The sequence below is a fragment of the Coregonus clupeaformis genome, chromosome 13 (assembly GCF_020615455.1).
Source record: "Coregonus clupeaformis isolate EN_2021a chromosome 13, ASM2061545v1, whole genome shotgun sequence".
NCBI lineage: Eukaryota > Metazoa > Chordata > Actinopteri > Salmoniformes > Salmonidae > Coregonus > Coregonus clupeaformis.
In genome coordinates this window covers 52,462,600-52,606,778 of record NC_059204.1, presented here as the reverse complement: position 1 = coordinate 52,606,778, position 144,179 = coordinate 52,462,600, and the positions used below count along the sequence as shown (strand labels likewise).

The following is a 144,179-nucleotide window of genomic DNA, read 5'->3' as shown; positions in this document are numbered from 1 at the left end:
CGCAACACGCTAATTTAACCCCCGCACTGCCAAGTCATTCTGAATGAGATAACTATTCATTATCACTACTGTAGAGAACACAGTTCAACCACTATCACTGTCTGTGTATTACTTAGTGCACCGGTCTAACTGTAGGCAGGTATGCGACCCAGAGAATCATGATAAGCATTTCTTTTTTTATCAAATGCTAAATATTATCATTTAGATCCAGATAATAGAAAATACCGAATCAAATAATATTTTACTTTAGGAAATAACTCAGATTAAAACCTAAAACTTCAATAACAATGTAGCTCATATCTAATTTCTAAGGAATCTACATGTCCTGTACAGATTAAGGAATAGTAACATATCTATAGTTAGTGTAAACATGCACTCATTCTCTACTCAACAACATTATCATTTCTCATGCCTGCACCACTGGGAAAGCTTCATTAAATGTATTTTGATATGTAAATACCCTTACTGAGTGTTTGGTTCATCTGTTTTCCCAACACAAACCTAATGAGGACAGTTATGAAGAGGGCCAGAGTGCGAATTACACTGTGACATTCGGGGGGTCTCTATTGGGTGATTTTTTTTTCATGGGCTTAATAATAAAGAAGTAATTTTAAAATGAATGACCTTTTAATGTGGCATGAACTCAACCAGTCATTATGCCTTCATCTGATTGTCAAACAAATCACTTCAAAAAGTAAGCTACCTGCGCATGTTCGTCCAAATAATCCAACACAATGCATGTACACTGGATGAATGGAAATAGACATCTGTTTACAAAACACCAAAAAGTGTGCCTAATGACATTCGGCGATTGCCATTGATCAGGCCTACATTAACTGATGATTCTTGCTGACAAATTTAACTTTTTTTGTAGCCTGAAAAATCAGGACACCTGAAATAGGGCTGAAACTGTCCTGGGAAAAATGGGATGGTCACCCTAACATACATGGTCAATTTACTATACTAGGCTACAATCTATTACCATGAACTTCAAATAGGTCTACCGGGAGCCAGTGATGTAGTGGTAAAAAAAACATTGTGGAAAAAGTAATGCTCCCTATACTTTCAATTCATTTACCTGAAAAAGGTGGGTAAACTGCGTTTAGTTGCATTTACCCTTCACTAGGCCTACACTGCCGGTAGCCTACCCTCTCAGCCTAAGTAATTGTACATACATGAACACACGCAGAACAGGTAGCCTACATTCAATATATATAATACACGAGTTGAATCAAAACATGTTTATACCCTAGTTCATGAGTTGTCCATAATTCATGAGTTGAATGCTTGGAGTCTTCACAGACAGTGTGACATAAAACACTACCTTTCTTTCCTTACATTAATGACATGTATGACAGTGTTATTTGTAATTATTAAGCATTTAACAATTTAATTAGAACATTGAACTTAAACCCTGTACGATTCCTGGATCTTGGAGATCTCGGAAAATGCACTGTAAGTGTAACTACGTAAAATGTCATTATTTTTCACCGTGAAAACAGTTCTCATTGGCACACAAATCCAAAAATAATGTAGGCCTATGCCATTGCAAAATCGAATGCTTCTAACCGATAGAGTCAACTATAGGCCTACTGTCATTAATGTTGGATGGATTGGATGTGCATTGTTGTCTAGCTGTAGGCTAGTTGTCTGATGATATTGGTGACCATCATCAGCTGATCCAGGAAAGAAAACAAATATTGATAGAAAATAATAAAGCTAAATAAATTGCACACTTCTTCTGGCTACGGACGGCTCAGAGAACACCAATACCCGCACATCTGAAAAACACAGCAATGAACCCTCTAAACAGCTGACTGCCAAGAGCAAACAATGATAAATCAACTGATAAATCGAATGCATTGGCATAAAGGCAAATTTTATCAAGGGCGCATGGCAAACAAATGAGGAAAAATGAGCAAGTACAAAGGAAAATGTATGCATTTAAAGGGGCTCAGCTGAGGCCAAAATTCAGCAATACTAAGTAGACAGCGTCATGGACAGAGAGTCCATTTGTGTAGCCACGTAGAAATAAATAGTTTAAACCATGACAGAGAGGTGGTGGTGTTAGTATCATTTGGAAGCTTTTCTTTTCATATTTACCACTGTAAAACATATTTACCACTGTAAAACATATTTACCACTGCATTTTAAACAAATTTCATGATTGTATTTTTTAGGTTTTGTTATGTTATCTACAGTGTATCTTAGCTCTCTCTCCCGCTCTCTCTCTCTCTCTCTCCTCCTCAGACGCACGCACAGACATTTTATTACAATACGTATCACTGTGTGTGTGTGTGACACACACACACACACACACACACACACACACACACACACACACACACACACACACACACACACAGTGATACGTATTGTAATAAAATGTCTGTCTCAGCCCTCTTCCTGTCACCAGAGTGTCAATAAAACCTCCAGAAAGATCTGTGTGTAGTGTGTGTGTGTATGTGTGTGTGTATGTGTGTGTGTGTGTGTGTGTGTGTGTGTGTGTGTGTGTGTGTGTGTGTGTGTGTGTGTGTGTGTGTGTGTGTGTGTGTGTGTGTGTGTGTGTGTGTGTGGTTGAAATAATTAGAATAATGTGTGTGTGTTTGTTCACTCCTGGTGGTGATGCCATCCTGGACTTGCCTGCTCCAGGAAAAAGAGGGATTTTATTCAGCCTCAGAGGGAGGTGTAGAAGGGTAGAGGACCCAGCTGAAGAAGAAAGGATGGGAAATGAGACAAAGAACCCCTGTTCAGCCCTAAGAGTGTGGGAATCCTCATGCCTGAGGTTTGTTTTGAGTTTACACAGTCACGCAGCAACAATACAGCGTTAATCCCACTTTAGTGCTCTCTCTCTCTCTCTCTCTCTCTCTCTCTCTCTCTCTCTCTCTCTCTCTCTCTCTCTCTCTCTCTCTCTCTCTCTCTCTCTCTCTCTCTCTCTCTCTCTCTCTCTCTCTCTCTCGTAATCTCATACTTTGAAACCTGAAGGTGTACTAAAAGTACATACAGTACCAGTCAAAATACACACCTACTCATTCAAAGGTCTTTCTTTATTTGTACTATTTTCTAAATAGTAGTATAATAGTGAAGACATCAAAACTATGAAATAACACATATGGAATCATGTAGTAACCCAAAAAGTGTTAAACACATTTTTAAAATAGCCACCCTTTGCCTTGATGACAGCTTTGCACACTCTTGGCATTCTCTCAACCAGCTTTACCTGGAATGCTTTTCCAACAGTCTTGAAGGATTTCCCACATATGCTGAGCACTTGTTGGCTGCTTTTCCTTCACTTTGCCGTCCGACTCATCCCAAACCATCTCAATTGGGTTGAGGTCGGGGGATTGTGGAGGCCAGGTCATCTGATGCAGCACTCCATCACTCTCCTTCTTGGTAAAATAGCCCTTACACAGCCTGGGGGTGTGTTGGGTTATTGTCCTGTTGAAAAACAAATGATAGTCCCACTAAGCCCAAACCAGATGGGATGGTGTAAACTCTGCAGAATGCTGTGGTAGCCATGCTGGTTAAGTGTGCCTTGAATTCTAAATAAATCACAGACAGTGTCACCAGCAAAGCACCCCCACACCATAACACCTCCTCCTCCATGCTTTACGGTGGGAACTACACATGTGGAGATCATCGGTTCACCCACACCGCGTCTCACAAAGACAGTTGGAACCAAAAATCTCCAATTTGGACTCCAGACCAAAGGACAAATTTCCACCGGTCTAATGTCCATTGCTCGTGTTTCTTGGCCCAAGCAGGTCTCTTCTTCTTATTTGTGTCCTTTAGTAGTGGTTTCTTTGCAGCAATTAATCCATGAAGGCCTGATTCACACAGTCCCCTCTAAACAGTTGATGTTGAGATGTGTCTGTTACTTGAACTCTGTGAAGCATTTATTTGTGCTGCATTTTCTGAGCCTGGTAACTCTAATGAACTTATCCTCTGCAGCAGAGGTAAATCTGGGTCTTCCATTCCTGTGGCGGTCCTCATGAGAGCCCGTTTCATCATAGCACTTGACGGTTTTTGCGACTGCACTTGAAGAAACTTTCAAAGTTCTTGAAATGTTCCGTATTGACTGACCTTCATGTCTTAAAGTAATGATGAACTGTCGTTTCTCTTTGCTTATTTGAGCTGTTCTTGCCATAATATGGACTTGGTATTTTACCAAATAGGGCTATCTTCTGTTTACCCCCCCACCTTGTCACAACACAACTGATCGGCTCAAACGCATTAAGAAGGAATTAAATTTCACAAATTAACTTTTCAGAAGGCACACCTGTTAATTGAAATGTATTCCAGGTGACTACCTCATGAATCTGGTTGAGAGAATGCCAAGAGTGTGTAAAGCTGTCATCAAGGAAAAGGGTGGCTGTGTGAAGAATCTCAAATATAAAATATATTTTGATTTGTTTAACACTTTTTTGGTTACTACATGATTCCATATGTGTTATTTCATACTTTTGATATCTTCACAATTATTCTACAATGTAAAAAATATTTAAAAAAAGAAAAACCCATGAATGAGTAGGTGTGCCCAAACTTTTGACTGGTAGTGTATATAGGTAAATCCCTGTATTGTATTTGATCTTATGTTGTTTTACTTTAACATGACCATCTCCAGTGTTAATGTGAATCTTCCCACTAAAGATGGTTCCACAAATCCTACCATAACTTATCATATAATCACACTCCTGAAATGCAGAGCAATTAAGGATGATACTGTATGTCAAAGATGCTACTTTTAATCATCACTACACCAGATGGCTTTTATCACAGATTAGTGTTGATATGAAACACTTTCTACTATGTGGCAGTCTCTTAGTTTGTCTTTCATGCCCAAACGAGTCGTAGACCCCAGGCTTTGTGTCTCTACAGTAGTTTAGGAGAGTTGGATGACTGGCAGACCAGAGGCAGTATAGAACTGGAAGTGTGTGTGTGTGTGTGCCAAGTGTGTGTGGATCGCTCTGTACAAGCAGAGCGAGTTGGCAGAGCGGAGTGTGAGGGTGGTTTTGACTGGGATCAATAGGGTCCTGCGGCACGTACTCCTTGTACCTTTATGTACCTTTACTTTGTCTGGTCCATACTACCCAATCAGGTGGTGCAGAAAACTGTTGCATCTATCTGATTCATCTCAGGCTCCAGGGTTTCAGTCATACCAAACGTAATCAATCATAGTTATGCCTGTGGCTCTTTCGATAAGTGGAATGTTTCTGAAAGTTTTTGGAATGTTGCAGTCTAATTTACCTGAATATTTCCATTACGGTTTGAAAATGCTTGGTACAGAAAGGTTAGCTGTCCCAAATGTGCCTGTTGTGGAATCATTCATCGTTAGTCCCAGTAGCAGTTCTGACTATGCCCAAGCCACTACAATAGAGTCAGGAACCTACCTGGCTGTGGAAACTACAATAGAGCCAGGGATTTGGCTGTGGAAACTACAATAGAGCCAGGGATTTGGCTGTGGAAACTACAATAGAGCCAGGGATTTGGCTGTGGAAACTACAATAGAGCCAGGGATTTGGCTGTGGAAACTGCAATAGAGCCAGGGATTTGGCTGTGGAAACTACAATAGAGCCAGGGATTTGGCTGTGGAAACTACAATAGAGCCAGGGATTTGGCTGTGGAAACTACAATAGAGCCAGGGATTTGGCTGTGGAAACTACAATAGAGCCAGGGATTTGGCTGTGGAAACTACAATAGAGCCAGGGATTTGGCTGTGGAAACTACAATAGAGCCAGGGACTTGGCTTTGGAAACTACAATAGAGCCAGCTACAGTATCTACCAGATATCAAGTTCTTTGGCTGTTGCAATAGAGAGAGAAGCCTACCTGGTTGTGGAAACTACACTAGAGTCAGGTCCCATAATACAGCCAGGTACTTGGCTGTGAAAACAGCAACACACCATCTGTGGTTGGGAGTGTTGTTGGGACACAATGGGCCAATGTAATTCCACACGGGGAGCTATTGAGCACCCGCATCACACACACACTCATAGACACACACACACACACACACAAGCACGGAGGCATGTAAACATGCACACACACACAAACACAAACAAACACACACACACGCACGCGCACATACACACGCGCATACACACAAACACACACGCATACACACAAGCAAACATACACACACAGGCTTAAAGTAAATCCACACACTGCTGAGACGGAAGGTACGGAGCATTGCGCAGTGTTGCAATGGCTCCTTGTAATACCCCGTTTACATCGTGACATATTTCATTACGCCGTACGTCATCTTCACAGAGTCTTGCCCAACTACCGAATGGACAAGTGTAGTGTTTGTAATGCAAGATGGAGGAGAGCCTGTCTCTCATCAGAGATCACATTTATTTATGACCTTTTCATTCAAGACAGGATAAATATACTGAACTAAAATATAAATGCAACATGCTAAATTTCAACAACTGTACTCAGTTACAGTTCATATAAGGAAATCAGTCAATTGAAATAATCTATGGATTTCACATGACTGGGCAGGGGCACGGCCATGGGTGGGCCTGGGAAGGCATCGACCCACCTACTTGGGAGCCAGGCCCACCCACTGGGGAGCCAGGCCCAGCCAATCAGAATTACATTCGTTTTTCCCCACAAACAGGCTTTATTACAGACAGAAATACTCTACAGTTTAATCAGATGTCTGGGTGGCTGCTCTCACCCACAGATGAAGAAGCCGGATATGGAGTTCCTGGCTGGCGTGGTTACACATGGTCTGCGGTTGTGAGGCCGGTTGGACGTACTGCAAAATTCTCGAAAATGACATTGGAGGCGGCTTATGGTAGAGAAATTAACATTCAATTCTCTGGCAACAGCTCTGGTGGACATTGCTGCAGTCAGCATGCCAATTGCACTCTCCCTCAAAACGTGAGACATCTGTGGCATTGTGTTGTGTGACAAAACTGCACAATTTAGAGTGGCCTTTTATTGTCCCCAGCACAAGGTGCACCTAAGTAATGATCATGCTGTTTAATCAGCTTCTTTTTTTAAATGATTTTCTTATTATTATTAACCCATCCATTAACCCATGTCTTCGGAGGACAAATATATTTTTTACATGGTACTTTTATATAAAGCAGTCACATAACAATAATACATTACCAAACATAAGATCTTTAATCCCACCCCTCAGCCACTCTCAGCCAATCCCACCTATCACCATAGACCACCCTCGTTTGGTTTCCATGTGCCATATATTTTTTAATTGTGCTGTGATGTTTTACATAAATGTTTAACCTTTCTAATCGTATAGTATCCACAGATTGTGAGCTAAAGATGAAACCTTTCCTACGAGTATTATTATATTATTTATTGACTGACTATGGCTTTCCAAATCGCCCAACACTGCTATTTGTAAGGTTAATTTTAATTGAATGTTGTGATTTTTGAACCATTCCTGGACCTGTGACTAGAAACAAGCTACATAGGGGCAACACCACAATAAAGGATCTAGTGATTCTGTCTCGTCGCAGCAAGATCTACAGAGCTGAGAGAAGCAAGAATTTTATATAATAATTTAAATTGAAAAACTCAAAGTGTTGAATCAAGTGTTGTTTTTTGTACCAGTTCATAAACCATGTGCCATAGAATCGGTCCATCGAAAATCTCTTCCCATTTATTTTGCAACCTGTATGGTGCAGCTGTCAAAATTTTTGTCCTCAAATGAAACTGGAATACTTTTCTATTTATGCCTATTCTTTTCAGCCAATTTGTATCTTTAATATATGTCAGGCAAACGAGTTCCCTACCTTCTCCCTTTTCCACTTGCCTCCTCCATTTTTGTGGTAATGCTGCAATCAGTTGGTTGTAAGTTTGGACGTTCCCATATTTTTTCTAAAGCTGCATATGTGACATAACTCCAACGTTTCTATTCATAATATCACTAATAAATATAATACCAATTTTTAAAAAAAATCCATAAAGAATTAATCAGTATATTTGAGTTTAACCATAACATTTGTTGTAATATTTGTTCTATCTTTTCTTGAGGATAAAACTGAAATTGTAACCAGCTTTGTATGGCTTGTTTAAGAAAAGGCGATACTTTAACATTTCATTTTCAATTAGTCGGAAATGAGAAGTTATAATCTGTATAAAGGTAAAAAGGCCATTTTTAAACAAAGGATGAGCCTTTCTTAATAATCTACTGGAGAACCATTTTTGGTAAGTATAACTTATGTACAGTGTCTTGCGAAAGTATTCACCCCCCTTGGCATTTTTCCTATTTTGTCGCCTTACAAACTGGAATTAAAATAGATTTTTGGGGGGTTTGTGTCATTTGATTTACACAACATGCCTACCACTTTGAAGATGCAAAATATTTTTGGGGGTGAAACAAACAAGAAATAAGACAAAAAAACAGAAAACTTGCATAACTATTTTTTTCATTTCACTTCACCAATTTGGACTATTTTGTGTACAATGGGGAAAAAAAGTATTTAGTCAGCCACCAATTGTGGAAGTTTTCATCATAGGTACACGTCAACTATGACAGACAAAATGAGATTTTTTTTCTCCAGAAAATCACATTGTAGGATTTTTAATTAATTTATTTGCAAATTATGGTGGAAAATAAGTATTTGGTCAATAACAAAAGATTCTCAATACTTTGTTATATACCCTTTGTTGGCAATGACACAGGTCAAACGTTTTCTGTAAGTCTTCACAAGGTTTTCACACACTGTTGCTGGTATTTTGGCCCATTCCTCCATGCAGATCTCCTCTAGAGCAGTGATGTTTTGGGGCTGTCGCTGGGCAACACGGACTTTCAACTCCCTCCAAAGATTTTCTATGGGGTTGAGATCTGGAGACTGGCTAGGCCACTCCAGGACCTTGAAATGCTTCTTACGAAGCCACTCCTTCGTTGCCCGGGCGGTGTGTTTGGGATCATTGTCATGCTGAAAGACCCAGCCACGTTTCATCTGCAATGCCCTTGCTGATGGAAGGAGTTTTCACTCAAAATCTCACGATACATGGCCCCATTCATTCTTTCCTTTACACGGATCAGTCGTCCTGGTCCCTTTGCAGAAAAACAGCCCCAAAGCATGATGTTTCCACCCCCATGCTTCACAGTAGGTATGGTGTTCTTTGGATGCAACTCAGCATTCTTTGTCCTCCAAACACGATGAGTTGAGTTTTTACCAAAAAGTTCTATTTTGGTTTCATCTGACCAAATGACATTCTCCCAATCCTCTTCTGGATCATCCAAATGCACTCTAGCAAACTTCAGACGGGCCTGGACTTGTACTGGCTTAAGCAGGGGGACACGTCTGGCACTGCAGGATTTGAGTCCCTGGCGGCGTAGTGTGTTACTGATGGTAGGCTTTGCTACTTTGGTCCCAGCTCTCTGCAGGTCATTCACTAGGTCCCCCATGTGGTTCTGGGATTTTTGCTCACCGTTCTTGTGATCATTTTGACCCCACGGGGTGAGATCTTGCGTGGAGCCCCAGATCGAGGGAGATTATCAGTGGTCTTGTATGTCTTCCATTTCCTAATAATTGCTCCCACAGTTGATTTCTTCAAACCAAGCTGCTTACCTATTGCAGATTCAGTCTTCCCAGCCTGGTGCAGGTCTACAATTTTGTTTCTGGTGTCCTTTGACAGCTCTTTGGTCTTGGCCATAGTGGAGTTTGGAGTGTGACTGTTTGAGGTTGTGGACAGGTGTCTTTTATACTGATAACAAGTTCAAACAGGTGCCATTAATACAGGTAACAAGTGGAGGACAGAGGAGCCTCTTAAAGAAGAAGTTACAGGTCTGTGAGAGCCAGAAATCTTGCTTGTTTGTAGGTGACCAAATACTTATTTTCTACCATAATTTGCAAATAAATTCATTAAAAATCCTACAATGTGATTTTCTGGAAAAAAAATCTCATTTTGTCTGTCATAGTTGACGTGTACCTATGATGAAAATTACAGGCCTCTCTCATCTTTTTAAGTGGGAGAACTTGCACAATTGGTGGCTGACTAAATACTTTTTCCCCCCACTGTATGTCCAAATAAAAATCCATTTAAATTACAGGTTGTAATGCAACAAAATAGGAAAAACGCCAAGGGGGATGAATACTTTTGCAAGGCACTGTATCCTGTGCCTGTGTTGTTATCATAATGATTAGCAGGGCTAGTTCAAGCATATGTTAGTTAGATTGAGATGTTTATGAAATCAGTTATTTTGAGTGAGCATTTTAACTCAAAGGAGCCCATGGAGATGTTTTAAGATTGCTTGCAATGTATTCTAAAGTATTCACCATCTGCTTGTAGGTGATGGAGGGGGGTGGCATTGTGGACAGCCCAGAGACAGAACTGAGCCATGATGGCCCATCACTAAGTGATTCACTGCCCCTTGGTTCATCATCTCCCCGGCCTGGTTCATCACGTCCCCGGTCCCTCTCACTAACGCCCAATGCTCTGCCCAGACGCACCCCCACTCTCTGCCCTGGCACTCCATCAACCTCCGCCCCAACTCCCCGCCCCAGCTCCAGTGGCCGGAAGAGGAAGACAGCTAAGGATCCTTTGGACACTGATATTGTACAGCAGATTGAGGAGATAAAGAAAGCTTGGCAGTGTCCAGCGAGGGCCGTCTACGACGTCATGGTACCATGGATGGACTGTCTTCCTTCTGACCAACGTCATCTGTTTATCAGGGACATGACGATGTACTTTCACAAGGTCATTGATCGGTACTGTGTGTCCACTCCGTCCGCTCTTGAGTGAGACAGAGCCCTCCGTCTCACCCCCAAAATTGGTGGGTAATTTACTTGGGGTTGCATGTCTTTTGGCATTTGCTATTTTCTCATTCACATCTTAAGGTGGTGGGTAATTTACTGGTTTTACTTTTGTGGTTTCTCTCTTATTTCCCCTTTAATCACACTTTTCAGTCTTCTTATTGGCACCCTGTATTTACATTGGACTATTTTGCTCTGGTGATATTTCCTCTTGTGATCGTCACCTGGGAAAAAATTAATATCTTGCAAAAGGTCTGCAAATGTCTTTGTCTGGTTATTTGTACTTGTGGCAGAACATATTACTGTTCTTCATCAGTCACTCAATAAAATGTTACTGCTTTGTACATGAGCTATCTAGATGAGGTTAATGTCTTAGGGGTCCTTATTGTCTACAGCTGGACACTCATCCTCACCCATGTACCATAGCAGGAAAGTCCTTATTGAAATGTTAAAAGGCCACTACACATAACAAGGTTGTACATGGCCATGTAGATTAGGGGCTCTATTTGAACAAACCTAACTCAATTGTAAATCAATGGTAAATCTTATTTTAAGGGGGAGATCAAGCTGATCCTAACTGTTATAGGCCAATTTCTATTTTGCCCTGTTTATCAAAAGTGTTGGAAAAACTTGTCAATAATAAACTGACTGGCTTTCTTGATGTCTATAGTATTCTCTCTGGTATGCAATCTGGTTTCCGCTCAGGTTATGGATGTGTCACTGCAACCTTAAAGGTCCTAAATTATGTCACCATTGCTCTTAACTCTAAGCAATGTTGTGCTGCTATTTTTATTGACTTGGCCAAAGCTTTTGATACGGTAGACCATTCCATTCTTGTGGGCTGGCTAAGGAGTATTGGTGTCTCTGAGGGGTCTTTGGCCTGGTTTGCTAACTACCTCTCTCAAAGAGTGCAGTGTATAAAGTCAGAACATCTGCTATCTCAGCCACTGCCTGTCACCAAGGGAGTACCCCAAGGCTCGATCCTAGGCCTCACACCCTTCTCGATTTACATCAACAACATAGCTCAGGCAGTAGGAAGCTCTCTCAACCATTTATATGCAGATGATACAGTCTTATACTCAGCTGGCCCCTCCCCGAAACGCTTTACAACAAATCTTTCTTAGTGTCCAACAAGGTTTCTCTGCCCTTAACATTGTTCTGAACACCTCCAAAACAAAGGTCATGTGGTTTGGTAAGAAGAATGCCCCTCTCCCCACCGGTGTGATTACTACCTCTGAGGGTTTAGAGCTTGAGGTAGTCACCTCATACAAGTACTTGGGAGTATGGCTAGACGGTACACTGTCCTTCTCTCAGCACTTATCAAAGCTGCAGGCTAAGGTTCAATCTAGACTTGGTTTCCTCTATCTTAATCGCTCCTCTTTCACCCCAGCTGCCAAACTAACCCTGATTCAGATGACCATCCTAGCCATGCTAGATTACGGAGACGTAATTTATAGATCGGCAGGTAAGAGTGCTCTTGAGCGGCAAAATGTTATTTACCATTCGGCCATCAGATTTGCCACCAATGCTCCTTATAGGACACATCACTGCACTCTATCCTCCTCTGTAAACTGGTCATCTCTGTATACCCGTCACAAGACCCACTGGTTGATGCTTATTTATAAAACCCTCTTAGGCCTCACTCCCCTCTATCTGAAATACCTACTGCAGCCCTCATCCTCCACATACAACACTAGTTCTGCCAGTCACATTCTGTTAAAGGTCCCCAAAGCACACACATCCCTGGGTCGCTCCTCTTTTCAGTTCGCTGCAGCTAGCGACTGGAACAAGCTGCAAAAAACACTCAAAGTTTTATCTCCATCTCTTCATTCAAAGACTCAATCATGGACACTGTTACTGACAGTTGTGGCTGCTTTGCGTGATGTATTGTTGTCTCTACCTTCTTGCCCTTTGTGCTGTTGTCTGTGCCCAATAATGTTTGTAGCATGTTTTGTGCTGCTACCATGTTGTGCTGCTGCCATGTTGTGTTGCTACCATGTTGTTGTCATGTTGTGTTGCTATTATGCTGTGTTGTCATGTGTTGCTGCCATGCTATGTTGTTGTCTTAGGTCTCTCTTTATGTAGTGTTGTGGTGTCTCTCTTGTCGTGATGTGTGTTTTATCCTATATTAGTATTTTATTTTTAATCCCAGCCCACGTCCCCGCAAGAGGCCTTTTGCCTTTTGGTTGGCCGTCATTGTAAATAAGAATTTGTTCTTAACTGACTTGCCTAGTTAAATAAAGGTTAAATAAAAAAAAGGTAAATATTAGCCCTGAAGGTAGCGCTATAGGTCCAGGGGTGTGTCAGAAATACTTTTGCTATTTTCACAACCATTATTATGAGCGCAATAGTTGACGGTGGCGAGAAAGGGCTGGGTTTTGATAAATAAACAAGTTGTAGGTGTGAAGAGGGCTTGGCCACTCAAGGCGTTCCATATGGCTTACTACTGCATGCATTTGTCTCATGTTCTGTAGGTTATTGACGGTCTTTGCATTGTACAATTTCGCTGGGGCCACGGAATATTCTTGTCCTAGTCCATTGTGGATTGATACTACAGTTTATTAAATAGCATAGGCCACAGTAATGAGTGATAGCAACAGTAAAAAAAAAACATCCGGTGTTTGCTCAATATGTTTGGAGTGTTGACAGTCAACATTGTTGTAATTAGCTTCAATGACTATAGGCCTTTACTCATCGCACTTCTCCTCAAATAAAAAATACTAGGCTCCCGTAAATTGTATTGCATATGTGAGGTACGTTCTCAATAAGCAAGATATGGCCTAGGCCTACCGTTGATACTGCATTATAGGACTGAATAATTTCAATATGTTTGGAGCAGCACGTCTTTGGTAACCAGACAAGAGGCGCCCTATGGAAATGGGGATACCCCAATGGAGTATGCACTGCAGGTAGGCCCATTGTGAATCATGCAAAAAGCATGTCGGCAAAAGTCTCAAGAGTATACCATTTAGAAACCTTTTATTGATAGGCTAGTTGGCTAATGCATAGCCAAGATAAGAAGGAGACCAGACACATTGCTGTTGAACCAGCTTTCATTATAGTAGGGTAAGGGTAGCTTACTAAGGACTTATTTTAACAAAGGAAACAGAAAACAAGCAATCGTTACAGGAAAATAACTTAAATGTTTCTAAATATGAGTGTCACAGGATTATCTCATCTCTCTCATGATGGGCATATATCCTATATGGAGGGGTTTTTACGCACATCCAAAATAATAATAATAGATAGTATTTTATATAGTGCTCTTCATTACAGGTTGAATCTCAAAGTAGCTTTTAAAACAAAACAAACAGGAAAAGCTTTAACAAAACAAATATAGGAGGATCTGGCAGTTATTGGGCGATGGTCTTCCACAGCTTAAGTTAAGGTTTAATGGCACAGAAAGCACATCTCTCTTGTTCCATGTGCATGTGGGCGCTGGGCTGGGCTGCAGGCTGGGGCACTGTGCGTCATAGCAGGATAGGCTGCGCTTCCGTTGTCAAAATCCATGCATAACCAACTGCGTTACCGCTAAAACCAGCTTTCGGTTGGTCTTAAATATCCTCACCAGTGCATACTGAAATTGGCACTTTGGCACACGTTTTTAAGGACACACCTCAGATATTGCCACCCCTCCCACCTCAGTGCAAGTGAGCTCATATAAGACAGGCAAATTACCAATCCTGGCTCTAGGGTTTGAAAATAGAAGTGCTGAAACTGCACACAAGCGCGCGTTTGATAATTGCGCTGGTTTAACGCCAGCCGAAAATAGAGCCCAAGTGGGTCTAGCTTTAAAAACATATGACAAACTAAAACAACACGAGGAGGACGTGATTGTCATTAGGGTACTCTTTATTGTGATATGTAAAGTGTGAATAAGAAAAACATCAAACTCCGAACAGCAAAACCAAGTGTGTAGCACACAACATGAAATATAAACAGTGATCACCCAGAGGAAGAAAACATAGTGTACACATGTTTTCCAAACCACACCAACATTTCAACATTTACTGTAGGGTGCCACGTGTGATAGCAGCATCCTGGAAAGACACTCGACCAGCTGGTGTGAGGAAGTAATCGTTAAGGTTGTTGGGCACATCAAGGCCAGAAGAACCTTTGAATAAAATAAGCATTTCCATTAGTATTGAACAGGAACATGAAGGCTATCAAATGTGTACTGTAACAACTGTGTAGCCAATGCTTTGGACATAGGCCCTTATCCTCTTACTGAGATGCTAGATCACTTTTATGTGAGGCATATAATTACAAGTTCTATATTGGTATAATTTTCACACCATATGTACAGTATAGTCACATGCATTTAGCGTCTCTTACCTGGATATGGTCGCACTACCTTCTTGTAGTGTTCAGTGGACGAACATGCCATTTTCTCCCTCGTTTGTTTTTATTTCTCCTCCTGAGTAGTAAGAGCAGTTCAAGCTCTTCTAATTCGTAGAGAGACATGTTTGCTTCTGCAGCTAGTTAAATCCTTAAAAAGTAGCGTCGAAAAGCATAGAACACCATACTAGCTAGCTATCTAGTATTTGTAAACAAAAAGGCATACAGTATGTGATGTAACACATAGAGCCACTATGCATGGACGATGCCTTCATACACAGTTCAGAGTGTTCAGGGAGTTCAGATCTGTTCCCAGACCTGCATGACCATGATGTAGTCCCCTGTAGCTCAGTTGGTAGAGCATGGCACTTGCAACGCCAGGGTTGTGGGTTCGATTCCCACAGGGGGCCAGAGAAATGTATGCACTCACTAACTGTAAGTCGCTCTGCATAAGAGCGTCTGCTAAATGACTAAAAATGTAATGACCAGGCTGTCTATCCCACTGGCTGCTCAGCCACTCTATCATTGGGCCTTAGGGAGGACCACAGATTAAAAAATATATATACAGTGGGGAGAACAAGTATTTGATACACTGCAGGTTTTCCTACTTACAAAGCATGTAGAGGTCTGTACTTTTTATCATAGGTACACTTCAACTGTGAGAGATGGAATCTAAAACAAAAATCCAGAAAATCACATTGTATGATTTTTAAGTAATTAATATGCATTTTATTGCATGACATAAGTATTTGATCACCTACCAACCAGTAAGAATTCCGGCTCTCACAGACCTGTTAGTTTTTCTTTAAGAAGCCCTCCTGTTCTCCACTCATTACCTGTATTAACTGCACCTGTTTGAACTCGTTACCTGTATAAAAGACACCTGTCCACACACTCAATCAAACAGACTCCAACCTCTCCACAATGGCCAAGACCAGAGAGCTGTGTAAGGACATCAGGGATAAAATTGTAGACCTGCACAAGGCTGGGATGGGCTACAGGACAATAGGCAAGCAGCTTGGTGAGAAGGCAACAACTGTTGGCGCAATTATTCGAAAATGGAAGATGTTCAAGATGACGGTCAATCACCCTCGGTCTGGGGCTCCATGCAAGATCTCACCTCGTGGGGCATCAATGATCCTCTGTAGCTCAGCTGGTAGAGCACGGCGCTTGTAACGCCAAGGTAGTGGGTTCGATACCCGGGACCACCCATACACAAAAAAATGTATGCACGCATGACTGTAAGTCGCTTTGGATAAAAGCGTCTGCTAAATGGCATATTATTATTATTATTATTATTATAATGATCATGAGGAAGGTGAGGGATCAGCCCAGAACTACACGGCAGGACCTGGTCAATGACCTGAAGAGAGCTGGGACCACAGTCTCAAAGAAAACCATTAGTAACACACTACGCCGTCATGGATAAAAATCCTGCAGCGCATGCAAGGTCCCCCTGCTCAAGCCAGCGCATGTCCAGGCCCGTCTGAAGTTTGCCAATGACCATCTGGATGATCCAGAGGAGGAATGGGATAACGTCATGTGGTCTGATGAGACAAAAATATAGCTTTTTGGTATAAACTCCACTCGCCGTGTTTGGAGGAAGAAGAAGGATGAGTACAACCCCAAGAATACCATCCTAACCGTGAAGCATGAAGGTGGAAACACCATTCTTGGGGATGCTTTTCTGCAAAGGGGACAGGACGACTGTACTGTATTGAGGGGAGGATGGATGGGGCCATGTATCGCAAGATCTTGGCCAACAACCTCCTTCCCTCAGTAAGAGTATTGAAGATGGGTCGTGGCTGGGTCTTCCAGCATGACAACGACCCGAAACACACAGCCAGGGCAACTAAGGAGTGGCTCCGTAAGAAGCATCTCAAGGTCCTGGAGTGGTCTAGCCAGTCTCCAGACCTGAACCCAATAGAACATCTTTGGAGGGAGCTGAAAGTCCGTATTGTCCAGCGACAGCCCCGAAACCTGAAGGATCTGGAGAAGGTCTGTATGGAGGAGTGGGCCAAAATCCCTGCTGCAGTGTGTGCAAACCTGGTCAAGACCTACAGGAAACGTATGATCTCTGTAATTGCAAACAAAGGTTTCTGTACCAAATATTAAGTTCTGCTTTTCTGATGTATCAAATACTTATGTCATGCAATAAAATGCAAATTAATTACTTAAAAATCATACAATGTGATTTTCTGGATTTTTGTTTTAGATTCCGTCTCTCACAGTTGAAGTGTACCTACGATCAAAATTACAGACCTCTACATGCTTTGTAAATAGGAAAACCTGCAAAATCGGCAGTGTATCAAATACTTGTTCTCTTCACTGTATCTTCACTCTTACATTCTGCTGTTTTTCCATTCGCTCAGCACAACGTGTGTTGATATTGATGTGCAACATGTTACTCTGGTCCCCACGGTAACCTGGTGGTTATAGAAAAAATATATTTATGTTAGATGGCACCGCCCCCTCGTTTAATTGCCCCCTTCCTGATGTAAGACTGCTAGTACATGCCCTCAGCGCACATGTGAGAAGAAAGTTCCTTTTCAATAGAACAAGGAAACATAATGTGCTGTGCAAATATTGATTTAAGGATTAGAGTACTGGAGGAGATGAGCAAGCTGCTTTCGTAAGAAACAGAAACTGAATATTGTTTGAGGAACATATAAAGTCAACTTATTACAGTGTGTTACACAACGTAGGCGTTATGGGCTGCTATAGTCATCATCAACAATGAAAAAGACAAAGCAGTTATACCTAGGTGTTCAGTCACAAAGCCATGGTGTAACTACGAGAAGGCAGGACCTTTAACACATAGTTTCAATAAGTCCATTCAATGGCCCTATCCACTTTGAACAATAAACTATATACAATGGGCTTATTGTGGAGAATAGCCAATGGATTATCCTGTGTATTCAGGATAGTATGAATCAGAGTTTATTTTATTCACACATTAAGAGATAAGATCACTTTATTGGTAAACTAGATGCAACCAAAATTTGACACATACATATACAGGTTTTGGAGAGGTGTGGGGGGCTGCCACACTGGGCACCCGGGAGCTGTTGTTGTGGGGGGTTAAGTGCATTGCTCAAGGGCACAATGGCATCTAGGATTTGATATCAGCAACCCTCTGGTTACCGGCTCACTTCCCAACAGATTTTTCCTGTCAGAACTTTGATTCAAACTGGCAACCCTCCAGTTGCTGGCTCGCCTCACTAACCGCTAGGCTTCTTGCTGCCATGTCACTGCTAAGGAACTCACAATGAAATAAATATCACATTATCAACATTCGATAGTATGATTTATAACTCAGATATTTATAACTATTGAATGAATTCTGAAACATTATAAAGTACATTTGAAAACTAAACATCAATTCATATAGAGTATAGTGAATCCTGCTCAGCATACTGACGAACTGGCAGATCATGATGATCAGAATGTGAAAGTGAATGTGTGTCACATTTTCACTATATCTCTCTCTCTCTCTCTGTCTCTCTTTCTTTCTCTCTCTCCCTCTTTGCGGAGGGGGCACACTGACTGGACCAGGCAAAGAGTACCCCCCACCCCCGCATTCTACCTAGTAAGTGGTTCCTTCCAAGGTGCACCATGGAGCAAAGATATGCTAGGCAGGGCGCTAGATACTCTAGCGCGTGCAGACAGTATCGTCAGTGGAGGAGGAAAGTGTTGAGTGACACACACAGCGTTTGATTAGATTTTGGCTGACGGTGATGGGCAGGACTCGCAAGAGGTATGTGGGCCTCCTGTAGCTCAGTTGATAGAGCATGGCGCTTGCAACGCCAGGGTTGTGGGTTCGATTCCCACGGGGGGCCAGTATGAAAAATGTATGCACTCACTAACTGTAAGTCGCTCTGGATAAGAGCGTCTGCTAAATATGTAAAATGTATGTTTGTAAATGATTTTGATCAAGCTAGGCAGCCTATTGATTCCTTCTTGATGAAAAGTAAAACAAATCTAGCAACCATGCCATTTCAGGCTATCAACCAAGTTGGAGTAGCTTGTCTAAGTTATTTTAGCTGGCATGCCTGCTGGCAAGCTTGCTAGACTTTAGAAATGACTAAAATGGCTTTAATTCTTGGGTTATGATACTATATACCAGTGTGGCAGTTGTACTAAACTCCTTATGCATAAAAGTTCTTAAAGAATCAATGTGCATCATTAATTAAAATGGCAATTGAACAGGTATGCTTAGATAACCTATGCAAAAAATTGTTAGTTTTTTACACAGAATTAGGCATAATATGATTATGGCTCTAGATTGCAGGAAAAAGCTGCTTCAGGTGTTCTTTTGTCTTTTATTTTTTAAATTGATTGAATAGATTGTAAATTCCATCTATGTAATCGTCTGCATCACTTCCAATCCCCCATATGTTTTTGTTCTTGCAAATATACACTACCGTTCAAAAGTTTGGGGTCACTTAGAAATGTCCTTGTTTTACATGTAAACATACATGAAATTAGTTTGAATAGGAAATATAGCAAAATGAATAGGAAATGTAGTCATTGACAATGTAGAAATAATGATTTTTAATTGAAATAATAATTGTGTCCTTCAAACGTTGCATTCGTCAAAGAATCCTCCATTTGCAACAATTACAGCCTTGCAGACCTTTGGCATTCTAGTTGTCAATTTGTTGAAGTAATCTGAAGAGATTTCACCCCATGCTTCCTGAAGCACCTCCCACAAGTTGGATTGGCTTGATGGGCACTTCTACGGTCAAGCTGCTCCCACAACAGCTCAATAGGGTTGAGATCTGGTGACTGTGCTGGCCATCCATTATAGACAGAATACCAGCTGACTGCTTCTTCCCTAAATAGTTATTGCATAGTTTGGAGCTGTGCTTTGGGTCATTGTCCTGTTGTAGGAGGAAATTGTCTCGAATCAAGCGCCGTCCACAGGGTATGGCATGACGTTGCAAAATGGAGTGATAGCCTTCCTTCTTCAAGATCCCTTTTACCCTGTAGAAATCTCCCACTTTACCACCACCAATCTTCGTCTGACCAGTGTCTATGTTCTTTTGCCCATCTTTTATTTTTATTGGCCAGTCTGAGATCTGGCCATTTTGAGTCTGTAATCGAACCCACAATTGCTGATGCTCCAGATACTCAACTAGTCTCAAGAAGGCCAGTTTTATTGCTTCTTTAATCAGCACATCAGTTTTCAGCTGTGCTAACATAATTGCAAAAGGGTTTTCTAATGATCAATTAGTCTTTTAAAATGATAAACTTGGATTAGCAAACACAACGTGCCATTGGAACACAGGACTGATGGTTGCTGATAATGGGCCTCTGTACGCCTATGTAGATATTCCATTAAAAATCAGCTGTTTCCAGCTCCAATAGCCATTTACAACATTAACAATGTCTACACTGTATTTCTGATCAATTTGATGTTATTTTAATGGACAGAAAAATTGCTTTTCTTTCGAAAAAAAGGATATTTCTAAATTACCCCAAACTTTTGAACGGTAGTGTATATACAGTTGAAGTCGGCAGGTGGCAGGTGGCTTAGTGGGTAAGAGCGTTGTGCCAGTAACCGAAAGGTCGCTGGTTCTAATCCCCAAGCCGACTAGGTGAAAAATCTGTCGATGTGCCCTTGAGCAAGGCACTTAACCCTAATTGCTCCTGTAAGTCGCTCTGGATAAGAGCGTCTGCTAAATGACAAAAATGTAAATGTAAAATGAAGTCGGAAATTTACATACACTTAGGTTGGCGTCATTAAAAATCGTTTTTTTCAACCACTCCACACATTTCTTGTTAACGAACTATAGCTTTGGCAAGTCGGTTAGGACTACTTTGTGTATGACACAAGTAATTTTTCCAACAATTGTTTACAGACAGATTATTTGACTTATAATTCAATGTATCACAATTCCAGTGGGTCAGAAGTTTACATACACTAAGTTGACTGTGCCTTTAAACAGCTTGGAAAATTCCAGAAAATGATGTCATGGCTTTAGAAGCTTCTGATAGGCTAATTGACATCATTTGAGTCAATTGGAGGTGTACCTGTGGATGTATTTCAAGGCCTACCTTCAAACACAGTGCCTCTTTGCTTGACATTATGGGAAAATCAAAAGAAATCAGCCAAGACTTCAGAAAAAAAATTGTAGACCTCCACAAGTCTGGTTCATCCTTGGGAGCAATTTCAAAACGCCTGAAGGTACCACGTTCATCTGTACAAACAATAGTACACAAGTATAAACACCATGGGACCACACAGCCGTCATGCCGCTCAGGAAGGAGACGTGTTCTGTCTCCTAGTAACGAAGGTACTTTGGTGCAAAAAGTGCAAATCAATCCCAGAACAACAGCAAAGGACCTTGTGAAGATGCTGGAGGAAACAGGTACAAAAGTAGCTATATCCACAGTAAAACGAGTCCTTTATCGACATAACCTGAAAGGCCGCTCAGCAAGGAAGAAGCCACTGCTCCAAAACCGCCATAAAAAAGCCACCCTACGGTTTGCAACTGCACATGGGGACAAAGATCATACTTTTTGGAGAAATGTCCTCTGGTCTGATGAAACAAAAATAGAACTGTTTGGCCATAATGACCATCGTTATGTTTGGAGGAAAAAGGGGTTGCTTGCAAGCCGAAGAACACCATCTCAACCGTGAAGCACGGGGGTGGCAGCATCATGCTGTGGGGGTGCTTTGCTGCAGGAGGGACTGGTGCACTTCACAAAATAGATGGCATCATGAGGAAGGAAAATGATGTGGATATATTGAAGCAAGATCTCAAGGTGGGACACACCAACGACCACCGATTTGTTTAAATGTTATTTTCCTTTATTGCTTTCCAACCCCACCACCCCTCCCCTAATTGGAGTAAACTAGTGAACAACAACGCTTAGGCCTCTACTTCCAGCTTATACATACTATATACATTTTACTATGTTTCCAGTTTGTTTGTTTTTACTCCTGAACTTCCTCTACCCTCAACCTCTCCGATCATTTTCATGATGTCCATCCGGTTTGCCTCTACATGCCATATCCCCCAAACTGTGCTCTTTCACAAAAGTTCTCAACCTATATAATTATTATGGACACAGTATGTTTTACATTAGTTATTTTGTTGTTATTAGTTGTTATTAGTCCCAACCTTCAGCTCCATTCAACCCCTCCCATCTATCTCTTAACACCATCCATATTGGATTTCTACTTGCCATATATTTCTCAACTGTACTATGATGTTTCACAAAGGTTCTGAACCCTTCTATTCTCATTATTTCTACAGATTGTAAATTGAAAATAAATATTTTTGCTAAAAGTATTATTATATTATTGATCGATTGACTATGACTTTTCAGATCACCCAGTAGTGCTAACTGCAGGGTTAGCTCCAGGTAAATATTGCAATCCTTCAGCCGTTCCTGGATCTGTGACCAAAAACAAGCTACAAATGGACAGTACCAAAACAAATGATCTAATGATTCTGTTTCCTCACAGCAAAATCTGCAGAGCTGGGAAGATTGTATCCCCCATATAAATAACATTATTTTGGTTGCAAGAATTTTGTATAAAAATTTTAATTGAAAAATTATAAGTTTTGAATCTGGCGTCGTTTTGCGTATCAGTTCATAAACCATTTGCCATGGAATCGGTACGTCAAATCTCTTCCCAACTACTTTGCAATCAATACTGGACGGCTGTCAATCCTTTGGTCCTGGTCTACTTTTTTATTTAACACAATTTTCTTTAACCAATTATGGTCTTTAATGCAGGGCCGACAGAGAAGTTCCTTAACTTTTCCCACTTCCACTTTCCTCCTCCATTGTTGCGGTAATGCTGAAATTGTTTAGTTGTAATCTTGGGTAGAGCAGACATTTCCATATGTTTTTGTTAGCTGCATGCGTGCGACATAACTCCACCAGTTCTACCTATGATATCATTTACGAAGATTAAACCTTTTTTAAACATTTTTTCTAAAAATAATCGTTTTTATTAATTAGTATATTTGAATTTAACCACAATATTTGTTGCATTATTTGTTCTGTCGTTTCTGTAGGATTAAATTGAAATTGCAACCAACTTTCTATGGTGTCAAGGGGTGCTGAAGGTGGGTGTGGTGCATGAATCAAGCGCAGGACGCAGAAGCTCAGTCCAAAAGACTTTAGTGCAATATTCACGTAGAAAATAAGCACAATAAGCCCGAAGGCGAAATAACGGCGCACACAGGCGTCAATCAAACGGCGCACTAACATGTGCGAAAAACCTCTCCAAAACACTGGAGGGAAGTACGTAGCTCCAACACGAAACAGAAGAGCAATCACACACAAAGACAAACACACACAACGAGAACTAAATAGGACACTAACGAGGACTAACAAGACACAGGTGTACAACATCAAGACAAAACCAAACGAACATGAAACATAGATCGGTGGCAGCTAGTACTCCGGGGACGACGACCGCCGAAGCCTGCCCGAACCAGGAGGAGGAGCAGCCTCGGCCGAAACCGTGACATATGGCTTGTTTTAGAAATAGTGATATTTGGGAGATTATTTCCTTTTCAAATAACTGAAAGTCAGAGGTTGTAATCTGAATAAAGGGAAAAAGGCTATTCCTGAACATGGGGTGAGACAATGGGGTGAGACAATTTTACTAATCTGCTAGAGAACCAGTTCGGATTTAAGTATAACTTTTGTATGACTGAAGCTTTTAGTGATAGGTCTAATGCTTTCATATTTAATAATTTCTGTCCTCCGAATTCATATTCAGGTGTTAGAAAAATGCTACATTCTCAGACTTCCTGAGTGGGGACAGCCCCCCCTCCGGACCATCCTCACGTATTTTGTGCCCCCTCTAAAATAATGGGTGCATGACGCCCCTGGTGCTGAGGGCTGATGACGCCTTTGGCTGAGGATCCACTCTGTCCTGGCCTTTGTCATTCAGAATAACTGAACCTTGTAAGTGTCCGTGGGAGTACAGCATATACTTAACTAGTTCCTCAATCCCTGATACCTATAATTCCAGTACACCTCAACCTCCAGTCCCTAATACCTGCAGCTTTACATAGCAATGTACCTACAGTAGCACACCTGTAGTGTAGCCTTCCACAGCAATGCTTATAGCCTGTAGCTTTCCATAGCAATGTGCCTAGTACCTACGTAGTACCTAGTATAGTTTTCCACAGGATTTTTCTTAGTAGCATACCTTATATAGCTTGTCCTGATAGCTAGGTTGGCTAGCTCTGCCCAGGCATGTCTCTTTTAAAGTATCCATGCTGCTATATCACCATCTCCAAGACGACAGCCTGGGATTGACGTGGCACTGCCATGGAGGCTCGCCACACACACACATGTGTAAACGACTGTGCTAGACACGCACACATTTGCACGTGCACACACAGACAAATGGACACACAGACGAACACAAACACACACACACACACTAACAGAGCTCATGCTGCTTGTCAAACTGACAGAATTGTTTTCACACACCACACCCTGATTTGACGTATTTGACGCAAACACAAAGGACATATAAACACTGCAGGGATGTAATATTGCTGTCGAAGTTAATGAGGGGTATACATTACACCTTCTATGAAGAGTAGAAGGCATTATACACTCCTATATTACACCCTAACACACTGACATGAATGTTATATTTAGATCCAATTGCTGAGTAACCTTGACTGAAACACGACAACCTGTTTTTAGAAAAATGTTGACTTGTGGCTTAGCAAAGTGACCAGATTTGTAGAAGATGGACGGTCCGTCTCAAGTCCACATAAGACGTTGGTACAATACAAATACAATGATACAGGACTTGACAAAGCCAGAGTGTCTCTGTAGCCTCTCCCTCCTGGCTAGGGGTCATCTGAGGAGATGTGGCCTTGTCTGGACTCACTCACTCCTGCCCTTCTTTTTATCCTACTCTTATACACAGACACTCTCACTTTTTTGGATCTAGATACTTTTTAGAGGGCCACAGTATTCTCCCTCCTGGCTAGGGGTCATCTGAGGAGACCTGAACTGGGTACATGAACAGAACCTGGAGGATAGAGGATAGAGATTATAGGCCTCTACAATGGGTCCTGTGTGAGGGCCCACCCTACCTCAGACAGAGCCAGTCAACAGGAGAACCAGAGAGACAGGCTAGGTCCACACTGTCTCCACATCCACACGACCTGACCTGACTCGACTCACTCTCTTTCTTTCAATCTATTTCACTCTCCCTTTCTCTCTATCATCTTGCCTTTTTTTTTATCCATCTCTTCCTCTCTCTCTCTCTCTCTCGCTCTCTCGTTCTGTCTTTCTCAATCCATCTATTTCACTCTTTAAATCTCGCCCTTTCTCTTCCCCCCCATACTTCTTTCAAGCCATCTCTTTCATTTTCTGTCTCTCTTTCTCTCTCAGGCTGATTCTGCTGGGCCAAATCCCTCACACAGACACTGTTGTACCCCCTGTTATCTCTGTGTCCCCAAGCCTGTGACCTGGCAGGATGGTATAGCCCTCTCTCTCTCCTTTTTCCTCTCTCTCTCTCAATCCAAATATCTCTTTCTCTCTCTCAATCCAAATCTCTCTCTCTCTATTACCTTGGCAAACCTCTTCACAACTTCTGTGACTGTCCAGCTTCCCACCTCATATAGCTAATACCGATACAAATAGTTATTGGAGGGCACAAAGACAAGGAATTCAATCAAGTGATTCTGAGTTTTCCATGACAAGTCAAACTGCATTTTTCACCGTTTAACGTAATGACCTGGTGGGTGTCAGAGTGTGTGAGCTCATCACAAGTGACGTTGGCTGTATTCTCTGTCCACAGTGACTCAGGCACAACAATGTGCTCAAACATGCCAGCGCACAATGTGTGTGTTTTACACTCTGTTTTGTTACACAGAGGGGGGATTGCATGGGTTGTTTGAGTAGTTACTAACTGTAGCCTGTTTGGCTTGTTATACAGGAGATTAACAGGGACAATAGATTTGATACCTGGCAACCTTTGACTGCGTCTCTCCGCTGACAGTTACAATATGAGGCTGAGAAGGAAACTGCAAGTAAGCATTTCATTGGGCGATGTGTACCATGTGTATCCCGTACATACGACTAATAATAATTGAAACTTGAAACTGAAACTTGAAACTTGAGTAATGGACGCTATAGTAACTGACCCAACTGGATAGGACTGGAGACCTATCTGGTTCAGTTTAAGCTACTTCTCACTGAGGCTAAAATTATTTGAGAATAAACAGCATTTTGTAAGATGGGAAGCAGACCACTGTTAAATATGATTTCACTTCAGTTTTTACTCTCTGTGCTCATGAAGTAAGGATATAGTATATTCAGCAAAACTTTCCCAGCATGTTATAGTCTTTCTCACACTAAGACAGCTAGTGAACTCTCTGGTGAACTCTCTTTAGTGGTCATCATTTATTTTCATATCACAACAACAATATAACAGATTCAAATATACTACAAACTTCTGAAAGCAGTGATGTCCTGCAGTACATTACTGGCGTCAGCTATTTATTTCAAGCAAAGGAGACACCGCCCTCTAGCGCACAAAAGGTCAAATCACACTGTGGCACTTGAGGACTGGAGCTGTGCACCACTGACATAGACCACCAATCAATCAATCAATCAATCAATCAATCAATCATTCAATCAATCAGTCAACCAACCAACTAACAAACCATCCTACCAACCAATCAATTGATCAATTGATCAATCCATCAAATCACATTGTAGAGCCCCTTTTACATGATAAAGTGCTTTAGAGTAGACCCAGAGCTGGAGCTATGAGTTATGCACCCCTCCCCCTCCATAGAGCAAACTCAAGTTCAATATTGTGATATTTTTCACCCGTCCTCTCCCCAGTCCTACCTGCACCAGTCAGCTCTCCCCACCAGGTAGCGGTCACAGACAGAGTTGTAAGCATTTTAGAACGTCCCTGTAAAAGAAGGAGCATTTACCGGCCGAATCACTTCTTCATTATCATGAAAGGTTGCACCACATAATAGTCTTCGAGCTGGTGCTGTCCTGCTCTTCTCTGCATTCACAACTATGAGAGGACTGTAGCGCGGACTTCAGTCGACATGGACAACCAACTGAAACACATCCAGTTTTGGTGTTTACTGGGACTTTTGAAATGTAATGTTATACAGCCAATTCTACATTGTATTAGTAGAATACATTTATAGTAGAGTTATAGTTAAGAGTTTCACCTGACCTGCCTGAGCTACTGACTATCAGACTTGCTGTAGACCACTTTTGTAAAAAGAAAATGTATGCAATTTAAAATTATTTGTTTGTTCGTTTTTGTTGTTGTTGCAGTCGCACCATTGACAGTGGGGTTTAGCTTCGACGTTCGCTATCCCAGAACATTAAGTGTCTCGGACTCGGAGGCAGCAGGTTCCCATTTCGGTTATCGCGTCTGTCAGTTTGGACCGACGCAGGGAGACAACAGGCAAGTTACTAATCATTAAGCAGCTAAACCACTGTGTTCAGATCTCACAATTGGATATTAATCATCATAATATCACTGTGGTTGTATGACACCAGGAGAAGATGTAGGCTATTAAACAGTGCTCTGTCCAATATGTTACTCATCTATTTTGGGGAAAAGGTCATAACCTCTCATTGCCAGTAAGATGGGGCTAGAGGAGGAATTGATGGTTATATCATCGGTGATAACACTCTCTCACTGGTGGGAATGTTCTACAGAAAATGGTTTACACTTTCATACTGCATATTTCTCTCATGACAATGATTAAGGGCTAGACAAGTCTCCCGAGGTAAAATGTGTTATATATTGGATATTCGGTGGATATTCGGTTTTCTCTCATCAATAATTATTGAACCAAGCATGCAATGACTATGAAGATGGTATATTCTGAATCAGGGGTGGATGGAGAACAATATTTTATGAAAAAACAGAACAAGACATAAGAATAAGATTTAGGATTTCAATCTTCAATAGCTTTTACACAAATCGTGCCATGACTATGATAATGATATATTCTGAACCAGGGTAGGATTGACAAAAATCCACGTAATTTTTTTTATTTTATTAGAAGAAAAAAATCTTACTGCTTTCAATCTTCAATAGCTCTTACACAAAACGTGCCATGACTATGAAAAGGATATACAGTGCCTTCAGAAAGTATTCATGCCCCTTGACTTATTCCACATTGTGTTGTGTTACAGCCTGAATTCAAAATGGATTACATTAATTTTTTTCCTCACCCATCTACACACAATATCCCATAATGAAAAAGTGAAAACATGTTTGTAGAATACATGTTAGATTCACCTTTGGCAGCGATTACAGCTGTGAGTCTCTCAGAGTAAGTCTCTTAGAGCTTTGCACACCTGGATTGTACAATATTTGCACATTATTCTTTTAAAAATTCTTAATGCTCTGTCAAGTTGGTTATTGATCATTGCTCGACAGCCATTTTCAATTCTTGACATAGATTTTCAAGCCGATTTAAGTCAAAACTGTAAATAGGCCACTTAGGAACATTCAATGTCATCTTGGTAAGCAAGTCCATTGTATATTTGACCTTGTGTTTTAGGTTATTGTCCTGCTGAAAGGTGAATTTGTCTCCCACTGTCTGTTGAAAAGCAGACTGAACCAGGTTTTCTTCTAGGATTTTGCCCGTGCTTAACTCTATTCCGATTCTTATTATCCTTAAAATCTCCCTAGTCCTTGCCGATGACAAGCACACCCATAACATGATATAGCCCTCACCGTGCTTGAAAATATGAAGAGTGGTTCTCAGTGATGTGTTGTGTTGGATTTGCCCCAAACATAAAACGTTGTATTTAGGACATAAAGTAAATTTCTCTGCCACATTTTTTGCAGTTTTACTTTAGTGCCTTATTGCAAACAGGATTCATGTTTTGGAATATTTGTATTCTGTACGGGCTGTACAGTCTTTTCACTCTGTCAATTAGGTTAGTATTGTGGTGTAATCACAACGCTGTTGATCCATCCTCAGTTTTCTCCTATCACAGCCATTAAACTCTGTAACTGTTTTAAAGTCACCATTGGCCTCATGGTGAAATCCCTGAGCGGTTTCCTTCCTATCCGGCAACTGAGTTAAGAAGGACACCTGTATCTTTGTAGTGACTGGGTGTATTGATACACCATCCAAAGTGTAATTAATGACTTCACCATGCTCAAAGGGATATTCAATGTCTACTTTTTATTTATTTTTATAAATAGATGACCTTCTTTGCGAGGCATTGGAAAACCTCCCTGGTCATTGTGGTTGAATCTGTGGTTGAAATTCACTGCATAGTCTTGGCACGCTTTGTGTAAGAGCTATTGAAGATTGAAAGCCCCCACCAAAACAGAAAATCTAAATTTCAACAATAAAATGCAGTGGATTGTTCTCCATCCATCCATCGTTCAGAATATACCATATTCACAGTCATGGCATGCTTGGTTCAATAGCTAAGATGTGTGCGCTTCCATGGGGCAGAAGTCAGCGTGTTATTGTGATTCTGGATGGCCAGATTGCTAGCAAGAATGAGAAGAAACTGTGGGGAATCGTAAGTGGCTCGTTTCATCTTGTTCTTGATACCGTGTCTTGTTTTCAGGTGTTTTGACTGATTTAATGTCAATGCTAATATGGCAAAAACATTCTAGCTAACCAACAACTGTAAGGATGTATTTGACAGGAAACAAGTACTCATTGTGCAAATGAATTTATGTTTTCAATAAACATCGGAGACGAAATATAGCTTACATATTGTCAACAATCTAAGCCAACCCCATCTGTTTTTCCCCATAGTTGCGCACGTGTCGGTTTTGTTGCTAAACAAGCAATAAACGAGAGAAAACCGAATATCCAATACAAAACTAATTTTACATCGGTCAACAACCAATCAGATCCCCCTTTTCGGCCATGCACCTTTTAAAGGCAATGTTTCAGTGTTCACGGAGAGCGCATTCACTGTAAACGCTGCATATGTGGGCTCAATCGGAAATTACCTTTAAATGTCAATCGCGTTATCTTCCGCGGTCCAGGTTGATTCTAGGCCTAAAACGACAACAAACTGTATTTTATCAGTATTTCATCACTGTCCTCTAATGATTTGATCCGATGTTACTTTATTGATACCAGTAGTGGCCGCTGATTGGCTGAATACCCAGGGCTTGAGGTGGTTGGGGTTGTCAACAAAGCAGCATGACAGAAATATGATGCCAAGTTTTCAAACTACCTGTAGTTTCTTTGAGAAGATAAATAAAGCGATCTGTGCATTTGAACGACAGCATACAGTGGGGAAAAAAAGTATTTAGTCAGCCACCAATTGTGCAAGTTCTCCCACTTAAAAAGATGAGAGAGGCCTGTAATTTTCATCATAGGTACACGTCAACTATGACAGACAAATATTTTTTTCTCCAGAAAATCACATTGTAGGATTTTTAATGAATTTATTTGCAAATGATGGTAGAAAATAAGTATTTGGTCACCTACAAACAAGCAAGATTTCTGGCTCTCACAGACCTGTAACTTCTTCTTTAAGAGGCTCCTCTGTCCTCCACTCGTTACCTGTATTAATGGCACCTGTTTGAACTTGTTATCAGTATAAAAGACACCTGTCCACAACCTCAAACAGTCACACTCCAAACTCCACTATGGCCAAGACCAAAGAGCTGTCAAAGGACACCAGAAACAAAATTTTAGACCTGCACCAGGCTGGGAAGACTGAATATGCAATAGGTAAGCAGCTTGGTTTGAAGAAATCAACTGTGGGAGCAATTATTAGGAAATGGAAGACATACAAGACCACTGATAATCTCCCTCGATCTGGGGCTCCACGCAAGATCTCACCCCGTGGGGTCAAAAAGATCACAAGAACGGTGAGCAAAAATCCCAGAACCACACGGGGGACCTAGTGAATGACCTGCAGAGAGCTGGGACCAAAGTAACAAAGCCTACCATCAGTAACACACTACGCCGCCAGGGACTCAAATCCTGCAGTGCCAGACGTGTCCCCCTGCTTAAGCCAGTACATGTCCAGGCCCGTCTGAAGTTTGCTAGAGTGCATTTGGATGATCCAGAAAAGGATTGGGAGAATGTCATATGGTCAGATGAAACCAAAATAGAACTTTTTGGTAAAAACTCAACTCGTCGTGTTTGGAGGACAAAGAATGCTGAGTTGCATCCAAAGAACACCATACCTACTGTGAAGCATGGGGGTGGAAACATCATGCTTTGGGGCTGCAAAGGGACCAGGACGACTGATCCGTGTAAAGGAAAGAATGAATGGGGCCATGTATCGTGAGTTTTTGAGTGAAAACCTCCTCCCATCAGCAAGGGCATTGAAGATGAAACGTGGCTGGGTCTTTCAGCATGACAATGATCCCAAACACACCGCCCGGGCAACGAAGGAGTGGCTTCGTAAGAAGCATTTCAAGGTCCTGGAGTGGCCTAGCCAGTCTCCAGATCTCAACCCCATAGAAAATCTTTGGAGGGAGTTGAAAGTCCGTGTTGCCCAGTGACAGCCCCAAAACATCACTGCTCTAGAGGAGATCTGCATGGAGGAATGGGCCAAAATACCAGCAACAGTGTGTGAAAACCTTGTGAAGACTTACAGAAAACGTTTGACCTGTGTCATTGCCAACAAAGGGTATATAACAAAGTATTGAGAAACTTTTGTTATTGACCAAATACTTATTTTCCACCATAATTTGCAAATAAATTCATAAAAAATCCTACAATGTGATTTTCTGGATTTTTTTCCTCATTTTGTCTTTCATAGTTGACGTGTACCTATGATGAAAATTACAGGCCTCTCTCATCTTTTTAAGTGGGAGAACTTGCACAATTGGTGGCTGACTAAATACTTTTTTTCCCCACTGTACACCTGGTTTTATGCTGTTTAGTCCACACAAAATGTCTCCCTGTCACCTACAGTAGAACCTGACTAACAAAATGGGTGGAAACAAAATTTGCCATGCTGTTTTGTCCTACCAGATACGCGATGAGAAGGTTCTAGATAGTGTATTGCTCAGCAGACCCAGAAGTTCTGACTGAATGGACGCACATTTACTTTGTGCTGTTATAATTTATGCTCTATAATCCTGCTATTTCATTGGGGCAGTTCACCCTCATTGCAAAACAATCCAAGCAATGTTAGCATGGCCTATGCTCACACGGAGGCGGGGCTGCTGCTGCTGGCAGTCACTGAACAGCTTGTTTTGAACAATATATTTTTTAAACAGGACATTTTACACATAACGAACATTTAAAACGTAACCCATTTTAAATACAAATATATATATATATTGTTTGACCAATCACGTTTTTTTCCTCTCTCCATCTCTCTCCTCTACTGTCTCTTTCCACCTGGCTCTCTCCTCTATTCTCTCCATCCCTTCTGTCTTTCTCCTTTATTCTCTCCATCCCCTTTTCTCTCTGTAGTGTGTTGGTCACAGCTCCTCTTCAAGACAATGGGACAGGAGTGGTTTACAGATGTTCTTATGACAGTGCCACTTGTAAAGCTTTACCTGTACAAGGTAAGATGCATGCTCACTATTACCAGTTTGTGTGGGCCCCAAGAATCAGAGTTCTCCCATTCTCTTGCTCACACACTGTTGTGTTCAGTTATAATAATTCTCAAGTCCTGTATACATTTCCTCTTTTCACACAAAACTGTTAGGATTTTGTGAAAGTGTTATTGCTTCACTGGTTAGTCTCACATCTTGTGAGAGTGTGTGTGTTGTCATTCTGTGTTGTGTGTTGTCATTTTGTCTAATGCTTTGTGGGAAAGTTTCAGTTACCTCATGTGCTTATGTCAAGCTGAGGTTCAGCTTTTAGTAGACTTGTATTGACAAATCGGTGTAAATTTTTTTTTGGATTCAAGATTTTTATATATTTGTATAATTGTATATTAAATCCATCCATATTCACTTATTTTGTTTTATTTTAGTGGAGCCAGGAGTTTCATTAGGATTGTCCCTAGCTTGTAATGCTGACAGAGCTACGGTGAGTTGCTCACCCTTGACTCACTGTTTAGGTCAGAGTACTATTTCATTTACTAACCTTTTGAATCTGGGCTTGAAAACTTGCCCTGTCAGTTTCCCTTCCCCTCTGCAATTATAATCAGGAACTAGCTGCTCCTCACAAACATCCTGTGATACGTGCTTACCCTCTTGTGCCATTTATCATAAATACATTGTGACCCACAGTATGACTGGACTCAGATACATTGTGAGCTATGACCTATGACCTGACACATGAATTTAGTAATGCTAATTCTCTCACCTGATTCGCCATGTGGTTGCTTCCACTGATCTCTATGCATTCTGTGTTTGGGCTCAGCCATTCCTGAGATGGCATTGTTGTAAAGTCCTCTCTCTCTCTCTCTCTCTCTGTCTGTGCTAGGTGTGTGGACCACGTTGGATCCATGGCTGTGATACTCTAAACTACCTCCAAGGACTTTGTGTTGAGCTTGGGCCACAGCTTACGGTCTCACAAACACTGAAGCCTGCCTTTCAAGGTGATACTATTTGTTTTCCACTGTGTGCACAATTATTAGGCAAGTTGTATGTTATTATTGAACAACTACAGTGCTCTCGGTCAATCCAAAATGTTAATAAACCTCAAACCTGAATATTTAAGAAAGTAATAGTGAGAGTTTTGAATTTCTATGTGTGCACAATTATTGGGCAACTATTAGTGTGCAGAATTATTATGGAACTAATTGAAAAACGAAACGTTCCCTTGTTTACAAGTTCTCACTTGTTTATTTTCATCTGTTAAAGTGAGAATAATAAACAAACAACTCAAAATGTACAAATAAACATTTCTGACAGTGACCAATATAGCCACCCTTCTTTTCAATAACAGTCATAAGCCTTCCATCCATGGAGTCTGTCAGTTTCTTGATCTGTTGACAATCAACTTTTTGTGCAGCAGCAACCACAGCCTCCCAGACACTGGTCAGAGAGGTGTACTGTTTTCCTTCACCGTAAATCGACCGTTTAAGAAGGGACCATAAGTTCTCAATAGGGTTTAGGTCAGGTGAGGAAGGGGACCATGTCATTATTCTTTAATCTTTAAGGCCTTTACTGGCTAGCCACGCAGTGGAGTACTTCGATGCATGCGATGGAGCATTGTCCTGCATAAAAATCATGGTCTTCTTGAAAGATGCAGATTTTTTCCTGTACCACTGCTTGAAGAAAGTGTCTTCTAAAAACTGGCAGTAGGTTTGGGAGTTGAATTTGAGTCCATCTTCAACCCGAAAAGGTCCAACTAGCTCATCTTTAATAATACCAGCCCATACCAGTACCCCACCTCCACCTTGCTGGCGTCTGAGTCGAAGTGGAGCTCCGTGCCCGTTACTGATCCAGCCACGGGCCCATCCATCTGGTCCGTCAAGAGTCACTCATCTCATCAGTCCATAAAACCTTTGAAAAATCTGTCTTCAGATATTTCTTGGCCCAGTCTTGACGTTTCAACTTATGTTTCTTGTTCAGTGGTGGTCGGGTTTCAGCCTTCCTTACCTTGGCCATGTCTCTGAGCACTGAACACCTTGTACTTCTGGGCACTCCAGGTAGGTTGCAATTCTGGAATATGACAGCACTGGAGGATAATGGGTTCCTGGTAGCTTCACGTTTGATTCTTCTCAAATCTTTGGCAGTTAATTTGCGTCTTTTTTTCTCAACACGGTTCTTGCAACCCTGTTGACTATTTGCAACAAAACGTTTGATGGTTCTGTGATCACGCCCCAATATCTTAGCAATTTCAAGAGCGCTGCATCCCTCTGAAATACTTTTTACAAAAGTTGACTTTTCAGAGTCTGTTAAATCTCTTTTTTGGCCCATTTTGCCTGAGGAAAAGAAGCTGCCTAATAATTATACACACCTTGAGATAGTGTGTTGATCTCCTTAGGCCACACCCTCCCTCCCTCATTACACAAATACACATCACCTGATATGCTTAAATCCAATAAGCATTCCAGTTTATACAGCTTGGAGTTGGGAAATATGCATAATAATTATGATATGGTCAAAATACTTACTTGCCTAATAATTGTGCACACAGTGTAGAGGAGGATGTGGTCTGTATTCAAATGATTCAATGATCGAGCATGTTTGCATTACACGGGACAAGATGTTGTAGTCTTACAGATCTCTTTCTGTGAAAGCGCTATATAAATCCAGTCAACCAACCGATCAATCAATCAATCAATCTGTTGTGTTCTGTGCTACAGAGTGCCGTGAGTTTGGCTTGGATGCAGTGATTCTGTTTGACGGATCTCAGAGTATCATAACCAGAGACTTTGTCACCATGATCGACTTCATCAAAAACATTATTCGGATGTTCACTGCCCCCCGTGCACAGGTGGGTGTATGGTTCTTCTCTGTGCCCATCTTTATCTGTTCTATCACGCATAACTATTGATTATACCACCTTCTTTCTTATTGACTCTGTTCCAATATCCACACTAGCATGGCCATTTATAGTAGAATGCATGCTCAATATACTAGTTTCGTTCTAAATAGTATGCTAGTATGAACTCTTTGGACATTGGTCTCAATTAGGGTTGCAAAATTCCGGGAACTTTCAATAAATTCCCTGGTTTCAAGAAATCCTGGTTGGAGGGTTCCGGGTTTCCTTCTTATTCCCTCCTGATTCCGGGAATCCTCCAACCGAAATTTGGGAAAACCAGGGAATTTATTGAAAGTTACCAGAATTTTGCAACCCTAGTCTCAATGGGAGCCATAATTGTATGTCCACTCCTCCCAGGTGGCAGTGGCTCAGTATTCCACAGACACCCGTGCTGTCTTCCACTTTGTGGACTTTGTGTCTGACCCTAACCCTGACAACCTGATGGGATCCGTGGACCATTTCCAGGAGGCGACATACACCCCGTCAGCCATCCGCTATGTTCTGTGAGTCAGCGGTTTATCTATTTGGTAAATGCATAGTGTTAGTGAAAAAAGGACTCATATAAACGATTTAAAAAAACTGTAGTATCCCATTATTTTTGATTTAACCTTAATTTAACTAGGCAAGTAAATTAAGAACACATTCTTATTTACAACGACAGCCTACCAAAAGGGAGAGCAGTTGTTGGTAAAGTCAATCAATAATCAATCCGGTTCATTACAAGTTGCAACAGGGAGACACTACCAGCACAAAAGCAGAGTAATGTCTAACTGGCCCCCTTTGTGGCATACCCTTTATATTTGTTATATAATTACTCTGAAAGTACCTGTCTCACTCCCCTCCATCCTCTACACTGTCTCTACACTGTGCTGTACTGTCCCTGTCCTCAGAGAAGAGATGATGACAGAAGAACAGGGGATGAGGAAACGTTCCAGGAAGCTGTTGGTTGTGATAACAGACGGCAAATCTAACGACCCCAAAGAGACCTTTAACTCTGTCATACCATTGGCCGAGATGATGGCCGTCACCAGATTTGCCATTGGGGTGATTTCATTAATTTTTTACATGTGAGCTGCGTACAAAATGTCACCCTATTCCCTATATAGTGCACTACTTTTGACTAGGGCCCATACGGTCAAAAGTAGTGCACTGTGTAGCGGATACGGTGCCATTTCGGACGAAGCCGTGGTATTCCTCGGATCTCTCTGTATTCTAGGATTTGGCTCTGGCACTTCTAGTAAGATGATATGGCTGTTAAGTGTCAGACTGGTCTTAAAATGAAGTGCAATCTTTCTCTTTTTTGCTCTCTCTCTTTCTCCCTCCCTCCCTCCCCCTCCCAGGTTGGGAAGCAGTTCTCTAGACTAGAGCTTGAGCAGATTGCGTCTTCCCCGAACTTTGTATTTGAGACAAACAGTTTTGATGCTCTGAAATCCATTCAGAAGGAGCTTAGGGAGAAGATCTTTGCAATTGAAGGTACAACAAGGATTTGTATTTAAAAAACACAACCCATCCGTTAAAATGATAACTACAGTATTTACTATATCTTAATTTACACACTGGATAAGGAATGTGTACCTTTTGCATGTACACCTAATTTGGAAGTTTGTGTAATATGTGAATTCTAACAGTGGAAATAGAACAGAAGATAATCACAATTGGAAAATGCTTTGTGTCTAGGAAACTGGCACATTGGTTTGTTGATTTATTCTCTTTCTCTTGCATGTTCTCTGTTCAGGAACTAACTCGACCAACTCCAGTTCTTTTGAACAGGAACTGTCCCAGGGAGGCTTTAGTACCACTCTCTCTGGGGTTAGTGACTGCTCTCTGTCTAGAAAGTGTCTGCTAAAGGCAAATATTATTGTTAGTGGTTATTACAGAATATCCGTTCAATGTTAATGTCATGTTGAAGCAATGTAATGCTTCCCCTTTCAGCATGGTCTGGACAGTTCTTGCTTAGAAGAGCATTTATACTTATTCCCATGAAATATTTCCATCACGTTACGTCATATTAGAGTTTAAAAGTAAAGTATGGTTAAGTAAAATTAAGTAAAGTAACGCCATCAAGGAAAGTAACACATTAAGTACTTGTCTCTCTCCTGTGAAGGATGTCTCTCTGTTTGGGGCAGTAGGGTCGTACTCGTGGTCCGGGGGCATTGTGGAGGCAGCCAGAGGGATGAATGCCACGTTCATCAATGCCTCTGCACTGGAGACAGAAATGCAGGACTCCTATCTGGGTGAGAATGAAGGACTATGGGAAATAAACTACTCAAGCTTTTACAAAAGACATCACCAATTACAGTATAATATCGCCAATTATAAAGTCTAAATAATGTGAACTAATGCCGGCACTTAGACAACAGATAATCGTGAGAGGAGTGTATGCCTTTATTGTCAAATATGGGTGGCAGGTATCTTAGTGGTTAAGAGCGTTGTGCCAGTAACCGAAAGGTCGCTGGTTCTAATCCCCGAGCCGACTAGGTGAAAAATCTGTCGATGTGCCCTTGAGCAAGGCACTTAACCCTAATTGCTCCTGTAAGTCGCTCTGGATAAGAGCGTCTGCTAAATGACTAAAATGTCAAATGTAATGTAAAAAATACATGCAGAACTATGCCTACAGAACTATGTATGTATACAATCTCTTACCACTACTGAGCAAAATAGCAGTGTAAGGAGAAGGAGGAGAACAATGTGGTGAGGAAACATGTAGTAGCATTCACTACAAATATAACATGTCAACAACTTATTATACAGATATATATTTCTAGAAACTGCCATCAGATAGAGAACCTACTACTGTATCACCACTCAAGACTATTGCTCATATCCCATCTCTATTTTGTGTTGGTGTGGTCCAGAGACATTTGTAATCATGAAACTGTAATGTATACCACTATAGGCAATATTTCTGTATCATGTTTTGTTCAGCGTTGGTTCTGGGTGGTTTGTGGAGATTATAGAATGATAGCCTGTTTATGTGGTGCCTATTGTAACTTTTTACAGATGCGTGTGCACGGTGCTCTACTGTACTCTGATGTACTCTTTACTCACCTCTGATTGTGTTGCCCAAAGGGACAGCAATCAGATCATAAAGTTTGCAGATAATACTACCATCACAGGGCTCATCACTAACATTGACAAGACAGCATATAGACAAGAAGTGTCTAACAGCGTGTTGAAGTGAAAACAACCTTGAGCTAAACGCAAAGAAAGCGAAGGCGATGATTGTGGATTTCAGGAAGCATGGGGGAAATCATATTGCTATGAGCATTAATGGCACTGACATGGAGCTGGTGGACTGTTTTAACCATCTCGTCCAATCTGACATGGTTAGCCAACACAAATGCTGTGATCAAGGCACAGCAACATCTCCATTTCCTAAGGCGAAGTTTGGCATGAGTGCAAGCATTCTAGTCAACTTTTACCGTTACACAGTAAAGCGCATCCTAGCCGGATCCATCACCGTGTGGTATGGTAACACCAACGCACAAGACCAAAAAAGGCTTCAGAGGGTAGTGCGCACTGCAGAGATAATCAACTACCCTCCCCTCTATCGATGCCATCTACACAGACAGATCCCTCACTAGGGCCAAAAAGACAATACGGGACCCCAGACATCCCGCCAGCGCACTGTTCTCCCAGTTACCATCTGGGCGGAGGTACAAGAGCATCAAAACCTCCATAACCAGTTTCAAGAACAGCTTATGTCCCAGTGCAATCCACCTGTTAAACCAAGCAACCTGAGCTGTTTTCATTATACTTTTAGCACATATGACTGAACTGTTTTTCTTTTATGATTGATGTTATTTTTATGATCATTTACTCTCTATGTGTATGTACTGTCCTATGTGAGAGAGCTCCAACAAATAATGACAATGTACACTGCATTCGGAAAGTATTCAGACCCCTTGACTTTTTCCACATTTTCTTACGTTACAGCCTTATTCTAAAATTGATTAAATCGTTTTATTCCCTCAACAATCTACACACAATAACCCATAATGACGAAGCAAAAACAGGTTTTAGAAATGTTTGCATATTTATTAGAAAAAAAAAAAAAATAGAAATATCACAATTACATACTGTAAGTATTCAGACCCTTTACACAGAACTTTGTTGAAATGCCTTTGGCAGCGATTACAGCCTTGAGTCTTCTTGGGTATGACGCTGCAAGCTTGGCACACCTGTATTTGGGGAGTTTCTCCCAATCCTCTCTGCAGATCCTCTCAAGCTCTGTCAGGTTGGATGGGGAACGTTGCTGCACAGCTATTTTCAGATCTCTCCAGAGATGTTCGATCAGGTTAAAGTCCGGGCTCTGGCTGGGCCACTCAAGGACATTCAGAGACTTGTCCCGAAGCCACTAATGCGTTGTCTTGGCTGTGTGCTTAGGGTCGTTGTCCTGTTGGAAGGTGAACCTTCGCCCCAGTCTGAGGTCCTGAGCGCTTTGGAGCAGGTTTTCATCAAGGATCTCTCTGTACTTTGCTCCGTTCTTCTTTCCCTCGGCAGTCCCTGCCGCTGAAAAACATCCCCACAGCATGATGCTGCCACCACCATGCTTCACCGTAGGGATGGTGCCAGGTTTCCTCCAAACGTGACGCTTGCCATTCAGGCCAAAGAGTTCAATCTTGGTTTCATCAGACCAGAGAATCTTGTTTCTCATGGTCTGAGAGTCTTTAGGTGACTTTTGGCAAACTCCAAGCGGGCTGTCATGTGCCTTTTACTGAGGAGTGGCTTCCGTTGTGGGACCTTATATAGACAGGTGTGTGCCTTTCCAAATCATGTCCATTCAATTGAATTTACCACAGGTGGATCCAAGTTGTAGAAACATCTCAAGGATGATCAATGGAAACAGGATGCACCTGAGCTCAATTTCGAGTCTCATAGCAAAGGTTATGAATACTTATGTAAATAAGGTATTTCTGTTTTAATTGTTTTATAAATGTGCAAACATTTCTAAAAACCTGTTTTCGCTTTGTCATTATGAGGTATTGTGTGTAAATTGCTGAGGAAAAAATTATATTTAATCAATTTTAGAATAAGGCTGTAACGTGACAAAATGTGGAAAAAGTCAAGGGGTCTGAATACTTTCCGAAGGCACTGTATGTATTACTTTTAATACCTGCAAATGGCAAATATACGTATTGAACTTGAACTCAAATGCTGTCTGTGCAGGTTACTCAGTGGCAGTGGCAGAGACAGTGAATGGCAGTATATATTTTGCTGGAGCTCCCAGGTTCAACCACACTGGGCTGGTCCTGGTCTTCCAGAGGGACCCTCTCCATCAGGAGTGGACTGTCACCCACAGGATACCCGGATCTCAGGTGAGAGAAAGACCAGAGCCAATGGGGCAATCAGAATACAATCAGACGGCAACCAGAATGTAAAGTCGGCATTACCATGTTGCTCTTTACCTGATAATGTTTCCCTCCAATGTTTCCCTCTTTCTCTCCCTCTCTGTTTTCTCCCTTCCCTCTCCCTAGTTTGGTTCCTACTTCGGGGCAGAGCTGTGTGTGTTAGAGAGCCATGCTGGGCCAGGGGAGGGCCGTGCTGGGCTGCTACTGGTTGGGGCTCCTTGGTATCACGCCCAGGATGTTGGGGGAGAGGTCCATGTCTGTACCCTGGAGACTGGAGTAAGATTGGCTACATAACACCCCATACATACACGAAATACGGAATTAAATAGAACACAGTATTGCATGTCTATGGTTTGGTCAATATCATAGTAAACCAACCAATTCAGTAGTAGATTCATTGTGCATGATCAATTCATGAATGGAGTTACGATTCAAGTTGACTACTTTCTCGTCTGAATGACTCCAACCAATACTGCTGTGTTAATATACAGCTTACTAACACTCAAACACTTACAGTACAGGATGTCAGACACACATTGCACACTGACACAGACCACATGCCACAATTGCACACTGCCGTTACTATAACTGCTTCCTGTGTGTGTGTGTGTGTGTGAGCGTGCGTGCGTGTGCACGACACGTGTGTGATTGTTGCTTCATGCACACATAATGAAATCCTTGAAGATACAGTGCATTCGGAAAGTATTCAGACACCTTCCCTTTTCCCCCCATTTTGTTAGGTTACAGCCTTACACTAAAATTGATAAAATTATACACACAATATCCCATAATGACAAAGTGATTAAAAAAAAGAAAAATAGTTGTAAATATAAATAAAAAAAACAGAAATACCTTATTTACATAAGTATTCAGACCCTTTGCTATGAGACTCGAAATTGAGTTCTGGTGCATCCTGTTTCCATTGATCATCCTTGAGATGTTTCTACAACTTGATTGGAGTCTACCTGTGGTAAATTCAATTGATTGGACATGATTTGGAAAGGCACACACCTGTCTATATAAGGTCCCACAGTTGACAGTGCATGTCAGAGCAAAAACCAAGCCATGAGGTTGAAGGAATTGTCCGTAGAGCTCAGAGACAGATCTGGGGAAGGTTACCAAAACATTTCTGCAGCATTGAAGGTCCCCAAGAACACAGTGGCCTCCATCATTGTTAAATGGAAGAAGTTTGGAACCACCAACATTCTTCCTAGAGCTGGCCACCCGGCCAAACTGAGCAATCGGGGGAGAAGGGCCTTGGTCAGGAAGGTGATCAAGAACCCGATGGTCACTCTGACAGAGCTCCAGAGTTCTTCTGTTGAGATGAGAGAACCTTCCAGAAGGACAACCATCTCTGCAGCACTCCGCCAATCAGGCCTTTATGGTAGAGTGGCCAGACGGAAGCCACTCCTCAGTAAAAGGCACATGACAGCCCGCTTGGAGTTTGCCAAAAGGCACCTAAAGGAGTCTCAGACCATGAGAAACAAGATTCTCTGGTCTGATGAAACTGAGTTTAAACTCTTTGGCCTGAATGCCAAGTGTCACGTCTGGAGGAAACCTGGCACCATCCCTAAGGTGAAGCATGGTGGTGGCAGCATCATGCGGTGGGGATGTTTTTCAGCGGCAGGGACTAGGAGACTAGTCAGGATCAAGAGAAAGATGAACGGAGCAAAGTACAGAGAGATCATTGATGAAAACCTGCTCAGGACCTCAGACTGGGGCGAAGGTTCACCTTCCAACAGGACAAATACCCTAAGCACACAGCCAAGACAACACAGGACTGGCTTCGAGACAAGTCTCTGAATGTCCTTGAGTGGCCCAGCTAGACTTGAACCCGATCTAACATCTCTGGACAGACCTGAAAATAGCTGTGCAGCAATGCTCCCCATCCAACCTGACAGAGCTTGAGAGGATCTGCAGAGAAGAATGGGAGACACTCCTCAAATACAGGTGTGCCAAGCTTGTAGCGTCATACCCAAGAAGACTCTATGCTGTAATCGCTGCTAAAGGTGCTTCAACAAAGTACTGAGTAAAGGGTCTGAATACTTATGGAATTGTGATATTTCCGTTTTTTTATTTGTAATACATTTGCAAAGATTTCTAAAAACCTGTTTTTGCTTTGTCATTATGGGGTATTGTGTGTAGATTGATGAGGGGAAAAACTATTTAATACATTTTAGAATAAGGCTGTAACGTAACAAAATGTGGAAAAATTCAAGGGCTCTGAATAATTTCCGAATTGACTGTATATCAGTTCCTTGTCATTTGTATTATCATGAGTCATTTCACAATTTTTTTGGTCATAGTTAGTTTGACTTCGAGAAACTGTATCAAATTGCGTTATACCCCCTCAGCCACCCTACTGCTGCCAATTCAATCAATTTGGGACTTTTTCCTTGTGTAAGCCCGTGTAGCTCAGATGGTAGAGCATGGCGTTTGCAACGCCAGGGTTGTGGGTTCGATTCCCACGGGGGGCCAGTATGAAAATGTATGCACTCACTAACTGTAAGTTGCTCTGGATAAGAGCGTCTGCTAAATGACTAAAATGTAAATGTAAGCCGTATCACTGGATTGCTGTTATAGATCACCCCTCCTACTTCCTTAGTTTGCGGATGCCTACCTGAATTCGATTTGATTCAATTCTAGACACCCAACTGCTCCCTCACCCTGCGTGGAGTCCAGGGGAATGTCCATGGTCAGTTTGGGACGTCTCTGTCTGCCTGTCCAGACCTGAACGGGGACGGGGTGCCGGAGCTGGCTGTAGGAGCCCCACTGGAGAACAGAGGACAGGGGAGTGTTTACATCTTCCTGGGACGCCCTTGGGGCATACAGGCCAAATACAGTCAGGTCAGTACTAAATAGACAGCCCTCTTTGTTTCTGTCTAAAGAAGCAAACGGCTTGCATGTATTTTGTATATTGGTTTTTGTGTCAACCTCTGACTTTTATTATGTTATATTATTCTGTTCTAAACACTGCATCCCCATAACACACAGGGACAACTGCAACCATCGACAATGAGCACTTGTCTCTAGATTATCACCAGCTGACCTCTCGTTAAACCAGCAATAGACGCTAAAATCACCCGCACTGCTGATCTCAGTTGCAACCACTATAGGCCACCGATTTACCTCTCCCTAAAGCGGATGTCGGGGGTTTACTCTTAAGCCGTGGTTACACCTTGCATTAACATGTGGTTGTCGTCATCCAATCAAGATGATCCGATCAAGATTTGTTGCGTCTACATATGATAATAAAATGTCTCTAGCTGCCCACTGCATCCGCATTGTGACCAGATTCCCTGCTCCCTTCCTATATGCAAATTCATCCAACCTGCCTTGAACCTCCCCTTATGACAGAAGCTGTATAGCAGTGGAGGCTGCTGGGGGGAGGATGGCTCACAATAATGTCTGGAACAGAGCAAATGGAATGGCATCAAATACGTGGAAACCATGCGTTTGTTGTATTTGATACCATTCCACTTATTCCACACCAGCCATTACCACAAGCCCGTCCTCCCCAGTGAAGGTGCCACCAATCGCCTGTGCTGTATAGACGGGTTGGTTGTTTTGCAACAAAACCGACGCATGCACAACTATGGGGCAAAACAGACAGGGTTGGCTTAGATTGTTGACAACATGTAAACTATATTTTGTCTCCAATATTTATTGAAAACATAGATACATTTGCACAATGAGCACTTGTCTCCCAAATACATCGTTACAGTTGTTGGTTAGCTAGCTAGCGAATTTTAGCCATATTAGCATTAACCTGACATCAGTCAAAACACCTCAAAACAAGACATGGTGTCGAGAAGAGTGGGGTGTGCCCGACTACACAAGCGGCAATGAGTAAACACAACAAAAAAGTTCAAGTTTCAGATGCTTTAGCTTTAAGTGTCTGTGGCGTTCTAGTCCACAAGCCGTTCAGGCAAGAGGGTGGTTAAAGATGGCAGGCCACCTGTAGTCTCTTGCGTTGGCTGCGTGGCCTCAATGACTGAGTCCATAACTCTCCTTCTGAGGAGTCTGTGGAAGGACAGCAAAACACAGTGTTAGTGGAGAGTCGGCACACTGTGGCTGTGTCTTCCTAACTGCTCCACTTGAGAGAGGTCCAGCCTGCACTCTTGTGCCAGTCAGTTGATTAGGGAATGCCTTGCAGGTGTGCTGATTAGTAATCCTGCACCGGTGTGTTGGGTGAGCAGAGCTGTGGTGCTGTCTTTGGCTGGCCTGGTGCTGAATCAATCAAATGTATTTATAAAGCACTTTTTACTTCAGCAGATGACACAAAGTGCTATACAGAAACCCAGCCTAAAACCCCAAACAGCAAGCAATGCAGATGTAGAAGCATGGTGGCTAGGAAAAACTCCCTAGAAAGGCAAGAACCTAGGAGGAAACCTAGAGAGGAACCAGGCTCTGAGGGATGGCCAGTCCTCTTCTGGCTGTGCCAGGTGGAGATTATAAGAGTACGTGGCCATCTTCAAGATTTTCAAACGTTCATAGATGACCAGCAGGGTCAAATAATAATCACAGTGGTTGTAGAGGTTGCAACAGGTCAGTACCTCAGGAGTAAATGTCAGTTGGCTTTTCATAGCCGAGCATTCAGAGGTCGAGACAGCAGGTGCGGTAGAGAGAGAGAAAGAGAGTCGAAAACAGCAGGTCCGGGACAATGTAGCACGTCAGGTGAACAGGTCAGGGTTGCATAGTCGCAAGCAGAACAGTTGAAACTGGAGCAGCAGCACGACCAGGTGGACTGGGTATAGTCCTGAGGCATGGTCCTAGGGCTCAGGTCCTTCAGGAGGGAGAGAGGGAGAATTAAAGGGAGCATACTTAAATTCACACAGGACACCAGATAAAACGGGGGAATAACACCAGATATAACAGACTGACCCTAGCCCCCCGGCACATAGATTATTTCAGCATAGATACTGGAGGCTGAGATACCCCCAGACAGGGCCAACCAGGCAAGATGTAACCCCACCCACTTTGCCAAAGTACAGCCCCCACACCACTAGAGGGATATCAACAGACCACCAACTTCCTACGCTGAGACAAGGCTGAGCATAGCCCACGAAGATCTCCTCCACTGCACGAGTCCGAGAGGGCTCAAAAACGGACAAGAAGATCACATCAGTGACTCAACCCACTCAAGTGACGCACCCCTCCTAGGGACGGCATGGAAGTGCACTAGTAAGCCAGTGACTCAGCTCCCGCAATAGGGTCAGAGGCAGAGAATCCCAGTGGAGAGAGGGCAGTCGGCCAGGCAGAGACAGCAAGGGCGGTTCATCGCTCCAGTGCCTTGCCGTTCACCTTCGCACCCCTGGGCCAGACTACATTCAATCATAGGACCTACTGAAGAGATGAGTCTTCAGTAAAGACTTAAAGGTTGAGACCGAGTCTGTGTCTCTCACATGGGTAGGCAGACCATTCCATAAAAATTGAGCTCAATAGGAGAAGCCCTGCCTCCAGCTGTTTGCTTAGAAATTCTAGGGACAGCCCTAGCCTTAACAGCAAGCCAGTGTAGAGAGGCTAGCACTGGAGTAATATGATCACATTTTGGTTCTAGTCAAGATTCTAGCAGCCATGTTTAGCACAAACTGACGTTTTTTTAATGCTTTATCCGGATAGCCGGAGAGTAGAGCATTGCCGTAGTCTAATCTAGGAGTGACAAAAGCATGAATTCTGCATAATTTTTGGACAAAAGGTTTCAGATTTTTGTAATATTACAAAAATGGAAAAAAGCTGTCCTTGAAATATTCTTGATATGTTCATCAAGAGAGAGATCAGGGTCCAGAGTTGACATTGTGTTTTTGAATGACATCACTGAGAGGCAGAATATATAGTGAAAACAATAGAAGTCCTAAAACGGAACCTTGAGGAACACCGAAACGTACAATTGATTTGTCAGAGGACAAACCATCCACAGAGATTAACTTATATCTTTCTGACGGATAAAATCTAAACCAAAACTAAGGTCTAGGAGCACGAGGACAGATGCAGTGCCTTGGTCTGACGCCATTAAAAGGTAATTTACCACCTTCACGAGTGCAGTCTTAGTGCTATGATGGGGTCTAAAACCAGACTGAAGCGTTTCGTATACATTATTTTGTCTTCAGGAAGGCAGTGAGTTGCTGTGCAACAGTTTAAAAAAATTTTTTTTAGAGGAATGGGAGATTCAATATAGGCCGATAGTTTTTTTTTAATTTTTCTGGTCCTGGTTTGGCTTTTTCAAGAGAGGCTTTATTACTGCCACATTTAGTGAGTTTGGTACACATTGGGAGGATATTGAGCCATTTATTATGTTCAACATAGGAGGGCCTAGCACAGGAAGTAACTCTTTCAGTAGTTCAGTTGGAATAGGGTCCAGTATGCAGCTTGACGGTTTAGAGGCCATGACTATTTTCATGAATGTGTCAAGAGATACAGGATTTAAAAACTTGTGTCTCCATTGATCTTAGGTCCTGACAGTTCTGTGCAGACTCAGGACAACTGAGCTTTGGAGAAATACGCAGATACAAAGAGGAGTCCGTAATTTTCTTTCTAATGATCATGATCTTAATTAAGATCTTCATTAAGAAGTTAATGAATTCATCGCTGCTGAAGTGAAAGCCATCCTCTCTTGGGGAATGCTGCTTTTTAGTTAGCTTTGCAACAGTATCGAAAATAAATGTTGGATTGTTCTTATTCTCCTCAATTAGGTGGGAAAAATAGGATGATCGAGCGGCAGTGAGTGCTCTTCGATATTGCACAGTACTGTCTTTCCAAGCTAGTCGGAAGACTTCCAGTTTGGTGAAGGTAGTGCAGCCTTCCACAGTGCTGAACGGTTTGCTGCTGTCCATCGTGCTGCATCCAGTGCCGCTGTCCATGGTGCTGAAGTGAGCGCACCTGCCTCCTGTGCTGAGGTGGGTGGCTCTGTCCATGGTGCTGCAGTGGGAGTCCTTCAGCCACACCTATGCCCATGCCCCGCCCCCCCTTTTAGCTCCGAGCCCTCACCTGAGTCTTGGTGGTTGGATAAGGCCAGTTATGGATTGTCTCAACCTTCTTCTCATTTGGTTTGATGAGTCCTCGACCAATGGTGTATCCAAGGTATTGCGCCTCACTCTGTGAAATGTAGCATTTCTTTGGGTTGGCTGTCAGGCCTGACTGTCGGAGAGAACCCAAGACACGGCCTATCTTCTCCAAGTGGTCTTCCCAGATCTCCGAATGGATTACCACATCGTCCAGTTAGGCCGCACCAAAGTCCCGATGTGGCCGTAGGACAATGTCCACCAGCCTTTGAAAGGTGTCTGGGGCCCTGTGAAAGCCAAAAGGAAGAACATTGTACTGGAAGAGCCCATCAGGTGAGGAGAAGGCAGTATTCTCATGGGCAGAGGCAGTAAGTGGGACCTGCCAGCACCCTTTGGTAAGGTCTAGGGTGGTGATATAGTGAGCTCGTCGAAGCCACTCTGAGCTCATCAGCCCTTGGCATGCGATGGGAGTTGAACTCACCTCTAAGTCGTCGGAAGTCGTTGTAGAAGTTCAGTGTACCATCTGGCTTGGATACTAGGACAATGAGGATGGCCGTTTTGACTCCTCTATGGCATCCAACTCACACATCCTTGTGTATTTATATTTATTATGGATCCCCATTAGCTGCTGCCAAGGCAAAATTAAGGCAGTTATACAATTTTAATAACATTACAATACATTCATAACAGATTTCACAACATACTAAGTGTGCCCCCTCAGGCCCCTACTCCACTACCACATATCTACAACATAATATCCATGTGTACGTGTGTGTATAGTGCGTATGTTATCATGTGTGTGTGTGTATGCATGTGTCTGTGCCTATGTTTGTGTTGCTTCACAGTCCCCACTGTTCCATAAGGTGTATTTGTATCAGTTTTTAAAATCTGATTCTACTGCTTGCATCAGTTACCTGATGTGGAATAGAGTTCCATGTAGTCATGGCTCTATGTAGTACTGTGCGCCTCCCATAGTCTGTTCTGGACTTGGGGACTGTGAAGGGATCTCTGGTGGCATGTCTTGTGGGGTATGCATGGGTGTCTGAGCTGTGTGCTAGTCGTTTAAACAGACAGCACAATGCTTTCAACATGTCAATACCTCTCACAAATACAAGTAGTGATGAAGTCAATCTCTCCTCCACTTTGAGCCAGGAGAGATTGACATGCATATTATTAATGTTTGCTCTCTGTGTACAGCCAATGGCCAGCCGTGCTGCCCTGTTCCGAGCCAAATGTCCCTTTTTGTGGCACCTGACCACACGACTGAACAGTAGTCCAGGTGCGACAAAACTAGAGCCTGTAGGACCTGACTTGTTGATAGTGCTGTTAAGAAGGTAGAGCAGCGTTTTATTATGGACAGACTTCTCCCCATCTTAGCTACTGTTGTATCAATATGTTTTGACCATGACAGTTTACAATCCAGGGTTACTCCAAGCAGTTTAGTCAACTCAACTAGCTCAATTTCCACATTATTTAATACAATATTTAGTTGAGGTTTAGGGTTTAGTGAATGATTCGTCCCAAATACAATGCTTTTCATTTTTGAAATATTTAGGATTAACTTATTCCTTGCCACCCATTTTGAAACTAACTGCAGCTCTTTGTTAAGTGTTGCAGTCATTTCAGTCGCTGTAGTAGCTGACGTGTATAGTGTTGAGTAATGTCGTTAGTAAAGATTGAAAAAAGTAAGGGGCCTAGACAGCTGCCCTGAGGAATTCCTGATTCTACCTGGATTATGTTGGAGAGGCTTCCATTAAAGAACACACTCTGTGTTCTGTTAGACAGGTAACTCTTTATACACAATATAGCAGGGGATATAAAGCCATAACACATATGTTTTTCCAGCAGCAGACTATGATCGATAATGTCAAAAGCCGCACTGAAGTCTAACAAAACAACCCCCACAATCTTTTTATTATCAATTTCTCTCAGCCAATCATCAGTCATTTGTGTAAGTGCTGTGCTTGTTGAATGTCCTTCCCTATAAGCATGCCGAAAGTCTGTTGTCAATTTGTTATTTGTTCACCTCTTCCACACTCACTTTAAGGAATTCAAAATTACAATTCTTGTCTTTCATAATTTGGTCAGATATACTTGGATGTGGTGTCAGCATTTGTTGCTGGCTAAGTTTGCTAATCTTGGCAATGAAATAAATCATTAAAGTAGTTGTCACAGGTGTAGAGAGGAGTAGGCAGGAGGCAGTCGCAGGTTTAGAACTACTGAATTTATTTAAGCACCATAGATCAAAGCGGGACGAAACCCAAACGCTGTTGTGCTCAAAATATATCTTCATAAACAAACAAGCACAGGGCGAACCCAAAGTGCAAAATATAAAGGACTCTGGAAATAGTAGGAGAGATCCTCTCAGGCAGACAAGTAACATATACAATGACCGACAAAGACAAATGGCAGAGGGAGTATATATACAGTGATAGAGTGGGGATTGGAACCAGGTGTGTGTGTAATGATGACGAGAGTCTGGGGTTGATGAGTGAAGGGCATTTGCCAGCAGTAGGTTCGGCAGCAGATCGAAGGCTGGCGGCGCGGAATGCCTGAGCTGGACAGGAGGGGGAGCCAAAGCGAAGGCTGCTCCTTTAGTGGGGCGCCACCGACGTTGGGGACGACCCCGGAGACGCGGTGCGGGTTGGTTAGGACGACGCCTGTGGAAGTCCCGAATGAGAGAACGATCCAGGACGTCCCGCACCGGAACTCAGCACCGCTCTTCGGGACCGTACCCCTCCCAGTCGACCAGGTACTGGAGAAGGCCCCCACGACGCCGTGAGTCCAACAGGCTGTGGACGGAGTACGCCGGGCCCCCCTCGATGTCCAAGAGAGGGGGAGGTGTGTCGTGGGGTCCAGCACTAGCCAAGGGACCAGCTCCCACATATGGATTTCTCTAGGAAGGCCCACCCTGGCGAACATATGTACCAACTCCTTGGCTATGGCCTTGGTGGTGATGGATTGCAGGGGAATCGCCTCCGGGTACCTGGTGGCATAGTCTACCACCACCAGGATATGTCAGTATCCTCGCCAACATTTTGGAAGAGGTCCAACTAGATCTATCCCTATCCTATCAAAATGGGGACTCAATGATGAGTAGCAGAATGAGAGGAGCTCGGGTATGCTGACAGGTTTGACACCTCCGACAGTAACGTGCGACAGCCATGTAGATTGGGGCCAGTAAAACTTCTGTAGGATTCGTTCCCTTGTCTTTTCCTCACCCAGATGAGTGGCCAAGACGTGAGAGTGGGCCATCTGGAGAACAACTGGAACATACACTTTGGGCACTAGGAGCTAGGACACAAGGTCTTTGCCTACTTCTGTAACCCAATAGAGTAGCCCTTGACGAAGGGAAAAGTAAGGAGTCACCAAAGGCCGGTCTCCCAGGGCTTTACCATCCACCTCCTGGACCCTTCCTAGGGTCCTTGCAAGGTTTTGGTCTCTCAGTTGGGCATCACCGAAACAGCCCTGTAACAGAACTGAGAAGTCATTGATATGAAGGAGGGGCTCACCTTCCACATCAGCGGGATCTCCGCTGTCATCAGGCTGGTCTGGTTGTGTGGCATCACCCAGCAGCACCTTCACTGACCTCTGCTGGCGAGAATGGTTTTTAGTATATTACCCCTGCTGAACAGGCAGCAAAGGCTTGGGTCTATGAGTGTGGTAAAGAGCAGAGGTAGTGCGAAATGAATTTTTGCTTACCCCAGAAGCCTCAAAGACTATGTCAAATCCCGGGCAGTTTTGACCTAGGAGCAGAGGGGTCATAAATTCTGTTTCAAAGAGACCCTACAGGAATCCATTCTGGCCGTATTAGGGTGACGGCACTGCCAGAGTCCAAGAGAGCCAGTAGGTTATGGGAGCCCACCCGCACTAGATACTGGCGAGCGGGTACCTCACTTACCTCAACTCTCAGGTCTGACAGGTGGCAAAGGTCTGACAGGTGTGCATGCGTCGGTTTTGTTGCAAAACAACCAACCCGTCTATACAGCACAGGCGATTGGTGGCACCTTAACTGGGGTGGACGGGCTTGTGGTAATGGCTGGAGTGGAATAAGTGGAATGGTATCAAATACAACAAACGCATGGTTTCCATGTATTTGATGCCATTCCATTTGCTCTGTTCCAGACATTATTGTGAGCCATCCTCCCCTCAGCAGCCTCCACTGCTATACAACTTGTGTCATAAGGGGAGGTTCAAGGCAGGTTGGATGAATTTGCATATAGGAAGGGAGCAGGGAATCTGGTCACCCCTGGGTCTGTAGGCATTGGCTCATGTTAGTTGGCCTCACATTTTCTGCACCAGACAATATTACGTCGCTCCTCTCTGGCTGGGAAGTAAGCGGCTGTTTTGGGAGGCTCATATTTTCTTGAGGGAAAAAGGTTGTGTGTCAGGTTGTTTCTTCATAGGTGGTCGTTCATGTTTGTTTGACTTAAGTGCATCTTTTGAGGCCTCCAACTTTTGCACTAGCTGAATAATGTCCTGGTAAATCTGAGGTCATTGTTGGGTGGCAGATCATAGGGAAGGCCTCTCATAAACTGGTCCAGGACAACTTTGCCTTTCCCAAGCCACCTTAGGTGGTATAATTGAGCCCAGGGTGCCTGGCCAGCTTGGCATTCCCAGGTTCTGAACCATTGGGCACTGGCAAAGGGGTTGAGCCCTGATCTGCTTAGGATCTCCTCCTTCAAACGGTCATAGTTATTGGCCTCTAATGCCCCACAGATCCTGATAGGCTTGTTGCATCTCTCCTGTGAGATATGGGGCTAAAAGAGCTGACCATGTCGTCCAGTCTCATAATCTCACTCTGCCACTCTCACAAATGTCAAGAGATAGACCTCTGGGTCATCAGGATCAGTCATCTTAGTGAGGATCTCACTGGCCTTACTGGCGGGTGAGGGAACAGGGACCGGACCCACAGCTGCTCCAACAGGCCGCCTTTGAGCTTCCAGGGAACCTGTGAGGCGGGTTATTTGTTGTGTGAGCCCGGCCATGCCTTCTAACATGGTATTGGAGGTCTGTTGGCTGACTCCATGAAGATTTATGAGTTGTCCCAGCATGTTTTCCAAGTTTCCAACTCAAGGATTAGACACGGTTCCACTCTTGTGCAAAAAGAAAGGGGGCAAAAAAAGTTGTTTACTCAGATGCCCGCATTCTCCACATGTCGGGAAGAGTGGGGTGTGCCCGACTACACAAGCAGCAATGAGTAAACACACAACAAAAGAGTTCAAGTTTCAGAGGCTTTTACTTTAGCTTTTAGTGTCTCTGGCATTCTAGTCTACAAGCTGTTCAGGCAAGAGGGTGGTTAAAGATGGCGGCCATCTGTAGTCTCTTGTGCCGGCGGCGTGGCCTCACTTGCAGATTCCATAACTCTCCTGAGGAGTCTGTGGAAGGAGAGAGAGAAACACAGTGTAAGTGGGAGAGTAGGCATGCAGTGGCTATGTCTTCCTAACTGCTCCACTTAGTGAGGTCCAGCCTGCACTATTGTGCCAGTCAGTTGATTAGGGAATGCCCTGCAGGTGTGCTGATTAGTAATCCTGCACCGGTGTGTTGGGTGAGCAGAGCTGTGGTGCTGTCTTTGGCTGGTCTGGTGTTGAATCAATCAAATGTATTTATAAAGCTCTTTTTACATCAGCAGATGACACAAAGTGCTATACAGAAACCCAGCCTAAAACCCCAAACAGCAAGCAATGCAGAAGCATGGTGGCTAGGAAAAACTCCCTAGAAAGGCAGGAACCTAGGACAAGAGAGAGGAACCAACAGATCTGTGGTGCTGTCTTCGGCTGGTCCCGATGCTGAAGGTAGTTCAGCCTTCCACAGTGCTGAACTTGGTTTCTAATGAAGACCATGATCTTAATTCTAGAGGTATCGTTGCCCATAATTATACCTCGACTCACAGGTGTGATTTATTTTTGAGAGGGCGGGACAACTGTGACATTGGCCAAATGTACAGTACCTTCAGAAAGTATTCATACCCCTTGACTTAGTCCACATTTTGTTGTGTTACAGACGGAATTTGATGTGTATTTTTAGTGGACTATGAGATAAAACTGGGTTAATCACAAACATAGAGTTAGAATTCTTTGTTACGGGGCCAGGAATTTAATTGGATAATTTAATTGTGTGTTTGTGGGGGCTAAAGAGGGAATCTGACCTAGGGTCAAATTGCTCACTCTTACTTAAATCCATGGCTGTCTTATCAGAGACTGAAACTAGCTTGTGGCCTTTTGTTTCTCTCTTCAAACACAGTGAAGGGAGCGGCACCAGGGTTGAATGCAGTTTGGGCTAGACCTTTGTCTCTCCTCGGCTAACTTCTTGATAAATTACAGCATGATGGTGGGGTTTGTGTATGTTTCAAGGATTTAGGGCCCTGTCATGTTTAAACTAAACATGAGTGTTTCTGCAAGACAGGGGAGTGATTGATTGTAGTACTATGTGATTCTGAACATAATAAAAGTCGAATTTAGCCGCCCTCAGAGACAAAGGAAGTGGGCAGAGTGATAAAGAGCGGGAAACTGAAGAGGGAGGGATTTTGAGCTAGAAGAGAGGTGGATGGGCTATATAACTGGGGGAGAGAGAGAAAAAAGGGAGGCTACTCTGCAGACCAGCTTCCTTTTATTGAAATTCAATAAAGTAAATCTTGATTCAACAAAAACTCTGTAAGAACTTTGATTTTTAATAAAGTATAGTGATTAATTTCCACAACAAATTCACAATGGATTAAATATATAAATTAAATATACACACAATACCCCATAATGACAAACTGATTTATGTTTATTGTTGGACATTTATTGAAATTGAAATTGAAATTGAAATATCAAATTTACATAAATATTCACAACCCTGAGTCAATACTTTGTAGAAGCACCTTTGGCAGTGATTACAAGCATACCCATAACACGATGCAGCCACCTCTATGCTTGAAAATATGGAGCATGGTACTCAGTAATGCGTGGTATTGGATTTGCCCCAAAGATAATAAAAAAAGTGAATTGCTTTGCAGTATTTTTTTTGCAGTATTACTTTAATGCCTTTTTGCAAACAGGATGCATGTTTTGGAATATTTTGTTTTCCTTCTTTTCACTCTGTCAATTAGGTTAGTATTGTGGAGTAACTACAATGTTGTTGATCCATCCTCAGTTTTCTCCTATCAGAGCCATTAAACTCTGTAACTGTGGCCTCATGGTGAAATCGCTGAACGGTTTCCTTCCTGACCAGCAACTGAGTTAGGAAGGACGCCTGTATCTTTGGAGTGACTGGGTGTATTGATACACCATCCAAAGTGTAATTAATAACTTCACCATGCCCAAAGGGATATCCAATGTCTGCTTTTTACACATCTACCATCTCTTTGCGAGGCATTGCAAAACCTCCCTGGTCTTTCTGGTTGAATCTGTGTTTGAAATTCACTGCTCGGCTGAGGGACCTTACAGCTAATTGTGTGTGTGGGGTACAGAGATGAGGTAGTCATAAAAAAATCTTGTTAAACACTATTATTGCACACAGAGTGAGTCCATGCAACTTATTATGTGACTTGTTAAGCAAATCTTTACTCCTGAACTTTAGGCTTGCCATAACAAAGGGGTTGAATACTTATTGACTCAAGACATTTCAGCTTTTCATTTTGTATTAATTTGTTTAAAATCCACTTTAACATTACGGGGTATTGTGTGTAGGCCAAAATATATACATTTAATCCATTTTAAATTCAGGCTGTAACACAACAAAATGTGGAAAAAGTCAAGGGGTGTGAATACTTTCTGAATGCACTTTGTTCGTATGGTCGCTGTGGGGACGACGTCGTCGATGCATTTATTAATGAAGCCGGTGACTGATGTGGTATACTCCTCAATGCCATCGCATGAATCCCGGAACATATTCCAGTCTATGCTAGCGAAACAGTCCTGTAGCTTAGCATCCGTTTGATCGGACCACTTCTGTATTGAGCACGTCACTGGTACTTCCTGTTTGAGTTTTTGCTTGTAAGCATGAATCAGGAGGATAGAGTTACGGTCGGATTTGCCAAATGGAGGGCGAGGGAGAGCTTTGTACGCATCTCTGTGTGTGGAGTAAAGGTGTTGTAGTTTTTTTTCCCTCTAGATGCACATGTCACATGCTGGTAGAAATGAGGTAAAATGGATATCAGTTTTTCTGCATTAAAGTCCCAGGGCACTAGGAGCACCGCCTCTTGTTTGCTTATGGCTTTATCATGAGGTACTCCAATTCAAGCGAGCAAAACCTTGAGACTTCCTCCCATATACAGTGCATTCAGAAAGTATTCAGACCCCTTGACTCTTTCCACATTTTATTATGTTCCAGCCTTATTTTTTTTTTAAAATCCTCATCAATCTACACACAATACCCGATAATGACAAAGCAAAAACAGTTTAGAAATGTTTGCTAATGTATTAAGAATAAAAAACTGAAAATATTATATTTACATATGTATTCAGACCCTTCACTCAGTACTTTGTTGAAGCAGCTTTGGCAGCGATTAAAGCCTATAGTCTTCTTGGGTATGATGCTACAAGCTTGGCACACATGTATTTGGGGAGTTTCTCCCATTATTTTCTGCAGATCCTCTCAAACTCTGTCAGGTTGGAAGGGGAGCATCGCTGCACAGCTATTTTCAGGTCTCTCCAGAGATGTTAGATCGGGTTCTAGTCCGGGCTCCAGAGGAACTCTGCAGCTCTGTCAGAGTGACCATCGGGTTCTTGGTCACCTCAATGACCAAAGCCCTTCTCCCCGATTGCTCAGTTTGGCCGGGCGGCCAGCTCTACGAAGAGTCTTGGTGGTTCCAAACTTCTTCCATTTAAGAATGATGGAGGCCGATGTGTTCTTGGGGACCTTCAATGCTGCATAAATGTTTTGGTACCCTTCCCCAGATCTGTGCCTCGACATAATCCTGTCTCGGAGCTCTACGGACAATTCCTTCGACCTCATGGCTTGGTTTTTGCTCTGACATGCACTGTCAGTTGTGGGACCTTATATAGACAGGTGTGTGCCTTACCAAATCATGTCCAATCCATTGAATTTACCACAGGTGGACTCCAATCAAGTTGTAGAAACATCTCAAGGATGATCAATGGAAACACGATGCACCTGAGCTCAATTTCGAGTCTCATAGCAAAGGGTCTGAATACTTATGTAAATAAGGTATTTCTGTTTTCATACATTTGCAAACATTTTTAAAAACCTGTTTTCGCTTTGTCATTATGAGGTATTGTGTGTAGATTGATGAGATCTTACCGGAGGCTGCTGTTCTGTCTTGCCGATGCACAGAACTCACCTGTATATTATTAATGTTCCTGTTCAGCAACGACTCGGTGAAACAGTTACAGTTTTTAACGTCCCGTTGATAGGATAGTCTCGAACGGAGCTCATCCAGTTTATTCTCCAGTGATTGCACGTTCGCCAGTAGAACGAAGGGTAAAGGCGGATTATCCACTCGCCGACACAGTCTGGCCAGGCATCCAGCTCTTCGACCTCTGTATTGGCGTCTCCTCTTCATACGAATGACGGGGATTTGGGCCTGGTCTGGGAGGAGCAGTATATCCTTCGCATCCGACTCATTAAAGAACAAAACCTCGTCCAGTTTGAGGTGAGTAATCGCTGTTCTGATGTCCAGAAGCTCTTTTCGGACATAAGAAACGATGGCGGAAACATTATGTACGACTAAAATATACAAATTTGCACAATTGGTCAGGAGTCCGTAAAATGGCGGCCATCCCTTCCGCTGCCATTCTCGCAGTCTTATGGCTTGGGGGTAGAAGCTGTCTCAGACCCTGTTGGTCCGAGAGCCGATTCTCCGGTACCGTTTGCCGAACGGTAGTAGAGTGAACAGTCTATGGCTTGGGTGGCTGGAGTCTTTGGCAATTTTTTGGGCCTTCCTCTCACACAAGTGGTCCTGGATGGTAGGGAGTTCGGCCCCAGTGATATACCCTCTGTAGCGCTTTGCGGTCGGTGCATTTGCCATACCAAGCCGTGATGCAACCAGTCACACATGTTGCTGCATTCCATATTACTTTAATTTACATTGGTCTTCAATAGCTTTATTTTTGCAGAAGAGTAGCCTCAGTGTAGGCATAATTGAGCTATACTTTGGCTAAGTAATTGTCTGCAATTAAAAGTGTTAACTAAATCATTGTAATCGACAGGCTACATTTCCAGTTGAATAATTGTATTTCAGTTGTAATATGTCATTCTTCAATTTATTGTTTTCGTATTTCAATTTCGCTGTTCCTGATAGGTTACTTCATTGGAGGATGAGTAGTGAACGTAGACAATTGCCATTTCTGCTGTCTAGTATCAAGCCGGCATGACACCGTGACAGTGTCAGATCAGCTGGTGTACTAGTTTATTGCGCTGTTCTTTTCATTGCAACCACGGTTATTTTAGCTTGGAGCTCCGTGTAATCTCCCATTAGTAGCGTGTTAAGAAATCCCTGTTAAATTACGCATCTTCGTTACAATCCACCCACTATCTCTCTCTCTCTCTCTCTCCCCCCCTCCCTCACTCTCTCCCTCCATCCAGAGGATCCAGGGGGTAAGAGGTGACAGAGGGCTGCAGTTCTTTGGGGTTTCGGTGCACTCTGCTGGGGATCTGAATTCAGACGGACTGGCTGATATGGTGGTGGGAGCTAAAGGAGCCGCTTTCATACTGAGGTAGGTTCATAAACACTCAGTAATAAAAAAGGTCACAAAGGAATTTATTCTTACATACACTATGTATACAAAAGTATGTGGACACCCCTTCAAATTAGTGGATTCGCCTATTTCAGCCACACCGTTGCTGACAGGTTGGCAGTAGAATGGCCTTACTGAAAGAGCTCAGTGACTTTCAACCTGGCATCTTCATAGGATGTCACCTTTCCAGCAAGTCAGTTCGTCAAATTTACGCCCTGCTAGAGCTGCCCCGGTCAATTGTAAGTGCTGTTGTTGCGAAGTGGAAACGTCAAGGAGCAACAACGGCTCAGCCGTGAAGTGGTAGGCCACACAAGCTCACAAAACGGGACTGCTGAAGCGCGTAGCGCATAAAATTGGTCTGTCCTCGGTTGGAACACTCATAATTGAGTTCCAAACTGCCTCTGGAAGCAACGTCAGCACAATAACTGTTCTTCGGGAGCTTCATGAAATGGGTTTCCATTGGCCGAGCAGCTGCACACAAGCCTATGATCACCATGTGCAATGCCAAGCGTCGGCTGGAGTGGTGTAAAGCTTGCTTCCATTGGACTCTGGAGCAGTGGAAAAGCATTCTCTGGAGTGATGAATCACGCTTCACCATCTGGCAGTCCAACGGAAGAATCTGGGTTTGGCGGATGCCAGGAGAACGCTACATGTCCGAATGCATAGTGCCAACTGTAAAGTTTGGTGGAGGAGGTATAATGGTCTGGGGCTGTTTTTCATGGTTCGGGCTACGCCCCTTAGTTCCAGTGAAGGAAAATCGTAACGCTACAGCATACAATGGCATTCTAGACTATTCTGTGCTTCCAACTTTGTGGCAACAGTTTGGGGAAGGCCCTTTCCTGTTTCAGCAAGACAATGCCCCCGCGCTCAAAGCGAGGTCCATAAAGAAATGGTTTGTCGAGATCGGTGTGGAAGATCTTGACTGGCCTGCACAGAGCCCTGACCTCAACTACATCAAACACCTTTGGGATGAATTGGAATGCCGACTGCAAGCCAGGCTTAATTGCCCAACATCAGTGCCCGACCTCACTAATGCTCTTGTGGCTGAATGGAAGCAAGTCCAAACAGCAATGTTCCAACATCTAGTGGAAAGCCTTCCCAGAAGAGTGGAGGCTGTTATAGCAGCAAAGGGGTACCAACTCCATATTAATGCCCATGATTTTGGAATGAGATGTTCGACGAGCAGGTGTCACCTCCCTGATCAAGGCCCTTCTCCCCCGATTGCTTAGTTTTGCCGGGCGGCCAGCTCTAGGAAGAGTCTTGGTGGTTCCAAACTTCTTCCATTTAAGAATGATGGAGGCCACTGTGTTCTTGGGGACCTTCAATGCTGCATAAATGTTTTGGTACCCTTCCCCAGAGCTGTGCCTCGACACAATCCTGTCTCTGAGCTCTACGGACAATTCCTTCGACCTCATGGCTTGGTTTTTGCTCTGACATGCACTGTCAATTGTGGGACCTTATATAGACAGGTGTGTGCCTTACCAAATCATGTCCAATCCATTGAATTTACCACAGGTGGACTCCAATCAAGTTGTAGAAAAATCTCAAGGGTTGATCAATGGAAACAGGATGCACCTGAGCTCAATTTCAAGTCTCATAGCAAAGGGTCTGAATACTTATGTACAGTTGAAGCCGGAAGTTTACATACACCTTAGCCAAATACATTTAAACTCAGTTTTTCACAATTCCGGACATTTAATCCTAGTAAAAATTCCCTGTCTTAGGTCAGTTAGGATCACCACTTTATTTGAAGAATGTGAAATGTCAGAATAATAGAGAGAATGATTTATTTCAGCTTTTATTTTTTCCATCACATTCCCGGTGGGTCAGAAGTTTACATACACTCAATTAGTATTTGGTAGCATTGCCTTTAAATTGTTTAACTTGTGTCAAACTTTTCGGGTAGCCTTCCACAAGCCTCCCACAATAAGGTGGGTGAATTTTGGCCCATTCCTCCTGACAGAGCTGGTGTAACTGAGTCAGGTTTATAGGACTCCTTGCTCGCACATGCTTTTTCAGTTCTGCCCACAAATGTTCTATAGGATTGAGGTCAGGGCTTGTGATGGCCACTCCAATACCTTTACTTTGTTGTCCTTAAGCCATTTTGCCAGAACTTTGGAAGTATGCTTGGGGTCATTGTCCATTTGGAAGACCCATTTGCGACCAAGCTTTAACTTCCTGACTGATGTCTTGAGATGTTGCTTCAATATATCCACATATTTTCCTTCCTCATGATGCCATCTATTTTGTGAAGTGCACTAGTCCCTCCTGCTGCAAAGCACCCCAACAGCATGATGCTGCCACCCCAGTGCTTCACAGTTGGGATGGTGTTCTTCGGCTTGCAAGTGCCCCGTTTTTCCTCCAAACATAACAATGGTCATTATGGCCAAACAGTTCTATTTTTGTTTCATCAGACCAGAGGACATTTCTCCAAAAAGTACGATCTTTGTCCCCATGTGCAGTTGCAAACCAAAGTCTGGCTTTTTTATGGCGGTTTTGGAGCAGTGGCTTCTTCCTTGCTGAGCGGCCTTTCAGGTTATGTCGATATAGGATTAGTTTTACTATGGATATAGATACTTTTGTACCTATTTCCTCCAGCATCTTCACAAGGTCCTTTGCTGTTGTTCTGGGATTTATTTGCACTTTTCACAGCAAAGTATGTTCATCTCTAGGAGACAGAACGCGTCTCCTTCCTGAGCAGTATAACGGCTGCATGGTCCCATGGTGTTTATACTTGCGTACTATTGTTTGTACATCCACAGGTACACCTCCAATTGAAACAAATGATGTCAATTAGCCTATCAGAAGCTTCTAAAGCCATGACATCATTTTCTGGAATTTTCCAAGCTGTTTAAAGGCACAGTCAACTTAGTTTATGTAAACTTCTGACCCACTGGAATTGTGATACAGTGAATTATCAGTGAAATAATCTGTCTGTAAACAATTACATGTGTCATGCGCAAAGTAGATGTCCTAACCGACTTGCCAAAACTATAGTTTGTTAACAAGAAATTTGTGGAGTGATTGAAAAAACGAGTTTTAATGACTCCAACCTAAGTGTATGTAAACTTCCGACTTCAACTGTAAATAAGGTATTTCAGTTTTTTATTTTGTATACATTTGCAAACATTTCTAAAAACCTGTTTTCACTTTGTCATTATGCGGTATTGTGTGTAGATTGATGAGTAAAAAAATTAATGTAATCCATTTTAGAATAAGGCTGTAACGTAACAAAATGTGGAAAAAGTCAAGGGGTCTGAATACTTTCCGAATGCACTGTCTGTAACTCCTGAAGCCTATGTCCCCATGAGCTCCCGAGTCTAGCTAACGTTAGCTAGCTAGCGTCGCGAAGTAGCATTTCGCTAGCTGAGCTGTTCTAAAAGAAAATGGCTGATATGAATAACACTGTAGCTAGTTAGCAAGCCCTCCTCGGTGACAATGGTATTGGGGCGCGGAAATGTCAGATTCCTATTTTAATTTTATGTTTACTGTCATTGAAGTTGACGGTTACTACTGGTTTCAGATCAGAGGTGAGACATTTTCCACCGTGTTTTGGTAAGGGATCAGAGTGACATCGCACTCAAGAAGTCTCAACAAATCACCCGATGGGTTCTATGTTGAGACTCATGAATATTCATGAAGTTGCCCCCGCCTTCCTACAGAAGGAAATTTTGCGCACGGGAAAGAACACATTTGTAAAATGATAAATTGTTGCCAGTGGCGATTTTAGCATGTACATTTTGGTGGGGCAAACTCAAAAAACATTTTTGAGATGCAAACCACTACACAACACTAAACAATACATTAATTGCACTATAACGGTGACAAGACGGTGCCCACAAACTGTTAGGGCCTACATAAAGCTGTCCCAACAGCAGAGCTTTCTTTTCAGCACCATGGAGTGAATCCTTACCACTGCTACACCTGGCTATCGGCAGAGCCTTGTCTGGCAGCGAAACAGTTCATTCAGCCTCATTTACTGCCTTTAAAAAAAACATAGCTGATATGGCTGACTTGCTTAAACAAATGTAGTTTCTACTGACAATTGAGATGTACAAAGTGGCATAAGAGGACGACAAGTGGATAAGAGGCAATCAGTAATTTCGATTAAGACATTAATGAGCGCGCTAGGAAGGACGTAGTCAATATAACTATTTGTTCAGCACTTTTGAAATGTACAGCGACAGAATTCAGAACATGGGCCGTTCTTACAGTATTCTCCCGTTGGATAAATAAAGGGGGCATAAGCAGACAATGAAAGCTCTTACAATATTCGATGATTACATTTCTCTAAAACAGAACAGTAGGCTAAGTTATGAGGGGGAAAGGGACCACATTATTAGGGTGAGGCACATGGGCTACTAACAGCTTACTACACAACATACACATAGTATTACTTTCTTAGCTACAGTATACATATCTCCCTGGTATATTACATAATTTATGCAGCAGCATACAATACATTTTTGGACTCACCTTTTTGTTGTGCTCACTTGAACAGGAAGGTGTCGCGGCGGTCCTTCTTGTGGGCAAATTTTGTCATCAAAGTCTGGCGTTCTCTAGATTTATGGTGCTTTCAAGACAACTGGGAACTCTGAAAAAAACAAGTTTGAATCATGACGTCAGTGATCTTCAAGTTGGAGCTCTATAAAGAGGCCCAAGTTCGCGACTTGGAATTCCGAGTTGGATGACCTTTCAAAATGTATTTTCCCAGTCGGAGCTGAGTTCCCAGTTGTCTTGAACTCAATGAAGTCTGAGATTTCCCAGTTCCGAGTTTCCAGTTGTTTTGAACGCGGCAGAAGTCATGCTGGATTGACAACACGGCCAATGTATTCAACCTTTTAGGCTAATAGCCTAAACAAACCGTTATAGCTCCGTTATTGTCTTTACATGATTGCACAAACATTTTCTTAGCCTATATTGTTGAGCATTTGACACTATAGAAAACTCACTACAATGCAAAACCCAAACTCACCTCTTTTACCGAACTAATTAGATCCAAATCAACCCCGCCGCAGTGCTGACCTCCTCGGCCCTGCGTTTTGCCTGGTGTTGAAAGGCCAGCTTTCTTATTCCCTGTCCTCGAGCTGACGTAATAACTGTGATGCTCACCGGTGGTGCGTTAACTCTTTGACGCATACAACCATGTATTTGTGATCATTGTTGAGTGGTCCCTGTAGCGTACGATCACAAATATGTGATTGGAACATTAGCAACAAAACGTATGATGCAACAAACGCGTCTAAACAGCATTGTCTGAAAAGCATCTAAACAATGTTTTGTACTGATGGGAAATAAAGGTTGTCACAACTTATTCCTCAATTTCACCTTTTATTGTAAAAGATAAATGCGAACTTCATCATCCAAACATCACATGGAACATCCACAGCTAAACTCATTCCATAAACCAGTCTAAATAACAGGTTGCGCTGACCAAAATAAATACATAAGTTAGCTACCTAGCTAGTTTACAATGTACCACATCTCTCTGAGCACAAGGGAGAAATGTCATATTGTTTAGAACAGAGATGCGTGTCAGCTAAGCTAACAGCAGCTAAATTCTTTGTGATGGCAGCCATGTTTGTTTATGTTTGACTTGGCGAAAACTCCCTAATCCCAGAATGCCATTCACTATAAGACGCAAATAAACAAAGTCAAAGATGCCTGAAAAATATTCACTTAGTTTAGCCACTTTTCAGCATATTACAAATCTTCGATGTACTTGTTACAGTGTATGCAAGAACCAGAGCACATGACTTGACAAGTCGTTTACTGTTTTTGACAAATCGCAAAGCAAATAAAATGTTATCACCTCACATATCATCACACCAAATACAAGCCTACTGCCTAGCCTCACCGTAACGCGATAGCTAAACAGGGATGAAACCATTTTAGGGGGGTTTGTGAGAGGGTTCATTTCATTTGTGGGGGGTTTTCAAGTCCATGGGGGTTATAAATGGGGAAAGGTATCGTGGGGGGATATGATGCAGGAAATATTACTATGATGGGGGGATTTATCAATAAATGGGGGGCAAACACAGGAGGAGTTTATACGCTAAATTAAAATAAAAGCCCTGGAAAGGGTGGTCTGAGCTGGCAACCCTGAGGTACCAACGTTACAATCTGATGCCGCGTACAAAACAACTGGGAACTCGGAAATCTCCGACTTCCAACTTCAGTGCGTTCAAGACAACTGGGAACTCTGGGGGGAAAAAAGGGCTCAGACTGGGATTCTTTTCTTTTTTAATAGTCATCCAACTCAGAATTCCAACTCGGGAACTCAGGCCTCTTTCTAGAGCTCCGACTTTCTGACCTGTAGATCAATGACATCATGGTTAGACCTATTATTTTTCAGAGTTCCCAGTTGTCTTGAAAGCACCATAAGTCAGTCGAGTGAACTTTCCCTTGTTATAACATCTTTGGTCTGACAGACGCTTACGTGACAACCAGAATGCATTGTATGATGTCAACAAACATGGCGCCACACATAGCCAGCAAATAGCTTAGCATTAGCTCATCATAATCAGTACAACCTTCAAAAAAGTATTTTACACACATCATATGTGTCCATTACAACCTATGCAAGAATCAGAATGCATGATTTGTCACCAGTACTTGAAAACGTGAATAAAACAGTAAATACATTATGATCCATACATACATACGGTGTGCTACAGTAGAAACAACAACACGATATACAGAAAATAAGCCACTATTACTTTGATAGGAACACATACATGTCCAAAGTCCAATTTGTAAGGAAAACAACAATGAAGGCAATGCAGGTACCAGCCAGAAAATGTGCTGGGGGAAAAAGTTTGTGCAAGACCTGTTCTGACTAGAAATGCGCAATATCTTCATACTTGATCTGGGGAAACACAGGGGAAGTGCTTGGGTCTTGACCGGCTCAGTAAAGCCTCAAACACAAATTGTGCTTATGTGAATTAATGAGGAGGCGGAACACACCTCAATTCAAACTGTTGTTAGAAAATAAAACTTGTTAGAAAATAATTTGAAATTCACAAGTTGAAACATAGCCTATAGATAATTAGCAGGCAGCGTGCCTTGATTTGAGGGTAGCGTGGGTTAACTGTCCTGTTGCGTAACAATCACATTTTGGAACAGTGAGTGCATTCTGACATCACGCGCATAAAAAAACTCACGCTGGGGCGACCGTTAGAGATATTTGGAACTCAAGCGTGAAAAGGTTAAGAGTTTCCCCTTTCAAACAGCGAGCCCATCCACACTGAATAAAAACGGTTTTACGGTGTTGTGGAAATTCTTACACAGGGACACTCAAAGTCAATCATAACCTCTTAAGGATCAGACCCTTCGTTTCAATTTCTACCTAAAATGACATACCCAAATCTAACTGCCTGTAGCTCAGGACCTGAAGCAAGGATATGCATATTCTTGGTACTAGTTGAAAGGAAACACTTTAACGTTTGTGGAAATGTGAAATTAATGTAGGAGAACATAACACAATAGATCTGGTAAAAGATAATACAATCAAAGAAACATAAGTTTTCTATTTTCTATTTTTGACATGAAAAATAAAAGCCATACATTCAGACAGGAAGTTGTAGGTAATTTAGAAGTTGTCTATAAGAGGGAAACAGTGTACGTGCAAAGTTTCAGACTGATACCTTCAAGAATGAGGGAGCTACATAACATTTAGTATGAAGTCACCCAGGTGTCCCTCACGAGTTTGCCCAAATGTACCCAAGTGGCCTCCAAGTGGCCGAATTGGTAAAATGATACATTTTCAAGTACAAACAGTGAGGGAAAAAAGTATTTGATCCCCTGCTGATTTTGTATGTTTGCCCACTGACAAAGAAATGATCAGTCTATAATTGTAATGGTAGGTTTATTTGAACAGTGAGAGACAGAATAACAACAAGAAAATCCATGTAAAAAATGTTTTAAATTGATTTGCATTTTAATAAGGGAGTATAAGTATTTGACCCCCTCTCAATCAGAAAGATTTCTGGCTCCCAGGTGTCTTTTATACAGGTAACGAGCTGAGATTAGGAGTACACTCTTAAAGGGAGTGCTCCTAATCTCAGTTTGTTACCTGTATAAAAGACACCTGTCCACAGAAGCAATCAATCCATCAGATTCCAAACTCTCCACCATGGCCAAGACCAAAGAGCTCTCCAAGGATTTCAGGGACAAGATTGTAGACCTACACAAGGCTGGAATGGGCTACAAGACCATTGCCAAGCAGCTTGGTGAGAAGGTGACAACAGTTGGTGCGATTATTCGCAAATGGAAGAAACACAAAATAACTGTCAATCTCCCTCTGCCTGGGGCTCAATGCAAGATCTAACCTTGTGGAGTTGCAATGATCATGAGAATGGTGAGGAATCAGCCCAGAACTACACGGGAGGATCTTGTCAATGATCTCAAGGAAGCTGGGACCATAGTCACCAAGAAAACAATTGGTAACACACTACGCCGTGAAGGACTGAAATCCTGCAGCGCCCGCAAGGTCCCCCTGCTCAAGAAATCACATATACAGGCCCGTCTGAAGTTTTCCAATGAACATCTGAATGATTCAGAGGAGAACTGGGTGAAAGTGTTGTGGTCAGATGAGACCAAAATCGAGCTCTTTGGCATCAACTCAACTCGCCGTGTTTGGAGGAGGAGGAATGCTGTCTACGACCCCAAGAACACCATCCCCATCGTCAAACATGGAGGTGGAAACATTATGCTTTGGGGCGCCATGTACCGTCAAATCTTGGGTGAGAACCTCCTTCCCTCAGCCAGGGCATTGAAAATGGGTCGTGGATGGGTATTCCAGCATGACACTGACCCAAAACACACGGCCAAGGCAACAAAGGAGTGGCTCAAAAAGAAGCACATTAAGGTCCTGGAGTGGCCTAGCCAGTCTCCAGACCTTAATCCCATAGAAAATATGTGGAGGGAGCTGATGGTTCGAGTTGCCAAACGTCAGGCTCGAAACCTTAATGACTTGGAGAAGATCTGCAAAGAGGAGTGGGACAAAATCCCTCCTGAGATGTGTGCAAACCTGGTGGCCAACTACAAGAAACGTCTGACCTCTGTGATTGCCCACAAGGGTTTTACCACCAAGTACTAAGTCATGTTTTGCAGAGTGGTCAAATACGTATTTCCCTCATTAAAATGCAAATCAATTTATAACATTTTTGACATGCGTTTTTCTTGATTTTTTTGTTGTTATTCTGTCTCTCACTGTTCAAATAAACCTACCATTAAAATGATAGACTGATCATGTCTTTGTCAGTGGGCAAACATACAAAATAAGCAGGGGATCAAATGCTTTTTTCCATCACTGTAACTATAGAGAACATACAAAAATGCTATGGTAATAAAAAATACAAGTTTACACACTCCCAGGAATGTCATACGTGATGGATCATTAGCTCCCTACATAAGACACTAACCTTCACACATCTAGATGGCCGGGCGGGGTGGGTGTGCTGCCATAGACAGCAGCAGGGGTCCGACTGAATGAACCAGTTTCTACTGGAGAACTTGAATGTGGTCTCTTTGGTGTTGGATCCCAGAGGTCATCTAGCACTATAGAAGATTACAAAAAGTCAGGTAGAACTTAAGTTTACTATTACCTATTTTATTGAACCTTTATTTTAGCAGAGGTGAGCCCTGAATCAATACTTTTACGGATGAGCCCTGCATCAATACATCAAATAAACACATATCTATAAACATAATTTATATAGAGTTTGGGGAACACAATCACTATAATGAAATACAGTGGGGGAAAAAAGTATTTAGTCAGCCACCAATTGTGCAAGTTCTCCTACTTAAAAAGATGAGAGAGGCCTGTAATTTTCATGATAGGTACACATCAACTATGACAGACAAAATGAGAAAAAAAAATCCAGAAAATCACATTGTAGGATTTTTAATGAATTTATTTGCAAATTATGGTGGAAAATAAGTATTTGGTCAATAACAAAAGTTTCTCAATACTTTGTTATATACCCTTTGTTGGCAATGACACAGGTCAAACGTTTTCTGTAAGTCTTCACAAGGTTTTCACACACTGTTGCTGGTATTTTGGCCCATTCCTCCATGCAGATCTCCTCTAGAGCAGTGATGTTTTGGGGCTGTCGCTGGGCAACACAGACTTTCAACTCCCTCCAAAGATTTTCTATGGGGTTGAGATCTGGAGACTGGCTAGGCCACTCCAGGACCTTGAAATGCTTCTTACGAAGCCACTCCTTCGTTGCCCGGGCGGTGTGTTTGGGATCATTGTCATGCTGAAAGACCCAGCCACGTTTCATCTTCAATGCCCTTGCTGATGGAAGGAGGTTTTCACTCAAAATCTCACGATACATGGCCCCATTCATTCTTTCCTTTACACGGATCAGTCGTCCTGGTCCCTTTGCAGAAAAACAGCCCCAAAGCATGATGTTTCCACCCCCATGCTTCACAGTAGGTATGGTGTTCTTTGGATGCAACTCAGCATTCTTTGTCCTCCAAACACGACGAGTTGAGTTTTTACCAAAAAGTTCTATTTTGGTTTCATCTGACCATATGACATTCTCCCAATCCTCTTCTGGATCATCCAAATGCACTCTAGCAAACTTCAGACGGGCCCGGACATGTACTGGCTTAAGCAGGGGGACACGTCTGCCACTGCAGGATTTGAGTCCCTGGCGGCGTAGTGTGTTACTAATGGTAGGCTTTGTTACTTTGGTCCCAGCTCTCTGCAGGTCATTCACTAGGTCCCCCCGTGTGGTTCTGGGATTTTTGCTCACCGTTCTTGTGATCATTTTGACCCCACGGGGTGAGATCTTGCGTGGAGCCCCAGATCGAGGGAGATTATCAGTGGTCTTGTATGTCTTCCATTTCCTAATAATTGCTCCCACAGTTGATTTCTTCAAACCAAGCTGCTTACCTATTGCAGATTCAGTCTTCCCAGCCTGGTGCAGGTCTACAATTTTGTTTCTGGTGTCCTTTGACAGCTCTTTGGTCTTGGCCATAGTGGAGTTTAGAGTGTGACTGTTTGAGGTTGTGGACAGGTGTCTTTTATACTGATAACAAGTTCAAACAGGTGCCATTAATACAGGTAACGAGTGGAGGACAGAGGAGCCTCTTAAAGAAGAAGTTACAGGTCTGTGAGAACCAGAAATCTTGCTTGTTTGTAGGTGACCAAATACTTATTTTCTACCATAATTTGCAAATAAATTCATTAAAAATCCTACAATGTGATTTTCTGGATTTTTTTTTCTCAATTTGTCTGTCATAGTTGACGTGTACCTATGATGAAAATTACAGGCCTCTCATCTTTTTAAGTGGGAGAACTTGCACAATTGGTGGCTGACTAAATACTTTTTTCCCCCACTGTATGTTTACCAAGAGTAAATAGGGCACAGACCTACAATGTATTTATACAGACCTACAATGTATTAGCATAGCCATTGTGTATTTTATGTTGACTGAGTCTCTAGCACTATAGAAGATTTTAAAAAATCAGTAAGAACTCAAGTTTACTATTATTTATTTTATTGGACCTTTATTTTAGCAGGGGGGTGAGCCCTAGCCAATGTGTATTATTATGTTGACTATCACATGCTGTGCCTGTGGTTTTCGAGTGCCCTATTTACTATTGGTAAACATATTTCATTACAGTGATTATATACACTACCGTTCAAAAGTTTGGGGTCACTTAGAAATGTCCTTGTTTTCGAAAGAAAAGCAAATTTTTTGTCCATTAAAATAACATCAAATTGATCAGAAATACAGTGTAGACATTGTTAATGTTGTAAATGGCTATTGTAGCTGGAAACGGCTGATTTGTTATGGAATATCTACATAGGCGTACAGAGGCCCATTATCAGCAACCATCAGTCCTGTGTTCCAATGGCACGTTGTGTTTGCTAATCCAAGTTTATCATTTTAAAAGGCTAATTGATCATTAGAAAATCATTTTGCAATTATGTTAGCACAGCTGAAAACTGTTGTGCTAATTAAAGAAGCAATACAACTTTGAGACTAGTTGAGTATATGGAGCATCAGCAATTGTGGGTTCGATTACAGACTCAAAATGGCCAGAATCAAATAACTTTCTTCTGAAACTTGTCAGTCTATACTTGTTCTGAGAAATGAAGGCTATTCCATGCGAGAAATTGCCAAGAAACTGAAGATCTCATACAACGCTGTGTACTACTCCCTTCACAGAACAGCGCAAACTGGCTCTAACCACAATATAAAGAGTGGGAGGCCCTGGTGCACAACTGAGCAAGAGGACAAATACATTAGAGTGTCTAGTTTGAGAAACAGACGTCTCACAGGTCCTCAACTGGCAGCTTCAATAAATAGTACCAGCAAAACAACAGTCTCAACGTCAACAGTGAAGAGGCGACACCGGGATGCTGACTTTTTCAGTTCTGCCAACAAATGTGCTATAGGATTGAGGTCAGGGCTTTGTGATGGCCACTCCAATACCTTGACTTTGTTGTCCTTAAGCCATTTTGCCACAATTTTGGAAGTATGCTTGGGGTCATTGTCCATTTGGAAGACCCATTTGCGACCAAGCTTTAACTTCCTGAATGATGTCTTGAGATGTTGCTTCAATATATCAACATAATTTTCCTTCCTCATGATGCCATCTATTTTGTGAAGTGCACCAGTCCCTCCTACAGCAGAGCACCCCCACAGCATGATGCTGCCACCCCCGTGCTTCACGGTTGGGATGGTGTTCTTTGGCTTGCAAGCATCCCCCTTTTTCCTCCAGACATAACGATGGTCATTATGGCCAAACAGTTCTATTTTTGTTTAATCAGATTTCTCCAAAAAGTACGATATTTGTCCCCATGTGTAGTTGCAAACCGTAGTCTGGTTTTTTTATGGCGGTTTTGGAGCAGTGGCTTCTTCCTTGCTGAGCGGCCTTTCAGGTTATGTCAATATAGGACTCGTTTTACTGTGGATATAGATACTTTTGTACCTGTTTCCTCCAGCATCTTCACAAGGTCCTTTGCTGTTGTTCTGGGATTGATTTGCACTTTTCGCACCAAAGTACGTTCATCTCTACCAGACAGAATGCATCAACAAAAATTTGTCTGAGGTTTTGGCTGATTTATTTAGATTTTCCCATGATGTCAAGCAAAGAGGCACTGAGTTTGAAGGTAGGCCTTGAAATACATCCACTGGTACACCTCCAATTGACTCAAATTATGTCAGTTAGCCTATCAGAAGCTTCTAAAGCCATGACATCATTTTCTGGAATTTTCCAAGCTGTTTAAAGGCACAGTCAACTTAGTGTATGTAAACTTCTGACCCACTGGAATTGTGATACAGTGAATTATAAGTGAAATAATCTGTCTGTAAACAATTGTTGGAAACATTACTTGTGTCATGCACAAAGTAGATGTCCTAACCGACTTGCCAAAACTATAGTTTGTTAATAAGACATTTGTGGAGTGGTTGAAAAACGAGTTATAATGACTCCAACTGAAGTGTATGTAAACTTCTGACTTCAACTGTATATATATACAGTACCAGTCAAAGGTTTGAACACACCTACTCATTCCAGGGTTTTTCTTTTTTTTTTTTTTTACTATTTTCTACATTGTAGAATAATAGTGAATACATCAACACTATGAAATAACATATATGGAATCATGTAGTAACCAAAAAAGTGTTAAACAAATAAAAATATATTTTAGATTCATAAGTAGCCACCCTTTGCCTTGACGTCTTTGCACACTCTTGGCATTCTCTCAGACAGCTTTATGAGGTAGTCACCTGGAATGCATTTCAATTAACAGGTGTGCCGTTTGAGCCAATCAGTGGAGTTGTGGAGTTGTGACAAGGTAGGGGTGGTATACAGAAGATTATTTGGTAAAATACCAAGTCCATAATATGGCAAGAACATCTCAAATAAGCAAAGAGAAACGACAGTCCATCATTACTTTAAGACATGAAGGTCAGTCAATACGGAACATTTCAAGACCTTTGAAAGTTTCTTCAAGTGCAGTCACAAAAACCATCAAGCGCTATGATGAAACTTGCTCTCATGAGGACCGCCACAGGAAAGGAAGACCCAAAGTTACCTCTGCTGCAGAGGATATGTTCATTAGAGTTACCAGCCTCAGAAATTGCAGCCCAATAAATGCTTCAAAAAGTTCAAGTAACAGACACATCTCAACATCAACTGTTCAGAGGAGACTGCGTGAATCAGGCCTTCATGGTCGAATTGCTGCAAAGAAACCACTACTAAAGGACACCAATAAGGAGAAGAGACTTGCTTGGGCCTAGAAACATGAGCAATGGACATTAGATCGGTGGAAATCTGTCCTTTGGTCTGATGAGTCCACATTTGAGATTTTTGGTTCCAACCGCTGTGTCTTTGTGAGACGCAAAGTAGCTGAACGGATGATCTCTGCATGTGTGGTTCCCACCGTGAAGCATGGAGGAGGCGGTGTGATGGTATAGGGGTCCTTTGCTGGGACACTGTCAGTGATTTGTTTAGAATTCAAGGCACACTAACCAGCATGGCTACCACAGCATTCTGCAGCAATACGCCATCCCATCTGGTTTGGGCTTAGTGGGACTATTATTTGTTTTTCAACAGGACAATGACCCAACACACCTCCAGGCTGTGTAAGAGCTATTTGACCAAGAAGGAGAGTGATTGAGTGCTGCATCAGATGACCCAGCCTCCACAATCACCCGAACTCAATCCAATTGAGATGGTTTGGGATGAGTTGGACTGCAGAGTGAAGGAAAAGCAGCCAACAAGTGCTCAGCATATGTGGGAACTCCTTCAAGACTGTTGGAAAAGCATTCCAGGTGAAGCTGGTTGAGTGTGCAAAGCTGTCATCAAGGCAAAGGGTGGCTACTTTGAAGAATCTCAAATATAAAATATATTTTGATTTGTTTAACACTTTTTTGGTTACTACATGATTCCATATGTGTTATTTCATTGTTTTGATGCCTTCACTATTATTCTACAATGTAGAAAATAGTAAAAATCAAGAAAAACCCTTGAATGAGTAGGTCTGTCCAAACTTATGACTGGTACTGTATATATATATATATATATATATATATATATAATTTTTTTTGCTAAACAGGTGGGGCTCAAAACAGGTGGGGCTCTGAATGACGGGTTGCCACTGATTGTTGCACAGGTCATAGAGGCAGGCAGGTAGCTTTATGTAACCCCCAACTGTTGCAAACCAAATAGTAGGGAGATGAAGTTGATGAATTTCCTGCCTAGGCTAGGGGATAGTGGAATTATGACATTAACACGTCATAATTCCTCTTGTCCACCCAAGGTCCCAGCCAGTGATGCGTGTGTTGTCTGTTGTGTCCTCTTGTCCACCCCAGGTCCCAGCCAGTGATGCGTGTGTTGGTGTCTGTCACCATGGACCCACCCGTGATCTCCCAGAACTCCTTCCACTGTGCTGTCCCCATGGCCCTTAACACTCCCGTAACCACAGCCATTCTGTGTGTCACTGTCACTGGGGCCCACGTGGGAAACATACAGGGTACAGAGTATCTCCACACTACAACACACAGCACAACACACTCTACTTTGAGTTTTATTACTGGAATGAGAGGAATTTGTTATATTGGCTCGGTTTGTTTGTCCATTGAAAATGCTTTTTTAGTCCAGGACTAGGCTTAATCTGTGTCCGGGAAACTGGCTCTTAGGCTGTTAGACAACACCTGTTACATCTATTTAACATTTTGATAATGTTTGGATATTTTATGGTATCTCATTGTTAAAAAAATTTTTAAATTCGCGACCCCACCCCAAATCGAATGACACAACCTTAAAATGTGTACATTTCAATTTTTACATCAACACACAACCTTCAAGTCATTACATTTTCATCTTTCTTATCAAAATTAAGATAATATAATAAATACATTTATTCTAATAATCTTTCTCAAAAAAGGTTGTATATTGTTCCATATTGAATACCAAAATGTAAAAAAAAAAAAGACAATTGAAGCCACTTTCTTTAGAAATGTGGCGACCCCACTGCGAACCCGACTTTGAATACCTCTGCTGTAACTGGTATGTTTCTCTGCCCTAGCTTCTCTCCAGGCGTCAGTGTCTTTGACTGTGGATCTACTGGAGGACCAGACCAGGACCAGGCCAGCCCGTCTGCTCTTCTACCCCAGATCAACATCCTCCAGCTGGAATATGACGGTTACAGGCACTGCCTGCCACAACTTCTCCCTCAGTATCCCGGTCAGTGGTAGCTTCACACCACTTTCTATGTCTGTGTAGAAATGTACCACATTAGTCACGGGCTTCATCAATAAGTGCATAGACGACGTTGTCCCCACTGTGACTATACGAACGTATCCAAACCAAAAGCCATAGATTACAGGAAATATCCACACTGGGCTAAAGGCTAGAGTTAACACTTACAAGAAACGGGACACAAACATGGACGCATACAAGAAAGCCTGCTACTACCTCCGAGACATCAGACATGAAAAAGGACAATATAGGAGGAAGGTGGAATCCTATTACACTGGCTCCGACACTCGTTGTATTCTGCAGGGTTTGCAGACGATAATGGATTAGAAAGGGAAACCCAGTCGTGAGATGCCCAGTGATGCAGAATTACCAAACAAGCTAAATCAATCAAATTGTATTTATAAAGCCCTTTTTACATCAGCAGATGTCAAAGTGCTATACAAAAACCCAGCCTAAAAATGCCTTTTATGCTCGCTTTGGGGAATACAACACTGAGTCTTGCGTGAAAGCCCCCGTTGTTCCAGATGACTGTGTGATCTCGCTCTCTGTGGCCGATGTGAGTAAAATATTTTAATAAGACAACACTCGCAAGGCTGCCGGAACAGACGGAATACCAGGGCGCAATCTCAAAGCATGCACAGACGAGCTGGCAACTGTCTTCACTGACATTTTCAATGTCTCCTTGTCCCAGTCTGTAATCCCAACATGTTTCAAGCTGACCACCATTGTCCCTGTTCCCAAGAACTCCAAGGTAACCTGCCTAAATGACTATCGCCCTGTAGCACTTACATCTTTAATTATCAAGTGCTTTGAAAGGCTGGTCATGACATACATCGATACCATCATCCCAGACACCCTGGACCCACTCCAATTCGCAGACTGCCACAACAGATCCACAGATGACGCAATCTCAATTGCACTTCACACTGCCCTCTCCCACCTGGACAAGAGGGGAAATAACTATGAGAAAATGCTGTTCATAGACTACAGTTCAGCGTTCAACACCATAGTCCCATCCAAGCTCATCACCAAGCAGGTCACCCTGGAACTGAACACCTCCCTCTGCAACTGGATCCTGGACTTCCTGACGGGCCGGTCCCAGGTGTTGAGGGTAGGCAACAACACCTCCGCCATGCTGACCCTCCTGTACTCCCTGTTCATCCACAACTGCGTGGCCATGCACAACTCCAACACTATCATCAGGTTTGCTGACGACACGACGTTGCTAGGCCTGATCACCAACAGTGATTAGACAGCCTACAGGGAGGAGGTCAGAGACTTGACAGTGTGGTGCCACAACAACAATCTCTCCCTCTATGTCAGTAAGACCAAGGAGCTGATCGTGGACTACAGGAGAAAGAGGGGAGAGCATGCCCCCATCCACATCAACGGGGCTTTAGTGGAGCGGGTCGAGAGCTTCAAATTCCTTGGTGTACACATGACTAAGGACAGCACCTCTCCCCCCTCAGGAAGCTGAAACGATTTGGCATGGGCCCTCGGATCCTCAAAAAGTTATACAGCTGCGCAATTGAGAGCATCTTGAATGGCTGTATCACCGCTTGGTATGGCAAATGCACAACCATCAACCCCATAGCGCTACAGAGGGGGCCGAGCTCCCTGCCACCCAGGACCTCTATATCAGGCGGTGTCAGAGGAAGGGCCGATAAATTGCCAAAGACTCCAGCCACCCAAGCCATAGACTGTTCACTCTTCTACCGTGCAGCAAACGGTACTGGAGCATCGGCTCTCGGACCAACAAGCGCCGAGACAGCTTCTACCCCCAAGCCATAAGACTGCTAAATAGCCTTAAGACTGCTAAATATACTGAACAAATATATAAACTCAACATGAAACAATTTCAAAGATTTTACTGAGTTACAGTTCATATAAGGAAATCAGTCAATTTAAATAAATGCATTAGGCCCTCATCTATGGATTTCACATGACTGGGCAGGGGTGCAGCCATGGGTGGGCCTGGGAGAGCATAGGGGAGCCAGGCCCAGCCAGTCAGAATGAGTTTTTCCCCACAAAAGGGCTGTATTACAGACACACCGTCCCTCAGACTATCCCGCAGGTGAAGAAGCCGGATGTGGAGGTCCTGGGCTGGCGTGGTTACACGTGGCCTGCGGTTGTGAGGCCAGTTGGACGTACTGCCAAATTCTCTAAAACAACATTGGTAGAGAAATGAACATTCCATTTTCTGGCAACAGCTCTGGTGGACATTCCTGCAGTCAGCATCACAATTTCAGACTCCCTCAAACCTTGAGTCATCTATGGCATTGTGTTGTGTGACAATTGTCCCCAGCACAAGGTGCACCTGTGTAATGATTATGCTGTTTAATCAGCTTCTTGATATGCCACACCTGTCAGGTGGATGGATTATCTTGGCAAAGGATAAATGCTCACTAACAGAGATGCAAAAAAATTTTTTTGCAAAAACGTTTAGAAAAATACGATTTTTGTGCGTATGGAACATTTCTGGGATTTTTTATTTCAGCTCAAGAAACATGGGACACACACTTTACATGTTGCGTTTATATTTTTGTTCAGTGTAGTTAATTAAATGGTTACTCCGTCTATCTGCACTGACCCTATGCACACTCACAAGACTACATACAGTGAGGGAAAAAAGTATTTGATCCCCTGCTGATTTTGTACGTTTGCCCACTGACAAAGAAATGATCAGTCTATAATTTTAATGGTAGGTTTATTTGAACAGTGAGAGACAGAATAACAACAAAGAAAATCCAGTGTGCAAACCTAGTGGCCAACTACAAGAAACGTCTGACCTCTATGATTGCCAACAAGGGTTTTGCCACCAAGGACTAAGTCATGTTTTGCAAAGGGGTCAAATACCTATTTCCCTCATTAAAATGCAAATCAATTTATAACATTTTTGACATGTGTTTTTCTGAATTTTTTTGTTGTTATTCTGTCTCTCATTGTTCAAATAAACCTACCATTACAATTATAGACTGATCATGCCTTTATCAGTGGTCAAACGTACAAAATCAGCAGGGGATCAAATACTTTTTTCCCTCACTGTATACACACTCACACTGACACTCTCACACAAAACTCACACACATACACTACATGACCAAAAGTATGTGGACACCTGCTTGTTGACCATTTCATTCCAAAATCATGGGCATTAATATGGAGTTGGTCCCCCCTTTGCTGCTATTACAGCCTCCACTCCATATGTGTACATTATGTAGCATGTATGTAGTTGGCCCCATACACACTCAGGTTGTACAGGGGGGCAGCAGGTAGCCTAGCGAATCCCCGAGCCGACTAGGTGAAAAATCTGTCAATATGCCCTTGAGCAAGTCACTTAACCCTAATTGCTCCTGTAAGTCGCTCTGTATAAGAGCGTCTGCTAAATGACTAAAATGTAACTGCAAATGTACAATGCATTTGACATAATGGCTGTGATACGACTGACATTTTTTTATGAGTTTGTCTGCACACAAAAAATGTACACAACCATTGTAGAGACACAACACAATGATTGGACAACTTGTATGGGTTTGCATTTACACCTCACTTTTCCCTGTCTGTCTGCACTTGGTAACGGCTTAGCGTGTTTTGGGGGTATTTATTCGAGGAGTGTTTTGGTGTGTTCTCTGGGTTTGTCCTCCAGGAGTGTATATCAGACTACCGTGAGGTGCCTCTGTCTGTTCAAATGGCTGTGGAGGGCCTGGAAGTACCAGGGACAGGAGGACTGAAGTCAGTCCTGAGCCCAGACAACCCAACCTCCTTTGCACACATGGTGAGCGCTCTGTGTGTGTGTGTGTGAGTGGGTGTGTGTGTGTGGGTTTGTGCGCTCTGTGTGTCATTTGGTTGTGTGTCTGTGAATGTAGACATTTTTGCAACAGTTTGTGATGTTGGGTTTCAGATCTTGCTGGAGAAGGTTTGTGGCGAGGACCATGTGTGTGTCTCTGACTTATCTGTCAACTTCACCAGGTAAAATATGTAAATATCAATATCTTTGTCAAATATTTGTCATTGTGTTAATTGAACTGTTTGTTAAACGGTCTCTGTCACGATCGTCGTAGGAAGTAGACCAAGGCGCAGCGTGATGAACGAACATGTTTATTTACCTTTAGTGATAAATACTGACAATGAACAAAACAACAAATGACTCGTAACGTCCTAGGTAACATAGACCAACACGGAACAAGAACCCACAACCACAAAGGGAAAACAGACAGTTTAAATATGGCTCCCAATCAGAGACAACCAGCCCCAGCTGACACTTGTTGCCTCTGATTGGGAGTGACTCTAGCCAACATAGAAATAAAGACAACTAGAACTCCCAACATAGAAATATAACACATAGAAAGAACACACCCTGGCTCAACATATAGAGTCCCAGAGCCAGGGTGTTACAGTCTCTCTCTCTCTCTCTCTCTCTCTCTCTCTCTCTCTCTCTCTCTCTCTCTCTCTCTCTCTCTCTCTCTCTCTCTCTCTCTCTCTCTCTCTCTCTCTCTCTCTCTCTCTCTCTCTCTCTCTCTCTCTCTCTCTCTCTCTCTCTCTCTCTCTCTCTCTCTCTCTCTCTCTCTCTCTCTCTCTCTCTCTCTCTCTCTCTCTCTCTCTCTCTCTCTCTCTCTCTCTCCAGTCCAGAGGTGGTGTGTAGCCAAGGTTTCCCAGTAGAAATGTCTGTAGAGGTGGCTAACAGTGGAGAGGATTCCTCTGAGGCTGAGCTGACACTGGTCCACCCCTCCTCCATATCCTTTGTTCGTGCCAAACGGGTAAGACCCACCAATGTCGGGAGGGATGGAGGCAGGTGTAGGATGAATGGCTAGAGAGATACAGTACCAGTCAAACGTTTGGACACACCTACTCATTCAAGGGTTTTTCTTTATTTTTACTATTTTCTACATTGTAGAATAATAGTGAAGACATCAAAACTATGAAATAACACATATGGAATCATGTAGTAACCAAAAAAGTGTTAAACAAATCAAAATATATTTTATATTTTAGATTCTTCAAATGAGCCACCCTTTGCCTTGATGACAGCTTTGCACACTCTTGGCATTCTCTCAATCACCTTCAGTCTTGAAGGAGTTCCCACATATGCTGAGCACTTGTTGGCTGCTTTTCCTTCACTCAGCGGTCCAACTCATCCCAAACCATCTCAATTGGGTTGAGGTCGGGTGATTGTGAAGGCCAGGTCATCTGATGCAGCACTTCATCACTCTCCTTCTTGGTTAAATAGCCCTTACACAGCCTGGAGTTGCTGGTTAAGTGTGCCTTGAATTCTAAATAAATCACTGACAGTGTCACCAGCAAAGCACCATCACACCTCCTCCTCCATGCTTCACGGTGGGAACCACACATGCGGAGATCATCCGTTCACCTACTCTGCGTCTCACATTTTCGGTTGGAACCAAAAATCTCAAATTTGGACTCATCAGACCAAAGGACAGATTTCCACTGGTCTAATGTCCATTGCTCATGTTTCTTGGCCCAAGCAAGTCTCTTCTTCTTATTGGTGTCCTTTAGTAGTGGTTTATTTGCAGCAATTCGACCATGAAGGCCTGATTCACGCAGTCTCCTCTGAACAGTTGATGTTGAGATGTGTCTGTTACTTGAACTCCGTGAAGCATTTATTTGGGCTGCAATTTCTGAGGCTGGTAACTCTAATGAACTTATCCTCTGCAGCAGAGGTACAGTGAGGGAAAAAAGTATTTGATCCCCTGCTGATTTGTACATTTGCCCACTGACAAAGACATGATCAGTCTATAATTTTAATGGTAGGTTTATTTGAACAGTGAGAGACAGAATAACAACAAAAAAATCCAGAAAAACGCATGTCAAAAATGTTAGAAATTGATTTGCATTTTAATGAGGGAAATAAGTATTTGACCCCTCTGCAAAACATGACTTAGTACTTGGTGGTAAAACCCTTGTTGGCAATCACAGAGGTCAGACGTTTCTTGTAGTTGGCCACCAGGTTTGCACACATCTCAGGAGGGATTTTGTCCCACTCCTCTTTGCAGATCTTCTCCAAGTTATTAAGGTTTCGAGGCTGACGTTTGGCAACTCGAACATTCAGCTCCATCCATAGATTTTCTATGGGATTAAGGTCTGGAGACTGGCTAGGCCACTCCAGGACCTTAATGTGCTTCTTCTTGAGCGACTCCTTTGTTGCCTTGGCCGTGTGTTTTGGGTCATTGTCATGCTGGAATACCCATCACGACCCATTTTCAATGCCCTGGCTGAGGGAAGGAGGTTCTCACCCAAGATTTGATGGTACATGGCCCCGTCCATCGTCCCTTTGATGCGGTGAAGTTGTCCTGTCCCCTTAGCAGAAAAACACCCCCAAAGCATAATATTTCCGCCTCCATGTTTGACGTGGGGATGGTGTTCTTGGGGTCATAGGCAGCATTCCTCCTCCTCCAAACATGGCGAGGTGAGGTGATGCCAAAGAGCTCGATTTTGGTCTCATCTGACCACAACACTTTCACCCAGTTCTCCTCTGAATCATTCAGATGTTCATTGGCAAACTTCAGACGGGCCTGTATATGTGCTTTCTTGAGCAGGGGGACCTTGCGGGCGCTGCAGGATTTCAGTCCTTCACGGCGTAGTGTGTTACCAATTGTTTTCTTGGTGACTATGGTCCCAGCTTCCTTGAGATCATTGACAAGATCCTCCCATGTAGTTCTGGGCTGATTCCTCACCGTTCTCATGATCATTGCAACTCCACGAGGTGAGATATTGCATGGAGCCCAAGGCCGAGGGAGATTGACAGCTATTTTGTGTTTCTTCCATTTGCGAATAATCGCACCAACTGTTGTCACCTTCTCACCAAGCTGCTTGGCAATGGTCTTGTAGCCCATTGCAGCCTTGTGTAGGTCTACAATCTTGTCCCTGACATCCTTGGAGAGCTCTTTGGTCTTGGCCATGGTGGAGAGTTTGGAATCTGATTGATTGATTGCTTCTGTGAACAGGTGTCTTTTATACAGGTAACAAACGGAGATTAGGAGCACTCCCTTTAAGAGTGTGCTCCTAATCTCAGCTCGTTACCTGTATAAAAGACAACTGGGTGCCAGAAATCTTTCTGATTGAGAGGGGGTCAAATACCTATTTCCCTCATTAAAATGCAAATCAATTTATAACATTTTTGACATGCGTTTTTCTGGATTATTTTTGTTGTTATTCTGTCTCTCACTGTTCAAATAAACCTACCATTAAAATTATAGACTGATCATTTATTTGTCAGTGGGCAAACGTACAAAATCAGCAGGGGATCAAACACATTTTTCCCTCACTGTATCTCTGGGTCTTCTGTTCCTGTGGCGGTCCTCATGAGAGCCAGTTTCATCATAGCGCTTGATGGTTTTTGCAACTGCACTTGACGAAACTTTCAAAGTTCTTGAAATGTTCCGTATTAAATGACCTTCATGTCTTAAAGTAATGATGGGCTGTCGTTTCTCTTTGCTTATTTGAGCTGTTCTTGCCATAATATGGACTTGGTCTTTTACCAAATAGGGCTATCTTCTGTATACCACCCCTACCTTGTCACAACACAACTGATTGGCTGAAACGCATTAAGAAGGAAATAAATTCCACAAATTAACTTTTAACAAGGCACACCTGTTAATTGAAATGCATTCCAGGTGACTACCTCATGAAGCTGGTTGAGAGAATGCCAAGAGTGTGCAAAGCTGTCATCAAGGCAAAAGGTGGCTACTTTGAAGAATCTCAAATATATTTTGATTTGTTTAACACTTTTTTGGTTACTCCATGATTCCAAATGTGTTATTTCATAGTTTTGATGTCTTCACTATTATTCTACAATGTAGAAAATAGTAAAAAATTAAGAAAAACCCTGGAATGAGTAGGTGTGTCCAAACGTTTTACTGGTACTGTATATGAAGGGGTGTGATTGAGATATTTAGTTGTGAGCAGAGGTGGTAAGGGTGGAGAGATGGAGATATAATAAAGTGTTGGCTTTCATCAGCTGGTTTATTTTGGTTTTGATCATGTCACCGTAAATCTGTTATAGCCATCAGGACCAGGCCAGGTGGCTGTTTGGTGTGTGTCCAACACTACAGGACTAGGAAACCTCACACACACAGTGTGTCCCCTCAGCTCTACTGTCCTGAGACAGGGGGCACGGGTAAATATCATTCAGCCGACTTAATTTCTGTAAAGCTGAGCGAGAAAATATTTTGATCTGATTCTGCCTTTCCCCCCAGGTGACAGTGTTGATGTCATTCACAGTGTTTGAACCGTCCTGTTTGAGAGAAAGACTGGCTTTGAATGTGTCTGTTATTACGTGAGTCACCATCTCCACAGACAGAACTTTACCATTGAATCATTGATGGGAAAAAATGAAGTTATTCTGTTCTGTTCTTTACTCTATTCCATTCATCTATCTAATCAGAATTTGTAGATCATCATTTGTGTCATGGTAAACGTCAACACTGTTTGTGTATTCATTCTTCTGTCCTACAGTGACAATGAAGGACAGGGAACCCTTCAGGATAACTATGCAAGCTCCTCTGTAGATGTTAAACTTCCTATCAATATTGTTGTGAAAGGGTGGGTGCATACAATTTCCTCTTCAGACACAGTTTCATTATGACAATAGTGACTGAGGCAGGATAAATGATCTTTACTTATCATTATATTTCAGAGGAGACTCCTCCCTATATGTAACTTTCCCAGACAACAAGCTTCTGGAGCACATATACATGGTATGAATAAATCATACTGTACATGGTACTGCTGCCTAATGGTTCTGTATACATCTCTATCTGTTAGTCTTTTAATTCACCCAATAGTATTTCAATTACACTTATTTCAGTATCCATCCCGTTATATCTCACCATGTCCTCTCTCCATCTCTGAGGTGGAGAATATAGGACATGTGGCAGCACCGGTCAATGTTACATTTGTGATTCCAGTGGAGTTGGACTCTGGTTACCTGTGGAATGTGTCTCTTCCTCAAACAGTGAGTGCAGCCTGGGTCATTTTCATTAGGGTACACCTTTTTGCAATTGGAAGCGAAAATGAGTGTTTCTTATTGGGCAAGTTCAGATAGTACCTTCCTGTTTCACTCTGTGCACTCACTTGAAGCATTTACTTCCATTTTGTGCATGGTCTGTAGCAGAGGCAGGTCATCTGATAGCATCTAAAATAGTCAAGCAGCACTTTCCTCAGTCAATCAGCATAAAGTATCAGTGGCAGGATCTGGTATTTGGTTAGTTGCAAATGTCTTCTGGCATTATACATGTTCTTATGTCTGTGTGTGTGCCAAAGGATAACAGCAGAGGAAAGTGTGAGAGGAAGGAGGTATTCTCTAAAAAGGAAAACAGCACTCTGTTTTATCAGGTGAGATAGACCTCTAAAAGAGACATAAACAAAATAGAAACATGGGTGTTTCTCTAATCACTTGTCATTACAAGTACAGTCATTTCTACTCTAACCCTTCTGATTGGGTCTACCGCAGCACTGTAGTGGGGTCATCTGTCATCTGGTTGGCTGCACTATAGGACTGTCAGCCAACAATCAGCCAACCATCTTCAAGTTTGTTGGGAATATCAGTCGAAACTCTGAGGTAAGGATAATCGTAACTTCATACATACGTTTCAAGTTGTTGAATAATGTATGTAAGCATTGGTGTTGTATGGGCTAGACGAGGCAGCCATCTATAGATTGCTCTGGTACGGGTCCACGTCAAGCAGATGAGGGTCTAGATTCTATCAGATCCGCGTTAGCCGACACTGGCATAGCGGTTGTTTTGGCATTGTTGGTTGTTTCGGCAGTGTCGGAGGTGGAACTGCGTTAAGGAGCCCGCAAACTAGGTTCGGTTTGCTCCTAGCAGAACTCGGCTAGGCGACGTGAACGTCTATGCCTCGCATACTCCCTTAAAAGATCTTCGCTTGAAAAACGAGAAAAAAGTTCCCCCCCCCACAACACACATATTCCGTTCCTAAAATCTGCCATCAGTCCAGTGTACGGAATATCTTCGACAAAATTCTGCTGGAGGTGCTGCATCAACCCGCGCAGATCCATTCCAACGTGCCATCCACACACACAGTTTCGGCCCGAGCCATAGGGCTCTATACAGTAACAGTGAGCTCTGTCGCGGCCAAAACTACTCTTTCCCATAGGCTTGAACTATCTATAGTATGACAGCACCAACAGTTAGCTACCAGCAGCTGGCAGACGTTTACATTTGGTTCGTTTTATCAGCGCTATTTAGATGGAAGACGTGAGCTAAATGCTGTAGCCCTATAGCTAGCTTACGTTAGCATAGAGGTATCGAGCTAGCTCTTTTTTGAGAAGCAATTTCTTGCTGAAGCCCTCCTTCCATTGTTAATAGCCGTGGAAGTTCTCAGGGATGAAATGTGCCCGCAGATTGGTGAGCAGACACCCAATTCGCCCGCCTCATTTTCACAAATGTATCCCACTTTTTATGAAGTTTTTAATTCACCATGTGACGCTGGCTGCGGAGCGTTGTAGGATCGTTTCCAAAGTTAGGGCTGATTTGGAGAACACCTCAAACCCAACTTTTAGAACAACATTATATTAAGAGTTTGTAATTCGGGAATGTTTTATTTGGGTGCTTTTAAGTTACTATTATATGTGTTTCTGGTATTGAGAAATAAGTGCTAACGCGGGAACATTGGCTTTACATTTCAATCACGTTATAGCGCTGAACTTCGGCGATAGGGATTGAATCGAGCCCTACACTTTCTAGCGCCATTTTGAACTTCTAACACGGTAGGGATCATAAGGAAGGGAGTGGTTTGTGACCCAAGAGCAGCCGCTCACCTATTTGTCAGCTCATACCGCAGTTACACCTCCAACACAGCCAAAATGCCAACGCGGGTTAGCGTTGGATCTGATTGAATCGAGGCTGAGATTCACGTTATGAGTTGTTGTGGTTCAGTTTCAGTAGTGTTGTTTGTTTCACAGGGTTCAGCGGTGCAGGTGGAGGTGGTCAGTTGGGGCTCGCTGTCCTTCGACCAGAGTGTCTACTCCCAATATCCTGCCCTTGGTTCTCAGAGTGTGAAGGTGAGCCAATAACTTCAAATGCTCTCTAAGAGCTCCATTCAATTAGATCATCTTTAGCTGACATCTGCATAGTGGTTGTTTTGGCGGTTGGAACTGCGTTAAAGCTGTCAAATCCACAAGCGGCTCCTGGCATTATACCTAAATGCGGACATTGCCATTGGCTGCATGGAGTCGCATTAAGAGGAATCCCATGCAGTCTTGTTTACAAGTTCAAACATTGGAATGTGAGATGTAATCTACACCTCGATTAGGCTAATACAAATTCTCATTATTTTGTTTAATGATTTTCAATTTGAGCGCATTATTTGTATATAGCCTACACTTTCTCGTTCTGAACTTCTAACGGGATTGGGACAGGTGGCTTCATGACAATGATCACTCTTATTTTTTCCACTCACTCCATCATTTCTCTCTTCTAGATTCTGTCCATTCTGGAGACAACGCCTGAATCCCGCACTGCCCTCATTGCTTCCCTCAGTGTTGTGTTTTCACTGTTGCTACTGGCGATAGTCTCTGGGGTTCTCTACAAGGTGAGACACTCCTCCAACCCTAAACCCTAACATAACCCTAGCCTCATGTCCACATCCCGGTTCAACCCTATCCCTATTCCAACCACAACCCTAACGTTAGCTTCATGTCCACATCCCGGTTCAACCCCAACCCTCAACCCCAACCACAATCCTAACCCTGTCTGGTTCTGGAGTGGGGAGGAGGGAGTGTGAGTTGACACCCTATTCCCTCTCCAAGGCTGTCTGTCTGTACAAACAAGATTGTGTATACATTATACAACCATATAAATATATATTGACTAAAGATTGTTTTTGTTTTCTCAGAAAGGGTTTTTCAAGAGCAGCAGAACGCCCTCTGGTGGTGTAGATTATAGTGCAGCTGTTCCTGGATGGACTGCTGACAATGCAGCCCATGATGATGACCATGGTCTGACCGCTGATATTACCTCACTGAGGGAGACCACCCTGTAGCAGTATTCTGAGCTGACCAACTCAGTCACCCTAGCCTTTCTGATACCTCTGTCAGACACCATGCCTACATTACGATTCTCTCCCAAAGTGTGCACTCATACATCTCGAAGTGTGCACTATTATTTAAAAGGAATGGACTGATATGAGGAATATGGTGGAAACTCCCTCCAGTGGCATTCAGGGCAGAGCCTGTTTTGCATGTTATTTTGGCATTAATACATGTCACATATCAGTTTGCAAACAATGTAAAAAATAAATAAAAATGATTTGAGTTAATATGGCCGCATACAAACATGGTCTATTTTTTGCTTTCTTGAGTAAGGCAGCTCCAAAATGCAGGTGTTTCAGCCTAGCTCAGTGCATTCTGTGTTGGTGGGGCAGCCAGCGGAAAATACGGCGCGTAGGGGTTGGTAATGTTATCTAGTTGCGCTGTGATTGGCTCCATGCTCTGTCACTCATGGAGACACTACGTTGCCGCAAAATCTACGGGTAGAGCTCGAAAATTCAAGCCCCTTGGGTGCTACCATAGACTTACATTAGAAGTGCCCATCCAAGAAGGCTCAAGGTCACTGGCCACAGATAAAATGACGTCAAATCTCGTTATATCTACCGTAGCTTTGATTGGACTGATCATGTCAACATCATACTTTCAAAATCTTAGCTAGCAAGCTAGACAAGCAGTCATCATCATGCATCAAGTCGGCAATCTGAAGAGAAATTATAAAACGTATCGGTGCTCATTGGCCATTGGACATAAACATTACACAACAAGTTGGAAATCGCAAATTCAATGAGTGCTAAGGCGCCACTGCAGCCCCGGGTTCGATCCCAGGCTGTGTCACAGCCGGCTGTGACCGGGAGACCCATGAGGCGGCACACAATTGGCCCAGCATCATCCGGGTTAGGGGAGGTTTTGGCCGGCCGGGATGTCCTTGTCTCATCGTGCTCTAGCGACTCCTTGTGGCGGCCAGGCGCCTGTAAGCTGACTTCGGTCGTCAGTGTTTCCCCCTACACATTGGTGCAACTGGCTTCCGGGTTAAGCGAGTAGTGTGTCAAAAAGCAGTGCAGCTTGGCTCTCGACCTTCGCCTAGTCCGTAGGTGAGTTGCAGCGGAGACAAGATCGTAACTACCAATTGGATATCACGAAAAAGGGGTTAACGCCATGGGCCAGAAAAGTTTTGAATACATTGGCCATGCTGTCAATCCAGCATGACTTCTGCCACATTCAAAACAACTGGGAAATCTCAGACTTCAGTGAGTTCAAGACAACTGGGAACTCGGATAAAACTAGCTCCGACTGGGAAAAAAATGGAAAATAATTTTGAACGGTCATCCAACTCGGAATTCCAAGTCGGGATTTCGGGCCTCTTTCTAGAGCCCACAAGAAGGACCGCCGCGCCACCTTCCTGTTCAAGTGAGCACAGCACAACAAGGTGAGTCCAAAAATGTACTGTATGCTGCTGCATAAATGATGTAATGTGCCAGGGAGATATGTATATGTAGCCAAGAAAGTAATACTAAGTCTATGTTGTGCAGTAAGCTGTTAGTAGCCCATGTGGCTCACCCTAATAATTTGGACCCTTTCCTCCCTCATAACTTAGCCTACTGTTCTGACTTGATGGTGCACATGTAGCCTATAGCCTGTTTTAGAGAAATGTAATCAGAATATTGTAAGAGCTTTCATTTTCTGCTCATATGCCCCCTTTACTTATCCTACGGTTCTGACTTGGTGTACAGGGAGAATACTGTAAGAACGGCCCATGTTCTGAATTCTGTCGCTGTACCTTTCAAAAGTGCTGAACAAAGTTATATTGACTACGTCCGTCCTAGCTCGCTCATTGTCTTAATCGAAAATACAGATTGCCTCTTATCTGCTCGTCATTCCCTTATGCCTTAGTTTGTACATCTCAATTGTCAGTAGAAACCACATTTGTTTAAGCAAGTCAGCCATGTCTTGTTTTGTACGCTTTGTACAAAATAATAAAATGCAGGACGACAGGATATTTATAAACGTACCTCTTTATTAACTAGCTATAACGTGCATGTCCATGTGTCTCTGGCCATGATCATCTTAGAATGACCTCACCACCTGGGTGGTCTTAACCAATCATTGCACAGTATGATGCATCCAATTACAATTCAGTATGGTGACACATATGAATATTACATCCCCCTTCTTTTAAAAAAAAAGAAAAAATATGTGGAACAATAAAGCGTTTCTTTTGAATATATGCTCTGTAGTTTGAACTCGAGGTAAGTAACCATTTAAACTGCACCAACTGCATCAACATAACAGACAAACAATGATTCAGCATATTGTTATTTTTAGAACAAATATTTCTCAGCAACTCAGCTTTTCACTGTAGCAATGACATCTCAACATATCAAACAAATACAATACCAAAGCATTTCAAGTTAACTTTCAATAACAAGTTTACAGTCTGGAAACTCTTTTAGGGCAGCGATCCGCCTACACCCTTTGACATTTCACAGGTCTAGGACAGCTCTAGGCTTGACCTCTCTTCCTGACCTTGTGTGATATGAAGCTGAGCATGCTTCTGTGTCAGTCAACAGTTCTTGTGGTGTTGCAGGTAAGTATGGTGTATGTTGTGTTGTGTCTGTGTTTAGTCCATCCCGTTCTCTTTCAGGGGAACAGTTCATCTCGTCAGTGTGTTGTTCTTTTGTGTTCAGTAGGTGACGACGATTGCTGGCTTCCAGTAGCCATGCTCCTGGATTCTAACTGACTCTCCGTCGTTCAGTGGTGGCAGTGGTCTGGCTGACCTGTCGTAGTATCGCTTTTGCTGTTGCTGTCTCTGTGCACGTTTTGCATGCACTTCCTTGTAGCTGACGACCTCAGGTTGCAGCTGCTGGTTGGTGCTGGGGAGGATTGAGCGAAGTCTGCGGCTCATCAACAGCTGGGCTGGTGATTTGAAGTTGTCAACTGGAGTGTTGCGGTATTCAAGGAGACTGAGGTAGGGGTCTCTCTTGTCTGCTTTTGCTTTGTCCATGAGTGATTTAGCGATCTGCACAGATTTTTCAGCAAGGCCATTACTTTGAGGGTAATGTGGGCTTGTGGTGACGTGTGTGAACTCCCATGCTTTTGTGAAGGATTCAAACTCATTTGATTTGTAACAGGGCCCATTGTCAGATATTAAAGTCTCTACAATGCCATGCCTGGCAAAGGCTGCTTTCAGCTTGTGTATCACAGCTGCAGATGTGGTGCTGTGAAGCTTGTCGAGTTCAAAGTATCTGCTGTAGTAGTCCACTGTTATAATGTAGTCCTCGTTGTTCCACGTGAACAGATCGGTTGCCACGACCTGCCAGGGTCGGTCTGGGATACGGTGAGGTAACATTGGCTCTTTGGTGTTCGAGGGGCGTCGTTCAAGACACGTGGGGCATTTACCAACCATGTCCTCTATTTGTTTGCACATTCCGGGCCAAAACAAAATGTCCCGTGCTCTCTGTTTGCACTTTTCCATGCCCATGTGTCCAGCATGGATCTTTGTCAAAATCTCTTCTCTGAGACTGGTAGGAATGATGATTTTCTCTCCTTTGAAAATGATTCCGTTGATCTGTGATAGTTCGTCACGATGGTTCCAGAACTCTGAGACGCTCTGAGGGCATTTTCTCCTCTCCTCAGGCCATCCTGACTGTATGACTTTCCTCAGCTGTGTGAGTTGTGTGTCTTTTTCTGTTTCTGCTCGGATCTCCTTCAGTTTTGTGTCACTAACTGGTAAGTTGCTGTACACAGTGTGCACCTGCATGTCCATGCCTTCACTGAGGCTGCTGTCCTTGTAGGTAAGAAACTTCCTGGAGAGTGTGTCTGCGACAGGGATGTCTTTGCCTGGACGGTGAGTGATTGTGAAGTCGTATTTTTGTAGTTGAAGGATCATTCTCTGTAGCCTTGGCGGGGCTGCGGCTAACGGTTTCCTCATGATTGACTCGAGGGGCTTGTGGTCTGATTCCACAATGACTTGTCGTCCATAGACATACTGATGGAAACGCTTACATCCGAACAGAATGGCGTACAGCTCCTTTTCGATTTGAGCGTAGTTGATTTCACAGTCTGTGAGAGATTTGGAAGCGTAGCCGATGGGTTTTCCTTCTTGCAGTAGCACTGCCCCTAGTCCATACTTTGACGCGTCCACCTGGAGTCTGAGCTCTTTGTTGGGGGTCGTAGTAGGCAAGGATTGGTCCTGGTTCTCTCGTGATCAAGTCTTTCACTTTCTGGAAAGCGATGTCGTGTTGGTTGTCCCAGAGGAACTCACTGGACTGCTTTAGCAGCTGACGCAGGGGTGCATTAGCATTGGAGAGGCTGGGTGCGAACTTGGCTAAGTAGTTGACCATGCCAAGCACTGTTTCCAGCTCTGCGCGGTTCTTTGGTGGCTCCATTTCCTTTATGGCTGAGATCTTCTGCGGATCTGGCTTGATTCCATTCGCTGTGAGAAGATGCCCGAAGTAGCTGACCTCTGTAGCGCCGACTGTGCTCTTCTCGGGGTTGAGCCGGACTCCTCTCTCGCGGGACCTTTGCAGCATCGCGCTGAGGTTTCTGTCGTGTTCCTCTTTGGTTCGACCATAGACAAGGATGTCGTCCACAATTGCCACGACTCCGTCGAGGCCTTCGTACACCTCGTCGATCTTTCGCTGAAACTCGTCTTGGGCTGAGATAATCCCAAAAAGGCAGGCGACGGAACCTGTAGCGTCCAAACGGTGTGTTGAACGTTGTGAGCTTAGATGACTCTTCTGTGAGCTTGATAGCCCAGTAGCCTGATCTGGCGTCCATGACACTGAAGTAGCGTGCGCCCGCTAGCTTGTGTGTGATGCCATCTAGCGTCGGTAAGGGGTAATGGGGGCGTTTGATAGCCTTGTTCAAGTCTCTTGGGTCGAGACATACTCTGAGCTTGCCTGTCCGTGGTTTCTCCACCACCACTAACGCGTTGACCCAATCCGTCGGTTCTGTAACCTTGGTGACGATGTCAGATTGCTCCATGCTCTCAACTCTTTCTTCAGACGGGCGCGGAGAGCAAGTGGAATCTTTCTCGGTGGGTAGATCACAGGGGTTGCGTCTGGGTTAAGGTGAATGGTACATTCTCCTGGGAATAGTCCTATTCCTGTAAAAACATCAGCAAACTCCTCCATGACATTCTCTATCTCTACTGGTGCTGTCACTGATAAAACTAGCTTGATAAGGTCCATGTCTAAACATGCTTTAAGACCTAGCACTGCAGGTGCTCGAGTGTCAACAACGTAAAAGTCCAACATCATGTCCCTTTCCTTGTATTTGCATTTGAGAGTGCATGTGCCTTTTACTGGGAGCTGTTCACCACCATAACCAGTCAGTCTGCGCGTGGTGGGCTGTAGCTCACACTCAGATGTCAAGCTTCTGTACTTACTCAGAGGAATAATGTTTACTTGTGCACCAGTGTCTAGTTTGAATTTTAGCTCTGTGCCTTGTCTTCCTATCTCAATGTCAGCAAAGGCTTGCTCTGTCTCTGATATCTGACTTTTCTGTGTCACTGAATCAATAAACAGTTCATCAGCATTTGACTCTTTGATTGACATTTCATCTTCACTCACTGTATGTACTGTTTTTCCACGGTAAACTCTGCACACTTTTGCAAAGTGATTCCATTTTCCACATTTAGTACACTGTTTGCCTTTAGCTGGGCAATTCCCCTGTTCGCCATGCACTTTGTATCCACAATATCCACATGTTTTGGGGCGTTTGGAGTCTGTGTCGCTCTGTTTTGGAGTTCTGTCTGTCTCCGTTCTGAAACATGCTCTCTGGGCACTGGAGGTGTGCTTTGATGTCTGCCTGACTGCGTGCACTGCTTGTTCACGTGATGCGCTCATGCTGCCGCCTGAAATGGTTTTCATCTGAACCTGTGCTAGCTCGTGAGATCTGGCTATGTCGATAGCTTTGTCCAGCGTTAACTCTGATCCAACATTCAAAAGTTTCTCTCTCACTCGCGGTGATTGTATTCCAAATACAATACGGTCCCTGACCATCTCATCCTTGTTTGCATAATCACAGTCTTTCACAAGCAGACGCAGCTCAGTGACAAACTGTTCAAACGATTCACTAGCGCCTTGTACTTTCTCATGGAATTTGTACCTAGCGAAAATTGTATTGGTCTTTGGCAAAACATATGCTTCAAAACGATCGTAGTATGTTTTCAGTACCTTTGATTCAGCCTCGGTAAGTGTCCATGTGTTGTAAATGTCTCTCCCTTTTTCACCGATCCAGAGGAGCAGGTAGCTGCACTTTTCCTCTTCTCCTCTTTCCTTCAGAGGACCCGTGAACATCAGCTCCACATGCTGTTTGAACTTACGCCATGCATCGGGTAGATTTGTAGACCCCCAATCCATTCGAGGTGAAGGAACTCCAGCAAAATCCATCTTTTAGTCCTTTTACTCTGACACCATGTCTTGTTTTGTACGCTTTGTACAAAATAATAAAATGCAGGACGACAGGATATTTATAAACGTACCTCTTTATTAACTAGCTATAACGTGCATGTCCATGTGTCTCTGGCCATGATCATCTTAGAATGACCTCACCACCTGGGTGGTCTTAACCAATCATTGCACAGTATGATGCATCCAATTACAATTCAGTATGGTGACACATATGAATATTACAAGCCATATCAGCTACATTTTCAAAAAAGGCAGTAAATGAGGCTGAATGATCTGTTTCGCTGCCAGACAAGGCTCCGCTGATAGCCAGGTGTAGCGGTGGTAAGGATTGAGCTTTATGTAGGCCATAACAGTTTGTGGTCACCATTATAGTACAATGAATGTATTGTTTAGTGTCGTGTAGTGGCTTTGCTGGCTTGCATAAGAACAATGTTTTAGTTTACCCCACCAAGATTTACGTGCTAAAATTGCCACTGCCTCAAGCCATGCTTGCACAAATCCAATGCATGAGGGGGAGTGAACGCATGCACACTTCTGGAGAAGGGTAGAGAATCGGAACGCAGCCCTAACCTGCTGAACCCCTCTGGTGCAACTATCTCTTTAGGTACTTATCTGCACTGTGATTAACAAGGCCTACATGAAATCCTTTGTGAAGATCCACAGCCATCAGAGTAGCGAGCTTCACAGAACTGAAGCAGCGGCATTCCTTTTGTGGACAATATTAAGTTACTTTTTTTTATGTCTTATGTATTGTACAATTCCTTTCATCAATTTCTTTGTATGTTATTGTAACTCATTAAGCACTGTCTTTGTTAGCTGTCCTACGGTTTCTCTTACTGCAGGGAAACTTGTCTCTGCTTACAATGAAAATATAAAACAATTTGAATAAACACAAGTTCTTCCTTTATTATCATCAATGCTACATTAATTTTGACATGAACATGATAGAAGTAGCCACAAGCCAATCCCTATTGAGTATGGTACATATTTAGCAACACGACATACCGGTACTATCTTTAAAAAATGAACCCCTGGCAAAGGCAATTGCAATATCAGGCTCTAGTGTTTGTTTGTGGGTGGTTGAGTTTGTATGTGCTGCACCACTATTCCTGCAGGCTGGTCAAAAAAGTGACTGTATGGTGGTGACAACAGGCTTTCACAAACAGGCTTTCCACAAAAATATACTGAGTTATACTCACAAACTGTGAGTACAATGTGGCTTATATAGAATACATAAAACGGTAAGGAATAAATGATCACCGTGCACAAACGAGTGAAGTGGTGGAAAGCAGAGAAAACAAAAAGGACAGATGACTGAGTGCACGGAATGTGACATATTGACGCCTGACCACAATACAACGGTCAAAGGTCATTAGAACATTCAACAAATAACTAGTAGGGGAGACACCATGGGCGACTGAAATGGCACCATATTTTCCCTAGCATTTCGGACAGAGGCCATTTGTGAGTGCAGCACACACAACTCTGTACATATCAGGTTATTGACAGGTAGAGCGAATTTAGTCACAATGAACACAAAGTGATGCATTTAAAGAGCCCAGATACAAGGCGCTGATGTCTCTATACTTCCTCAAACTGTTCTTCCTTAGAATTGTCCCAAACAGTCTCAGCAACCCAGAACCAAATCTCAACTTAATACAGAAACCTTCAAAAAAACGAACTTTGTCTTCCCCCACATCTTGGTCATTTGATAAATACCACAATGCACATATGGTTAGTTCCAAATGATATCCTGGACAGAAATCAAGACTACAATACATATTATTTAAAAGGCCATAAATATAGTGAAAGTAAAACAGACTTTACATTCAGTAAATCGACAGTCAGAACCATGTGGAAGGATAGTTGATCCGCCTGCCTTGTGATGCGTTGAGGCTTGAAGAATTACATTTTTTCTGCTGAGGAGGGTTTGTGAGACAATGGGAGAATCTCAATTGCTAACTCCTTGTGTCCTCTCTCCTCACCACCTTCTCAAGACCAATTGGATGAGATAGCAAAAGTTCCCTCCCCTCTAACCTTCTCCTCCAATGGGTTTTGAGAAAGAAGCGAGGACATGAGAAGTATGCAGTTGAGATTCCCCAATAGAAGAGCGCTCTTAGCCTTTTCACATTATCGTGCCAACCCGAACCGTACTAGCTCTGAGATTTTCGTTTCACATATTCCTTTCTAGCATGGTTTCAGCCAGTGCAAAACAGCTTAGCTTGAATTGGCTCAGTAGGGTGAAAAGGTTATCTCTCAGGGAGTAGTATGTTTCTGTCAGTGGTTATGTTATAAATGTTCTATGAGTTGGTTTAGAAGCCCAGAGGGTGAGGAGCGACGACGCCTCCATTCTCCACTAAGGCAGCAGATATGGCCTTCATGTTCTTAAAGACCTGGGTGGTGGAAGAAGACTTCAGGTCCTTGACGTTCTTCATGATCCTGTCATAGGCCTGATGGGGGGAGCAGAGATCAGACGTGTGTATGTACAGTATATATATATATATATATGTATATGTATGTGTGTGTGTGTGTGTGTGTGTGTGTGTGTGAGAGAGAGAGAGGGAGACACTCGCCTCGATACACCAGGTTTCACACAGGATCTTCTCGTGCTGGGCAGAGGCATGACCCTGGCTCAGAGAGCGGGACGCCCTGAGAGAGAGCGAGAGATCATTCAATTTCATACTTTCATATTTTTCACAAAATATAGCATGTTATACAAATGGCACCCTACATTTCTACTGGGGTCGTTCTAAGCCATATCACCCACCATCTCAGATTGTTCTGAAATCGTTTCTGTTGTTAGAAACAGATAAGATTAGCATTCCTGCAACATTTTGTTGAAATATAATTTGATCTCTGAGAAACTAAGCTAATTGATTCCACCCAAATTGGCCATTTTAATTTATAGGATTCATATACATGTTCAATAAATCTAGTACCTTTCATCCGATTTGGACCCAACATTGTTCTAACAATGAGTAAGACATGATTAATCAAAAGCTACCCACGGACACCCCACGCCAATCCCAACCCAACAATGAGTATACAATATCAGTAATATGGAGTATTGTTTCGTCATCCTAAGTAATGCATTCTCTGGGAATTTGGTGATGATGGTTTTTTTCCCTGTTCAGAGACATTTTTTATTGAAGTTGTTAGGTTTATGTCCTATCCTACATCCTGATTTTACCAGGTTCTAACCACCAGATGGTGCTGTTCCCCACTCAATGTTAAAGGGATAGTTAACCTAAATTACATATTGGTTTCCTTAGTCTATGGACAAGGTATGACAGCAACCCAAGCTTTGGTTTTGTTTACCTGGCAACTATTTCAAATGCTAACTTTTTATCAATTGTAGCACAAATCCAATACAAGTCAATGGTATCTATATTAGCATGTCCTGCTTCATATCCAACATAATTGAGTTACTCAATCAATTTTTAGATACTTTAGGATGATTTGAACACGAATCGTGAAAATGCTAATATAGGTACCATTGACTTGCATTGGATTTGTACCAAACGCTATGGGTGGCTTTTGGGTGGCTTTTGACCATTCCTTTGGATTCCTCATGTCTAACTCATTGTTAGAAAAACGTTTTGTCCAAATCAGATTTTAGGTACTATATTTATTGAATATTATATGAATCCTATAAATACAAAATGGCCAATTTGGAAACTTCCACCTAAAAACCATATTTTGGTATTTGTTTCATTAGTCCATTGTTGATATAGTCCCAAAATGTTTTGCACGTCAGCAATCAAGATCTATAACTTTCAAAATACAGAAACACAGCTGGTATGATGCATTTTGCATCATATGATGCAGAGTGCAGCATCATACCAGCTGTATTTCTACAAAATAATGTTGCAGGAATGCAAATCTTATTTGTTTCTAACAACAAATTATTTCAGAACAATCTGAGATGGTGGGTTTCGAAATCCTCTTTCTTGTGCTTTTTGAAGTGGAACGACCCATTGGTTAAGAGTGGACCAGAGAGCAATGTTGGTGTCACAAAAGCAAAGAACATCCCATACAGTATAATAACACCAGACAACATAGATACACATTCTAATACAGCATTTCTACAAATAAAACATACTTAGTAAGGATCAGTATTACCTGGACAGGACAACAACCATAGCATACAGGTCAATGGCACTGTCTGCCACTCTCTTCAGCACAAACTGCTCATCTGTAATGGAGAGGAGAAATAACATCAGAATACAGCCATATAATATTGGCCATTAAACACTGTTTCTTAGAGCTTGGTCAGAGCATGTTATCCTATGGTTATTTTGCATACAACCTTCCCACAACGTTCTCTGAATGGTGCAGGATACCCGGCTAGCACATAACATTCTGAGAACCATATGTTTCTTAGGTGGGAATTTTTGTACTTTAGCATAACATTTTTGGAAGTTTCCTCATGGTTCTATTCAGTCATGTTCTCACAACGTTCAGAAACAACGTTCTTCTGTTGGAATTTCAGTACTTCAGCATAACGTTTTCAGCATGTTTCCTCATGGTTCATTTTAAACTCAAGTTCTCAGAACATTCAAAGAACGTTCTAAGAATTATTTTAAAAACATACATTCCGTTCAGAGCTTCAACAAAACCTTTCTCTATCCTCTCACTTGTTAAGTGTGTTCAGGTGTGTTGGCCGTGCCCACTAATTGGCCACACCGGATCAAAATGAGTGCTTGTTTCCTTTGAAATGGGGTCTGTTTGAATAGACTAAAATGAACAGCTTTGTATCAGTAAAAAAAAACATGACATGCTACCTCCATAATCCCATGTATAGAGAACAGAAGATCATAGGTTCAAATCTCACTGACGCCGTGCCACAATAAAACGTGTTTGCATGATTAATACCTAAGCAAATTATTTTCCATGTGTCCCATCTGTGCTTGTAGTTCAAAACAGTTAATATCACTGCTAGGTTAGTTGAAGTCTTCTTGAAACATGTTCTCAGAATGTTATTTAATTACCTTCAAATAACCTATAATGTTCATTCTCAGAACGTTAATGAAAACTTTGAGAGAACCATAGTAAAACATTCTCAGAACCTCCCAGCAACCTAAAAATGTACATTCCCAGAACAGGCAAAATGTTAACTTCCATTCTCAGAGCTTTTACAAAAATGTATGGCTTCGTTCCCAGAACCAATGGGAAAACAAAAACCTACGTTCCCACAACTTCCAAGGAACCAAATGTGCTAGTTGGGTATCCTTAAATCAGGTTTTCACATTTAGTTTAATATTCTTATGTACTGTAGGTGTATTATAAATACTCACGGAGGATGTTCTTGCCGTGTTTGAGCAGCATATCCTCAACGGTGACTCCAAAGTGCTCTATAGCGTTAACAGCCTGGAAGAAATACAGACGTCAATCATCTGGGAGTCTTATACCGTCTTAGACTTACAGTGACACATTATGGCATGGATGGATACATACAGCCACGGAGGTCAATGCAAGCTTTGAATCTCTCTCACCAGATCTCCACTGTGAGACAGCTCTGGATGGACTGATCCCTGCAGAGTGAGGCCAGTGCTCAGACCTGCCCTCCTGGGTAATGAGAAAGAGACAGAGACAACAAGACAGATGGTTAGGGAGTGTGTTGTAGGGCTGTCCCCGAGTTTAAAAAAAATATTGGTCGACCAAGAGTTGTCTGTTCTTTCGACCAATCGATTGACTGACATTTTTAAACGTGTATTTTTCCATATATTGACACATCCTATGTGTTTTAAATCACATCAACTATATTCACGGAGTTTGTCTGATCCTTTAAGCACACGGTTTGATTAAATAATTAAGAGACAACTATAGGGAGTCTGACCAGCAATTTATTTGATTGTGCTGGGCCGGGCTCAGACTTCATGTACGTGTTAAGAAAAAAAAGACAGCGACTGACTGTGACTAGCACGCGTTGACTCTCTCCTCCCTGCTGCAGCGACCACCACAGAACATCAAAGTGTTTATCGCGCTGTCCGTGTTGCTGAAGCGACAACATAATTACAGCCATTTCTGACTGAAAAGTTCTGGTACCGAAATCTCTCATTTGTTTAGGAAAAACATTCCCTATTCCCTCAACCCTTGCTCTCTTTACGTGACACATGTATGCATCGCAAGCACGTGACCAAATACCTATTCGCACGGGACTAGTATTACTAGAGAACGTTGTTTATGTAATTATTACTCCAGAATGTCAGTTATTCCAGAGGATGTTTCGGACGGGGTTAGTTTTTTTCCATACTGCCCCCTGAAATTCTTAATTTTTTCCCAATAAATTGACAGTTATAACGCAAGCCTGGAGGTTTTTATTCTAGGCGTGAAGATACAGTATTTCAACATGTCCAGGTGATAAGGCCACACTGATAACTCGAGTTTGGCTCACAAGTTACTAAACCATACCAAACCATCTCTCCTATAGTGTCGCCATAATATTTGAATTGAGGAAGTGTGATCATAATCATTAGGATATTTTAGCGATCCACAGTACGTCCTAAATGCCCCCAGCCTTCAGATGTCAGCTAAACAGTGCAATTGCACTTGAGATGCATTTTAAGGCTATGGATGAGAAAGTTAATTTATCATTTCCAAACATTTAGGTCAGTTGTATGCTGCTGCTTTAAGATCTATTAAAAGCAAGGGTTGCATTAAATAGGCTCAATATTTTTTAATGATGCATTTCGTAATATAACATTCATACGCACAAAACATAAACAAAAGCATTCACTGTAAAAGTTGATAAACTATATATGAATGACCTACATGTAGCCTATAGGCAGCACTTTGTTAAATGTATCGAATCAGTTATTGTTTTGTGCAAACCGCGAGCAGCACCTGTCAAACACAGACATTTCTATCAAAACACAGGGATTTCGATTCGCACAGGACTAGTATTATCAGAGGACCTTGGAGTTACCAAAAAAACAGTAGGTTATTCTGGTTGGAAATGTTACTCTCCTGCCATGTAAAACATTACTGAAATGGCAGATTCTGACGGGAGAAAAATTACAGATGTGGTGTTTTGTGCTCGTGTACATAATAACATTACCCGACCTCCCCCAGTAAAACTAATCCCGTCCGAATAGGTCACAATAGGGTCTGACCTATAGCCTGGTCCAGTCTTATGGCGAGACAAAAAAATGTGCTGCCCACAAAACTAGAATAGTCCCAGTAAGCAAAATGACGTTGAAGTTAGGTTCAATTCGCGTTCTGAATGAAAGGTCAAAAGGTATTTTCCGTATGTTTAACCTTTTCGCACGTGAGGTGCAAATATATCTAATGGTCGCCCCAGCGTGAGTTGTTTTACGCATGTGACATCAAACTGCACTCACTTTTCCAAAATGTGATTGTTACGCAACAGGACAGTTAACACGCGCTGCCTGCTAATTATCTATAGGCTGAGTCTACTTCAAATTATTTTCTAAAAAGTTGTATTTTCTAACAACAGTTTGAATTGAGGTGTGTTCTGCCTCCTTACTCATTCACATAGAAGTAGCCCATTTCACTGCTGCGGACAATTTATGTTTGAGGCTTTACTGAGCCTGACAAACTTCCCTCTTTGAGGAGATCAAAATCAAATCCAATTGTATTTGCCACATGCGCTGAATACAACAGGTGTAGACCTTACAGTGAAATGCTTACTTACAAGCCCTTAACCAACAATGCAGTTTTAGGAAAAATAAGTCTTAAGTAAAACATAGATATGTAAAAAATATAAATAATTAAAGAGAAGCAGTAAAATAAAATAACAGTAGGGAGGCTATATACAGGGGGTACTGATACAGAGTCAATGTGCGGGGGTACAGGTTAGTCGAGGTAATTGAGGTAATATGTACATGTGGGTAGAGTTAGTGACTATGCATAGATAATAAACAGAGCGTAGCAGCGTAAAAGAGGGGGTGGTGTGGGGGGTTCAATGCAAATAGTCCGGGTAGCCATGATTAGCTGTTCAGGATTCTTATGGCTTGGGGGTAGAAGCTGTTAAGAAGCCTTTTGGACCTAGACTTGGCACTCCGGTATATGACTAGGGTGGCTGGATTCTTTGACAATTTTTAGGGCCTTCCTCTCACACCGCCTGGTATAGAGGTCCTGGTTGGCAGGAAGCTTAGCCCCAGTGATGTACTGGGCCGTATGCACTACCCTCTGTAGTGCCTTGCGGTCGGAGGCCAAGCAGTTGCCATACCAGGCGGTGATGCAACCAGTCAGGATGCTCTCGATGGTGCAGCTGTAAAACTTTGAGGATCTGAGGACCCATGGAAAATCTTTTCAGTCTCCTGAGGGGGAATAGGCTTTGTTGTGCCCTCTTCACGACTGTCTTGGTGTGTTTGGACCATGATAGTTTGTTGGTGAGGTGGAAACTCTCGACCTGTTCCACTACAGTTGTGCCTGGCCATGCAGTCATGGGTGAACAGGGAGTACAGGAGGGGACTGAGCACGCACCCCTGAGGGGCCCCTGTGTTGAGGTTCAGCGTGGCAGATGTGTTGTTACCTACCCTTACCACCTGGGGGTGGCCCTTCAGGAAGTCCAGGATCCAGTTGCAGAGGGAGGTGTTTAGTCCCAGGGTCCTTAGCTTAGTGATGAGCTTTGAGGGCACTATGGTGTTGAACACTGAGCTGTAGTCAATGAATAGCATTCTCACATAGGTGTTCCTCTTGTTCAGGTGGGAAAGGGCAGTTTGGAGTGCAATTGAGATTCCATCATCTGTGGATCTGTTGGGGCTGTATGCAAATTGGAGTGGGTCTAGGGTTTCTGGGATAATGGTGTTGATGTGAGCCATGACCAGCCTTTCAAAGCACTTCATGGCTACAGACGTGAGTGCTACGGGTCAGTAGTCATTTAGGCAGGTTATCTTAGTGTTCTACCCACATGTACATATTACCTCGACTAGCCGCTGCCCCCGCACATTGAGTCTGTACCGGTACCCCCCCGTATATAGCCTCCCTACTGTTATTTTATTTTACTGCTACTCTTTAGTTATTTGCTTTTATTTTTTATTTTAAAAACTGCATTGTTGGTTAAGGCCCTCTAAGTAAGCATTTCACTGTAATGTCTACACCTGTTGTATTCGGCGCATGTGGCAAATAACATTTGATTTGATTTGACTATGGTGGTCTGCTTGAAAAACGTTGGTATTACAGACTCAGTCAGGGACATGTTGAAAATGTCAGTGAAGACACTTGCCAGTTGGTCAGCGCATGCTCGGAGTACATGTCCTGGTAATCCGTCTGGCCCTGCGGCCTTGTGAATGTTGACCTGCTTAAAAGTCTTACTCACATCGGCTACGGAGAGCGTGATCACATAGTCATCCGGAACAGCTGATGCTCTCATGCATGCTTCAGTGTTGCTTGCATCGAAGCGAGCATAGAAGTGATTTAGCTCGTCTGGTAGGCTCTCACTGGGCAGCTCGCGGCTGTGCTTCCCTTTGTAGTCTGTAATAGTTTTCAAGCCCTGCCACATCCGATGCGCGTCGGAGCTGGTGTAGTACAATTCAATCTTAGTCCTGTATTGACTCTTAGCCTGTTTGATGGCTCGTCGGAGGGCGTAGCAGGATTTCTTATAAACGTCCTGGTTAGAATCCCGCTCCTTGAAAACGGCAGCTCTACCCTTTAGCTCAGTGCGGATGTTTCCTGTAATCCATGGCTTCTGGTTGGGGTATGTACAGTTGAAGTCGGAAGTTTACATACACCTTAGCCAAATACATTTAAACTCAGTTTTTCACAATTCCTGACATTTTTTCCTAGTATAAATTCCCTGTCTAAGGTCAGTTAGGATCACCACTTTATTTTAAGAATGTGAAATGTCAGAATAATAGTAGAGAGAATTATTTATTTCATATTCCCAGTGGGTCAGAAGTTTACATACACTCAATTAGTATTTGGTAGCATTGGCTTTAAATTGTTTAACTTGGGTCAAGCGTTTCGGGTAGCCTTCCACAAGCTTCCTACAATAAGTTGGGTGAATTTTGGCCCATTCCTCCTGACAGAGCGGGTGTAACTGAGTCAGGGTTGTAGGCCTCCTTGCTCGCACACGCTTTTTCAGTTCTGCCCAGACATTCTTTATAGGATTGAGGTCAGGGCTTTGTGATGGCCACTCTAATACCTTGACTTTGTTGTCCTTAAGCCATTTTGCCACAACTTTGGAAGTATGCTTGGGGTCATTGTCCATTTGGAAGACCCATTTGCAACCAAGTTTTAACTTCCTGACTGATGTCTTGAGATGTTGCTTCAATATATCCACATCATTTTCCTTCCTCATGATGCCATCTATTTTGTGAAGTGCACCAGTCCCTCCTGCAGCAAAGCACCCCCACAGCATGGTGCTGCCACCCCCGTGCTTCACGGTTGGGATGGTGTTCTTCGGCTTGCAAGCGACCCCCTTTTTCCTCCAAACATAACGATGGTCATTATGGCCAAACAGTTCTATTTTTGTTTTATCAGAGCAGAGGACATTTCTCCAAAAAGTACGATCTTTGTCCCCATGTGCAGTTGCAAACTGTAGTCTGGCTTTTTTATGGCGGTTTTGGAGCAGTGGCTTCTTCCTTGGTGAGCGGCCTTTCAGGTTATGTCGATATAGGACTCGTTTTACTATGGATATAGATACTTTTGTACCCGTTTCCTCCAGCATCTTCACAAGGTCCTTTGCTGTTGTTCTGGGATTTATTTGCACCAAAGTACGTTCATCTCTAGGAGACAGAACACGTCTCCTTCCTGAGCGGTATAACGGCTGCGTGGTCCCATGGTGTTTATACTTGCATACTATTGTTTGTACAGATGAACATGGTACCTTCAGGCGTTTTGAAATTGCTCCCAAGGATGAACCAGACATGTGGAGGTCTACAATTTTTTTTCTGAGGTCTTGGCTGATTTCTTTTGATTTTCCGATGATGTCAAGCAAAGAGGCACTGAGTTTGAAGGTAGGCCTTGAAAAACATCCACATGTACACCTTCAATTGACTCAAATGATGTCAATTAGTCTATCAGAAGCTTCTAAAGCCATGACATCATTTTCTGGAATTTTCCAAGCTGTTTAAAAGGCACAGTCAACTTAGTGTATGTAACCTTCTGACCCACTGGAATTGTGATACAGTGAATTATAAGTGAAATAATCTGTCTGTAAACTATTGTTGGAAAAATTACTTGTGTCATGCACAAAGTAGATGTCCTAACCGACTTGCCAAAACTATAGTTTGTTGACAAGAAATTTGTGGAGTTGTTGAAAAACGAGTTTTAATGACTCCAACCTAAGTGTATGTAAACTTCCGACTTCAACTGTACGTACGGTCACTGTGGGGACAACGTCATCTATGCACTTATTGATGAAGCCAGTGACAGATGTAGTGTACTCCTCAATGCCATCGAAAGAATCCCGGTACATATTCCAGTCTGTGCTAGCAAATCAGTCCTGTAGCTTAGCATCTGCGTCATCTGACCACTTCCTTATTAACCAAGTCACTGGTGCTTCCTGCTTTAGTTTTTGCTCATAAGCAGGAATCAGGAGGATAGAGCATATCATAATCACATCAATAAATTGGTTACAACAAACTCTGAACAACACTAAATAAAGTATAAGCATACCAGAGAGTCTGTTGTAACGTTTCTTTTTGCTAAGCCTTTATGACAGTAAAGACTACAGTCGCATTCATTTGTCAATGCAATTTCCGAAATCAAACGGTTTATTTATTGTTTAAGCTAATTATTCAAGGCTCGCTTTTATTTTATTTTAAAACTAAAATGCTTGATTACATTTCAAATCATGAATGACTCGTATGCTGTGTGATGACATGAACAAATGAAATATCGATTGATTGATACAGTAGCCTATAGAAGTATTGAAATTTAGGCCTAAGTAAGTTACGGTATTAAGACTAAACAGGATGCGCTCTTAGGCCTACAGCTCGATGGTGGTTATACAAGGCTGCTATACTAGACCTCCTAATGATAATGAGATGACTTATTATTATAATAATAATATGAAGGAGATCAAGAAAAAATAGATGTATTATTATTATAAAGATCATGTTTTTGACAATTTGGAACAGTGTAAACACGAAATAAAATATAAATAATACCAGAGGCTGTAAATCCTTTACTACAGCAAAGCAAAGATTAAAAACAGCAAAATTTGTGAAATTGTTTACTTGAGATGTTGTGTGAGGCTTGGTGCTCACGGAATCAGTAGGCTATTAAACAAACACTCAAACAGGCAACATAAGCAGGATCGGTCTTATTTCTGTAGATATATTGATGATTTATAAAGCCAGGCACATTTAACAGTTAGGCTATTGATTATAGACCTAGTTAAGTTGGGGTTTCCTCTCTCCTCACTTTTCTTAGACAATAAGGCAAGGGCTGTTTTCTCATCTCCTCATTCTGATGCTGCCTCTGGCATTGTTCTCAACACCAATATGCTGGTTAACTTTGCTATTATGCACATAGCAACATGGTCTAGGAAAAGGCGCCAATTCAACAGCGCACTGATGTTTCAGAACCGTGGACAGCGACTGCTATCCAACGAGGGAGCGCATGTTATAAAATAATATAATTTGTATTAGTGTTGCACCATTTTTTAAATGTAATATAATCATATACAATTTCAGTAGCACGTCTTAGACTGATGGACTGTGCCATCACCACGGCCTCCACAATGGATCAGTCCACTCAGCGCAAATCAGACCGGTGTCTTGTACACCATGATATATATATATATATTTTTATTCGCTTTTTTGCTTCTGCTAGACTAAAGAAATCTCGGTCGACCAAACAATCGACAAGCGGGCTTCTTAAACAGCGTGTTACACACTGACCTCTTGGCCCTCTTGGTCACCTCTCCAGCTAGCAGCCCAGCGTTGCCCAGAGGGTTCTTCAGAGCCTTCTGTAGAGACTTCAGGTGCTTCCCTGCATCCTGGAAACAACAGGAGGATCAACACCATTCACTCAACACATCTCACACTGACATATAAAAAGCCATAGGAATAGAATTACTAGAACAGGAACATATTGGGTACACTCAATATGGCCTCCGGCCCACCCATCACGGAACAGTGACTTGAATGGGGATTGCCGTTCTTGTAATTCTATTTCTGTTTCTAGTTCAAAAACAGACTGTATGATTGTTCAGACAAAATAGGTCACGTGTACTGTACCTGGAATCCGTTGAGAGCCACAAACAGTCTGAGAATGTCGTTGGTTCCCTCAAAGATTCTGAAGATTCTAAGATCCCTCATCACCCTCTCCACACCAGAGCCCTGGATACAGACCACAAGAAACAGCCATAAGATTTCAGTCTTCAAAGGCACCACTCTTAGTCACTCACAGTAAGCACACACACCAAACATAAAATAATATAGCCGCTCTGTAGTCATGTCTACACACCAACAATGTCCATTCTAGTGTTCTAAATCTATTTCTATGTAAGACACTGATATTAAACCAGGGATGAAAGTAAGCCGGTAAATAAATAGTGGGGGTACAATAATTAAAACAAAGATGCCAAGAAAACTGTATGCTATAATACTATTATTTATCATTACCCCATGTCAGTCGCATGAAAAATGAGCGAAAGGACTTGAAAACATGTAGAATACACTCCAAAATGCAGTGTGGGTCAACGATAACAGTGAGACCTCTGGTGGCATGTCTTGTGGGGTATGCATGGGTGTCCGAGCTGTGCAGCTCGGTGCTTTCAACATGTCAATACCTCTTACAAATACAATTAGTGATGAAGTCACTCTCCTCCACTTTGAGCCAGGTGAGATTGACATGCATATCATTAATGTTTGATATCTGTGTACATCCAAGGGCCAGCCGTGCTGCCCTGTTCTGAGCCAATTGCAATTTTCCTAAGTCCCTCTTTATGGCACCTGACCACACGACTGAACAGTAGTCCAGGTGCGACAAAACTAGAGCCTGTAGGACCTGCTTTGTATAGTGCTGTTAAGAAGGTAGAGGAGCGCTTTATTATGGACAGACTTCTCCCCATCTTAGCTACTGTTGTATCAATATGTTTTGACCATGACAGTTTACAATCCAGGGTTACTCCAAGCTGTTTTGTCACCTCAACTTCCACATTATTTATTAGATTTAGTTGAGGTTTAGGGTTTAGTGAATGATTTGTCCCAAATACAATGCTTTTAGTTTTGGAATATTTAGGACTAACTTATTCCTTGCCACCCATTTTGAAACTAACTGCAGCTCTTTGTTAAGTGTTACAGTCATTTCAGTCATTGTAGTAGCTGACGTGTATAGTGTTGAGTCATCTGCATACATAGACACACCGGCTTTACTCAAAGCCAGTGGCATGTCGTTAGTAAAGATTGAAAAAAGTAAGGGGCCTAGACAGCTGCCCTGGAGAATTCCTGATTCTACCTGGATTTTGTTGGAAAGGCTTCCATTAAAGCACACCCTCTGTGTTCTTTTAGACAGGTAACTCTTTATCCACAATATAGCAGCCATAACACTTATGTTTTTCCAGCAGCAGACTTTGATCGCTAATGTCAAAAGCCACACTGAAGTCTAACAAAACAGCCCCCACCATACTTTTATCATCAATTTCTCTCAGTCAATCATCAGTCATTTGTGTAAGTGCTGTGCTTGTTGAATGTCCTTCCCTATAAGCGTGGTGAAAGTCTGTTGTCAATTTGTTTACTGTAAAATAGCATTGTATCTGGTCAAACACAATTTTTTCCAAAGCTTTACTAAGGGTTGGTAACAGGCTGATTGGTCTGTTATTTGAGCCAGTAAAGGGGGCTTTACTATTCTTAGGTAGCGGAATGACTTTTGCTTCCCTCCATGCCTGAGGGCACACACTTTCTAGTAGGCTTAAATTGAAGATATGGCAAATAGGAGTGGCAATATCGTCCGCTATTATCCTCAGTAATTTTCCATCCCTGGTGGCTTGTCATTGTTGATAGACAACAATAATTTGTTCACCTCTTCCACACTCACTTTACGGAATAGAAAATTACTATTCTTGTCTTTCATAATTTGGTCAGATATACTTGGATATGTAGTGTCAGCATTTGTTGCTGGCATGTCATGCCTAAGTTTGCTAATCTTGCCAATGAAAAAAATCTTTGAAGTAGTTGGCGGTTTTGTGATGAATGAGCCATCTGTTTCAATGAATGATGGAGCTGTTTGCCTTTTTTCCCTAAATTTAATTGAAGGCGCTCCAAAGCTTTTTACAATCATTCTTTATGTCATTTATCTTTATTTCATAGTGTGGTTTCTTCTTTTTATTCAGTTTAGTCATGATTTCTCAATTTGCAGTACGTTTGCCAATCGGTTGTGCAGCCAGACTTACTTGCCATTCCTTTTGCCTCATCCCTCTCAACCATACAAAATTTCAACTCCTCATCAATCCACGGGGATTTAACAGTTTTTACAGTCATTTTCTTAATGCGTGCATGCTTATTAGTAACTGGGATAAGCAATTTCATAAATGTATCAAGTGCAACGTCTGTTTGCTCCTCATTCCACACCACGGACCAACAAATATTCTTTACATAAACAACATCGGAATCACTACAAAACGTATTGTATGACCTCTTATACACTATATTAGGCCCAGCCTTTGGAACTTTGGTTTTCCTAGATATGGCTACTATATTGTGATCACTACATCCGATGAATCTGGATACTGCTTTCAAGCACATTTCTGCAGCATTAGTAAAGATGTGATCAATACATGTTGATGATTTCATTCCTGTGCTGTTTGTAACTACCTTGGTAGGTTGACTGATAACCTGAACCAGGTTGCAGGCACTGGTTAGTTACAGTTTGAGGCTTTTTCTTGAGTGGGCAGCTTGATGAAAGCCAGTCAATACATGTTATCCAGATACTGACTGTTAGCACTTGGTCTATAGCAGCTTCCCACAAGAATGGGCTTTAGGTGAGGCAGATGAACATGTAGCCATATTAGTTCAACAGTATTTAACATGAGATCCTCTAATCTTTACAGGAATGTGGTTCTGAATATACACATTAACACCTCCACCACTGGCATTTCTGTATTTTCTGTAAATGTTATAACCTTGTATTGCTACCACTGTATTATCATGGGTATTGTCTCAGTGAGTTTCAGAGATATTCAGAATATGAATGTCATCCATTACTGGTAAGTTATTAATTTCATGAACCTTGTTTCTTAAGCTACATATGTTAACGTGGGCTATTTTGAGCACTTTTCTGGGATGCTTGCTTGTTTTCATTGCTTTACTGGTAAGCTTAGCAGAAGTAGATGTTCTCATGTTATTTATGTTAGTGCAGGGTGAGCTGCACACAGTGGACTTTCTACTAGGGCACACCGCCTCAGTGCTAACAGCATAAATCTGGTTTATATGCACATGATTGCTGCATACAATAGCTATAGGATCAGCAGAGGCATTCAGGGCAGTTAGAGGGACATAAATTAGGTTACTTACATTGTGTCTACCAATGCCCCTGGTATAATGTACATTTGCTAAAGCATTATGATGACTCAGCGACACAATGGTAGGGATTAACTGAGCTGGGCTTGGGTCCTTGATAAGTCATTGTCACAACGCAGCCTTATAATGCTGTGAAAGGATCCAAGAACCCAAATGATTTGGGTGGATCCCATCCTCCTTATAAAATGTGTTTTGTTTCCACCGGCGTAGAAAAGGACATTCCACTCTGCGTTTTCCCCAGTTTCTTACGTAGGCTGGCGACCTGTGTGATCAAGGAAGCCACCTCAAGCCTATAATCCTCAGCAAGCAAACAATTGCAGCATTGGAACTCTGAGTGATCCAGTTTGTCCCGAAACAAAGCGTAGTAGATACAGCTCCTACAGCGCTGGAACCGTTCATTTACTTCTCCAGACAAAGAGGGCTCCATTGGAAAACTCATCTGGGACTAACTTCGTTAGCTTGATGGCTAAAGTTAGAATTGATTGTTTGACAGCTCAAAACAATTTGTTTTAATGTCGTATAGAGCTGGTCTTCTTTTTAAACAATCTTTAGTAAGAGCTGTCATTTTATTGTGAGTAACTGTAGTTTCATCAGACATTATTTCTGTTTCGTCCTCTGTAATGTGAGTAATCCACCAAGTTTATGCCACATTACCTTTTTAATGCATTTTTAAAATAAAAGAACACATTTTTACTTTTAGGCCCACAGATAAAGATTATATATGTAATTCTATGATTAGGCCTATCAAAAAAATATTTGCGCACGCACATACCGGGAAGAAATTAAATCTACTTTCACCCCTGTATATAACCATTATATTTATATGTACAACACTCATATAACCACTCACTCCCAACAATCCCAGCAGCCACCCAGACTCACCTTCATGAAGCCCATTCCTCCCATGACCTGGATGCACTCATCAGTCACTTCCCAGGCCGCCTCCTACGAGAGAGAGAGAAGGTTATTATAGTTGTGCTTTTATATTAGTTTTTAGATTATTTAGTTTAAGTTTTATAAAAAATAAATCGTTCGTTTCAGTTTTAGTGTCAAGGACAGAAAGTAGCTTATGTGTGGGAGGCTAGGAGACATTTATATGTTGTATAGTTTGTGCTTTTGGGGATGTCACTTCTTGCCACTGTGGGGCAGTAGTGCATGAGGTGATGGGGAAAGTCATAGGTTAGGTTTAAAGGTAGACTCAGTGAGATGACATAGAATAGATGCACAAAGTAAACAGTAGTAGCGGGTCAATTTCCACAACAACCAGGAGCGTTGGAGCGCGAGGTTAAACTTCTCTGCACTTGTGGTCCCGTAGCGTGTGAGTTGTAGGAGCGTGAAGTAGAGGTCTTCACGGGTCCAACAGAACAGATATTCCGAGATCCGACCCTGGACTCGAGTGGGTGCGAGTCCTAAATTCTGACTTTTGTCTCGGATCTGGGTCAGTTTGATATAATTGCCATGAGTCTCAGTTATGTGCAATTAAAATTGATTTACCGACTGGACCCGATTGAACCCGTCCTCTGTTAATTTAATGTATGCGAGTCGATGAGAACTGTGTGAGCTTGTCATCTATGTCAGCCAATTGCAACACAAAATGTATAGCTTACAGTGGCTTGCGAAAGTATTCACCCCCCTTGGCATTTTTCCTATTTTGTTTCCTTACAACCTGGAATTAAAATTGATTTTTGGGGGGTTTGTATCATTTGATTTACACAACATGCCTACCACTTTGAAGATGCAAAATATTTTTGGTATAAAACAAACAAGGAGTAAAGACAAAAAAACAGAAAACTTGAGCGTGCATCACTATTCCCCCCACCAAAGTCAATACTTTGTAGAGCCACCTTTTGCAGCAATTACAGCTGCAAGTCTCTTGGGGTATGTCTCTATAAGCTTGGTACAGCTAGCCACTGTGATTTTTGCCCATTCTTCAAGGCAAAACTGCTCCAGCGTCTTCAAGTTGGATGGGTTCCGCTGGTGTACAGCAATCTTTAAGTCATACCACAGATTCTCAATTGAATTGAGGTCTGGGCTTTGACTAGGCCATTCCAAGACATTAAAAATGTTTCCCCTTAAACCACTCGAGTGTTGCTTTAGCAGTATGCTTAGGGTCATTGTCCTGCTGGAAGGTGAACCTCCATCCCAGTCTCAAATCTCTGGAAGACTGAAACAGGTTTCCCCTCAATAATTTCCCTGTATTTAGCGCCATCCATCATTCCTTCAATTCTGACCAGTTTCCCAGTCCCTGCCGATGAAAAACATCCCCACAACACGCTGCCACCACCATGCTTCACTGTCGGGATGGTGTTCTCGGGGTGATGAGAGGTGTTGGGTTTGCGCCAGACATAGCATTTTCCTTGATGGCCAAAAAGCTCAATTTTAGTCTCCCACATGCCTTTTGGCAAACAACAAAGTGTTTGCTTATTTTTTTCTTTAAGCAATAGTGGTGCCCCTTGCTTAGTGGTGTTGCAGACTATGGGGCCTTTAAGAACAGGGGTATATATACACACTGAGATCATGCGACAGATCAAGTGACACTTAGATTGCACACAGGTGGACTTTATTTAACTAATTGTGACTTCTGAAGGTAATTGGTTGCACCAGATCTTATTTAGGGGCTTCATAGCAAAGGGGGTGAATACATATGCACACACCACTTTTCTGTTATTTATTTCTTATAATTTTTTGAAACAAGTTCTTTTTTTCATTTCACTTCACCAATTTGGACTATTTTGTTTATGTCCATTACATGAAATCCAAATAAAAATCAATTTAAATTACAGGTTGTAATGCAACAAAATAGGAAAAATGCCAAGGGGGATGAATACTTTTGCAAGGCACTGTATGTCCAGCTGAAACTGGTTTTGGCTGCTCATGTCACAAGCGCCTGCTGCTGAGGAGAGAGAGAGAGAGAGCAAGTGAAAGGAGCCTTTCACTGTTGATAGCAAAGATGGAGGCCTTTTTCATTCAAGTAAAATGAAAGAGGAGAAAAAGTATAGTGAAAAGAAGCTGGAATGTCGTCTGGGACAAGTTTTAGTGGACAAAGATGAGAAGAACGTTGGCGTGGCCAAATAGACTGTGTGTGCAACTCGCTATTCAGGTTTGATGCAATTTTCTAACTTTTATTTATTTATTTTCGTATTTATTATCATTCGTTTTCTCATTATACTATTATCATTATTGTATATCATTACTGTTATTATTGTAGATGTATTTTAGAATCTAAACCAGTTCTTTATATATGCAAAAAGTGTTTTGTTTAATTTAGTTGATACATTTTCACTCGCTAAATTAAGTTCGAACTGTCGTTTTAATTTTGTGCTAAATTTAGTTAGAGATGGGTTAAAAATAGGCCGGTTGTCAAAATAAATAGCCTTAGCCTATTGCTGTCATTTGTTGAGTTCTGTTGAGGCATTTTCTTTGGCCAAATTAAGTTAATTAAGTGAATGTTGTGTTTGCCGCAATATAATAGAATTACCGGCACTTAAACCATGAAAAGGAAAAACCAAAAGAGGGCGAGATGCAAAACTTAATTTAATGCCGCAATATAATAACGTATTTCCCTGTAAACAATTAATTGACTTAGGCCTACTTTTGATATTACCCTTATAAAGTTAAACTTTTGTGAAGGTTTTCTGTGGTATGGCTATTATTAGGCTTAACTATGCAGGCCTATGAAGGCTGTGCACAACAGCGTTCCAACTGACTCTCCGACAGTTGAAGTTGAGGTGAGGAGGAATGTTTTAGGCCTACCAGAGTAACTAACGCCTTTAATCTAACAATACAATGCTTATCTTTATAAAAAAATATTCAGATAGAACATTTACTAATTAGCCTCCTTCTGTACACCTATTTGTATAGCAGTAGTATCTGACAAGTAGCCTATAAAGAAATGCATGTCAGTGTTGGGAACATGGCGCTGGCATATCTATATCTTTCTCTCAGTCACTCTAGGGCTAGGCCTAAGCTTCTCTTCCTTTATATTTATATTTTAAATATTCATATCATGCAGTGGACGCCTTGGCCTATATGCATACAATGCCCTGATGCATTTTGCGCTCGAGTCTCCGACAGCTGAACCATGTGGACAATTAGGCCTATTGTTTTAGGAAAGTAAAAACCAATAGGCTATAAAGTTGAGTATTCTACACATCGAAACAACAAATATTTGTATTTGTTAAAGGCAGTTAAGGTCACTTAACTGTGGATCATTTGGCCAATATCGCTTGTTTATTGATTGCGCTTTCAGCGCCTGGTCGGAGGTTTCTTTCGCTCTCTTTCTACTCTCGGATCTGAACGGGTCTCTCGGATCCGAACCGGCACGGGTCTGTTTTTCCACAGGCCTTTTCGGAACGGGTCTGACTGTCCTCGGGTCCATTCGGAACAGGTCTGTTTTTAAAATGTATTTATGCATATCGGGTCGGGTGGGAAAGCCACGGATCCATTTCGGAACGGGTCTAACTTTTTGGACCCGTGAAGACCTCTAGTGTGAAGTGCACCCGTGCACATGCACAGATACTCTATGTGACTGGTTGAGAGTAAAGTCTTGAATCGTTCTCATCTCAATGGGAGTGTTCGAGTGGCTCACTTTTCTTAAGTCAAGCTTTTCAAAGTGTGTTGCATTCTAGGCAGGCAACTGTTGTCTTACATTCAGAAAATACACTTTAGTCTTCTTTTAGTATTTACAGTCTACGCACTTCTGGATCAATCAATACATTTTCTGACATTCTAATATACATTTGGTGTCATGAGGTTTCTTATGAAAATGCATTCATTTAGCAATTTATTATGGAATATTTACACAATTGAAGTAGGAGTTATGAAATTCCGGCACTCCAAATGTTAAAAGGGGATAGGATAAAAGCAGACAGTGCTGTACTGTACTCACAGAGGCAAAGATTTTGCTGATAGCAGCTTCGATATGGTAATCTTTGGATCCACTGTCCATGTTTCCACTGATCATGTAGGCCATGGACTGAAAGAGAGGGGAGAAGGGGACATGAAAATCACAACAGGATGACAAGAGAAGCTCCCTGTTAAGGCTAGGGCTGATTTCAAGGTTTTACTGCTAACCTACGAAGCATTACATGGACTACCTATCTCTCCGATTTGGTCCTGCCGTATATATACAGTACCAGTCAAAGGTTTGGACACACCTACTCATTCCAGGGTTTTTCTTAATTTTTACATTGTAGAATAATAGTGAAGACATCAACACTATGAAATAACACATATGGTATCATGTAGTAACCAAATAAAGTATTAAACAAATCAAAATATATTTTAGATTTGAGATGCTTCAAAGTAGCCACCTTTTGCCTTGATGACAGCTTTGCACACTCTTGGCATTCTCTCAACCTGCTTCATGAGGTAGTCACCTGGAATGCATTTCAATTAACAGGTGTGCTTTCTTAAAAGTTAATTTGTGGAATTAATTTCCTTCTTAATGCGTTTGAGCCAATCAGTTGTGTTGTGACAAGGTGGGTGTGTATACAGAAGATAGCCATATTTGGTAAAAGACCAAGTCCATATTATGGCAAGAACAGCTCAAATAAGCAAAGAGAAACGACAGTCCATCATTACTTTAAGACATGAAGGTCAGTCAATACGGAACATTTCAAGAACTTTGAAAGTTTCTTCAAGCGCAGTTGCAAAAACCATCAAGCGCTATGATGAAACTGGCTCTCATGAGGACCACCACAGGAATGGGTTACCTCTGCTGCAGAGGATAAGTTAATTAGAGTTACCAGCCTCAGAAATTGCAGCCCAAATAAATGCTTCAGAGTTCAACTCACAGACACATCTCAACATCAACAGTTCAGAGGGGACTGTGTGAATCAGGACTTCATGGTCGAATTGCTGCAAAGAAACCACTACTAAAGGACACCAATAATAAGAAGAGACCTGCTTGGGCCAAGAAACACGAGCAATGGACATTAGACCGTTGGAAATTTGTCCTTTGGTCTGGAGTCCAAATTGGAGATTTTTGTTTCTTTACTATTTTAAAAACTGCCAATAATGAATATGAACTGAAAAAGGATATAATGTAGTTTCTTGCAATAGTGGTGTGGGCGAACGGATGATCCCCGCATGTGTATTTCCCACCGTAAAGCATGGAGGAGGAGGTGTTATGGTGTGGGGGTGGTTTGCTGGTGACACTGATTTATTAAGAATTCAACGCACACTTAACCAGCATGGCTACCACAGCACTCTGCAGCGACACGCCATCCCATCTGGTTTGGGCTTAGTGGGACTATCATTTGTTTTTCAACAGGACAATGACCCAACACACCTCCAGGCTGTGTAAGGGCTATTTGACCAAGAAGTAGAGTGATGGTGTGCTGCATCAGATGATCTGGCCTCCACAATCCCCTGACCTCAACTCAATTGAGATGGTTTGGGATGAGTCAGACCGCAGAGTGAAGGAAAAGCAGCCAACAAGTGCTCAGCACATGTGGGAACTCCTTCAAGACTGTTGGCAAAGCATTCCAGGTGAAGCTGGTTGAGAGAATGCCAAGAGTGTGCAAAGCTATTATCAAAGCAAAGGGTGGCTATTGAATCTCAAATATATTTTGATTTGTTTAACACTTTTTGGGTTACAACATGATTTCATAGGTGTTATTTCCTAGTTTTGATGTCTTCCTATTATTCGACAATGTAAAAGAAAAATTAAATTAAATTTAGAAAAACTTGAATGAGTAGGTGTGTCCAAACGTTTGACTGGTAGTGTACCTATATGTACTGTACGGTCACAAGAAGCAGGCCTCCTTATTGTTCCTAGAATTTGAAAGTAAACAGCTGGAGGCAGGGCTTTCTCCTATAGCGCTACATTTCCATGGAATGGTCTGCCGATCTACGTGAGAGACCCAGACTTGGTCTCAACCTTTAAGTCTTTACTGAAGACTCATCTCTTCAGTAGGTCCTTATAATTGAATGTAGTCTGGCCCAGGGGTGAGAGGTGAACGGCAAGGCACTGGAGTGACAAACCACCCTTGCTGTCTCTGCCTGGCCGGCTCCCCGGTCTCCACTGGGATTCTCTGCCCCTATTGTGGGGGCTGAGTCACTGGCTTATGTGATCTTCCTGTCTGGTTTTGAGCCCCCTCGGGCTCGTGCAGAGGGGGAGATCTTCGTGCGCTATACTCCGCCTTGTCTCAGGGTAGTAAGTTGGTATCCCTGTGGTGGTATGGGGCTGTGCTTTGGCAAAGTGGGTGGGCTTATATCCTGCCTGGTTGGCCCTGTCTGGACCCCTCTCTCTCTCTCTCTCTCTCTCTCTCTCTCTCTCTCTCTCTCTCTCTCTCTCTCTCTCTCTCTCTCTCTCTCTCTCTCTCTCTCTCTCTCTCTCTCTCTCTCTCTCTCTCTCTCTCTCTCTCTCTCTCTCTCTCTCTCTCTCTCTCTCTCTCTCTCTCTCTCTCTCTCTCTCTCTCTCTCTCTCTCTCTCTCTCTCTCTCTCTCTCTCTCTCTCTCTCTCTCTCTCTCTCTCTCTCTCTCTCTCTCTCTCTCTCTCTCTCTCTCTCTCTCTCTCTCTCTCTCTCTCTCTCTCTCTCTCTCTCTCTCTCTCTCTCTCTCTCTCTCCCCTCTCTCTCTCCCCCTCCTCTCTTCTCTCTCTCTCTCTCTCTCTCTCTCTCTCTCTCTCTCTCTCTCTCTCTCTCTCTCTCTCTCTCTCTCTCTCTCTCTCTCTCTCTCTCTCTCTCTCTCTCTCTCTCTCTCTCTCTCTCTCTCTCTCTCTCTCTCTCTCTCTCTCTCTCTCTCTGATGTGCTGCACCCACTATAACCACTCTGATTATTATTTCACTCTGCTGATCTATGAACGTTTGGACATCTTGAAGAACGATCTAGCCTTAATGGACATGTCCTTTTATCATCTCCACCGGCACATCCAGAAGAGGACTGGCCACCCCTCAGAGCCTGGTTCTTCACTAGTTTACTTCCTGCCTTTCTAGGGAGTTTTTTTTCTAGCCACCATGCTTCTATATCCGCATTGCTTACTCTTTGGGGTTTTAGGCTGGGTTTCTGTATAAGCACTTTGACATCTGATGATGTAAAAAGGGCTTTATAAATACATTTGGTTGATTGATTGAGTAATGGATTATGATGTGCATTATGCCATTGCTTCCTTCTTTCTGCCAGTGGCTGTAAGCATACCATGCACAGGAGGTTGGTGGCACCTTCATTGGGGAGGACAGGCTCATGGTAATGACTGGAGCGGAATAGGTGGAATGGTATCAAACACATGGTTTCCATTCAATTTGCTCCGTTCCAGCCATTATTATGAGCCGTCCTCCCCTCAGCAGCCTCCACTGACACCATGTCAGCTGAAGTGTGGAGAGCTTTCTGAAGCAAAATGGCTGCCATGACATCGCCCACAGGGTGCTACACATTGGTGGTGGTTGAGGTGGGTTTCCCCTCATACTATGTCAAATGCTTTGAGTGTGTGGAAAAGCAATACAATAAATGCAATCCATTATCAAATCAATAGATATCCTGTGTACCTCAGTGACATATTGCAGCATGGCCATGCGTGCCAACTTCTCCTGGATAGCGCCATAGGTGTGGATCTTACTGCCAAACTGGACCCTGTTGGCTGCATGGTCCACCTGGGCGAAGAGACAAGGACAGTAGTCAGTATGTAGGGGAGGTCAGGAAGTACTAAAACCAATACAGTAACAGCGCTTCAATGGGACTAGACAGACTCAACTGAAGGGCAAATCGTTGTAACTCTATTTGGATAGCCCCACACGGCGTTACTCACAGCCTGGTTGATGACTCCCTTCATGGTGCCGGAGAGGGCGGCGGCCATGCCGAAGCGTCCGTTGTTGAGGATGGCCATGGCCACCTTGAAGCCGCCACCTACCTCTCCCATGACATTCTCAATAGGTACCGGGACGTTCTCAAAGTACACCTCCGCTGTGTTGGATGCCTTAATACCCATCTTCTTCTCAGGGGGGCCGCTGGGGGGAAGGAGGGAGACGGTAACGAAATGTTAACGATACATGTAGTCACGCTGTTGTGTCTTATCTAACTTAGTTGAATGCACTGACTATAAGTCGCCTGGATAAGAGTGTTTGCTTAAAGCCCTAAATTAAAATGTAAATGTGTGCACATTTCTTTGTTTTGTTTGTCTTTTAGTCTGCAACTTGTTTAAAATTTGGATGTGCATTTTCATAACAAAAACTTCTTAAAATATTCACTAAAAACAAGACTATGGACAGACAGAGAACTAATATAGAGAGACTGGGATCGTCATCAAATCAACAATCATGTGAAGCTTCCAACACGAAACATACAGTACATACTCTTACTTAAATTCCCCCATTTCAGACCTCCCTCTTCCAATTCCACCCTTTCATCCATCCTTTCATCCATCCCTCCCTACCTCCATCCACCATCTGTCACTCACTGTGTCACTCCTCCGAAGCTCCTCTCCACGATAAAGGCTGTGATTTTGTCCTTCATTTGTCCTGTCTTCTCGTCCATCATGGGCATCTTGGCAAACACTGTGAAGATCTCAGCCAGACCTCCATTACTGACAACACAGACAAACAGTCAGGATAAATCAAAGAAAACAATAACAATACAATATACAACCACAGGTACACTGAGTGTGCAAAACATTAGGAACACCTTTCTAATATTGAGTTGCAACCCCCCCTCCTTTTCCACTCAGAACAGCTTCAATAAGGTGTCGAAAGCGTTCCACAGGGATGCTGGCCCATGTTGACTCCAATGTTTCCCACAGTTGTGTCAAGTTGTCTGGATGTCCTTTGGGTGGTGGACCATTCTTAATACTCACCGGAAACAGTTGAGCGTGAAAAACCCAGCAGTGTTGCAGTTCTTAACACACTCAAACCGGTGCGCCTGGCATCTACTACCATACCCTGTTCAAAAGGCACTTAAATATTCGGTCTTGCCCATTCACCCTCTGAATGGCACACATACACAATCCATGTCTCAATTGTCTCAAGCCTTAAAAATCATTCTTTAACTGGTCTTCTCCCCTTCGTCTACACTGATTGAAGTGGATTTAACAGATTACATCAATAAGGGACCATAGCTTTCAGTCTATGTCATGGAAAAAGCAATGTTTTGTACACTCAGTATATTGTCATAAAGCGAGAACGCCTTACTACAAAACTAATTTTCCCATCATCCAAAGCTGACAAGAGACTCCATCGCTCTCCATTTTATCCCATCTAACTACTACCACTTTTCCTTTCCTTTTGTCTGTATACTGCAATTCAGCATTTAGCTATGAATGTGTACAAGACATAAACCACACTAAACATTGTGTTTGACATTTGCCATACTAAATACTACCACAATCTTGGTGGTCCTGCAGTACCTGATCCAGATCTTGCCTCCATTGAGAATGTAGTGTTTTCCACAGGGAGAGAGGGTAGCCAGGGTCTTTATGGACGCAGCATCAGAGCCACTGGCTGGTTCAGTCAGACAGAAAGCAGCCAGGGTCTCACCTAGATAGAGGAGGAAAGAAAAAGAAGAGAAATAAGGAGAACAGATAGATTACAAAATGCCTTATAACTGTAATTACACAGTCAAAAATATAATAATATATAGGTATAACCTAATAAAATTACACACACACACACAGAGAGAGAGACAGAGACATAGAGAGAGAAACGACAAAGCTGGAATAGTGCATATTCGCCCGAGTGGCGCAGTGGTCTAAGGCACTGCATCGCAGTGCTAGCTGTGCCACTAGAGATCCTGGTTCGAATCTAGGCTCTGTCGTAGCCGGCCGCGACCGGGAGACCCGTGGGGCGGCGCACAATTGGCCCAGCGTCGTCCAGGGTAGGGGAGGGAATGGCCGGCAGGGGATGTAGCTCAGTTGGTAGAGCATGGCGTTTGCAACGCCAGGGTTGTGGGTTCGATAAAATAATGTATGCGCTAACTGTAAGTCGCTCTGGATAAGAGCGTCTGCTAAATGACTAAAATGTAAATGTAAATAGTGATCAGAAATGTCCATTCCAGCCTCTCTCACCTGTGGCAAGCTTGGGCAGGTATTTCTCCTTCTGGGCAGGGTTACCAAACAGCAGGATGCCCTTGAAACCGATGGACTGGTGGGCACCCAGAGTGATGCCAACCCCCAGGTCATGCTGGCCCACGATCTCCACCAGCCTGGCATACTGTTCAATAAAAGCACATTAGTGTACTTAATTCACACAGTACACTCTACCAGTCTGGTATACTATGTAATAGGACACAAAGGTAAGAAAACAGTTGAGTCTTGAAGTCTTATTTTGCAGCCATTCTTATCAAGAGCAACATACATAGCTCAGAGTTTCCCCAAACTTTTGAACGGTAGTGTGTGTGTGTGTATATATATATATATATATATATATATATATATATATATATATATATATATATATATATATATATATATATATATATATATATAGTACCAGTTCAAAGTTTGGACACACCTACTCAATCCAGGGTTTTTCTTTATTTTTACTATTTTCTACATATGAAATAACACATATGGAATCAGGTAGTCACCAAAAAGTGATTATTCAAATAGCCACCCTTTGCCTTGATAATAGCTTTGCACAGTCTTGGCATTCTCTCAACCAGCTTCACCTGGAATGCTTTTCCAACAGTCTTGAAGGAGTTCCCACATATGCTGAGCACTTGTTGGCACTTTTCCTTCACTCTGCGGTCCGACTCATCCCAAACAATCTCAATTGGGTTGAGGTCAGGGTATTGTGGAGGCCAGGTCATCTGATGCAGCGCTCCATCACTCTACTTCTTGGTAAAATAGCCCTTACACAGCTTGGAGGTGTGTTGGGTCATTGTCTTATTGAAAAACAAATGATAGTCCCACTAAGCCCAAACCAGATGGGATGGCGTATCGCTGCAGAGTGCTGTGGTAGCCATGCTGGTTACGTGTGCCTTGAATTCTAAATAAATCACAGAAGGAGTCACCAGCGAAGCACCCCCACACCATAACACCTCCTTCTCCATTCTTTACGGTGGGAACCACACACGCGGAGATCATCCGTTCACTCACACCGCGTCTCACAAAGACACGGCGGTTGGAACCAAAAATCTCACATTTGGAGTCCAGACCAAAGGACAAATTTCCACCAGTCTAATGTCCATTGCTCATGTTTCTTGGCCCAAGCAAGTCTCTTCTTCTTATTGGTGTCCTTTAGTAGTGGTTTCTTTGCAGCAATTCGACCATGGAGGCCTGATTTACACAGTCTCCTCTGAACAGTTGATGTTGAGATGTGTCTGTTACTTGAACTATGTGAAGCATTTATTTGGGCTGCAATTTCTGAAGCTGGTAACTCTAATGAACTTATCCTCTGCAGCAGAGGTAACTCTGGGTCTTCCTTTCCTGTGGCGGTCCTCATGAGAGCCAGTTTCATCATAGCGCTTGGTGGTTTTTGTGACTGCACTTGAAGAAACTTTCAAAGTTCTTCAAATACTTATTTCTCTTTGTTTATTTGAGCTGTTCTTGCCATAATATGGACTTGGTCTTTTACCAAATAGGGCTATCTTCTGTATACCTCCCCTACCTTGTCACAACACAACTAATTGGCTCAAATGCATTAAGAAGGAAATAAATTCCACAAATTAACTTTTAAAGTGGCACACCTGTCAATTGAAATGCATTCCAGGTGACTACCTCATGAAGCTGGTTGAGAGAATGCCAAGAGTGTGCAAAGCTGTCATCAAGGCAAAGGGTGGCTATTTGAAGAATCTCAAATATATTTTGATTTGTTTAACACTTTTTTTGGTTACTACATCATTCCATGTGTTATTTCATAGTTTTGATGTCTTCACTATTATTCTACAATGTAAAAAAAAATGTAAAAATAAAGAAAAACACTTGAATGAGTAGGTGTGTCCAAACTTTTGACTGGTAGTGTGTGTGTGAGATATCTATATATAGAGGTAAAGATGCATGTTCTCACCTGTGTGTTGGTGAGCCCCACGCCCCCTAGGTCCTGGGGGACCTGCAGCCCAAAGGCCCCCATCTCCTTCAGGCTTTCCATGGTGCTGTCCTCCACCTTCTCCAGGGAGTCATTCTTTGCTGGGTCGTTCACCTCCTACAGCACAGCACACCATATATATATATATATATATATATATGTTTATTGTACAGCACCCACGATTCAGCCAGAGAGACCGAGAGGTCAGTTACAACCTGGGTCATGTTCAGTAGTCGTGAAATGGAGGAAAACAGTCCAAAATGGACAATAATCAAAACTATCTGACCATGTCCAATAAGAAACGCTTGTTTTCATTTTCCGTTTCGAAACGTTTTGCTACGGTGTTCCCTAATGAACATGACCCTGATGACAAATCTAGGGGCAGTGAAGAAATGTAGTTTGAAGAACTTAAGAGGAAATGTGTGTTGTGGTTTACTATTTGTAAAATAAAATAAACATTTGGTCACAAAAAAAGAAAAGGTGAATTGACACTCACTTCAAAGAATTTGGAAACGGGTGGGACCAACTCCTGGAGGAACTGGGTCTGCTCCTCGTTCATCACTGGAAAACAGCAAAAAGTACACAACCGTTAGATAATGTTCCAACATATCTCCTTTACATAATAGATAAGAGGCTGCATAACAAGACATGTATGCATTTAACGCTAAACATGACTAGTCCACTCACCTGAGGGGAAGGGGAACACCTGTGAGGGGTTGATCTGGCCCTTGAACATGTTGACGGCGAAAGACTGGGACTCCTACAAGAGATACATGGAGTCATGTTGATATATCATCAACTGTCACAAAAAAGCAGGAAATGCATACTGTACTTTCTAACATTTCAGAGGTATCTAAGCGCAGCTCTGTCATAATTCTTGATCTTGAACTTTAAAACATGGAGACCCAAACAGTAGCCTACATCCAGTATGGACAACTTCAGTAACGCTGTACTTTATAGGGGGAGGAAGGTTGATCTAAAAACACAGAGGTGAATATGAGTGTTGTTATGACAAAAATAAGTATTCCACACATACCACGCTCTGTGCCTTCTTGGCAGTGGCTGCCTTCGTTGCTGTGGCACTGCCAACAGCCTGCTTGTCCAGAACTGCCTGTAGAGGAGAGGCAAACACAACCAAGCAATGTCATACAGAGAGGAAAGGGAAGAGATTACAACCACAGAAATATAATATCATCCTAGTTCTATGGTTACAATATGGTCGAGAGATAGGGACTGAAATAACTGAATTTCCGGACTGAATTTCCGATGGATCATTGATAGGTAGGATCAGGATAATTGAATGGAGTGGAACAGTACTTTAGACAGGGTAAACAAACAACAATAGTGAAGGGGTTTGTCCAAGCTACAGTAGATGACCCTGCTCCTAAACACAAGGATTAAATATGAAAGAGAAACACAATATATTACTCTTAAGAATCTGAGATGTGACATGTTCATTCAAAAACAAGGCAACATTAAACATGTTGTCCCTCACGAATTATGCAGCGCCCTTCATCTTGGGCCAATTAGTGACAACAATTTAAGCTCAAATGGCACAACATGCTTGTTAAAAGTTCAGAATGTCAGTTGATTACTATAGCGCCTCCCTTGTGCCAATCAGTGTAATTTTGTAAATGCCGGATATCTATGGCAAGACGCATCATTCACCCAAGTTTCATCAGAATCGGGCCAGTGATGTCTGAGATATTGCGTGTGACTAACATACGAACGGACGGAGACAGATCCAAAGTCCCCCAAATGTTTTAACCCTCCACCATGAAAACAGAAACATTTCAAATAGGGCCGGCAGGTAGCCTAGCGGTTAAAGCGTTGAGCTAGTAACCAAAAGGGTGCTGGTTCGAATACCTAAGGTGAATATTCGGTCAATGTGCCCTTGAACAAGGCACTTAAACCTAATTTGCTCCAGGGGTGCCGTATTACTATGGAGAGATCCCTTCACACAACCCCTCCAATCAGTCTTGCGAGAGAGAGAGCGCTTGGTGACAGCTTGGTAAGTAAGTTCTGTCTCGTATGACTGCTGGGTGTGTCACTAACCATGATCAAAAAAGGCAACAATAAACGTGTAGTCCACCACGAATGCTGCAGTTCTTCCCTTTGCATGTGACTAACATACGTACCGTTGATTACTATAGCACCCCCCTTAGGCCAATCATTGTAAATGCCAGATCTCTATCGCAAGACACATCATTCATTTAAGTTTTGTCAAAATTTGAGCCAGTGGTGTCTGAGATATCGCGTGGGTTAGCAAGACTCATATCCCTGAGCATGTGTGCCAAATTTCTGCACTGAGTCAAACAAATCAAGAGATATAAACATGTCCATTATAGCGCCACCGTGTGGTTGATATGAATATTCTTGCATATGTTGAGTCTTGGCAGTGTTTGCAACATGTGTACCAAATTGTGTGACAATATGAATATCCTTGACTGATTTATATGTTTTATGCACCAGACCACGCCCATGTGAATGTTTATTGGTCAATAGCGGCTATGATGTTTTCAGTACTAGTCTGGAAGATATTGCGTTGAGAGACCTTTGTCCATAGATACCACATATCAAGTTTCGTACAGATCAGTCATTCGGTGCCAGAAGAGTAGCGTTAAGTGTTTTTCACTTAAAAATTCTTAAATGGCAGAAAATCCATCCATATGGGTCCATGAGGCAAATTTGTTCCTTGTGAGGAGAGGGACCTATTGTCGCATTCTAAACAGCTGGGAACTTGGAAATCTGCGACTTCCGGCTTCAGTGCATTCAAGACATGTTATAATTTAACGGTCCTCCAACTCGAAATTCCAAGTCGGAAACTTGGGCATCTTTCTAGAGTTCCGACTTTCCGACCTGAAGATCACTGACATCATGATTTGACCTCTTTCTCCCCCCCCCCCTGTGGATATAGATACTTTTGTACCTGTTTCCTCCAGCATCTTCACAAGGTCCTTTGCTGTTGTTCTGGGATTGATTTGCACCAAAGTACGTTCATCTCTAGGAGATGTATGACGGCTGTGTGGTCCCATGGTGTTTATACTTGCGTACTATTGTTTGTACAGATGAACGTGGTACCCTTCAGGTGTTTGAAAATTGCTCCCAAGGATGAACCAGACTTGTGGAGGTCTAAAAAAAAGATTCTGAGGTTTTGGCTGATTTCTTTTGATTTTCCCATGATGTCAAGCAAAGAGGCACTGCGTTTGAAGGTAGGCCTTGAAATACATCCACAGGTACACCTCCAATTGACTCAAATGATGTCAATTAGCTTATCAGAAGCTTCTAAAGCCATGACAAGCTGTTTAAAGGCACAGTCAACTTAGTGTATGTAAACTTCTGACCCACTGGAATTGTGATACAGTGAATTATAAGTGAAATAATCTGTCTGTAAACAATTGTTGGAAAAATTCCTTGTACAAAATAGACGTCCTAACCGACTTGCCAAAACTATAGTATGTTAACAAGAAATTTGTGGAGTGGTCGAAAAAAATAAGTGTTTTAAGTGTATGTAAACTTCCGACTTCAACTGTAGCCTAGCCCATAGGCCTATATGTTTTGATAAGGTTTGTATCACAACTAAAGCAGCCAAATAACTTCTTAAAATGAAGCACAAGAATCTGCTTTACAACGAGTGTAAAGCATAACTGGCATACATACGCAGTGAGTTTGGGAAAGATAATTTTCACCATAAAAATGCATCTTTATAATAAAAGCATTACATGCAAAATCCCATTTGCAGTCACTTTTGACAATGGTGTTTTCCTGCTAATGGAACATTTGCGCTTACAGCCTACTGCCGTGTGCGCATTGATACACTTATAAATGTGAAGAAATAGCCTAATAGTTAATCAACATTTTAAGCTAAACGTTGTGATCTGTTGCTTCAGGCTCATTATGCTAGTGGTTGTATTAATTTGGGATCTATCGCATCCCACAACTGTCCATGACTATGTTTGGAATATTTATATCTTGCAAAGAACAGGTCAACTTTTGTACTATGGGGGATAGTAGATTGACATAGGCTACTGCTTTTGCTGTTCGTTAGGCCTACTCATCTTGTTGGCTGACGAAAAGTAAATGTGGACAGTTCTTCCAATATCTGTGAGAGGTGCTTCGGCATGCAGCCAGGAGAAGGGAATTATAATTATTATTTCAGTCCAAGGGCAAAACGGCCATTGGCCACAAAAGGCATGGATTTTTTTAGGGGGCATTATGGCCACACAAAGGGGATGCCGCCGGGAAATTTTAGGCATTATCAAGTGCTTGTCAAATTGTGAATGAGACTCATGAAGTGTGTACAGCCTGCGCAAAAAACAAAGCAGAGCTCATGCCTTTCATGCAACTTTTTTCTAATCATCATTAGTCGCATCATGCAGCCTTAGAATGTATTAAAAATCAAAACATATAGACCAACATCTGTATCACAACTAAAGTTACATAACTCTAAATTAAGCATATAGGAGTACCTGTTTCTTTGTTAACCACTCAACACAGAATAGCCACGTGTGCACTCCCTCAAATCGTTTGGAGAAAATATACTTTCTATTTTATTCAGCTATGTTCAATTGTATTCTTTATACTATAAAATAATGCCACGGAATTCTAAGCAAATCTTGTCTGCTAAATGAACTAGTGTAACCCACAGCTACAGTGCATTCGCAAAGTGTTCAGAACACTTCCCTTTTTCCACATTTTGTTAGTTTACAGCCTTATTCTAAAATGGATTAAATAGATGTTTTCCCTCATCAATCTACACACAATACCCCATAATGACAAAGCAAAAACAGGTTTGTATAAATGTTTGCAAATGTATTAAACAGAAATACCTTATTTACATAAGTATTCAGACCCTTTGCTATGAGACTTGAAATTGAGCCAAGGTGCATCCTGTTTCCATTGATAATCCTTGAGATGTTTCTACAACTTGATTGATTGGAGTCCACCTGTGGTAAATTCAATTGATTGGACATGATTTGGAAAGGCACACACCTGTCTATATAAAAAGGTCCCACAGTTGACAGAGCATGTTAGAGCAAAAACCAAGCCATGAGGTCAAAAGGAATTGGCCGTAGAGCTCCGAGACAGGATTGTGTCGAGGGACAGATCTGGGGAAGGGTACCAAAATATTTCTGCAGCATTGAAGGTCCCCAAGAACACAGTGGCCCCAATCATTGTTAAATGGAAGAAGTTTGGAACCACCAAGACTCTTCCTAGAGCTGGCCGTCCGGCCAAACTGAGCAATCGGGGGAGAAGGGCATTGGTCAGGGAGATGACCAAGAACCTAATGGTCACTCTGACAGAGCTCCTCTGTGGAGATGGGAGAACCTTCCAGAAGGACAATCATCTCTGCAGCACTCCACCAATCAGGCCTTTATGGTATAGTTGCCAGACGGAAGCCACTCCTCAGTAAAGGGCACATGACAGCCCGCTTGGAGTTTGCCAAAAGGCACCTAAAGGACTCAGACCATGAGAAACAAGATTATCTGATCTGATGAAACCAAGATTGAACTCCTTGGCCTGAATGCCAAGTCTCACGTCTGGAGGAAACCTGGCACCATCCCTACGGTGAAGAATGGTGGTGGCAGCAGCATGCTGTGGGGATGTTTTACAGTGGCAGGGACTGGGAGACTAGTCAGGATCGAGGGAAAGATGAACGGAGCAAAGTACTGAGCGATCCTTGATGAAAACCTGCTCCAGAGCACTCAGGACCTCAGACTTGGGCGAAGGTTCACCTTCCAACAGGACAATGACCCTAAGCACACAGCCAAGACAACGCATTAGTGGCTTCGGGACAAGTCTCTGAATGTCCTTGAGTGGCCCAGTCAGAGTCTGGACTAGAACCTGATTGAACATCTCTGGAGGACCTGAAAATAGCTGTGCAGCGATGCTCCCCATCCAACCTGACAGAGCTTGAGAGGATCTGCAGAGAAGAATGGGAGAAACTCCCCAAATACAGGTGTGACAAGCTTGTAGCGTCATACCCAAGAAGACTCGAGGCTGTAATCGCTGCCAAAGGAGCTTCAACAAAGTACTGAGTTAAGGGTCTGAATACTTATGTAAATGTGATATCCTGTTTTTATGTATATATATATATATACACATTTGCAAAATAAATCCAAACCTCTTCGCTTTGTCATTATGGGGCATTGTGTGTAGATTGAGGGGGAAAAAAACTATTTTAGCAATTTTAGAATAAGGCTGTAATGTAAATTTTTTTTGGAACAAGTCAATGGGTCTGAATACTTCCCGAATGCACTGTATATGGCATAGCCAGATCAGGGCCTAACATAAGGAAAACTCAGAGTATGCTATTCTGTTCTTCTGAAATAAATTAGATTTTCTTCATATCATGTTTCTTTAGACCTAATGGATTTATTGTGATGGTGTAGGCTATATTACATGGATTTATTAGACTTTTTAAAATGTAGATATTCCAAAGGTCTGCATCAGTGGCTTGTAGGCTATGTGTGGAAGCCAGGAGATGCTAAATGTGTTTGTTCATTAACAATCAATTACTGTGAGACCGGCAGTTATTTGCTTGACAATCACCAGCTGACAATTTAATGACCGCCACAGCCCTAGCGTTAACAACCATGTAAATCTCTCTCGGACAAGGTGACTTTTATCAATATGTTCGGCTCTATTTACTCTCCGATTCTAAAACGCTAATTAGCATTAAAGTAGACATCATGCAAAACTACAAATCCCTGCAAGCTCCTGCATGTCATCTCTAGCTGACACCTTTGCTAACAGGTAGTGTCAATTTAAATCTTGCACAAGACATTTCACAGAATTGTCTATTTAGATTTTTGCCAATTTTTTCATTACTACACGTAGCTAACATTATAGTTAATCCAGAGATTCTTACCAGTCTCGTCGAGATCATCATGGCATTTGTAGTTCTTTACGACAGCCACATTAGCAGCTAATTATATTAGCAGCTAATTAGCGTTTCATTTTGGGTGGTTAAATACAGGCAAATATATTGATAAAAGTCACCTTGTCTGAGAGAGATGTACATGGTTATCAAAACGTCACACCAGAGTAAGCCTACACAAAACACAGCCCTTATTTTAAGTGTTTCTACAATCCCCTATGGGAAAAATGAATGGTGAAAAACAATTGGAACCATTTCTGTTTGACCACTAGGTTTTATGGTTATTATGACTCATACTGTGGTACCCTATTGACATGGTCAATGGTCAGACACATGTACTGTGTGCCCTGCTGTCCCCTGTCTATCATTGAATGGAAATAGAACTCAGCACCACCACCACCACCACCTATAGCCTACTTTGGAGTCACGTGGGTCCACGGTGAACTTTCCCCCACTTCTCGATGCCATTACATATCCTGATGGATATGGTAGATGCACATAGGTTACCTCCGCTGGAAGCAATGTCATCCTTTTATCAGTTACAACACTTTATTGATTATCTAATTTGGATAACATTTTATTAATACAACATTATATGACTCAGAATCGTTTGTTTCAACACCTGGAGGCATTACCTATGAGCTGTCAAGACTGGCAACATAAACGCTCCTGTATAGAATTATCACTGTTAAAATGTTTGATCATTCATACAATGTTTACAATTTTACCGGCAAAACGAGTGCGTGGCTGTGAACGTTCTATCTTATGACAGCGCCCTGTCCTTACATTGCCTACCTCCGCGGCCTGAGAAGAAGCATAGAGGCGGGCATTCTGCGCGGCGGCTGCTCGGATCTGCTTCTGAACCCTACACGAATAGAAATATGAAATGTAAATCATTGAATGTATATAAATAAATAATTTTAAAGCTGTTTTGTCAGTTAAAATGTATTTACTTACCCCGAAAAGGCAGGGGAGATACGAAGTGCTGTGCACAAAGCAGGAGTCAAGCTCACTTTGCCCAAAAGCATATTGAACGACCAACTTTACAGTCTTCAAAAACAGGTTAAAGAGATCTGGTTGATCTTGTGTACCGAATAAGCGCTCCAAATGGACGACTTTGTCCTTCTGAGTCAAAATCCGTGACTTATTCAAGTAGACTACTGCCGTTGTGTAACCTAGAAAAAATTCCACTTAAGAAAATGGCAAGAGCATAGAAATAATGATTATAGACACACCAGCCGCCTGTCTGACCGGGTCTAGACAGCACATAGGAAGACTTGTCTAGCGTAATGGAATCTATGCGCAGGACACAGCGAAAATACGGAAGTGTAGGCTGCATAAAGCGGTGAGAAGGAGGAGCTCCGTGGACCCTTCGTGTCCGGAGGTAATTTAGCAATTCATTGTAGCCATTGGCGCTCTGTTCAAAAACCAGTCAGAAACGTCCAGCTACGCAAATAACGCCGGTAGATCTCAAAACTGAACTTCCGTCTGTGTTAACGCCTTGATCACACCGACAGTGTGGGGGCAAAACGGTACACAGCATCATCTGGATATGTGTGGAACAAAAGTTAATCATTCACCTTCTGCTACCATTTCTGTCAAGCCAATCGACGCATACAGTTTAACGCAAACGTTCGATAAATCCAACACATGCACTACACAGAACGCACTGCAACTGCCTCTGCAACGCAATGCTGCAAGGCAAACGCAGCGTTCCATTGGAAATGAATGTACTTCTGGTGTACCAAAATAAAATGTTGCTGTCGGTATGACCGAGGCATAAGCAGCAATGAAATCCTTCGCATTTTTTTAGTTTTTGTAACCTTTATTTAACTACGCAAGTCAGTTAAGAACACATTCTTATTTACAACTGGCCGTGATTGGGAGTCCCATAGGGCAGCGCACAATTGGCCCAGGGTCGTCCGGGTTTGGCCTGTGTAGGCCCTCATTGTAAATAAGAATTTGTTCTTAACTGACTTGCCTAGTTAAATAAAGATAAAAAATAATAATTGTGGAGAGGCTCAATAACATGCAACTGATCACCACAAGCTTCAGTGCCTACGAGCTTAGACAACAACCACTCGATTTTACAGGAACGCATGAATAATCCTTCGATATTCCATTATAGGGGTATTTAATAATTGGCAAGTAGCCACGGTCCGGTGAAATGTGTGTATCATGAACAATTACTGATACAGTGATCATGACCCATGGAGAACAGTTTTGCCTATGTCAGGATCTGGCCATTTCTGATAAGCCTATAAGCTACATCAATAATTAGGTATGACATAAAAAACAGAGCTCTGACCATGGACCTATGAGCATATGAGGTGACCTTGAAACTCTCTGAGGCGCAACCGCGTCTCACAACTCAATCGCTGGTTAAACTGTTTTCTGCCCCTCCCAAAAGATGGAATGTGTAGATAATTGGCCCTCTTTCGGGGACTTACCCACAAACAGGACCAAGTCTGGCTTGCTGAGGAGTGACGGACTCCATCCTAGCTGGGGGGGTGCTCTAATCTTATCTACCAACATAGACAGGGCTCGAACTCCTCTAGCTCTACAATGAGATACAGTGCAGGCCATGCAGCAGGCTGTTAGCCAGCCTGCCAGCTTAGTGGAGTCTGCCACTAGCACAGTCAGTGTAGTCAGCTCAGGTATCAATGAACTAATCATTGATCATAATCTTGATGTGATTGGCCTGACTGAAAAATGGCGTAAGCCTAATGAATTTACTATGTTAAATGATGCCTCTCCTCCTGCGTGTCCCGCAAAGGCAGAGGTGTTGCTAACATTTACTATAGCAAATTTCAATTTACCCCCCCAAAAAGGACTTAGTTTTTGTCTTTTGATCTTCTAGTCATGAAATCTATGCAGCCTACTCAATCACTTTTTATAGCTACTGTTTACAGGCCTCCAGGGCTGTATACAGAGTTCCTCACCGAGTTCCCTGAATTCCTAATCGGACCTTGTAGTCATGGCAGATAATATTCACATTTTTGGTGACTTTAATTTTCACATGGAAAAGTCCACAGACCCACTCCAAAAGACTTTCGGAGCCATCATCGACTCAGTGGGTTTTGTCCAACATGTCTCCGGACCTACTCATTGCCACAGTCATACCCTGGATCTAGTTTTGTCCCGTGGAATTAATATTGTGGATCGAAATGTTTTTCCTCATAACCCTGGACTATCGGACCACCATCTTATTACGTTTGCAATCGCAACAAATAACTGCTCAGACCCAAACCAAGGATCATCAAAAGCAGTGCTATAAATTCTCTCACAACCTAAAGATTCCTAGAGGCCCTTCCAGACTTCCTCCACCTACTCAAGGACGTCAGAGTGCAAAAATCAGTTAACGACCTAACTGAGGATCTAAATTTAACCTTGTGTAATACCCTAGATGCAGTCGCACCCCTAACATTTGTCACAAGAAACTAGCTACCTGGTATACAGAAAATACCCGAGCCCTGAAGCAAGCTTCCAGAAAAATAGCACTCCACCAAACTGGAAGTCTTCCTACAAGCTTGGAAAGAAAGTACAGTGCAATATCGAAGAGCCCTCACTGCTGCTCGATCATCCTATTTTTCCAACCTAATTGAGGAGAATAAGAACAATCCAACATTTCTATTTGATACTGTCACAAAGCTAACTAAAAAGCAGCATTCCCCAAGAGAGGATACCTTCTTCAATGAAAAGATCATGATCATTAGAAAGCAAATTACGGACTCCTCTTTGAATCTGCGTATTTCTCCAAACCTTAGCTGTCCTGAGTCTACACTGTCACGATTTAACTGGATATGAACCCAAATGCAGACAACTACACCGAGCCAGAGAAGGTTTAACAGGTTTATTTACAAAGTTCAATTGTCCAGGTTTCCAAAAATAGGGGAAGAGCAAGTCCAGGTCTACAGGGAAGGTAACAGATCCAGGTTCTGAGCAGGAGTGGTACCGTAACGTCCTAGTGTCCGTGGTGAGTCCAAAAGGGAGGTCCAGTAGTGGAAAGCAGGATGGTGGTGGCAGGAGTGAAGCGGAGGCAGGAGTCAGGTTGCAATAATCTGAGGCACAGGAGAAAAGTAAATAGAACAGGCCAAAAACACAAAGAGCGAAAACAAGCAGGTTGAGTCAGCAGCGAGACTAACATGGTCGTCTTGACTATGATCTGACGATGAGTGGCAAGTTTGACCGGGTCTTTAAGGCTGAGGTGATTATGGTGAATGAGCTGCAGCTGGAACCCTGACTCCCGCACACCAGACTTCACTCCTGCAATCAAGAACAGACAGAGGGGAGGGGGAGAGCAGAGAGAGAGCTACCTAGCAGCAGTAGGCCTAACATACACAAAACTGCCAGGACCTAGGATCAATGGAGACACAAGTTTTCTTAATCCTGTATCTCTTGACACATTTATGAAAATAGTCATGGCCTTTAAACCTTCAAGCTGCAGACTGGACCCTATTCCAACTAAACTACTGAAAGAGCTACTTCCTGTGCTTGGCCATCCTATGTTGAACATAAAACATTTCTCCCTATCCACTGGATGTGTACCAAACTCACTAAAAGTGGCAGTAATAAAGCCTCTCTTGAAAAAGCCAAACCTTGACCCAGAAAATGTAAAAAACTAATCGGCCTATATCGAATCTCCCATTCAAATCAAATCAAATCAAATTGTATTGGCCACATGCGCCGAATACAACAGGTGCAGACATTACAGTGAAATGCTTACTTACAGCCCTTAACCAACAAAAATAAAACAACAACAAAAAAAGTGTTGAGAAAAAAAGAGCAGAAGTAAAATATAATAACAGTAGGGAGGCTATATATACAGGGGGGTATCGGTGCAGAGTCAATGTGCGGGGGCACCGGCTAGTTGAGGTAGTTGAAGTAATATGTACATGTGGGTAGAGTTAAAGTGACTATGCATAAATAATTAACAGAGTAGCAGCAGCGTAAAAGGATGGGGTGGGGGGGCAGTGCAAATAGTCTGGGTAGCCATGATTAGCTGTTCAGGAGTCTTATGGCTTGGGGGTAGAAGCTGTTGAGAAGTCTTTTGGACCTAGACTTGGCACTCCGGTACCACTTGCCGTTGTGGTCCTCTGTAGCTCAGCTGGTAGAGCACGGCGCTTGTAACGCCAAGGTAGTGGGTTCGATCCCCGGGACCACCCATACACAAAAAAAAAAATGTATGCACGCATGACTGTAAGTCGCTTTGGATAAAAGCGTCTGCTAAATGGCATATTATTTATTATTTGGTAGCAGAGAGAACAGTCTATGACTAGGGTGGCTGGAGTCTTTGACAATTTTGAGGGCCTTCCTCTGACACCGCCTGGTATAGAGGTCCTGGATGGCAGGAAGCTTGGCCCCAGTGATGTACTGGGCCGTACGCACTACCCTCTGTAGTGCCTTGCGGTCAGAGGCCAAGCAGTTGCCATACCAGGCGGTGATACAACCAGTCAGGATGCTCTCAATGGTGCAGCTGTATAATTTTTTTAGGATCTGAGGACCCATGCCAAATCTTTTCAGTCTCCTGAGGGGGAATAGGCTTTGTCGTGCCCTCTTCACGACTGTCTTGGTGTGTTTGGACCATGATAGTTTGTTGGTGATGTGGACACCAAGGAACTTGAAGCTCTCAACCTGTTCCACTACAGCCCCGTCGATGAGATTATTTTTTTCCTGTAGTCCACAATCATCTCCTTTGTCTTGGTCACGTTGAGGGAGAGGTTGTTATCCTGGCACCACACGGCCAGGTCTCTGACCTCCTCCCTGTAGGCTGTCTCATCGTTGTCGGTGATCAGGCCTACCACTGTTGTGTCGTCGGCAAACTTAATGTGCCTGGCCATGCAGTCATGGGTGAACAGGGAGTACAGGAGGGGACTGAGCACGCACCCCTGAGGGGCCCCCGTGTTGAGGATCAGTGTGGCAGATGTGTTGTTACCTACCCTTACCACCTGGGGGCGGCCCGTCAGGAATTCCAGGATCCAGTTGCAGAGGGAGGTGTTTAGTCCCAGGATCCTTAGCTTAGTGATGAGCTTTGAGGGCACTATGGTGTTGAATGCTGAGCTGTAGTCAATGAATAGCATTCTCAAGTAGGTGTTCCTCTTGTCCAGGTGGGAAAGGGCAGTGTGGAGTGCAATAGAGATTGCATCATCTGTGGATCTGTTGGGGCGGTATGCAAATTGGAGTGGGTCTAGGGTTTCTGGGATAATGCTGTTGATGTGAGCCATGACCAGCCTTTCAAAGCACTTCATGGCTACAGACGTCAGTGCTACGGGTCGGTAGTCATTTAGGCAGGTTATCTTAGAGTCCTTGGGCATGGGGACTATGGTGGTCTGCTTGAAACATTCCTCTCAAAATGTTTTGAAAAAGCTGTTGTGCAGCAACTCACTGCCTTCCTGAAGACAAATAATGTATACAAAATGCTTCAGTCTGGTTTTAGACCCCATCATAGCACTGAGACTGGACTCGTGAAGGTGGTAAATTACCTTTTAATGGCGTCGGACCAAGGCTCTGTATCTGTTCTCGTGCTCCTAGACCTTAGTGCTGCTTTTGACACCATCGATCACCACATTCTTTTGGAGAGATTGGAAACCTTAATTGGTCTACACAGACAAGTTCTTGCCTGTTTTAGATCTTATCTGTCGGAAATATATCAGTTTGTCTCTGTGGATGGTTTGTCCTCTGACAAATCAATTGTACGTTTCGGTGTTCGTCAAGGTTCTGTTTTAGGATCACTATTGTTTTCACTATATATTTTACCTCTTGGGGATGTCAATCGGAAACACAATGTTAACTTTCATTGCTATGCGTATGATACACAGCTGTACATTTCGATGAAACAAGGTGAAGCCCCAAAATTGGCTACCCTGGAAGCATGCGTTTCAGACATAAGGAAGTGGATGGTGGCAACTATTTTACTTTTAAACTCGGACAAAACAGAGATGCTAGTTCTAGGTCCCAAGAAACAAAGAGATCTTCTGTTGGATCTGACAATTAATCTTGATGGTTGTATAGTCGTCAAAAAGAAAAACTGTGAAGGACCTCTGCGTTATTCTGGATCCTGATCTCTCTTTTGACGAACATATCAATAATATTTCAAGGACAGTTTCTTTCCATCTTCGTAAAATCAGAAACGTTTTGTTCAAAATGATGCAGAAAAGCTAATCCATGCTTTTGTCACTTCTAGATTAGACTACTGCAATGCTCTGCTCTACTCTCCGGCTACCCGGATAAAGCACTAAATAAACTTCAGTGCTAAACACGGCTGCTAGAATCTTGACTAGAACTAAAACATTTGATCATATTACTCCAGTGCTAGCCTCTCTACACTGGCTTCCTGTTAAGGCTAGGGCTGATTTCAAGGTTTTACTGCTAACCTACAAAGCATTACATGGGCTTGCTCCTACCTATCTCTCCGATTTGGTCCTGCCGTACATACCTACACATACGCTACGGTCACAAGACGCAGGCCTCCTCCCTCCCGTTGTCCTAGGGTCAAAATGACCCGCCACTGTGTTGAACCAACTTTATTTATTTTTTGGGGATCATTTGTGAGAAGGAGGCAGTGAGACTTTAAAGAAAGTATCACTGCCTCCTTCTCACAAATTATCAAAAAAATATAAAAATGAAATAAAGTTGGTTCAACACAGTGGCGGGTCATTTTGACCCTAGGACAACGGGAGGGTTAATGTCCCTAGAATTTCTAAGCAAACAGCTGGAGGCAGGGCTTTCTCCTATAGAGCTACATTTCTATGGAATGGTCTGCCTATCCATGTGAGAGACGAAGACTCAGTCTCAACCTTTAAGTCTTTACTGAAGACTCATCTCTTCAGTAGGTCCTATGATTGAGTGTAGTCTGGCCCAGGGGTGCGAAGGTGAACGGAAAGGCACTGGAGCGCAAACCGCCCTTGCTGTCTCTGCCTGGCCGGTTCCCGTCTCTCCATTGGGATTCTCTGCCTCTGACCCTATTAAGGGGGCTGAGTCACTGGCTTACTGGTGCTTTCCATGCCGTCCCTAGGAGGGGCTGATGTGATCTTCCTGTTCGGTTTGTCTCCCCCTCAGGCTCGTGCAGTGGAGGAGATCTTCGTGGGCTATACTCAGCTTTGTCTCAGGGTAGTAGGTTGGTGGTCTGTTGATATCCCTCTAGTGGTGTGGGGGCTGTGCTTTGGCAAAGTGGGTGGGGTTATATCCTGCCTGGTTGGCCCTGTCCGGGGGTATCGTCGGACGGGGCCACAGTGTCTCCCGACCCCCCGTCCCGTCCCGTCCCGTCCCGTCTCAGCCTCCAGTATCTTTGCTGAAATAGTCTGGTGTTATTCTCCTGTCTTATCTGGTGTCCTGTGTGAATTTAAGTATGCTCTCTCTAATTCTCTCTCCCTCCCCTCCCGAGGACCTGAGCCCTAGGACCATGCCTCAGTACTACCTGGCCTGATGACTCCATGCTGTCCCCACTCCACCTGGTCATGCTGCTGCTCCAGTTTCAACTCTTCAGCCTGTGGCTATGGAACCCTGACCTGTTCACCAGACATGCTACCTTGTCCCAGACCTGCTGCTTTCAACTCTCTCTCTCTACCACACCCGCTATTTCAACCTCTAAATGCCCGGCGATGAAAAGCCAAGTGACATTTACTCCTGATGTACTGACCTGTTGCAACCTCTAAAACCACTGTGATTATTATTTGACCCTGCTGGTAATCTATGAACATCTTGGAGAATAATCTGGCCTTAATGGCCATGTACTGTTATAATCTCTACCCGGCATAGCCAGAAGGGCCACCCCTCCGAGCCTGGTTCCTCTCTAGGTTATTTCCTAGGTTTCTGCCTTTCTAGGGAGTTTTTCCTAGTGACCATGCTTCTACATCTGCATTGCTTGCTGTTTGGAGTTTTAGGCTGGGTTTCTGTATAGCACTTTGTGACGTCTGCTGATGTAAAAAGGGCTTTATAAATACATTTGATTGATTGAATGAGAGAAGTGAGAAATTCTTACTTAGTTGTTCATTTTCTCGAAGGCTAAAGGCACAACCTAGATTCAAACAATGTCTTCCACATCTTTTGATATTTGTTTAATTAGTCCATTGTTGATATAGTCCCAAAATGTTTTGCATGTCAGCAAACAAGTTTTCAAGATATACAGTACCAGTCAAAAGTTTGGACACACCTACTCGTTCAAGGGTTTTTATTTTTATTTTTCTTTATATTTACTATTTTCTACATTGTAGATTAATAGTGAAGATATCAAAACTATGAAATAACACATATGGAATCATGTAGTAACCCAAAAAGTGTTAAACAAATCAAAATATATTTGAGATTTTAGATTCTTCAAAGTAGCCACCCTTTACCTTGATGACAGCTTTGCACACTCTTGGCAATCTCTCAACCAGCTTCACCTGGAATGCTTTTCCAACAGTCTTGAAGGAGTTCCCACATATGCTGAGCACTTGTTGGCTGCTTTTCCTTCACTCTGCGGTCCAACTCATCCCGAACCATCTCAATTGGGTTGAGGTCGGGTGATTGTGGAGGCCAGGCCATCTGATGCAGCACTCCATCACTCTCCTTCTTGGTAAAATAGCCCTTACACAGCCTGGAGGTGTGTTGGGTCATTGTCCTGTTGAAAAACAAATGATAGTCCCACTAAGCGCAAACCGGATGGGATGGCGTATCGCTGGAGAATGCTGTGGTAGCCATGCTGGTTAAGTGTGCCTTGAATTCTAAATAAATCACAGACAGTGTCACCAGCAAAGCACCCCCACACCATCACATCACCTCCTCCATGCTTCATGGTGGGAACTACACATGCGGAGATAATCCGTTCACCTACTCTGCGTCTCACAAAGACACGTGGGTTGGAACCAAAAAAATCTCAAATTTGGACTCATCAGACCAAAGGACAGATTTCCACCAGTCTAATGTCCATTGCTCGTGTTTCTTGGCCCAAGCAAGTCTCTTCTTATTATTGGTGTCCTTTAGTAGTGGTTTCTTTGCAGCAATTTGACCATAAAGGCCTGATTCATGCAGTCTCCTCTGAACAGTTGACGTTGAGATTTGTCTGTTACTTAAACTCTGTGAAGCATTTATTTGGGCTTCAATCTGAGGTGCAGTTAACTCTAATTAACGTATCCTCTCCAGCAGAGGTAACTCTGGGTCTTCCTTTCCTGTGGCGGTCCTCATGAGAGCCAGTTTCATCATAACGCTTGATGGTTCTTGCGACTGCACTTGAAGAAACTTTCAAAGTTGACATTTTCCGTATCTTCTGTATACCACCCCTACCTTGTCACAACACAACTGATTGGCTAAAATGCATTAAGAAGGAAAGAAATTCCACAAATTAACTTTTCGCATGGCACACCTGTTAATTGAAATGCATGACTACCTCATGAAGCTGGTTGAGAGAATGCCAAGCGTGTGCAAAGCTGTCATCAAGGCAAAGGGTGGCTACTTTGAACACTTTTTTGGTTACTACATGATTCCATGTGTGTTATTTCATAGTTTTGATGTCTTCACTATTATTCTACAATGTAGAAAATAGTCAAAATAAAGAAAGACCCTGGAATGAGTAGGGGTGTACAAACTTTTGACTGGTACTGTATAGCTTTCAAAATACAGAAATACTGGTATGATGTATTTTGCATCATATGATTTCTGTGCATCATACCAGCTGTATTTCTGTATTTTGAAAGTTACTTATCTATATATATATATATAACCTCGTGAAAGTGCTTACAACCTCGCGAAAGTGACAAACTGACATGTTTTCAATTTCGTCAAAAACAAATGTATATCAAAGGAGTGATTGATGGCCTGCGCGTATGCAGTTCAGCACGAGATGACATGTTTCTACGCATGAGCTTAGCTAGCCAACATCGCTATGACATCACCTACAGTGGGGAAAAAATGTATTTAGTCAGCCACCAATTGTGCAAGTTCTCCCACTTAAAAAGATGAGAGAGGTCTGTAATTTTCATCATAGGTACACGTCAACTATGACAGACAAAATGAGATTTTTTTTTCTCCAGAAAATCACATTGTAGGATTTTTTATGAATTTATTTGCAAATTATGGTGGAAAATAAGTATTTGGTCAATAACAAAAGTTTCTCAATATTTTGTTATATACCCTTTGTTGGCAATGACACAGGTCAAACGTTTTCTGTAAGTCTTCACAAGGTTTTCACACACTGTTTCTGGTATTTTGGCCCATTCCTCCATGCAGATCTCCCCTAGAGCAGTGATGTTTTGGGGCTGTCGCAGGGCAACACTGACTTTCAACTCCCTCCAAAAATTTTCTATGGGGTTGAGATCTGGAGACTGGCTAGGCCACTCCAGGACCTTGAAATGCTTCTTACGAAGCCACTCCTTCGTTGCCCGGGCGGTGTGTTTGGGATCATTGTCATGCTGAAAGACCCAGCCACGTTTCATCTTCAATGCCCTTGCTGATGGAAGGAGGTTTTCACTCAAAATCTCACGATACATGGCCCCATTAATTCTTTCCTTTACACGGATCAGTCGTCCTGGTCCCTTTGCAGAAAAACAGCCCCAAAGCATGATGTTTCCACCCCCATGCTTCACAGTAGGTATGGTGTTCTTTGGATGCAACTCAGCATTCTTTGTCCTCCAAACACGACGAGTTGAGTTTTTACCAAAAAGTTCTATTTTGGTTTCATCTGACCATATGACATTCTCCCAATCCTCTTCTGGATCATCCAAATGCACTCTAGCAAACTTCAGACAGGCCTGGACATGTACTGGCTTAAGCAGGGGACACGTCTGGCACTTCAGGATTTGAGTCCCTGGCGGCGTAGTGTGTTACTGATGGTAGGCTTTGTTACTTTGGTCCCAGCTCTCTGCAGGTCATTCACTAGGTCCCCCCGTGTGGTTCTGGGATTTTTGCTCACTGTTCTTGTGATCATTTTGACCCCACGGGGTGAGATCTTGCGTGGAGCCCCAGATCGAGGAGATTATCAGTGGTCTTGTATGTCTTCCATTTCCTAATAATTGCTCCCACAGTTGATTTCTTCAAACCAAGCTGCTTACCTATTGCAGATTCAGTCTTCCCAGCCTGGTGCAGGTCTACAATTTTGTTTCTGGTGTCCTTTGACAGCTGTTTGGTCTTGGCCATAGTGGAGTTTGGAGTGTGACTGTTTGAGGTTGTGGACAGGTGTCTTTTATACTGATAACAAGTTCAAACAGGTGCCATTAATACAGGTAACGGGTGGAGGACAGAGGAGCCTCTTAAAGAAGAAGTTACAGGTCTGTGAGAGCCAGAAATCTTGCTTGTTTGTAGGTGACCAAATACTTATTTTCCACCATAATTTGCAAATAAATTCATAAAAAATCCTACAATGTGATTTTCTGGATTTTTTTCCCTCAATTTGTCTGTCATAGTTGACGTGTACCTATGATGAAAATTACAGGCCTCTCTCATATTTTTAAATGGGAGAACTTGCACAATTGGTGGCTGACTAAATACTTTTTTCCTCCACTGTATACGTGTAATCCATCTGATACATTTTTGCTTGAATTAGAGAACAACATATATTTAGTTTTGTCCGCATTAAAAACTATTTTTAAGTCAACAAGGGCAAACAGTCTCACAGTCAAATTGAATCCTTGGATATCGTGTGTGTTTTGTATCTGTGTTTTTGTATGTGTTTGTGAAAAAGAGTGCCACCAACTGGTGGTGGTTTAGAATATAGGTACAATTGTCCCAGCGTCCCGGTAAGAGGACGGAAATGACCAGTTGTAAAAAACACATGTTTATTGCCACGCTCAAGACAGGCACACACACATATATAGGGTATCTGATAATGGCTGTACAGTAATAGGCTACATAGCTACCACAGTGTAAGCAGTATGCTAACAGGGTACACATAGCACACGGTATGTACATGGGAGGATAGCACGCTAGGCTAGTAACAAAGGGCTAGTAGGCCTCAGGCTATAGGTCGGCCTAGCAACATTAGCACTATGGTTAGCAGCTAGTGGGTTAGCATGCTATGGCTAGCAATGCTAATAAGTGAACAGCAATCATCTTAGTTGTGGCCAGGAAGTGATTGGACGTGATGACGTCAGTGGTCGGCCATATTGCGTGTGTGTGTAAACAATGACTGGCTGGCAGCCATCTTGACCCAAGTAATGGTGGTCTAAGGCAGTGGTCTAAGGCACTGCATCGCAGTGCTAGCTGTGCCACTAGAGATCCTGGTTCGAATCCAGGCTCTGTCGTAGCCGGCCGTGACCGGGAGACCCATGGGGCGATGCACAATTGACCCAGCGTTGTCCAGGGTAGGGGAGGGAATGGCCGGCAGGGATGTTGGTAGAGCATGGCGTTTGCAACGCCAGGGTTGTGGGTTCGTTTCCCACGGGGGGCCAGTATGAAAAAAATTATGTATGCACTCACTAACTGTAAGTCGCTCTGGATAAGAACGTCTGCTAAATGACTAAAATGTAAATGTAAATGTCATGGCCTGAACATGTAAAGTACACGGGACTATGCCATAAGGGCCAGATAAACGTGAATTACTAGCATATAGACATTGAATGAGACATGTATAAGCATATACTAACATGATAATAAGAGCCTATGACATGAATACAGATTAAATATGTACATGAACCCTAACCAAGTCCACTTACAGGTTCAGTGACGCACTAAACACCAGTTAGGAAGTCTTGAGGCAGGATTATGAATGTGGAAGGTTCCAGATGTTAGTTGAGGTGGAGGACAGGAGTTTACAGCGGTTGTCTCAACCTGCCTTCCTGGAAACAACTGAAGCGTACCGAGACAGAGTGGGTTCTCCAACCCTAGGCTAGAATTGGCTGACCAGGTCACATGACACAGGTCAGGAGAGAGTTGTCCCTAGCAGAAGGTGTGAAAGTTGGGGGGCCGAGTGTCCTGTAAACAATGGAAAGCCCACCCCCCCAGTACCTCTGCTCTCTGCTAGGTGAAAAGTCTCTCAGAGTTTGAGAGGGCTGAGAGAAAGTGTTTAGGAGTGTAAAATAGTTTTCTATAGTGTGTGTCTCTGTGTTTGTGTGTGAAAGACAATTGTCCTCTTCACTTCACCTGCATTTCCTCCCAAGCAAACCCCATATACCAAAATGAAATATGGGATATTTTGAACACAAACAAACGCATCTCTGCTGCATTTTTCCAAGTACAAAATTGCCATGCCTTGTACAAACATTTATATTTACGTCATTTAGCAGACGCTCTTATCCAGAGCGACTTACAAATTGGTGCATTCACCTTATAGCCAGTGGGATAACCACTTTACAAAGTTTTTTTAAATAAATTTTTTATTTTTGTGGGGGTGGGGTAAGGGGGGGGTAGAAGGATTTATGCTTGATCCGGCCATGCGGTCTGGAGGCTTTGTATGGAGGGTGTGATGCAATTGCGGAGCCTCCGGAGGCTTGCGGAGGCCAAATCGAGCTCCGTACGGCGACGCCATGAGCCTCCCACATTTTTTAACAAGGCGGACGGCGCCGCATAGCTCCGTATAGACATGATTGGTTGACGGTAGGTGGGGGCGGTACATCCTGTATAAATACAAACTCGCTTCCTTGACAACAAACATGCAGAACTTTGATGAAAGGCTATCAGAACAATAATAAAATACATCTGAAGATGTGTGGAAAAAGGACTGGGGGGGGGGCAAAGAAACTCAAAAGGAGTGATGATATTAATTAACCATAATTTTGTTTTGAATGTGCAAATTGTCCAATCAGATCCGCAAGGTAGATGGATTAT

At 42.6% G+C, this 144,179-nt stretch overlaps 2 protein-coding genes across 3 annotated transcripts; one reads left to right on the top strand and one right to left on the bottom strand.

Annotated features, from left to right (window-relative positions):
- The first annotated feature begins 27,089 nt into the window (after positions 1 to 27,089).
- On the top strand, positions 27,090 to 86,967 carry LOC121579729 (integrin alpha-X). Its single transcript, XM_041894569.2, has 30 exons — positions 27,090 to 27,205; positions 27,389 to 27,521; positions 32,494 to 32,588; positions 33,002 to 33,057; positions 33,457 to 33,571; positions 35,288 to 35,418; positions 35,824 to 35,969; positions 36,357 to 36,510; positions 36,807 to 36,939; positions 37,202 to 37,275; positions 37,571 to 37,700; positions 40,636 to 40,784; positions 40,944 to 41,093; positions 43,464 to 43,664; positions 58,349 to 58,479; positions 73,843 to 74,003; positions 74,559 to 74,716; positions 78,378 to 78,506; positions 78,633 to 78,700; positions 79,356 to 79,488; positions 82,752 to 82,865; positions 82,945 to 83,024; positions 83,204 to 83,290; positions 83,385 to 83,445; positions 83,601 to 83,702; positions 84,011 to 84,082; positions 84,201 to 84,308; positions 85,673 to 85,771; positions 86,191 to 86,301; positions 86,605 to 86,967. Exons 1-30 carry the CDS (start codon positions 27,151 to 27,153, stop codon positions 86,749 to 86,751), a joined length of 3,483 nt encoding a protein of 1,160 aa, XP_041750503.1. The 5' UTR covers positions 27,090 to 27,150; the 3' UTR covers positions 86,752 to 86,967.
- Positions 86,968 to 94,057: 7,090 nt separating this feature from the next.
- On the bottom strand, positions 94,058 to 130,697 carry acadvl (acyl-CoA dehydrogenase very long chain). 2 transcript variants are annotated; one of them, XM_041894567.2, is made up of 20 exons: positions 130,401 to 130,697; positions 130,230 to 130,308; positions 123,600 to 123,674; positions 123,251 to 123,323; positions 123,060 to 123,124; positions 122,546 to 122,680; positions 120,604 to 120,748; positions 119,947 to 120,076; positions 119,005 to 119,130; positions 118,357 to 118,555; positions 118,097 to 118,201; positions 114,496 to 114,582; positions 110,490 to 110,552; positions 106,326 to 106,427; positions 105,987 to 106,084; positions 98,667 to 98,739; positions 98,469 to 98,541; positions 97,294 to 97,366; positions 95,745 to 95,820; positions 94,058 to 95,621 (listed from the first exon to the last, which is right to left on the bottom strand). In XM_041894567.2, the coding sequence occupies exons 1-20, from the start codon at positions 130,469 to 130,471 to the stop codon at positions 95,484 to 95,486; spliced, it is 1,986 nt and encodes a 661-aa protein (XP_041750501.1). In that variant the 5' UTR covers positions 130,472 to 130,697; the 3' UTR covers positions 94,058 to 95,483. The 2 variants fall into 2 exon arrangements, with proteins under 2 accessions (XP_041750501.1, XP_041750502.1); XM_041894568.2 differs by having other exon boundaries at positions 130,239 to 130,308.
- Positions 130,698 to 144,179: the final 13,482 nt, after the last annotated feature.

Coding starts and splice junctions, on each gene's coding strand:
- acadvl (XM_041894567.2), bottom strand. CDS start 130,471: ATGCTTTTGGGCAAAGTGAGCTTGACTCCTGCTTTGTGCACAGCACTT. Junction 97,367..98,468: donor ACACGGCAAGAACATCCTCC/GTGAGTATTTAT, acceptor TCTCCATTACAG/ATGAGCAGTTTGTGCTGAAG. Junction 95,821..97,293: donor ATGGTTGTTGTCCTGTCCAG/GTAATACTGATC, acceptor GCTCTCTCTCAG/GGCGTCCCGCTCTCTGAGCC.
- LOC121579729 (XM_041894569.2), top strand. CDS start 27,151: ATGGACAACCAACTGAAACACATCCAGTTTTGGTGTTTACTGGGACTT. Junction 33,572..35,287: donor ACTGAAGCCTGCCTTTCAAG/GTGATACTATTT, acceptor TCTGTGCTACAG/AGTGCCGTGAGTTTGGCTTG. Junction 79,489..82,751: donor CCTTTGTTCGTGCCAAACGG/GTAAGACCCACC, acceptor AATCTGTTATAG/CCATCAGGACCAGGCCAGGT.